The sequence below is a fragment of the Rattus norvegicus genome, chromosome 12, assembly GCF_036323735.1.
Source record: "Rattus norvegicus strain BN/NHsdMcwi chromosome 12, GRCr8, whole genome shotgun sequence".
Taxonomy (NCBI): Eukaryota; Metazoa; Chordata; class Mammalia; order Rodentia; family Muridae; genus Rattus; species Rattus norvegicus.
Window position 1 is genome coordinate 396,870 of NC_086030.1, and position 139,650 is coordinate 536,519.

The following is a 139,650-nucleotide window of genomic DNA, read 5'->3' on the forward strand; positions in this document are numbered from 1 at the left end:
GTCACATGGCGACTCAGATGGGCCAGCACTCAGGGTCCTTGGATATATGCCTAGAGAAAGGCCATGTGGAGAGTCCTTGGTGCACATGGTTCTGAGTTGGTTCCTTTTCCATAATTGCTTTGCTTTTACACACTGAAGAGGTTTGAACAGGGCTTCAGACACCCTGACCACCCATCTGGTCTGGTGTGTAGCCTGACAGCTGGAACACAAAGCCCTGACCCTGCAAACATGGGTTTCAGTGTTGCTCCTCAGACCCTCAGCAGGGACCCAGAGGAGCTCTGTGTCACCATGTTCACAGATCGTTTGCAGATCGGTGGGCCTGGCTCCTGGCTCACTGTCATGCTCCCCAACCTGTTCAGGACCACTAAATGTTGAAATGTGGATGCACACTGAAATAAAGGCAATTTGCTGTGTTGCAAAGGGGAAGAAAAAGGACTGAGCAAATGAAGGAAACAATGGTGATTCTTTCTTAATCCATTCAAGCCTCATTAAGTTTCAAATTTTTCAAACTAGACATATGTACAGCAAAATTTAAAAAGATAATGATGAGAAAAACCAAATGGCAGTCACCTGGGCAGGGAATTTGCTCACAGTGGTAGAATATAAATGAGCTGAGTTGATTGTATAAGAATAAGGCAAATCCTCAACTGATTGATTTGAAGTATCTTTTCCCACATATGAGCTTACTTTAATGCGATGAATGGTGGACATATCAAGCTTTAATGAAGTATAATTTTTTAAGCCTTCTCTATTCCTATTTTTAGTCATGGTGACTTCATGCAGGATTTTTTGATAGTATATGTCAGTATGATATCATCTTACTAAAATCAATAGGAAATACAGTTCAAAATTATGAATCCCAATTTATTAAAGATGAATATTTACACAAAATTGTTTGTATCAAATGCGATAAACTTGTTTTCATGAATAAGAAAGGCACACAGAATTAAACCCTTAACAAAAATTAAAAGCAGGACCTATAGAAAAGGCTCGTGGGTTTTCCTTGGTCTCTAGTAGAGAACCTAAGTTCAGTGTCCAGTATCTATACTTGGTGGGTCATTACTACTTGTCAATCGAGCTCGGGAAATTGGGTACCCTCTCCTACATTTTGCAAGCAACTGTACTCATTTGTGCACACATGTGCAGATGCTTCATGCTTTTAAATATGAAAAACTAAAAAAAAGTCAAAAAGAAAATGAAGGACAAAGAACAATGATTTGAATGCAAGTCGTGTTAATACTGTACATATCTATAAAAAAAGTCACTTAACATAACCTTGAAACAGCATAATTCAAATAGTTAAAATGCAATCCCATACCACTACCCAGTATTTAATATCAAATTATTATCTAAAGTGATTCAAATCAATAATTTCTTTTTCTTTTTCTTTTTTTTTTGTTTTTCTTTTTTTTTTTTTTTTTTTTATTAACTTGAGTATTTCTTATATACATTTCGAGTGTTATTCCCCTTCCCGGTTTCCGGGCAAACATCCCCCTCCCCCCTCCCCTTCCCTATGGGTGTTCCCCTCCCAACCCTCCCACCACTGCCGCCCTCCCCCCATAGACTAGTTCACTGGGGGTTCAGTCTTAGCAGGACCCAGGGCCTCCCCTTCCACTGGTGCTCTTACTAGTATATTCATTGCTACCTATGGGGGCAGAGTCCAGGGTCAGTCCATGTATAGTCTTTAGGTAGTGGCTTAGTCCCTGGAAGCTCTGGTTGCTTGGCATTGTTGTACTTTTGGGGTCTCGAGCCCCTTCAAGCTCTTCCAGTTCTTTCTCTGATTCCTTCAATAGGGGACCTATTCTCAGTTCAGTGGTTTGCTGCTGGCATTCGCCTCTGTATTTGCTGTATTCTGGCTGTGTCTCTCAGGAGCGATCTACATCCGGCTCCTGTCGGTCTGCACGTCTTTGCTTCATCCATCTAGTCCAATTGGGTGGCTGTATATGTATGGGCCAAATGTGGGACAGGCTCTGAATGGGTGTTCCTTCAGTCTCTGTTTTAATCTTTGCCTCTCCCTTCCCTGCCAAGGGTATTCTTTTTCCTCATTTGATTCAAATCAATAATTTCTACAGGTGCATTTAATAGTCTTTGTTCATTAAAAAAGAATTTTATGGATCATGTGATATCAACTGAATAAATATGAAAATTATGTATGCAAACTTTACAAAAGTTAGTATCAACACAAAAATATAAATTTACAATTTAATAAACAAGGAACTAATTGATTAACCAAATGTTAGCAACTAGAATTCATCTATATATGCAATAGAAAATAATATTTAAGATATAAAATTAAGACTTATTTTAATAAAATAATGCATAAGTTATTTTACTTAAAAAGTAAATCTTATGATCATATTAATACAGCTAGAAAACATTACGAAAAAAATTAATACTCTTAAAAATGGGATACACATGCACACAAATTTAGAAAAGTTTGATACATATACATTATATTATAATGTAATTTCAAAAGTTAGAACTATCATTGTGTTTGTTGTGAATGAAAGGAAGATGTTTCAGACAATAAACAGAAATAAAATTTTCTGGAATTTTACATAAATAAAAGGCATTTAGAAACTAAAATTTTTAATAACATCTCCATAATAATCAGATGAGTATGTTCCTTCCTTCTTGCAATGGACATTGTATTGATCTCTACTGTATAAAAAAAATTGTGATAGCTATTAGGTACAGAGAATGAAAAGCTGTCCTCTGGGCAGCTCATGGTTATCACACTCATGAACCCACAGCACCTGTGTTAACACAATACTTTCACATGATCAAGCCAGCTAGATTCAGGGCTTAGATGGGGGGACCAACCCTTGCCAATGCCATATAGAGGGGCTTTTGGCATTTGATGGCTACTGGTGAATGAAGAATCATTCATTTGAGCGGGGGGGTGGGGTTTGCCTTGGTAATTTGCTCGTGCTTCAATAGATTCCCTTCATGAGTGACACCAGAATCTGATTTTTTGATGAGATCTAAAAAGTATAAAGATGAAGACATGGTGTCAGGAGATATATTACAGAAAATCTGGTGAGATTTGGTAAAGAGAATGTAGAGTGCATACAAGTATATTTCTTTATATAAAAAATAAAGAAAAATACGAAAGAACAAATGTTTACTTAATTAACAGAATATAGAATATCTCTATAAACAAATTCTAAATAGCTTATAAACATATATGTAGAAATAATAGATGAGTTTAAAAGATGTACAAGTTTTCTTCACTGTTTAAGAGATCACCTTAAGAGATCATGGGAGAGAATGTAATGCATTTTAATATACTTTTGAATGTAAAAGATTAAAACTTTAGGTTAGTAATAAATACAAGGTTTTCCACCAAATGAGATTATGTATAATCAGTTTGAGCTAATTCCTCCCTGTTAAATTATAAGCATTTCTAAATTCCTCAGAAAAACAACCTTAGAATAACTACTTTTAGTCCCCCAAAGTCCAGGGAATTAGGGCAAAAACGCTTCAATGGTTTCTTCAAGCTGTACATAATTATGTTTATATTTATTACTAAACTAAAATTATGATCTTTTACATTGGCACAGAATTTATTTGATACAAATTTAGATTTTTAAGATTTTCTTTAATATACATTTCTTATTGATTTAAAATTAATATTTTTACTCTGATGTACAGGTATTGTGCCTCTACAACACATTTCAGCATAGATGGCTTATACCTAGTCCTTCTCTGGTATTAAAAACTGAAGCTGAGATGATTAAGCACGTGAGTCTAAGGCCAAATAGCAAATTCATTGCTCTAAGTTTACTGTTAGAGTGCTTTCAAGATAATTTATTAGGATAATTAATAGACAACAGTCCAGATTACTTATATAGTTAGATGGTTTCTAAAAAACACCACAAGTCCACAAAATATGACATTTAATGTTCTTTAACTTTTATTGAGTCATGTCTGTTCCCATCAGCTCTCCTTTGGTATATTCAAAGAAGAAACTGAAAATCTCCATCTCCAGGTGAGGTGATTTAATGTGATAGACAGGCACTATGCAAAAATTGCTTCAATTCTTCTACAGACTAATTACTGTCCAGAAAAGGAAACATTGCAGAATAAATTGGCTGAAAATTTCTGCTAGGGCAGAATGATTAGCCCTTCAACATTCAGTGTTTCTAAAGTCTGTCTGATGATCCTAGACCAGAAGCCTGAAGACTTGCTCTCACATGTTGCTCACAGGGGACTGTGCAAATAGAAAATTGTCTCTATAACCTGTCTCAGTTCTAGAAGCCATGCTAGGCTTCCTATATTTACAGATATATGGGTCATTCTCAGATTACTGGTGGGGTTGAAAACTTAGTATAATCTTATAACCCACTCAGACTATGTAACTTTGAGAATACATATTTAATTATCTAGTTATCAGATAATATATAAGCTAGCCAGGATATAACAGATTTTAAGCCTTTTAAAAGCTAAAATAGATAACTACATGTTCTGTTTAACTGATAAATGTTGGACTGGGTGTTAGGTACATCTTATACTTTTAAATTACAAAATGATAATAGTTGTGCTCAACTTATATTTGACAAACAAGTTTTTGTATTTGTTTTTAATTAAAAGGGTAAAGTGTAGGTTGATGTCATTATTAAGATGAAGGCAGGTACAGAATAGAACTAGGCCTGTCATTGGATAAGAAGGAAGGATCGGTGGGTGAAAAGTTTTAGAGAGGCAGAGGAAGCCAGAATGAGAATGTGAGAGCACAGAGAACATGGCAGTAGATGTTTAGATGCCTCTCTGTACATATTACAGGTTGTTATATTACAGGTGTGTTATTCTCAAGGGATGGGTGTGTACAGGATTTTGTGCCATCTAGATTGGCAAATTATATCTTATCAATTGGATCAGAAAATATTGTTTGATGTGTTCTTTCATGTGGCAACTTAATGGAGTTTAAAAGAGTGTATGGTGGCCAGATGCATGGGCCTACCACAGAATTGGGATGTGTATGCCTGGTGTGGTAGAAACCCAACCAAGAGGGCTGTGGATGAGGGAGGAGCAGCCTGACAGGGTGCTGTGTTGGAAAGAATAGTGTGTCAGAAAGTAGATGAGGGCAGCATGGAGCCAATGAGATAAATTATTGCTATTTCCAATGGCACCAGAACTATCAAGAAAGTGAGACAGCTAGGGTATACATGGGAACAAGTTCTTTTGGGATTTTTGTTTTGTTTTCTTTTGTTGTTTTTATTTTTACTGAAGCACATATATTGTGTGTCGAGTGTCCTGAAGGGAAAACATGTTAAGTCCTTGAGTATGAAGTGATTTATTGCATCATGGCCACATATAACCATGACTGGATACTAAAGACAAAGATAGGAGAGTGAGGATTTTTAATTTCTAAGAAATTATAGGATTTTGGTGTTTCTCAATCATATGATTTTTTGGGTAGGATATCCATCATGTGATCTAGACTAATAGATGAATCACAGAAAGAAAAAAAGTGGAGGAAGAGTTACCATTAAAGGTTTTTGGTGTCTGGGAATCAGATGCAAGGGACAGAGAGACTACAAGGCCACAGAATATGTTGCTTATCAATTATATTGAGGTTACAAAGGGGATGGCAGGTTTGAGGAAAGCAGCCAGTTAGACAGGACTGTGCTCTAACACTTCCCTGCTTATGAAAAAAAATTCAAAAGTCACATCAGCTGGAAAGTCTTATGAATACTATGAAGTACCTATAAATGTGGGGAGCCAGGACTGCCCAAGGCTGTCTGAAAGACCTGGACAAAAGAATAACTGGAACACTAGTTCTATGCCCTTACCCAGGATCACACTTGTCAAGGCCTGTCTGATGCTGAAGCCAATGTCTTAAAGGAGTCAAGGTTGAGGGAAGAGACTCTTCCCGAAGGTTGTGGTTATCAGTTCTTAGGCAGCTGTAACTGTGCTATCCCATGTTCTTTTCGTCAGCATTGTCTGACGTAATCATTGGCTAACTTAGTTGTTCCCCATGTACAACCACCAGTACCCCCAGGACTGCAAATTATAAATATGATTCTACAATTTCTAATAAAGTGCAAATAAATTTCAGGCAATCTTCACAAAAATGTTTACTAACAGCAATCACATTTTCAATCAGACAAACTAAAAATAACACCATGTGCTCCAGCTGTATATCCTCTGGACATAACCCCAAGACACCAAAGTACTACAGAGGTACTTGTACAGTTGTCCCCATTGTTGCTTAGTTCCCAGCAGGGAGGAAATGCAATTCATATGAATCCTAATGGGGTGACTTCTCTGCTTTTCCTATCAGTTATTTTACTATACTGCCACTATGCCATCCTCATCGTGCAATCCTAGATAGCACAGTGATCTATGACTCCAAGATATAATGTTTGACTATGTAATTGCAAATATTGGAAGAGAAATGAAGTCTTAAACACTGCTATATATTTCTTTAAATGTCCCTGTTTGTTTTATTCCAGAGACTGTGCTGCAAAGGTATATACACACTTCTCCCTCATTTCCTCTGCTGAAGGCTATTAATTCTCATGTGATAAAGTATCACATTCTCTATACTATTTCAAGAGATGTATCTCTCTTACTACTTTTCCATTTATAGAGTCCAAACTGTCCTTATATCAAACTATGTTGTATATAACAGGCAAACCCAGAAATGTTAACTGTGCTTCACAAGGTAAGTACGCAAAATACAGTTTTACAGATTTCTTGTAATGAATCTACCCCTATTTTTATTTTCTGGTCTATTCAGGTGTGTTTTATAATATCCACCTGCTTGTTACCTATGGAAAATTACAAACAAAAGCAAAAACAGAAAACAATTAAGGTCTGTTATCAAATCTTAAGCAAACATTCATCACTCTACGACTGGGAAATTGCTCAGTGGGTAGAAGCATAAGGACCTGGGTGTGAATCTTCAGCATGTATACATAATGCCAGGCATAGGGGATGGCTACACATAACTATTACCTCTGAATCCTGAGGGCTCACTGACCAGTTCTCCAATCCCACACTGAATGTCTAGTTCAACAAGAGACTTTATGTCAAGAACAGTGAACAGCACCAAAGAAGACCCTTGAAATCCTTCTCAGGACTCCAAAAACACATGCACAGTTGGGTAAACCACACTCACATCCACCTACATTCATACAACACACAACCCTACAGATGCATAGAAAACAGTTAAGGGACTGCAGGGTAATTCTTAATTTGCTGTCGTCACCCAGCATGCATCTTAGATACTGATAATAACCAAGAAAAGATTAAGCTGGAAGAGAGTTTATCCATCATTTTAACTTTTCCTTTATTTTAATTTAATTAAAATGCTTTTGTAATTTTACACAAAATACTATATCCAGATTTATGGAATTCTAGAATCACCCAGGACAACAACTTTTGAGCATGTCTGAGAGAGACATCAGACTGGAAGAGTTCTAGTGCAAAGGCCCTCCAGCCAGAAGCTGGAACCCAGATGCCCTTCAACAGAGGAATGGATACAGAAAATGTGGCATATTTGCACAATGAAGTACTACTCCACTTTTAAAAACAATGACTTCATGAAATTCCTAGGCAAATGGATGGAACTAGGAAATATCATCCTGAGTGAACTAACCCAGTTCGTAGATACTAGTCCAAAGCTTGGAATACCAAAGATACAATTCATAGACCATATGATACTCAAGAAGGAGGAAGAACAAAATGTGTACACTTCAGTCCTTCCTAGAAGGGGGGACAAAATACTCAAGAGGGAGGGGAATATAGGGACACAGTGGAGCAGAGACTTAAGGAAAGGCCATCTAGATGCTGCCCCATCTGGGGATCTATCACATATGCAGCCACCAAACCTAGTTAGTATTGCTGATGCCAAGAAGTCCTTACTGATGGGAACTTGATGTGGATGTCGCCTGAGAGACTCTGCCAGAACCTCAGTGATATAGACAATCATGCTTGAAGCTGACCATCAGACTGAGCATGGGGACTCCAACGAAGGAGTGAAGGAAGAGCTGAACGGGTTTGCAAACCCATAGGCAGAACAACAATATCAACCAACTGGACTTACCAGTGCTCCTAGGGATTAAACTACTAACCAAATAGTACCCATGTAAGAGCGTATTGCTTCAGTTGCATATGTTGCAGAGGACGGCATTGTCTGGCATCAATAGGAGGAGAAGCTCTTGGTCCTGTGAATGCTCCTTTCTCCAGTGTAGGGGAATGGCATGGTGTTGAGGTGCGAGTGGGTAGATGGGAGGAAAAGCATCCTCATGGAAGCAGGGGGTGGAGTGTGGGAGAGTGGGTAACTGGGCAAGGGAATAACATTTGCAATGTAAATATATAAAATATCAAGTTAAAAAATGTTACCACTGCTCTTAATAACCCTATATAAGTTTGTAAAATCCATTTGCCAAAATTCTTACTAAGTCTGTTTTGTGTTCACACATGGACTATGATGGATTAACACCATATCTGGGAATATCTTCTCAATATTAGACAAAACATCTGAATATGGGATTATTTATATCCATTTTTTGTTCAAGAAGAATCCGATGCCAAACAAAATTTCCTCTTTTTGATGAGCATGGAAATTCTACTAAAAATAAGCTAATAAAATAAAGGATACCTGAGTGTATACACATTCATATACATATCCATAAATATGAATATCTGTGTATATATGTATACCTGATGTAGGCCTCCTTCACAGGGCATCTAGGCCTTAACAGTTCCCTCAGGCCTTTACATTGTATCTAGGCCTTCATGTTTTACCTAGACCTTTAACAGCCAGCAGCTTTGCCCTCTGAGCCACCAGTCCACAGAGGAATTAATAGAGAAACCCTGTCTGAAAAACTAGGGGAGGGAGACAAACAGATTAACAAATTGATCTCTCTCTCTCTCTCTCTCTCTCTCTCTCTCTCTCTCTCTCTCTCTCTCTCTGTGTGCATGTATTTGTGTGTTCAACTGAGGAGGCAATGGCAGATAAATGTTTGCCCCTCCTCTGTAAGCCAGGCCACCCGATTACTCCCTTTCCTTTTTCTTAGTTTGTTTGGTTTATTCCAAATTAATTGTATCTGTTTCTTTATTTTCCTCTTCATTTCTTTAGTTGAGTCAGGGGTTTGCACATAAACCCTGGAAATCAGTACCTGGATCAGGTCTGCAGCCTGCTCACAGAGTTCTACCCACCTTCACCTCTCAAGTGATGCAATCAAAGACATGCAGCACCACACCTGGCTTCTTTTCACATGTACATTTACTTTAGTTCCAATGCTCATTCAGGTCTGAGAGACGGGGGAGGGAAGGAGGGAAGAGAGACAGAGAGTGACAGAGAAACAGTGACAGAGAGGGAGAATTGTAGGTTATTGTTCCATCTCTTCAATCACGGTCTACTGGCCGCCATCGTGGCAACCATGCCCCGCAACCCTACCTTCGGTAAGATCAAGCATAATGGCGGCAACCATATAATTCCTGCTTAGTCGCACTGAACACTCCGGTCATCACTACCTGTGGAGAATTGTAAGGGGACTCCTCTGATCTAGAGAGTAGTACCCTTGAATGAATGAGAATCACAACAAGCATAATTTGTTTTGAAATATAAGACGTGGAAATATAGACAGACAGACAGACAGACAGGACAGGACAGGACAGGACAGGACAGGACAGGAGAAAAAAACAAGAACACAAACAAAAACTCAAAATGGAAGTCCGGTTCCAAATAGTCTCTGTCTGCCCTGTCGCTCTAGTGTTGGTGGTCCAGGTTATAAAAGCTTATACATGGGTGGGTGCGGGAAGTGCTGCTGGGTGTTCAGTTCAGGTCCAAGATTATTGCGGGTAACTAGACAACAAAGAAAGCAGTTAGACTGACTCCTACAGTGTTCGGTTTCTGAGTGTGTTATCACACAGAAGAGCCTAACAGAATATGTAATGAATTCTGGCAGCAACAGCAGAAACAACCAATGAGAAAGTGTCCTTATAATACTAGCAACTGCAACAAAATGGCAGACTAGCCAGCTAACAGTTCCCTAGCCATTAACTCATCTGACATAGGCCTTCTTCACGTTGCATCTAGATAGGTCTTCCTGTCTTCCTCTCCAGTGTGTGTGTGTGTGTGTGTGTGTGTGTGTGTGTGTGTGTGTGTGGAGAGAGAGAGAGAGAGAGAGAGAGAGAGAGAGAGAGAGAGAGGGACAGGGAGAAGAAGAGGGGGAGAAAGAAAGAGAGAGAGAGCTTTAGAGAGAGAGAGAGCTTTAAAATCAGCACTCAAGCCTTTTCTCTTCCTATCCCAATCCCCCCAAACCAGCAGCAAAGCCACCAGCACTCGAGAGACAGAGGAAGATGAAATCTCTAGTCTGAGAAACTAGAGGAGGGAGATAAACAGATCTCTCTCTCTCTCTCTCTCTCTCTCTCTCTCTCTCTCTCTCTCTCTCTTCCTCATAATTTGTTAAAGTGTTCCCTTTGTGCTGTGTGGATTCTACTTTATTAAGCAAGTTTCACATCATACTAGCTCCAAAGAGGAGTCAGCAGTCTGTTGGCGTGCAGGCAGTTGTTACCTGCTTTAAATATTTTTTGGTGTGTTTGTTTGTTTGTTTATTTGTTTGTTTGTTTGTTTGTTTCAAAACCCAGGGCCTGCCTGCGTTCAACAGATCCAAACCCAGTTCTCAGAGGGGAAAATGGAGTCAAGTCCGAAGTCACTGGCATTTAGGTCATCTGTCATTGACAGTCATAGGAGATGGGAATATCGTCCTTTCTTCAATGGAGACTCACCTGGGTATGCATCAACCACATCTAAGGGCAGGCCTGGGTTAGTACGGGGTGGTGGATGGGGAGGAAGGATCTGGAAAGAGCTTTGCGATGGGAAACTATGATCAGAATTTTGCACAGAAAACAAAATTTGTACTTAAAAAAAAAAAAAGGCTCCCGATATCTATCCAAAAATGAAAGAAAAAAAAAAAAAGACAGCAGAACTTTACTAACTGCAAATACTCCATCTCCCTGTATCCAACCACTCCACTCCCAGATAGGTGGATGATAGTTTGCACTTCTGTCCCAGTTGGGCTGTCAAGGTTAAGGAAAGGGGAACCACCTCTGTGGTTATGTGATCCACACACGAAATAAAATAAAAGGAGCGGATAAACGTGCCTGGCATTTTAAGATGCTCAATTTCTTTGCAAGCTTCATTTTGTTTCATTCTTTTAAAGGTGTATTTATTTATTTTCATTTATATGAGTACACTAAAGCCCTTTTCATATACACAGGGCAGTAGAGTGCATGGGATAACCCTTTGCAGAGGGTTGTGAGCCACTACATGGTTTCTGTGGAATGGAACTCAGGACCTCTGGAAGAGCAGAGCGGTGAGTGCTCTTAACCTCTGAGCCATCTCTCCAGCCCTTCACAAGCTTTATTTAACTAAACATTAAACATGAATCAGAAATGCCAAATCCTGTAAATATGGTCCAGATTCAGCCTTACTTAGAAATCCAGAGTTGGCAGGGCAAGGCTGGGTGTTGAGAGTGAGCACACCTGAGGGTGTGCTATCAACTCCATTACCATTTCCAAACAGCTGGGTGTGAGTCTAACTAAGGTTTCCTTCAGTCAGTCATTTGCCAGGAGCCAGAGACCTGAAAGGACAGTGAGCATTCAGACATTCACACTGAAATCATCACTCACTGATTTCAGGCAGAAAACTTGACGCCCCTAAAGAGGCACCACTGGGCTCAGCACTGAAGCATGCTAGGGCAGCAGCAGTATTTCCCTGACAGACCTTCAGGTACCTTCATATTCTCCAGCCCCGCCCCACCCCACCCCCTCTCAGCTAGCTCCTGTCCACCCATCCCCCTTCCCCCACATACAGGGAGGAGGCCTTGTGGGGGTGGTTGGGGGTGGGGAGATGGAACTCTCTCTTGAGAGAGAGTTCGTGTCTCCCAAACAAATACATAACTAGATGAAAGACCACCGGGGTGGAGAAGACCCCCACCCAAATCTCGAGATGACGCAACCACCAAGAACTCACAAGAAACCGATCTTTATGTAATAAACAAGAGGAGTATTTGAGGAACCAAAGCTCCGGGAACAACACGTATCTCACACAGGAGACAGAGGAGTTGACCCCGAGCCCAATTAGGGGAAGGGATTTATAGGGAAAATTACATAGGTAGTTGGCAACAGTCACACAAAGCAATTTCATTGGTTTGTAACTTGGGCTCAGTTCAACTCTAGGCCACCCTCCTTGGGCAAGCTGACCCTAATTCTCATTTTTCTCAGGACTGTTGAGTCAGGCCTTATCGAGGCCAGATGGTTTGTGGTGGCTATAGTCAGGCTACATCCGCAAAATATGTTATGTCATTTGCTGTGAGGTGCACTTGTCCTCTCAGCAGGGTCAGTGGGGGATAGTTTAAAATCTTTATTCTTTCACTAGAAACTTCATTTATTTACTTTATTTCATCGAGCATACCGTGGAAGAGGGAAAAGGAACAGGGAAACTAGGCCAACTGGTCGAGCTCCTTGCATTTCATTTCAAAAAGGAAAAGCCAAAGAAACAACGCCCTCTCTTTTTGGTGAGAGGAATAGAATGGTAAAAGTTGAAACATCGGCTCGCCAATTAATACTTTGGCTTTTAATAAAAGGGACAACAGATCAACCTCCTGTTTGGTAAAAAGGGAATAAAAAAAAACCACAAAAACGTTCTGTCAGCCAGCTTCCCTTTAAACCTCTGTTAAACAGGAAGACTGGTTTTTTTTTAAACATCAATATATATTTATAAATATGTATTTGTGTGTGTGTGTCTGTCTGTCTGTCTGTCCATCCGTCCATCAGTCAGTCAGTGTCTTCTGTATGGAGAGGATGTGCTGACTCTGAAGCTATGATCCAGACACTTTCTAGATCACAGTTCAAAAGTTTTTAATAACTGTGTGAAGGAGACAGGTAGGTGTGTGTGTGTGTGTGTGTGTGTGTGTGTGTATGCATGCATCCATGGGGGGGAGGGGAGGCTTTGATATCAGCACTCAAGCTTTTTTGCTTCCTATCCCAATCTCCCCAAAAAGCAACTCCAGCACTAGGGAGGCAGAGAAAGGTGAATCTGAGAGTTTCAGTCCTGCCCAGCCTACAGACGAATACAGAGAACCCCATTCTGAAAAACTAGGGGAGAGAGAGAGAGAGAGAGAGAGAGATCGATCAAATTCTTTTGTGTCTGTCTGTCTCTGTATCTTTCTCTATTCTCTCCTCTCTCTCTCTCTCTCTCTCTCTCTCTCTCTCTCTCTCTCTCTCTCATTGTGTGTGTGTGTGTGTGTGTGTGTGTGTGTGTGTGTGTGGGTGTGTGTGTGTGCGTGTGTGTGTGTGTGTGTGTGTGTGTGTGTGTGTGTGTGTGTTTCTTTCAAAACCCAGAGCCTGTCTGTAACAGATCTAAACACAGTTCTTGGGGGGGAAAATGGAAATAATTTCATAGTCTCTGGCAATGAAGTCATCTGCCATTGAAAACCACAGGAGATGGGAATATTGTCCTTTCTTCAATGATGACTCAACTAGGCATATATCAACCAGTATTTCACAGGCAGACCTTCAGGGAGGTGCAGATTCACCAGCCCTACCTTCCCTCCCATCCCCCCAGCATCCCTGCTCATCTCCTGTCCACCATTTGTTGTTGTTGTTCCTGGTGTGAAGAACACTGTGAGGTAGCCTTCCTCTAATAAACCCTCTGGTCTTTAGGGATCCTTCACCCACTCACTCTCTGCCAGTCTGAGTTCACAGCAGAGACAGCGTCTTTGAGAGAAACATGTTCCTGGTCCTGTGTGCCCATGTTGAGGGAGGCATGAGAAAGGGATAACAAGGAAGGGAGACCCGGCAGTGGTAGGGGGCTGGGATGGGGTCGGCGGTGGGTGTCCTAACTTGCTAATCCAACTGACCCACTTGCTGTGTAAATAAATATTTTGCATTCTGTGTCCCTTGTTTGATTTCTCACTAAATTCCAGATTGTCAATCTTCCTGTGTCCATTACAGAAGAACCCAAATCGGGATGCTGGGTGGTGAGCTGATTCCTCCCCAGAACACCTGTGCACTCTCTCATAGTCTCTAAGCTCCTTGCTGGACTCTTTTGGGCTTGGACCTGGCTGGCTGTCTGTAAGCCAGGAAGGAAGGAAGGAAGGAAGGAAGGAAGGAAGGAAGGAAGGAAGGAAGGGAGGGAGGGAGGGAGGGAGGGAGGGAGGGAGGGAACAGGCCTCAGTTGAGAATCCCAATTTTTGGTTGGGGATTTGGCTCAGTGGTAGAGCGCTTGCCTAGCAAGCGCAAGGCCCTGGGTTCGGTCCCCAGCTCCAGAAAAAAAGGGGGAAAAAAAAAAGAAAAAAAAAAAAAGACAATCCCAATTTTCTAGTTCACTGCATCTGATGGCTGGCTGACCCTTCGAAGAAAGAAAAACACTGGCTGGACAGCAGATGGCAGCATGAGCCTGTGCAGGCAAAGCAGGCAGAGCAGGCAGAGTGGGTCTGGTGTCTTCCAGGTGAATTGTATTTTTTTTTCCTTTTCACTCCTTTAGTTGAGTCAGGGGTGTCTGCACATAGACCTGGAAATCAGTACCTAGATCGGGCCTGCCTGCCTGCCTGCCTGCCTGCCTGCCTGCCTTCCTCTATCTCACAGAGACACAGTTCTAAACACCTCTGCCTCTTGAATGATGGAAATAAAGGCATTCACGAACACCTGGCTTCCTTTCATTGTACATTTAGCCTAATTTCAGTTTTATTCATGTCTGGGAGGGAGACTTGCTTGTGTGCTGTAGTTCAATTTCTTTCACTGTGTGCTTTACCCGCCACCTTGGCCACCATGCCACGTGTAAGAGAAGAAGAGATGAACCATATTGTTGGCACCCATATAACAAACACCTGGTTGCTTCCTCTGAGCCCTCTGAGTATCCTTACATCTCTGTATTTTAAAGTGGTTTTGTTTTGTTGTTTGCTGTCAAATTCTCTCTCTCTCTCTCTCTCTCTCTATATATATATATATATATATATATATATATATATATATATATACTTATATATATGTATATATATATATTCCCCTCCCCCCCCGGAGCTGAGGACCGAACCCAGGTCCTTGCGCTTGCTAGGCAAGCAATCTACCACTGAGCTAAATCCCCAACCCCCATAACCTCATATTTTTTTAATTAACTTGAGTATTTCTTATTTACATTTCGAGTGTTATTCCCTTTCCCGGTTTCCGGGCCAACATCCCCCTAACCCCTCCCCCTCCCCTTCTTTATGGGTGTTCCCCTCCCCATCCTCCCCCCATTGCCGCCCTCCCCCCAACAATCACGTTCACTGGGGGTTCAGTCTTAGCAGGACCAAGGGCTTCCCCTTCCACTGGTGATCTTACTAGGATATTCATTGCTACCTATGAGGTCAGAGTCCAGGGTCAGTCCATGTTTAGTCTTTAGGTAGTGGCTTAGTCCCTGGAAGCTATGCCCAACCTCATATTTTAAATATTGAAATTTGTGTGTGTGTCTGTGTGTGTGTGTGAGTGTGTATGTGTGTGTGTGTGTGTATGATGTGTGTGTGTGTCTGTGTGTGTGTGTTAGTTTAAAAATCTGCTATATGACCTCCCTTTTAATATCTGTTTAACAAATATTGTTACCATATTTAAGTTTTATTTATTTTATTTTACTTAAAAATAATAATGAATGAAGAGTAAATGCGAATAAACAATAAAACAAAAATCAAGGTGATCAACAGATACCGACGACTGACATGGAAAACAATTAATAGATCACCATAAAAATAGAGTTAGTGCGGGGCTGGGGATTTAGCTCAGTGGTAGAGCGCTTACCTAGGAAGCGCAAGGCCCTGGGTTCGGTCCCCAGCTCCGAAAAAAAAGAACAAAAAAAAAAAAAAAAAAAAAAAAAAAAAGAATAGAGTTAGTGCGATCTAAATAATAAAACAGATGGGATGGAGAGATTTCTCAGCGGGTAAGAGCACTGACCGCTCTTCTAGAGCGGTCCGGAGTTCAAATCCCAGCAACCACATGGTGGCTCACAACCATCTGTAATGTGATCTGAGGCCCTCTTCTGGTGTGTCTGAAGACAGCTACAGTGTACTCACATGCATTAAATAAATAAATTAAAAAAAATAAAGCAGAAATTAAGATGAGGGACACAGAAAAACAAGGGAGATAAAACAATTAAATGATAACAGACATAAAGTGGGAACGAGATGAAGGGCAAATATAGATGACTGAAATGAAATGATGGAATAAATTTGTAAAATAATAATAAATGCGAGTAAATACGAAGAAATGACAAACTGGACTTTAATAAATGTTTAAATAAAGGTGAATGACAAATACAATTTAGACAAAAAGGTTTTGAAAAATGAAAAGAAATAGAAAGCATATATGAATCAATAACAAGACTGAAGTCACAATGGCCTTTGAAGTGACACGGATGACAAACGTGAAAAACATAAATGAAATAATTTCGACAGCCACGGACATTCACGTGGTGTCTTGGGAAACACCGAAGTCTTTATTTGGCGAGTAAAAATGCCACGGGGAACTCTGTACATAGGAGGCTGGGAGTATGAATCACTCTATCTATCTATCTATCTATCTATCTATCTATCTATCTATTTTTTTTCATCACCATCTTGGTAAGCTTGAGGCTCGTCCATGTAGCTCAGCAAAGAAGCAGTGAGTTTGTATCAGGCACCTGGATTGTTTAAAGGTTTCTCAGAGTCACCTCTCTTAACTCACACAAATACACATGGGCTGTTACTGCTCTTTCCCCATTTTATGGAGAGAAATAGGAGTCAGGATGATGAGTGTCCTGACAAAGAAGTGAGATCTCTCTTATACTCCGGAGTAGCTTAAACTTCACCTTACTCTACCAAAGACATCTCCAATCTCTGAACTGCACGGAGAAGACTCAGCTGCCTCCTCCACTCCTCCTGTATTTAAAGGAGTGTGAGTCTTGAACCTCCAGGATGATGGTGGGATGTAACTAAGGCAGAAGGATTCTGGAAGAAAAAGATTAAAACCAGAGCTTCCTTTTACTCCAGCTGCTCCAAACTAAAGAACTGGTGGGGCTTGAGCTCGGTCCCATCTGGTGGACACCTGACCTCAAGCTCCTCTGGAAGCAACAAGGGAACATCTGAGATTAAATGAAGGAGACACAGAGAGAACTGCTTGTACTAATTTCACACTGGTCAGGGAGGAGGCTAACGAGAGAACTTTCCCCAAACTGCCTGCCAGAGTCCTATTTCATTTAGATGATGCAATGGCTTATCTAGGAAGTCCAACAAAGTATCTCCAATCAGCCTGTGACAAAATGTACCTCAGCAAGGCCATTGACTGCACAGGGTTGGCTACATGAATCAGGCAGGAGGGCTCTCTGCAAAGGGCAAGTGCTGAGATGACTAAGAATCCCAGGACACTGAGAGCAGATGATCAGCAAGAATTAAACTGAATGCTGAGAATAGGAACCTATGGGTGGGTCATAACATCCTGGAAGCTCCCTCTGTAAGCACATATGGGAACAGCAGGGGACCCTGAGAAATATGACTGCAGGTGAAGGCACTATAATATATGACAGAATCTTCAGACAAATTGAAAAGAAAGTCCACGGCTGACAGGGGCACAGGAGAAGTAAAGCAGACTACGCAACATATGGAGAGTATACAGGGAACAAAGGGTTAAAACATGCTCTTTAGTTACACAAACTAATTGTATATAGAAATAGACAAATGCCCTTCTGCTGAAACAAAGAAACAAGAGCATGAATTCTATGACAGCATATTCTCCCATTACATTTACATTTAAATAAAAAGAATAGTGTTCAACAGAGACAAGGTCACAAAAATGAAAGCCAATGTTCCACACTAGTCCTCTCAGAAGGAAACTGGAGTAAAAACGAACACATATTAACTCTGTACCCAAAATGCCTAGCACGGAAGTAATGAGCCAAAACACAGTAAGAAAATAAAAACACAATCGTATAACATAAACCAACACAAAAGTAGTATGCTTTCTGACAAATCAGGACAAACTGGCAGACTATTAACCACTAAAAAAACAGCAAAAAGGTACTATGATCAGGGAAAGGTTAAATTGATTTTTATTACATTTTAAGAAATACTGTTCAGTGTTAGGTATTCAGCTTAGTGGTAAAGGGTTTGCCCTGGGTTTCATCCCTAGCCTGCAAACAAAGGAACCAACAAAAAGCCATTATTCTGAGCTGCAAGTGTCTGACTAATTGATTTAATAGTCATGCTTTCCTGACTTTGCACAGGCATGTAATAAAAACACATAGTCAGAAACAGAAAACAGTTCGGTGAGCTAGGTGATATTTTCCCAGTGCATTAGTTATGAGTTCTTTCAAAGCTTTTAAAAAATAAGTCATTCCTATACTACTTAAATTGCTCTAAGATAAAGTTTTAAGGTACAGCATGCTTTCTACAAAACAGTATGAATTTTTTGAGCCCCAACTTCATCATAAAAGTACAAAACCTCAGTAACATTTTACAAGTAAAGAAAAAGAGGAGGGAACTCATCCAACAGAGAAACAGTCAAGATTCTCCCTGTAGTAGACTGTTTGTATCCGTGTACTTGATTATAAAAAATTAGCAACACAGGTATGGCTCCTTCTAAACCAACTGCCACTAAGTACCATTTGGACATTCCATCACAATGTTCTCCAGAAGAAAGATTACAAACCATCACAAAAAAGAATGAAATTTAATATCTTTTTTATCAGGCTGGAGAGCCAGCCTGCTTGGTGGTTAAGAGTGCTAATTCTCCAATGCTCCCAAGTTCAATTCCCAGCAACCACATGGTGACTGACAACTATCTTTAGTGGGATCCAATGCCCTCTTCTGTCTGATGCTCTCTTCTGACATGCAGGCACACTTGCAAACAGAGTGCTCATGTACATAAATAAATAAATAAATAAATCTTTAAAAACTAAAACCTTCTAATCAAGTTAATTTATCTACATCTAGAAGCTAGAAAAGGGTCACAGCAATATTAAAAATTAAAATAATTCAGAAATGGCAAAGGGATGTAAGAGAGTCATAAAATTCACTGGGCAAGATGGTGTATGCCTGGAATCCCAACACTCACAAGGCTGAGGGTGGTGGATTGCCTTGTGTTCAAGGCTAGCCTAGACTACAGTCTGAGACCTTATATTAGAAAACAAAACAATTGGGGAGGAGATGGAGAGAGAGACAGAGAGACATAGAGACATAGAGACATAGAGACATAGAGACATAGAGGGAGTGGGAGACAAAGACAGAGACAGAGAGAGACAGGGACAGAGAGAGACAGAGACACAGAGAGAGACCTCGATGTGATTTCTTGCACTGTTGACAAGCTACTGAAGAATGTGAATGTCTCTTACAAAACACTGAGATAAGGCTAATGACAGAATGGGTTTCTTATTAAGATACCATGAAATCTAAATGGAAAAGTACAGGAATGTATAATGAATAAGAGAGAAATCAGACATTGGAAAGCCTAAATTTAGAAGACTATGTATGTTTAAGTCATAGGGGAAGGGATGAGATGATGTGGGGGAGAGAATAATCGAAATAAATTGTATATGTGTATGAAAATGTTAACTAAGAGCAACCAATGTACAGAGAAAAGCAGGTTTAATTTACAATGAAATTGAGTTCCCATATGACACTATTTAACATTTTGTAAATTGATTATATTAATTATCTGCAATAAAACTCAATTGTTATTAAAAATGTGGTTGTGTTCATACGAATTTCAAATATTTTAGATTCTTTTTATTTATTTGCTTATTTATTGATTGATTTTTTTTAAGATAGGGTTTCGCTATGTAGACCATGTTGACCTCAAAAAAGAGATCCACCTGCCTATGCCACCCAAGAGCTAGGATCAAAAGTGTATACTCACCCATGAAATTTACATTCTGAAAGTGATAATAAAATTACACCTATCAACTTGGTACAGTTACTGAACAGTGATCAACTGAATAGAAATATCAGAAAGACATTTAAGGCATTAGGTTACAGTTGTCAAAAGAATCTTGAGCAGCATATATAATTCAAATCATCCAGGAGACATATTTTGAAGAAAAACAAAAAAGTGGGTAAAGATAATTGAAATATTTTTCATCTATTAAACATTTTAAAATACATCTGATATGAAGGCTGTAAGTGATATACTTCACATTTTTGCTTATATACCATCTTCAATTTTATGTGCATTCTGCAATTATTGTCCATATTTATTCAGGCTCTTAATATTTCCCCATGACTGATGACATTCACAGAAATCAGATTGAGCAAACTGTATATGTTGATGTATAATAGAATTGGATTCTAACAGTATAGCATAAAAATATGTATATATAACTTCCCATATATGTGTATATACATATGTAAATGGCTAAAGAAAATGAGTATCACTATATCATTGTGGTAATGTTTTCGACAAAATTCTGAGAACGTTGAACTGGCATCAAATAGTGACCAGATTGGCAAAAAAAAAAAAAAAAAAAAAAAAAAAAAAAAAAAAAAAAAGAATCCACAAAGTAAAACTCTTATAAAAAATCTAACAATACTAGCAAAAGATACAAAAATATTAAAGTCTCAATGAAATACAAAGCCCAGATGAAATACTGTATAATATTTTTTCAACTCTAGAATACTGTATTTTTCTACAACTATCAATAAAAGGCCTGAATTTTGAAGAATTCAAAAGTAGTGCAGTATAATTATGCAGTGGTCATTACTGTTGCATACTATTTTACATAACTGCATACACCCCCTTTCTTTTGTTCCATGGTGTGGCAATGAACTTGGGTAGATTTATGGGGAACCATTGCATTGTAGACTTAAATTGGATTAATTTGGAGGATAGTAAGTCATATTTTGGTAAAGTTGCTTTAAAAATAAACCTTTGGATATTGGTACAGCAAGTAATTCTCCATGAAGGAAAAGCCAGACAGCAGGAACCTAGACCACTGCTGTCCATGAGTAATTTCTAGATGGTAGAAATATTCAATATCTGCTGTGCTTCTGGCTTCTGGCTTCTCGCTTCTGGCTGGCTGTTTGCCTCCTGGTTTGCCTGCTGTGACTAAAGAAGAAGATTTTAGTTCTAAGTTTAGTTCATCTCAAATAGCCATGTGTGAGCAGTTGGTGCCATTTGGACAGTGTAGCCACAGAAAACTGAAGCAGTGTAACCAAAGACTCACCTAGGAGTCAATTGACCTCCTAGAAGTGACATGGGAAAACGTTGGCAATGATAGCCTCTTGGGGAGCTTACCTTTACCAAAAGCAAACTGTGAATCCTTTACTCTTCTGCAATAGTCAGAATGTAACTGGTCTCACACCCACCCCAATCCTCACCAAAGACACTTGATAGGGAGCTTAATCCACTGTGTCCTTTAGATTTCAGTTTAGCAAGCACTTCCTTCAAAATGGAGCAGACTGAGATTACCAAGTCCTTTTCGTGGCTCCAGGGACTTGGGCCTGACTGGGAGTGAGGAGGAAATGAAGAATGACGTTGGACACACATACATGGGGAAGGCTGGGTCCATGGGCTTGAGAAAATGCAGCACTCCATAAGCTCAGCATGTTTATTATATAGTTGGCCAGGAAGCAGGGTTGTTGCACACAGCAACTAGGAGGTGGGCATTAGGTGCAGATAAACAAGGAGGGGAGGAGTATGTATATGTAAATGACAAGGGGCAGATTTAGGTAATCTCAGTAGGAGCAGTCTCTGCAGGGAGCAGTCTTCAGGCCGTAAATATCCAGATGGGGCCAGGGAGAAATGTAGAGTAGCCTTTTTCTGCACACACTATCAACACCATCCTGAGAAGGATTTGGCATATGTCTGAGCCTCAAGGGGCATGGGGGCCTTTGCCTTTTCCCAATGGATAAATGGCTTTGTGTCCTTGGCATGGACATGCTAATGCTTATGCACACAAACACTCAGGGCTTCACTTCTTTGGGGCTTCCTCTGCTCCCACAGTGAGATCTCAAAAGAAAAACAGAAACCAAAAACTCAAAAAATGTTCAGTGAAGTGGTTAATTCTCTAAGGTGTACAGACCCAGTGTCCTAAATCTAGGACTTCCTCACAGACTACAGAAAATCCTGTGGACCTAAAATAAGCAAAAAAAAATTAAATACATAAAAAAATACAACAGCAACAACAACAACAAAACACCACCACCAACAACAACAAAAACAAAATACAAACAACAAAACAATCAAAAAAAAAAAAAAAAGACCCATGTTCTGTAGAACTAGAGTTTTAAAAAGGTTACTCATTGGCAGAGTCTGGATGTGCAGGGCCGGACGTGCCTGAGGGAGAGCCAGAGATAGGACTTGCCAAACCAGCTATCAGTCCCAAAGGCATTGACTATCTGTAGCCACCCCCTCCCCTTCCTTCACCCCCCTGAGTGAGATGAGCCACCCTACCTGCCTGCCAAGCTGCTAGAGAGCACGTACTCCTTGCTGATGTAATTTCGCGCCGAAAGTAACTGTGCACCATTTGAAATGACCAATCATGCGTAACCTCTCGAATGCCCCTAACCTCCCCAAACCCCCGAGTTTGGAAGCTCGGGGTCGATTCCTCTGTCTCCTGTGTGAGATACGTGTCGACCCAGGATCCCGCTAAGACCCGGGATCTCGTTAATAAAGCTACCTCGTGCTTTTACATCAAGAATGGCTACTCGTGGTTCCTGGGGGCACCCATCCCTCAATTGGAGCGAGAGACACGTCCCCATTTAGGGGTACGCTCTTTCATTTGGGGGCTCGTCCGGGATCGGAGCATGACCCCCCGGAACCCCGAATGCCCCTTGGAGGTACGTTGTTGTGAGTGTTGAAAGCGGCCGCTGTGTATGTGTATGTATGTGTGTGTGTGTGTGTGTGTGTGTGTACGTTGTGCTTCCCGTACTGTGTATTGTGCCATGGTCTAAGGTTTAAGTTGGGTGCACTCGGGTGGAAGAGCTTCCCACCCCGAATTTGAGTGCACCCCGTTTTTGAGTACATCTGGGCAGATGGGTTTCCTGCCCCGTATTTGAGTGCACTCGGGCGGAAGGTTTTCCCGCCCCAGACAGACAGTACACTTGGGCAGATGGGTTTCCTGCCCCGTATTTGAGTGTACTTGAGTGGAAGGGTTTCCCGCTCCGGACAGGCGCCTGTGAGTAGAAGGGTTTCCTACTCCGAATAGTCTTTTTCTTTCTTTTTTTCCTTTTTAGAAAGCGCACCAGGGGACGGCCCAATCGGGCAGGCTCTGGGACGGGTGAGAGACATTCCGCGAGCCAGCCTTTGTCGGGAGGACCCGGCAACTAGCAGTCATAAAGATCTGACTGTGATAACCCCTTTGTCTTTGATGGTGGACCATTGGATGGATGTTAGGGCAAGGGGATACTCTGGAATTCTGTTGGGAGGTAAAATCAGATGGTTCGTCTCACCCCAGAAGCAGCTAAGGTTAAGCTGCAGTTTGGGCAAGGATGCTTTGTTTTAATCTTGCTTGTATGGTTTGTTTTCTGTGGTATTGTCGAGTGTCTTTTTTTTTTTTTTTTTTTTTGGCTTTTGTTTCGTGTTTGACCTTGGACTGATGACTGTGTTTGAAATCATGTTTTGCTTTGTTCGTCGAAGAGTTTTACTTGGTCCCCTTAATGCTTATTGAGTAAGAACTTAATCTTATGGACCCCGCTCTAGTGGCGGTGTGTTGGTTGATAGCCAAAGTTAATTTTTAAAACAGTGTTTTATCTGTGCTTGTGCGCCCAGCCATCTGAGATAAGCTAGAGAAAGATTTAAATTTTGCTTGGGAGTAAGGAATCTTAAAGGCGGAGTTTCAGCCGGTTTGACACTTAGTGCGTAGCTGCCTAAAAGATCAGAAATGCTGTCAACAGGCTATAAAAAAAAAAAGGGACAGGCTGTGTTAGAAATGCTATCTAAAGGAGGAACTATCTAAAAAGGCTGAGAGCGAGGTGGGAGAGGACTATAAGGAAAACAAGAACAAGAAAGGAATTTCTGACATTTGCTCACAGTAGGAGAGCGCTCATTTGGAGAAGTTCTTTAAGGAAGCCTGCCTTATCTGGTGTCCTTATCCCAAGGGAGGAGTTAGTCTCCAGCACTAAATTACTTTTCTCGTTGGTCATCATTAACATGGAGAGTGCCTTTGGTCCTATCCCCACAGCAGCCAGTTCCTGCCCCTATGGTTAAAATGCCCCAGGTTGGGGGACAAAAAGAGCCCCTAAAATAGTTTCAAAGAATCTACAACAAGCTGTAAAGAACTTTGTTTTGTTTTGCCAGTCAAGATTTAGAATTCAGGCTTTGGTGGTGGGCAAGGTCAGGATTAATGTTTTCTTTTCCATGGGCCTTTTAAACCCAGCGAGACAGTTTGGTAAAGGGCTACTACTGAGGTCCTGATAGCCCCAGGTGAACTGGTTATGATTCTTTTGTCAGCCACCTGGGATCTAACACCCAGGTTCTAACTGAAAGACCCCAGCTTAGCAGCAGTAACGCCATTTTGCAAGGCTGTACTTAAGATGACTGGTTCAGGGAAAGGTTAGAACACTGAGTACACAGCGGCTGCTAAGCAAGATGTGTTTGGTTGAAGGCCTGGCAACAGGACGACTTCGGTTGAGCACCTGACAATGAAAAAAAGCCCCGGGAGAGGTCCCACACCCTGGTGGGGGGCCGAGTCAGTCGTTATGTTCCAAGAAGGTAGCTAAGAAACTTGCCCCCAGGCTGAACCCTTGGGGGGCCGAGTCAGCCGCTATGTTTCAGGAAGGTAGCTAGGAAACTTGCCCCCGGGCTAAACCCTTGCTATATTAGAATCCACCAATTATATCCCTGTAACCATGCATCTGCTTCTGTATGCTTGCTTCTGCTCCCCAAAATCCTATAAAAAGCCCATCCTTGGTTCCGTGGGGCGCGCCAGTCCCCCGAGTGACTGAAGCGCCCGCAGGTGCCTGTGCCTGTGTATCCCGACAATAAACCAAATCCTCTTGCTGATTGCATCCTGTGGTGTCTCGGTCTGGTCTTTAGAGTTGGAGGGTCTCCATCCCGAGGGAAAGTTCTACCTGAGAGCTTTTCATAACCATCTCTCCATCCTTTTGTTATTAGTTCTTACTAGAAGCCTAGTGTCATTTGGAGGCTGGTTCTCTTGAGAGGCAAAGCCATGGAGCTGACACTGAAGAGAGATACTCCTTGAGGGAAAATCTAAGCTTGTGCTTATTTGTACAATGGCCTTTTTGTTCCAAGAAGGCCTCCTGGTTTAGCTGTGTGACTAAATGATGTTTGCCCTCTTCACAAGAGTCTCCTGTTTTCTCACCATCCCATTTGAGATGTTTGTTAGTAAGTGTTAGAGGTCTTCTTTACCACTGAGGAAAGATGGAATCCTACTGGAGGCCAGAAAGAATGTTCCAGACACGGATGGAAGGCCTTCACTTTTGCCTGTTGACTTCAATACGCCTAAAGGTAGGGAGTGCCAGGTCTGCCGCCATGCTCCAAGGGTGGGTCTCTGAGGGGCGGGAAAATGCCCCACCAATCTGGCTAAGATAAGGAAAGGATATGAAGAGAAAGTTACAGAAACTTGAAGGGTTAAGCTAAGTCACTGAGAGAGTTATTGTAAGTTGCAGAGAAAATAAGTTTGATGTGTGGTTCAGGGTCTGTGCAGAAAAGTGGACAGCACCTAATAGCTGTAGAAGAAGATGCAGAGAGACTGAAAAAAAAGAAAGAAAGAGGTAAAAAGAGCAGGAAGCTAGGGAAGAAAAGAGACAAAAAGAAGAGGAAGTTAGAGAGCTAAAGAGAGATAAAAGATGAGAGAGGAACATATACTGGCCACCGTAGTTAGGGAACCTAGGAAGATAGTACCTGGCAACAGAAGAGATCAGTGTGCCTAATGCAAAGAAAAAGGACATTGGGTCAGGGACTGCCCAAGAAAGAACAAGAGGGGCCACTGGAGAGCTTCTTGGTCCTAGAGTGCTGGACAGGGACCCAATGCTCTGTGCTCCTATGCCCCCCAGTGGGCCAATATCCAAAGACCTTGAGTGCAAGGGGCTACTGGCAACGAACAATACTTATGGACTGCCCGAAGAACCGTGGACCTTGTGTGGGCCAGGTAACCCACGAGTTCATAGTCATCCCTGACTGCCCCTATCCCTTGCTCATGAAAAAAATTGCTCTCCAAAATGGCTTGCGTGGGCTGAAATGGCTGGGTGAGGCCATGTGTATGCATATCTGCAGACTGTGAACCTGTCTCAGTGCACCAGTACCTGATGCTAGGAGATGTGTGACTTAATGCTTTTCTGCTTGGAACATATCACTCCTGCCAGCCGGGCACTAACAATTATCACCCAATCCAGGACTTAAACTGTGAGAGAGTGGCTGATGTTTTGCCTTTGAATAGAGTGTCCCAAAAGATGGGACCACTGGTCAGCTGCCATGGACTAGATTCTCCACCGGTTGGGGACAATCTGGTCACCTTGCTGCCCAATCCGGACCTGGAGCCACCACAGCACGAGTGTCAAGCACTGACAGAAGCCCATGGGTGGAGGAAAGACCTCGGTGCCTGGCTGATTGACCCCTGCTGAAAGCCGAGGACTTTGTCCACAGACGGGAACAGTTCTCTTCATGAATGAAGGTCAGAGATAAGTGCATGCTGCCATGAAGGACAACACAAATGTCATCTGGGATGGACAAGCCTCTACCACCCAGCACATCAGCGCCAGAGATGCCTTTACCATCTCTTGGATGCCCTGGTGAAGCCAACAACTGTGAGTACTATTCATTGCTCAGGATATCAGGAGGGAAGAGATTCAGTGGCATGGGGCAATAACGAAGCAGATCAAGTGGCTCGAAAAATGGCTATGCAGGAGCCTATCCTGGTTGTAGGCCTGCAAGAGACAGCCACTGAGAACTAGGATCGGACTAAGGGATGGCCTCACTTAGAAAAGGACCAAATTGCTTAAAAGATAAAGGACAATGGCACACTTGAGGGGAAAGCTATACTCCCCAGAGAACAAAGAAAAGACTCACTTTGCCAAATACAGAAATGGACTCATTTAGGAGATAAGAAGTTTGTCCAAGTAGTTAAGGTGTATGTAATAGATTTTAAGATTTTAGCCAGAGAGGCAGAAAAAATTTAAGATATGTCAATAAATAAATGCTTACCAAACAAACAGGGCAAAGAGTCCTAGAGAATTTAGTGAAAAGTTGAAGTGAACTTTACTGAGATAAAACCCGAAAAATATGATCACAAGTATCTCCTAGTGCTTGTAGATACCTTTCCAGGAATAGATAGAAGCTTTCCTCACCAAGCAAGAGATGGCCTCGGTAGTCATCAAGAAGATATTGGAAGAAATCTTCCCCAGGTCTGGAGAGCCCAAGGTAATCTGGTCAGACAACGGCCCTACTTTCGTTGCAAAGGTAAGCCAGGGTGTGGCCAAGTATTTAGAGGTCGATTGGAAATTACATTGTATTTACAGACCTCAAAGTTCAGGACAGGTAGAGTAAATAAATAAAACTCTAAAAGAGACCCTAACCAAATTGACCATCGAGACTGGCACAGACTGGGTGGCACTCCTTCCCTCTTGCTCTCTTCAGAGCAAGAAATACCCCTTCCAGATTCAGCCTTACCCCCTTTGAGATCTTATATGGGGCCTCAGCTCCTCTGACTGTATTAGATGATGTTACTGAAACAACATGTCATAGTAATAATGATTTATATGCCAGGCTAAAAGACCTACAGGTGATACAGAAAGAAATCTGCTCAGAGCTGGCAACAGCCTATGCCCTGGGGACCCCCGAGACATCTCATCAGTTCCATCGGAGACTCGGCTACATACGATGACACCAAACCCAGGTACTTGAGCCTCACTGGAAAGGACCGTACCTGGTGCTGCTGATCACCCTGACAGCCGTCAGTTCTCAGCCCTCACCAGCCGTTTACTAGCTGTTAGGGCTGAGAGCTGGGACCTAGAGGGAAATTCAGTCATGTTTGTCCTGGGTTCTATCAAGATAGGTGTGGGATAGGCTTGATTTCCATTACAAATGATGTAACATTTCATATGTTAGTACTCTTAATACTTCTTGGGACTGTGCCTCAGGGATCACAGTCTGTATAAGTCTAGAAGTTCTAAAAGCTAGTCATGACCTTAGTGTATAAGCTTAGATACTGTCCAGATTAGAATCCTCATGTTAAGACAACAATACCAAACTGTTATGCTAGATGAAGCTGAGTTCTCCATGAAGTTCTAAGATTAGAACTATTAACAAAAAAAGAGAAGGGAATGTAGAACTAGAGTTTTTAAAAGGTTACTCATTGTCAGAGTCTGGATGTGCAGGGCCGGACGTGCCTGAGGGAGAGCCAGAGATAGGACTTGCCAAACCAGCTATCAGCCCCAAGGACATTGACCATCTGTAGCCACCCCCTCCCCTTCCTTCACCCCCCTGAGTGAGATGAGCCACCCTACCTGCCTGCCAAGCTGCTAGAGAGCACGTACTCCTTGCTGATGTAATTTCGCGCCGAAAGTAACTGTGCACCATTTGAAATGACCAATCATGCGTAACCTCTCGAATGCCCCTAACCTCCCCTATATAAACCACGGAGTTTGGAAGCTCGGGGTCGATTCCTCTGTCTCCTGTGTGAGATACGTGTCGACCCGGGATCCCGCTAAGACCCGGGATCTCGTTAATAAAGCTACCTCGTGCTTTTACATCAAGAATGGCTATTCGTGGTTCCTGGGGGCACCCCATCCCACAATTGGAGCGAGAGACACGTCCCCCGTTTAGGGGTACGCTCTTTCAGTTCCCCCCCAAAAAATGAAAGGGAGAAAAAAATTCTTAAAGTTTTTCATAGAAAATTGTTTAAGCAAAACACCCAGGAATTGTACATAAAAGCGTTAGTGTGCTGGGATGTGAGGCCCACTCACAGCATGCAGCATTTGGAAGTCTCAGACAACTTAACAGAAGACTCCTAATTATTCTTTGTGACCACTCTCCACATACTACTTACAGCTTAATACTAACCTTCATAATTGAGTTGGGGACAGTATTCACCATAGCAGCTAATTGCAGCATTAGTGCAGAAAGACACACACACACACACACACACACACACATAAACACACACTCACACACATGCACACACATTCAAACACACACACACTCACATACACACTCACACACACACTCACACAGACACACACACACACACAAAACACACACCCGCACACTCAGTAGCACACAGGAGAAATGTATATTCTATGAAGTTTCTTGGCATATTTTGATTTGTAAGCCTCAATGCTGGAGTATTCTTGGTTTTCCATAAAGGGGGGGGGCGGGGTCAGGCTTCATTTTCCCCTTTTTGAAATGACAGATATCTGTGTGTTTAACTTACTCTGATGGCTGTTCAGGCTGCCTTGGCCTATTGGACAGCATCCAGGTCACCATGGTAAGGACAGTGGTTGTTCTTCTTATTGGCAACTGGTTTGCATCAGAAGGTTTTTTCGCATATTTACCAATATTAGAAGTTTGGTGACACAAGCAGCTTGACAAACAGTAAAATTATTGTGGTTTTGCCTTTCTGGAGGACATTAAATTTACATGTTTTGGATATCGCTTTCTTTTCTTAGGATTTAGTCCTACTTTAGTGCTGTTCAAATGTGACCATTCAGCCAGCATCCCTTTGCTCCAGGCACTCAGCATCCCATTCCAGTCACTGATCTGGTGCATACTTGGTCCCAGAGATGGACAGAGAGGGACTTGACACACAGCATCCACACTGCTCCATTGCTTTGCTTTTTGTAAATTCTTTTCAATGGCTATTTCTTGATTTATAATTACTATGACCATGACTTGTCTTGATATTTCGAGATAGGATCTTATTACGTGGCCCAGGCTTACGTTGATTTCCCAATTCTCTAGCCTTAGTCTTCCACCATTCCCTGATTCTCAGTTTATTATTAGAGGTATTTGTATGGCCCTATTTGCTAATCAAATGTTCTTCTGGCTTTATTACTTTGCCCTTTCAGCAGACTTTTATTAATTATGCAAAGTAGATGGTATTTAATATTTAAATACTGGTACATTAACTCATCAGTCCCCAAGACAAGTCTGAATTAAACACTCGTATTCATCCTCACTGTGCAGATAAGGGAACTGAGTCACACACAGGTAAAATAACTTCTCCACAGTTGAACATCTAACCGGTGTGAGAGCCAAGGTTTGAGTCCAGCTACAAAGTAGATTGGCATATAATGGGTTGGTCTGGTCCTGCTGTATATTCAAATGCTAAATTCTTTACCCTAAGGTCTGGTTGCTCCAGGTCAAGGAGATACTCATGTATACCAGATTTTTGTTTGTTTGTTTCTTTCTTTGTTTGTTTGTTTTGTCTCCCGAGCTATCCCTTACTGGTTAATAAAAATCCCTACAACATGGGCTGGGCAGAAGAGAGGGGACAGAGCAAAGTTTTCCAGGGTTGGGGGCTCGGGCAGGGTCCATGAGGAGAAGGAAAGGACATGGGAGGAGAAGGAAGGAGACACCACCCCATAGGGTAGGTGGATCTTGACTATATTTCCATGAGGGCCAGCCTGTTAGTTAGAACAGGTGTGGCCCAGGCAGGGCATGGCAAGCCATACCTCAGGGTTATTGACAGGGAAGCAGGAAAAATAGCACAGAGGGTTGATGTCTGCCCACTTCTAGTACTTTCAGGCTTCTTATAATTCTAAAAGATTTGTGTCTTTTATTTGGGAACTAAATGATCTATGGTGGGGTAGAAACCCCCTAATAATATTTACTGTGGCAATGGCCACTCAATTATTGTGGTTTTAAATATTACACACATTGAGATTCACAGTTCAGATGCGAGGCTTTTTATATTTCCAATGTGACTGTACACCTGAGGTCATGTCTAGATATAGAGAAGTAACATGGCAGAAATAGCTAGAACATGTTAAGGTCACCACACCGACCAAATGAAAGCTACAAGCTATACAGACTCTGATGGATGAGGAGAAGGCTTAGTACTCTCTAGGAGTCCCCTTCCCTAGACTTGGGATAATACTACCAGTAAGCCAATACTATATTCCTCTTTCATTTCTCATGGAGCCAGTGGTAGACCCACATATATGTTTCTTTGCCTGCAGTGTTTTTGTTTTTGTTTTTTTTTTTTCCAAGCGCTGCCCTGTTTGAGGACTTGGAAATGGTAAGCACCATCAGAGGAAGGTCAGCATATGAATTTTGTGTAACTCTGCTCTGACAGCATATAGCACAATCCTATCAAGTACTGGAAGCCTTTCGAGAAAGATTAATAAACCTCTAGGATCAAAAGGAAGCAACCCGAGGGCGACATGGCTATAAATCAAGTCTGAAACCATAGCCCAGTATGGAAGTTCAGCCTTGGATCTTATGTCAAACAGCATTAGGATCCAAAAGAAAAACAAAACTGAAATGGCAAGGTGGCGGGTAATGACCTCATGGCAAGGATATCTAAGTCATGTAGAAAATCCCAGTGCAAAAACATCTAGGAAAGACACATATCCACAAAGCTTTCACCAAGAATCCCTATTCTGTGTTCTACAACATTATATATACATACACAGAGGGAATCCTCATTTATGGTCAGTTATGGGGATTGATTCTCTGGGAACTTAACTTTGAGATAGAAATAGATGTATTTGACAAGTGCTCTTGGGGTCCATGGCTGTGACAAAGAGGAGAGAAGAGGATTGGGCAGAGAGCACTCTGCCTCTATTGCAGTCACAAGAGTATGCAGGCAGCCCTGTGTGGGGCTCAGGAGAGTGGCCTGACCCTGAAGTCTTAGCCTGAACTGGAACAAGCAGGAGGCCCAGCCTTAAATTCCCCATTGGCTAAGGACTAGGATCCTGGTCAGAGGACATAAGCTCAGGAGAGTTGAAGGCCCTTGGATCGCATTCCCAACAGCTGAGAAAACATTTGCCTCAGTCCTGATAACAGAGTGAGTTATACATGATAGTTTGTATTCCACTTCAGTTTTCACAGGCTATGTATGTAGAAGAAACACATGCTGCTCTTAATATAAACCTACAGAGAAAGGTCACTAGGTTATGGAGTTCTTCCCTATAATAAAAAGCATGGTGGAGTTATAAAACCAAGCATGGCCTTGCATGCAACTCAGGAAAAGCCACTTATGACCACATAGAAAAAGCCATGTCCTTAGAAGCTAGGAGCTCGGGCTTGATCAAGAATGTTTTCCACATTAGAATGAAGAATTTTGATCTGGCATCAACATAGGTACAACCTGCCCCAACATACACATCCACATTCAAACAGACACATAACCCATCCTACATGCATACACACACAAATAAATAAGTCTAAAAACAAGGAGGAGTGTGATTGAGGACACCTGACTGACCTCTGACCTTTACACACATATGTACATCCACATATGAAGAAGAATGCACGCATACATCATACCACACAAATTCATTAAAATAATCTTACAGCTTTTGTTCCCTTGCAGCGGGTTACAGGGTGAGTTCACCAAAAAGATTAAGCTCATTCTCTTCATTGCAATGTGCAAACCTGGGTATGTTGGTTGGCAAAACAAGGTTCTCTTGTAAACTTTCAGAGGGAAAGCAGGACTCATAGATGATCTATACTCACCAGTCTAATGTTGGAACCATAGTTGATCTCACTACTAATCAGCAAACTGAAGAATTTAAATATCCTGATCAAAGCAGGCAAGATGGCTCAGTGTCTAGGGGCTTTCAGCCAAGTCTGGTATCCTGACATCAATCCCTGGACCCACACACAGGAAAGAGTGAACCAACCAACTCTTCTAACCTGCACATTCAGATGACATGTAACACATGTGTACATATGATGTGCACATATATATGTATATATGGGCATACATACATATACAGATAACATGTTACACACACACACATATACATACTCACATTCAGAGCATATATAACACATATGTACACGTTCAGCTCTATAAAATTTTTGAGGACCAAAACAATTGGATTTAATTCAAGAAAATGAAAAAGAATAAAATAAAATTTAGAGAATTCTAAATCACACAGGAATGTACAAAATACAAAACAAAGTTCACCCTTTGTGGCCAATGGAATATTTTCATTGACCCTTTTGGTCATGACAAAAAATTGAAACCCCCAGAAAAGTGATAATATGAATAACTACCTAGTGTGTTTTCATGCATATTCTGACCTGGAGTGAGGCAAGCCAACCTCGTTTCCTGCCAGCAGAGGATGTTGTCGACCTGTTCTAAGGTTACTGTAACCCTAGGTCCCCACTGTTATTTTCACCCAGGTAAAAGTGAGATTGACAACGGTTCGCTGAATCAGAACAGTTCATCGAATCTAGGTGCTTAACTGAGAAAGTACTGGCAACGAGATTGTTCATGTTCCCTTCAAAAGAGGGTGCTTACGAGTTGAAGGCAAAGTAATAATTCACCTCCTTATTAAAAAACAACTAGCCCATCACCCCTTGTCAGTAAAGCATTTATAAAGAACAAAACATAGCCTCTCGTTCCACTCTTCTGACTCAGGTGCTGCAGAGATCACCTCTAAACACCGTTGCCTTGAAAAACACAAAAAGCAGGGTGTTGTGGCATAGCTCCACTCCTGTTTTGTTGGGTTATAAACCACACTTATCTGCATTTTCAATAGTTTCATTTTGGGAGATGTCTCTGCAAACATAAAAGATATGCTATAAATAGACTCACCCTGTGGGTTCCTCTGAATTAAACAGTCTCTCTACAGCTACACATAGAGAAAAAGTTTCAGTACCTTACAGTTTTCTACCAGGAAAATACTTGGTGTTATTGGAGTAAAATAGACCTGTAATCACCTCTATTGAAGAGTCTGCCACTGTAGCTTTATGAGTAAATGTTCATAACACTGTTTCACTTTTGAATATGAAAAGAGAAACAATGTATAAATGCCCATGATTAGAACACCAGTGCCTGACATTAGTAGAAGTCTGTGTCTGTCACTCCAGCTCAAGGCTACCTACCTCCTTCTGGGAAACATTTCTAAACAGTTTTCTACTATGACTCTCCCTGTTTGAAGTTCAATGACAACTTCCTGTTGCTCCCTGCATCTAGGCTCTCAATTATACCTGTCTTCTCTGTGAAGTTGGAACCAATCAGAGCTGAGAATCTTAGCATGCTCTTCATCAATAAAATGAACATCAATCAAACTTCCCTCAAAAGATTACTGAAAGGCTTGGTGGGCTAACTGATCCAAAGTATTTATCACAGGGCTGGCCTCTTAGGCTGTCTAAACTGGAGAGTTATCACTAAAGTATTAAAACTGTGTTATAAAACCTAAGTTGTGGTGTCTGTGTGTGTGTGTGTGTGTGTGTGTGTGTGTGTGTTGTGACATAGATCATACATATATGCATACATGAACATGTTAAGGATGAGGTGACACAGTGCCTATAACTGGTTCTTGCTTCCTTGTACTGGGTTTAGACCAGGCATCCAGACAAGTGCTCTACCACGATTACACTCCCAGCATCTGACTTCTAAATGGTTCATAGAAAAATATATATTAAAAAAAATCACAAAATTAGTAACTGGTAAATGAGATGAAACTGAAATAGTATTTGATTCTAATTTCTCACTTATTTGAATGTTTAAAAACAAAACCGTAGGGAAGAGGTAAACAAGCTTATATTGTTTCCTGCTTAAGTGCTAAACAGAACTTCTTTGTGCACACCCAGATTTTCATCTTTCTTCTGAGGATTCAAACACAGACACACCCAACCTGAGTGAGAAAAGGACAGCTTGTCACCAAGGTAGCACTCTCACAGGTAGCTTGCAAGGTTTCCCATTTTACTCAGGACTTCCTGCTCTTCAAACTTAAACTCCACCCCCACCCTCTTCAAACCTGCCTCTCCCCTGAACCCCTGCCTCTGGCTCTGGCTTGCCTGGATGCTCTTTTGTGATTATGCTGATGAGAAATATTTGAATGCAGCACTGGAATGCATAGTTTTCGTAAAATACAAGTTGCAGTCTGCCCTGAAGCACATGAAGAAAACACAAGTCAAATTTCTCTTCACCTCAGGATCTACTTTCTCAAGACAGCCCCATTTGATCATTTGATGTCTTTTAAAAATGGTTTTCCATCCACATTCAAGAAGCTTTATTTCTTTTTTGTGCATTTTAAAAGCACATTTTTTTAATCTTTTAAAGATTTATTTTAAGGGCATGTGCTTGCTTGGTGCATGTGTAAGTGTGTATGCACTCACATGTCCACACGTGCACTCATTGGTCCCTAAGAAGGTAAATCAAGGGTGGTAGATTCCGTGGAACTGGAGTTACAGCCAGTTGTGAGCCACCAAGGTGGGTGCTGGGAATTGAAATCAGGTCCCCTTCCATAACAATACGTGCTCTTCATGACTGAGCCATCTCTCCTTCCAACCCCATATTCTCTGTTTTTGCTACATTGGATGGGACTTCTACAACAATGAAAAAAATTGATTGAGAAAAATCCTTAAATTACTCCTGGTTCCCCGTTAAACTTTGTTACCATTTATTTACTGATTGGTTGATTGATTGATTGATTGATTGTGCAGATACACATCACAGGTGATGGGAAGTCAGAGGGTCAATCTTGGCAGCATATGCTGCCAACAACCACCCCATTTTCTTTTCCCCTTAGAAATCACATTCTCAGAATTAAGTCCTGTGTCTTTGGACAGTCCTTGCCAAGATGAGCTCTCATCCGTTGCATTTTATCCTCAGTTAGATTTTTTTAATTCCTTAAAGTAAGGACTTTCCCTTCTGCTATATTTTTTGATGACTTAGTCACTGCATTTTTACTGTTTGTGCTTATTGGATGAAAGGGTTAATTAAAAATTACCTTTTCCAGGAAATGGATTCAATTTTTCTGCAGATCAGTCTGGGTGTGCTAGAAGTCCTTGTGATTGTTCTGGCATCATTGCTGTTGGAGGCCAATGCCACAAATAGAATGTTCTTACTCACACAGCTTTGCGAATGGTAGGCTTGCTGTGGCTGATGATTCGACGAGTGCTTTACTATAGATTTCCCAATCGAAGATGCACCTGAGAAGCAGGCACCATCCCTGTAGGCTTAAATGACTTCTCACCACCTAGGAACAGGTCCCATCTTAAATTCCTACCTGAGCCAAGTGCATATTCATTTATACAGTTGAAGGCCAGAGTTCACATAAGCCATGTCTTTAGGAAAGACCTACTGAGGCCATGCTAGGCCATAATGAATTTTCCTCAGGGACCCATAAAGTATTGATTGCCGAATATGTTCATGCAACATTTAATGGTTACTCTGTACCAATTCCTATGGTATTGGTGACAATAAAATCATGAAGGCTACAACCCTTCCTGGCAAAGACTTTATATTCATGGCTTACGTTTGTGAATTATTTTAAAATTTAATTTCAATAACCTCTATTTTTATTGCATATCATTTTACAATGTGCTTACATTGTCAATGTCCTTATATCCTGACAAATCCAACCAGGCCTGAAGATGTAAGTTAAAGGCACATCTAATCCAGATACTGATCAGCGTAGCCTGTCTTTCCTTCTTCAGGGGTTCTTCTTTTTCTTATCCATTAATCCCTGTTTCAACCCCTAACACTAGAAAGGAGAGAAACACGGAGAGAGGAGAGAGAGAAATTAGGAAAATCTCTGCATCTAAATTGTTTCTTTTTGTTTCTTCTTGACCATGCTACTAACAAACTTCAACCAATCTCATTAAATGACCAACAGCCACCCTCCCCGCCTAAAGGAGCTCTAGCATTTCTATACCCTCTGAAAACTTCCTAGAATTCCAAACATTACACAATTGTAGAAACTATCTACAGCAGGCAAAACCTTGCCTCTGCTAGAGCATGAGGCAAATCATAGTCAGCTGCTGTGGACAGTCCAAAGAGGTTCCACATCCCCACAACTGGAATTAAAATACAAACATAGTCTTATAATATTCCTGTTTTTAAAAAAGAAAACAAAACTGTCACTACAGATCACCATAGCTTATACAACAGTCTACTGTAGAATATCAGTTGCTTATCCTGGTGGTGCCACAGGTGACTGTGAGCTGCCCCTGCCAACTGCCCAGCACTGGGAGAGAAGAGAGAAGAGCTCTGGGAGAGAAGAGTTCATGTTATGAATCAGAGAAAGTATCATCAGGAATCAAAGTTCAAAGCACAAGATGTATGGAGATCATTTCATTTCTGCTTTGTCTTGCTGAAATGATATACCGTGAACTATCTGAGGTTGTTGTTAAGTGTTCACAACTGAAAGGCATGAAGCAACAGTAAATTTTACCTTTGCTAAAATGCATTGAACCAGTCATAATGGAAGTGACTCTTTCTAAAGAGCTTCCACAGTATGTCTGTTCTGTTTCCTTTATTCCTACAAAAAATGAATGCTGTGACTTTAGTAAATAGAGTGTGCTCAGGGTAAGATAAGTAACCCGTAACCCTTGGCTCACTGTGATTCACACAATCCAATGAATTAGGCAACGCCAGCCATGAAAACTGAATGCATAGCCCCCAGGTTACTGTGAATGGAACCAAGTAATATAACCTGAGTAAACTGATGGTTGCAAATTTCATAAGGACCTGAAGGCCCACTCCCAATTCTTTATAACAGTCTTGTGAAATGCTCTCTCGCTGAAGATTGAACATGACATGGTAATATCTAAACATCAAAAGGTCGGGATCCACTGGGCTGAAGAAAATGCAACCTGGTTTGTTTATCCAATGCTTCAGGAACAAAACTCTACAAGATTCCCAAGGTGGGTTTGGTGTCCATTAACTGGCTGCTCTTAGCCACCTTGTTCTCCAAAGCCCATGTGGTTTAGGATGCGGTAGGGTAAAACATGAGCTGCATGTTACTTAAACATTATCTCAGAGGTTGTGGAGTTGACAACTGGGAATCTGTAGGGCAACCCATCAGGCTGATTTCTTCTCCAGGAAGGCGTGGTTTGGCTCTTAGTGTTAGCTGAGGACCAGCCAGATTTTCAAGATTATTTTTCTACTCTTAAAGTGACATGATGTTTACATCTAGGAAAGACCCTCACAGCAAGACTTAGATGAATATCTGGGTATTATAGCCTACCCAAGTCAACAGATAAAATATACTGGATACAGCTACTTCAGGAACTGTGAGCTAAAACAAACCCTTCCTCCTCTAAGCTGCTTTCGCCAGTCTATTTTATAATAGAACAGGTATAAAACTAAAGCAATGAGTTTTAACCAGCTTACATTGTCGCGCGCCCAATGTCCCGCCAGCAAGAACGACGCGTGGCAACAGGATTCTTCTGCGAGCAAGCCTTTACTGTGTTACAGCTCTTCTTAGTGTTACAGCTCTCTTAGTGTTACAGCTCTCTTGAACAGGGACTCCGAGCAGCAAAATCGCTCGGCTTATATAGACAACAGTATGCTAATTATCTCTCAGGGATTGGTGGGGCTTGGATCACCCCACTACTTGTCCTCCAGGGATTGGCGGAGAATGAATCACCTCATTAGCATATCAACTAACACCTGGTGCATAAACCGCACATGTGCAGTACCGCTGTTCACCACTAGAGAGAGCCCTAGCAAGGGGACAAGCCTGCACATGCGCAGTAAGTCGTTTATATCCAGACAAGGCTGGATGTCGGCGCCATCTTTGTTTCGCCGCGCCGCTCTCTACATTACATCTTATTTAATTTAATCAGGTTAAAATCTTACATATGATGTCAAAGGACATCATAAAGAAAGTAAAAAGATAATTGAAGGATAATATGCCTAAATTAAACATCTGGTAAGAAAATTGCATTCAGAATGTGTAAAGAATACATACCCCTTGATTTGACAAGATAATCCCGTTTTAAAATAGAAACTACCGGGTTGGGGATTTAGCTCAGTGGTAGAGCGTTTGCCTAGCAAGCGCAAGGCCCTGGGTTCGGTCCCCAGCTCCGAAAAAAAAAAATAGAAACTACCATATGAAAATATGATCAACATTATTATTCATCAAGGAGAGGTAAATCAAAATCACAGTGAGATACGATCTCATCCCTGCCAAGGTGGCTGAGATAGAAACACAGACAATAACCGGTATTGGCAAGCATGTGGAGAAATAAAGTTCCATGAATTACTCAGAGATCCGTAAAGCGGAACAGTGTCTTTGGAAAATGGTTCTTCGAATTTCCAAAACATTGAAATACAAGTTCACCCTGCAAATCACTTCCCCAAATAAACCCCCCCACACACACACACAACTTATAAAAGTTTTTACTTACCATACTTCATAATAGCTAACCAGTGGAAACAGCCCAAAGGTTCGAAAGGTGAATGATAAAATGTGGTATACATGCAGTGTGGTAATAAGGAATGAAGTATAAACTATAGCATGGATGGACATTAACATGTCTGTGCTAAGATGCCGTCAGAGCAGTCACATGATATATGATTGCATTTACATGAGAAATCCATGATGAAAACATCTTTAAAGACCAGAAGTGGGTTGGTATATCAGGGTCTGTAGGGATGTGGACTGATACTGCTAAGAGGTATGGGCTTTCTTTGGGAAAGATGAAAGGCTTTGAAATCAGTATTGAGCACATGGCTATGAAAGAACTAATACCCACTGAATGGCTTATAGGAACAAATTTTGTAGACATGAATTATGACTCAAACTTGTTTGGGAAAAAATGAAGTCTGCATCCTGCTGCAGTTTTATTTTTGTGATGGTTTTCAAAAATGTCAGAAATTCACCAAATTTGAGATTTAAGGTTATTTATCTTTTCTTGAGACACATCTGCTCCTAACAGTTCCCCTTTGGTTGATTGAACGAAGACTTTGAACATCTCTACCTCCAAGCAAGGCAATACTTTGTGGCTAGGCAGACACTGGACAAAACTGCCTGTTTCATCTCCAGACTGATACTGTCCAGAAAAGGACAAATTATGCAGAGGAGTTGACTGATAAGCCCTGCTGACAAGATGGGGTGATCAGCCCTTTCAAATCTGCGTTTCATCAGTCGGTCAGTTGATTTGGGGCCAGATGGCTGAAGACTTGAGCTCACATGTTGCGAACAGGGGCCTGTGCTAGTGGAGATTTGTCTCTACAACCTCTCAGTTGTGGAAGCCGTGTGAGGCTTCCTATGTGTATAGCTATTTGGTCGTTCTGAGATTTCTGACAGGGTTGAAGACTGACTATAGACTCATAGCCTGTCAGGCTGTTTAACTCTGAATATGCATACTTTATTGGATGGTTATCAGATAGTATACAAGCTATCCAAGATATAATATAGATTGTAAGCCTTTCTGAAGCTGGAATGGAAAACCAAAAGTTCTGTTAAACTGATAGAGTGTATATGTATATGTGTGTGTGTGTGTGTGTGTGTGTGTGTGTGTGTGTGTGTGTGTATTGCAAACAAAAGTAGATAAGATTTATGAGGCTAAGGAGTGCATGAGGACAGGAGCCTGCTATAGCGATCTACTGGGAGGCACACACAAATCATGTAAATTACAGAGGCGAATGCTAGCAATAAATCTTTGAGCTGAGAACTGGACCCAATATGGAGGAATTAGAGAAAGGGTTAAAAGAGCTGAAGGGACTTGCAACCCCATAAGAACAACAATGCCAACCAACCAGAGCTCCCAGGGACTAAACCACTACCCAAGGACTATACATGTACCGACCCATGATCCAAATGCTTATGTAGTAAAGCATGGTCTTATTGGGCACAAATAGAAGGAGAAATGATTGGTCTTGTTTAGGTTGGACCTTCAGTGTAGGGGAATGTCAGAGGTAGGGAAAGGGGGTCAATGGGAAGGGAACACGTTATAGAAGAAGGGGAGTGCCTGGTATAAGGGGACTTATTTCTGGGAAAAAAGGAAAGTGAATGAAATTGAATAACATTTGAAATGGAAATGAAAAAATATCCAAGAACAAAACAAAACAAAACAACAAAATAAAACAAAAAACAAAAAACAAAATCGCATTTACAGCTTAAAAAAAAAAGCCACAATCAGGAAACACAGAATACTATGCCTTTGGATTTCTTGAAATAATTTCGGGATCCAGTTCAGATCTGGGTCCAGGCTGGACCAAATAGGTTCCTGCCTATGTATCTGGGGGCACTGTCCAGTTTCCTCTTGGGCCAGGGATGTGGGCAGAGGTGGGCAGAAGTGGCGTTCTGTCCTGTGGTAAGGATCGTCCAAATTTCTGGGTGTTCTGCTCTCTCCAAAACAAAATTTGGGTGCTGGCTTCCTGATTGCTTTTAATCTCCCTTATCCCATGTTTTTATTACAGAAATATTACAGAAAACCTGATGTATATCCCATTAATTTATTCAACACTGTCATCCACAAAAGAGCATAATTAAGTGGTACCTAAATATTTGACAACAAGGATACACCATGGGTAATTTTTGCATGATGAACATGGTATTCACAGAGTTGGAAACACAGTCTACAGAGAAAGAATAATCGGCTTTGTATTTCAGTCTGACTGAGAAGTAATTGTGATGCCCAGTTCCCATGAGAATGCAGAGATCCATCCCTCCCTGACAGCTGTGGGACTTCAGATGGTGACACCACACCTCAATAAAGGAGGTTCTTAAGAGTGAAGAGTTTGAGGTCACTGTTTTATTTAAGAGAATACATCCAATTTACTCAATTGTAACCAGATGCACATAGGTAATGCATACAGTCTATATCCTTATCAAAATAGTGAATCAACTGAAAGAATAAAACAAAAGCAAATAAATAACAAACTTTCAAATGAATACAAGAAAAACCAAAGAACCAAAATAATCAAAACTCAAACTAAAATCTAAACAGAGGAATTGTGCTAAACATTCTTTTGCTGCTCATTTTGCAGAACAGACTTATAGCCTGTGGTTGACATTGGAACATACTAGACAAGCAGTTAATGATGGTAATAATCTTTTAAAGCAGAATGTAAGGAGGTCTCTTCTGTTGGAGTGGGGCATGAAAGACAAGGCCATCCAATACCGAGTATAAAATACATTACAGTCTTGGTCTCAACGTCTTTCCAAGGTTGTGGACTGATCTCCTTGAAACTCTTCTGGATGAGCTATCAGGACAAGTAAAAAATTGGATGGGTAGACTCTTCCTAGATGCCCACCATCTCTTAATTGATGTGCATCAGCTCTTCTCAGAGTCCCTCCAAATGTGCACTATTTCTGGGGAGAGGTGAGATGAAAGGACAGTCTATTCAATCCAAAGAAATCAAACTAAAGGAGGAAAATGCAGGCCACTATTGCGATGGATAGTAGGGATGAGATGCAATAGTGGTGTATTTGCTGTGCACACTTAGTACTACTCCTACTCCTGTAGCACTTCTCTCCAAGGGAGAACTTGTCCTGGTCTGTACCATGTTTGACTTTCGGCTGGAGAATTTCAGACCTAGCAGAGCAAGGGAAAAAGGGGTTACTGAGAGATTGTCTATTCAGCTCTCCCTAAAACAGCAGCTCTATTCACTTGGACAATCCAGCTTGACCTGTAAGCTGAGGTCATTCCCTGCATCCCCAAGTGTCATAGAGTACCTGGGCTTGGATTTATATCTCAGCTTTTAAAAACTGCTAGAAACTGGACTGTGAACTACACACTGTACTAGTATTAAAAGAAAAATTAGCATATTTTACAAAGGTCCAGATATATTATGTTGAATAATAACATTGTAACTATGTCTGAACCTGAGTTCAAGAGAGATATGACCAACCTAGAATACAGTTTGGATGCATTAGAGAGAACCTGACCAGAATTGAAGTGAAGGTTACGATTATTTTGGCAGTGAAGGAACCTGCGTAGGTTCCATTTGTAACCGCTCTATCTGCAAATACACAGAAAAACCATCTCACATCAAATCCATGGGCACTGCATAGATCCTGTTATCACTGAGAATGTTCTCCATGCATATCTTCCAAGCATACACATGGAACATTAAAGGTGATTGTGATGTAGAAACATAACAGCACACCTGTAAGACTATCGTTATTGTAATGCAATTTGTGAGAGGACAGAAGAGAAAATATCCCCAGATCTTATCAGAGAGTTCACAGGAAGAAAGAAGTACAAAATACGAAGAAATCCTGAGGATCATACATATCGTTCCATGAACAAAATTCACATAAACTGTTCCAGAATAATACTCTGAGTAGTTCTTTAGCTGCCTGAGGCTGAAAACCATGTCAGTGGTCAGCCACCCAAAAAGGATAGTTGTATAGGGACAGGAAATCCAATTGGCTTCTTTCTGCCAGCCTGTGTTCCTACCTGATCTCAAAGATATCTGAATGCTTCTGCATTGTTTCTCCCAAGTCGCTTTCCTGGGTGATCAGTTCTTTCTGCTTCAGAGTGTCCTGCATTCTTTCCTCTAATCCTTCCTTATTCTGGTCATTAGATGAGTGTACTGTCAATGGAACCATGCATGCATGTGTGCACACACAAACACATGCACAGACACACTAATACCAACTCTCAAACACACAAGACAGTTGTGTTCACACAATATAAGCATAGTACAATGCAGTCAAGTGTTTACTTTCCCAGTTAATCTTTAATGTAATGATTCCCCAGGATACTCTGAAAGCATAAAAACAAATGTTGAGTGGGATATGTACATAGTGGCCATAGCCTATACACAGCTCAGTCAGTGATGTATTGTCATCTCATAAAATGACATAGAATTCAGGTTCTTGCCTATTGCCCAGTCTGGCTTATCAAGTTCCCAAGGCTGTGTAGAGCAGGTTGTTTCCCAGCAAAGAATCATATATTGGTGGTGGACTAGACTTATGTTCTTGTTCAATGTTTCAGACTTTCCCCAAAGTGTGCAGCTTCTTCTAATAGGAGCTCTCATTACCACAGCCTGGCTGACTTCATGCCCAAAGCTATGCCCCCAGAATCATAGGAAATCTCCATATCCAGAATCCAAATGAACAATTTTTCTCCCTATAATGTGATTGTGTCACAGATATTTGGGTTAAGTAAGTAAATGCTTACATGGATTTTCTTATACTGAATCATAATCCATTGAAGGGCTCCAACCTATGTTGCATTTTCCCTCCTTGGCTGATGGACATCTGGAGAGTTTCTCCTTCAGGGCTACACTGGGGATCACTACAACCCTGATGTGCCCTAGTTGCAATGGCAACACCTCCTCCTTGTCGTGGAATCTCTGTGTCAACTAAAACTTCTGTTCCACTTTATGAACATGGCTTCTCATAGGCCTACCTGTTCTTACACTCCCAGACCCATCTGAAGGTCCTCATTTCTCCTAACCCCATTGAGGCTGAACTTTCCTCAGAAAAAATGATTTTGATTAACAGCACTTGCAGAATGCTACACAGATAACATAGGGGAGTGCTTTAGATTATTTGTGCACCTAAAGGGGCTCCTGAAACTGCCCTGTTCTTGTACCACAGCATAGCTATGGAACTTTTGCTGGATGATGATACAACTCCAAGCAACTCAAATTCTCAATGAATAAAGTCCAAGCCAAACTCCCAGCTGAAGTTGTAACTGTGCCAGGATAGCTGGAAAGAAATGGTAACAGGCAATGTGGAAACCAACCTTGGAGAAGACACAGTGAGTGACATAAACTTCCAGTCACCTTTCACAATTAGTGAAGAAAAGAGAAGGAACATAAACTCATGGACTTTATAGAGAAGCCTTGCCCTTACCTCCCTGTATTCCATTCCTTTGATGTGCTCCGAAGGATTTCAATACTGATCAGTAGTTTTGCCCCTAATCACTTGAAAATCTAAATTTACAGGTGTTTTTGTGCCATTTCGGGGGGGGGGGGGTTTGCTTTCTAAAGGACTTTATTGTCCTACTTCTATACCATAATAAAAAGGGACCTGCAAGTTCCAGGACTGTACCATTTGTTAACACTGTGAAACACAACTCACTTGAACATATATTCCACCCTCCCCCAGACTTCACAAGATAAACATGTTACAATTTTTTGAAAACTGAATAAATTACTAACTTAAGGGTCCTTTTGCTGTACAGAGCTAGATGGAGATGTCAAATGATTAGGTAGCTGCATTTCATGTTTCATGGATGTAAAGTGAACACTTAGAGTACTTTTCTCATTAAACGTGGAAATAGAGGGAAACACAGGTTCACTACTGCACAAACACACAACCATGAACAGACAAACACACACACATTCACACACTTACACACACGCACACAAACACACAAACACAAACACACACACATCCACACACACTGACAAATGAAAACTTTGCTTTTATGCAGCATATTTCTGTTGAGTGAGGAATTAGTGGTGAAAGACCCCCAAAGAGGACCTTTCCCTCAGGAGGAGTCCCAAGCGCCCAATGACCGAGCCGAGTCCACTCGGATGCAATCAGCAAGAGGGTTTATTGGAAAACACAGGTACCTGTGGGCACACAGTCTCTTTGGAGGACTTGCGCGCCCAGCAGCTCCAGCATGGGGCTTTTATAGGGATTGGGGAAACAGAAGCGGGCGTACAGAAGCAGATGCATAGTTACAGGGATTGGTGGATTCAAACGAGGCACATAGACATGTTCAATATGATTGGCTATTTCACATGATGAGGTAATAAGGTATAGCTACACACATTGGCAGGTTTGGGGCGTCCTGGATGTCGGGGGCTGGGGGCTTATCTCTTCCTGCCAGGTGGCCTGTGAGTCAGATCCAGTACTCCTGGTCTGTTCTGCATTCCTTTCCTTATCTTTATGGCTTGCCAGTCCTGCCTAGACAGTGTTTCCTGTGCTCCTTTATCTTTATGGCCTGCTAGTCCTGGCTGTAGGGCTTAGCCCTGGGTCTGTGACCTTTTGGGGTTTATTCTTTTAATTTTGTATCTGTGGCCTTTTGGGGTTTATTCTTTTAATTTTGTATCTCCAAACCTAGAATTCGTATAATTCTCCTTTCAGTGGGAGCTACGCTGTGTACAAGTCTTTTAGACTCAAGCAGGTTGTGCTGCCCTGGCCTGTACTCATTTCCACTTCAGGAAACCTTTCTATGCAGATACTTGGCTGGTCCTACAAGTAAGTTACATGTTCTGCGCAGATAGCCTAAACAACACAACATCAACTTCCCAAGAGAGAGATTTCTAGGAAAAGACTCCATCAAGCTCTATGTTGACTCTTTGTAGGCCCCTCACTAACACTACCCTGTTTCCTTCATAGAAGACTTTGAAAACATCCGAAGAAGACAGTGACTTATAGTCACTTTCCAGGAACTTTTCATCACATTAGAGTTCAGGTGATATTAAAACAACCTCAATGGCAGTCAGAAAATGGCTACAGAAATAACCTACACTGACTTTTCTGAAATGCAGCACTGTGTAAAATATTGTGAGGGAATCTATCCTGAAAGAATGCCATGCCCATGACATAGTCAGCAAAGCAATGTCAGCCGAGGGATGCACTACAGGATTCCATGCATGATTGTGAGCACCAGCACCGACACAGTACCGAGATTCGGGCGAAAGCCTACGGGATGAAAGAAACACACATACACACACACAGGTTATCGTGTCAAGCCAGGAGAGGAAGAGAGAGGAAGAGAGATCAAGATAGAGAGAGACAGAGACAGAGACAGAGACAGAGACAGAGGAAGAGTGGAAGAGCGAGAGTGAGGAAGAAGAGTGAGAATCTCCTGTAGCTTTATTCACCACTTATATACCCAAGTCTCCAGGTAGAAAATAACTGGGAAGCACAGTGGGAAACCCTGGCTCGTGACTACCTGGCTCATGACTTCGGTAACAAAAGACCGACTAGGAGACCTGAATTAATTAGGGAGAAATCCAAGAAGATCAGCCTAAATCTCAAGGATAAAGGCTGAGGAAGCAAAAGGCAGAAGTAAATTGACCACCACCCAGGTGTGGTCCAGGTGTGTCGGTTCCACATGCATCAGCCGGGCTCAGCAGAGGTCATGCAGTGGAGACACCGGGTTTACTACTTGGTCTTTTCTTCCTGTGTCGTAAATACATGGGAGAGGCCTCTGTCCAACAATCCCATGACTTTTACTGTGGCCATGCAGTTACAAAGCAGCCAGGCCCAAATCCAATATGGCTCACTACACATGATCATGGTGAAGCCAATGAGACACACCAGAATCTTCCAGGGGGATACCTCTATTCAGGTAAAGTGAAGGAATCTAATCCATATTTTTAAAATAGCTGGATGGTTTAAGGGTGTGTTGAGACAAATAAGAGAAGGGGCTCCTCCTGGAACAGGACAAGTGATGCAAAGATTGCTTTCCGGCACAAAACAGAAAGCTTCATGTTTGTGGAGAGATCTAGCTCAAATGACTAAGGTAGAGAATGACTGGACAAAATCACATGTCATTAACTGGCCTCCCCAAATGCCCCTGAAGATGCAGGTCCTCACAGCAATGCACCTTTCTTAGTGAGAATTGGGGGTATATATGAATAACTTTCTTCTTGAAGTCACAACTTTAATGCCAACCCTCAGCCTTTGAGAAACCTTTTCCACATCCCTGCTCTTCTAACCAGCTTCAGGTTGTAAGGCCCAGATATGAACTCTCCAGGAACCCTCAAATGAGATAGAAATGACAGGCTGCTACTCAGACTCTGTCAGTTATCCAAGATCTATGAAGCATGAAGGCACCATCTTCATATACAGGGAAAAAGGGGGAGGAAGAACAAAAGCCACCAAAAATCACAATAAACACCATCTCTTTGGCATTTCCACCATTCTCTCCTCCTTACAAACTACTTAATTCCTGGATTTTCACACGATCTCTGTTAAGAAAATGAGCTCTGGGCTTTTTCTTCATCCCTCAAAGCCAAGTGCAAGTCTAAAGAGAAGCTCCCACATAGCACCCTCCACACATAATGACATGTAGTGTTGTGATGTGTGATCAACCTATCTTCCTATTAAACTGCAGATTCTCGAAGAGCAGGAGCACTTGCTTTACAAACATGCAGTTTCTTGAAAAAGGGCTATCTCCACAGAAAGCCTTGTAAATTTTCATATAAATGAACACTTGGATGCGACCTAGGTCAGTCAATAGACAGTTACAATGGTTTGTCAATGTTTATGGTGAACATGAGGAAAACCTGACCCTGAGGCCGAACCCTACCTGCTGCTGCTTGGCACTGGGGACACAGATGTTCATTCTGGACTCTTCACAGAACCCCTTTGCCTCCAAATAGGATGCTGGCAGTTCAGACTGCTCCACCAGCAGTTCTCTGTTCTCATTCAGCAAAATCTGTATATGGTTCTTCAATTGAGTTTGTTCACACAGGAGCTGGGAGTGCCTGATGCTGAACCACAAACAAAAAATGGTAAATCCCAGCCAGCTTCTATTTGCCTATCACTCTTGCCAGTACAATCATTACTTCAAGGGTCCTCATCCCCAGATATCCCCAGAATAACAGTATACAAGTTAGCACCAATTACAAAATCCACATTCCACATGAATCAAAGTACTTCTGAAAATCCTGACACTAAGAGAGTTTATATGAATCAAGGAAGAAGAAATGGTCCATATGGGTGCTTATATGTCCATGGTATGCTAAAACCATCTTCACATAGTGGGGAAATCACCTCTGAGGGGTAATTGAAGACCCAATAGCTATACAATCTTTCCATGTGTTTCTCATGGATCACAGATCTTTAAATCTCCTGTCAGAGACCTAGAGGTTCACAGTTGATTGATATTCCCATCATGGGGCGAACCTCTTCTATGTAGAGGATCATTGATGTGGAAAACAACAATTGGAGGGTCTTAAACACTCTTCACAGGTAGGACAACTGAGTCCAAGAGCTACAAATCTAAGACCCTTGCCAGGAGGCAGGCTTCTGGTTAAGAGTCAGACACTACAGAACCAGAGCCCTGACTTTTGTTCAAAGTCATACAGGACAGAAGCATTCCCTGCCTAGTGCTGGGTTCTCATCTCTGTCAGTGACTCACCGGTAGGAACTGTTCACTTGTATGAGCTCCTTGTACCTCTCCATGGCATCACTTATTGAGTTGGTCATCATTTGCATAGCCGTCATTCTCATCGCATGTTCAGATTGAAGTATTGGCAATTCAACATCCAGCCTGTGTTAGGGCATGGCCCAAGGAACAAATAACCATTTGAACCCATGATTTCAGAATTAGGTGAAATCTAAAAAAAAATCCAATAAAAAATTCAAATTTAAGAAATGAGAGGGGAGGGAAGAATGCGGCAAACACAAAGACTGGAGTAAAACCACAACAGTGAGACTCCAACAACAATTCTTTCAAGGAAATATTTCTGCGCAAATCAGCAAACATTTATTTTGAAATAAGGACTCCTAAAAAGGCTATGGAGATGTGGTTCTGCAAAGACCCTCTGTACTGGAATGGGTGGAACCTGTGAAATGCCTGTTTGGGAACAACAAATGTTCAGAATTTGTTACCACAATCACCATTTCTAGGTCCGTTGATAGCTTAAAAAAAAAAAAAAAAAGAACAATAGAGTCAAAAAAATAATGAAGTTCAAATCAGTCAAAAAAGATTACGTGAAATCAGACTATTGACTGGATTACTTAAACCCAGTTTATACCACATACTTGCTCCTTTGAACCGGGTCCTATTTGTGCTGATTAAACTTACTATCCTGAGCACAGGACAACAGAGCCAGGTTACCAGGTCCATGGAGCTGACTGTCAAGAGTTGGCCAGGTAAGCCTGAAGGCATTGACTAATTCTGTAAGAAGTTTCCTCCAGTCTGTCCCACAGCCTTGAGTCCAACAGATAGTTATGATGACATTTCTTTTGTTTTGAAAACAGGGATTCTCAAACCTTGTTTCCTATTCTTACCTGAATTCCCAGAGGGCATAACTACTTTGACAGGGAAGAGGATTTGTAACCCCTCCTTCCCTCAGGAGAGTCCTATCTACCAGCAATGTAAATAGAAGGTGCAAAGAGTTCTGTTGGTCCATGTGGTCTTCCACGCTATCATGACCTGCAAACTGTCCATCAGACAGATCCTTAGATCCCATCAAACTCCCCACACTCCCTGACCGTAAGCATAAAACCCACAAATACTTTCACATACATATACATCATCCCATATACAAACACAATTAGGATGCCAATTACATCAATGGAGGTGCCATAGAATCTGTGTATAATGAACAAAATCAGAGTAAAAGAGTGATGGCATGCAAGAATCTCATTCCCTCACTTAGATGCATCAAGTGTGACCAGGTCCTTCGGTCTGTTGACAGAATCTACCTTAATACAAGCAGCTCAGGGACAAGTGCAAAGGAGATTGACCCAAAACACAGCACCTAGGTTATCTCACAAGCCAATGCCTGCCAAAGCTCCTTAAGATCCAGGATGAGAGGTGAAACTCTCTCGTGATATGAAGTAATGTTGGGTTAGCAGAGAGAGAGAGAGGGAGAGAGAGAGAGAGCACAAGACAGCGAACAGGTTACTGGGCATAATGACTACCTGTAGTCCCAATCATCATAGATATAAAGGTCCAGGATTTGATAAAGTTCATGCCTCTCGAATTTACATTTCTGGATTTCAAATTTGAGTTCCTCCAGTTCTGATGACATTTTGGGATGATGCCTTCCTACCAAAACCTGTAGATAGATAAACCCAAGTGAATTTGCATACTTGATGGCCCATAGGAGGAAACAACAAATGTAAATCCCAAAAGCCAGTTGAGGAAGAGGAAATGGTAGAGACTGGGTGAATCCCTCCAGCTAGGCAAGTCCCAGGCAGTGGGTGCTCAATGTGTGGAAGTCAGCTCCACAAAGGCATAAAGCAAAGAAAGAAATGAGCATGGTTTCCTATAACCCAATTCCACTTTGGGGTTGTTGTCTGGAACACAGTGTGACTGTTGATCTTACTTGGAACTGGAAGAGATTGCAATATGACACTAACCTCAAAAGAGACATTTGTGCTTTGGGTCCCTTAATTCACAAACTCAGTTCCACAGAAGGCTAAGGATTTTGCCAGGGGCTGATCATATTTAGCAGGAGAAAAAAAGGCTACTCCTCAATTTCTTAGGTACCAAACATACACATGCACGCACACAGGCACACAGGCACACATGCACGCATGCACGCACAAACCCAAATCCCATGGTTGCTATTCGTTTCATCAGATAATCTATCCCCAAGTAGCCTGATGTTCCCAAGAACATTCCATGCTGCAACATCTCAACAGGTGTTTTCTTTAATCTTTTACCTTCTACTCCAAAGTTCTGCTCAGTTTGAGAAAGTTCTGTGGATCGCTGCTCAGAAACTTTCTTCTTCAATGTTTGAATCACCATTAAAACAGCAAGAAGCAGCTGGTGGAATTAAATTCAGTAATGTCATTTACTTAAACCAATTTATCCTAAACATTAGTTCAACATGGAGCCATAAAACTATTTCGGTATTCATTTCTTCTGTTGTGCTAAATACTTTGAATATAAGACATATTTTATTCTTCCAGCATAGCTCACTCTGAACTAGCCACATTGTAAATACTGGGTAGCCACAGGGCTGGTGGCCATGGAGTTGCTAGTGAAGCCCCAGCGTTTATGGTTCAGTAATGTGGTTCATTATACTACTACAAGTGTGAGATCTCCTTGAATAGTTTGTTTTAATTTTTAAAGATTTCGTGTATAATTTTTGTAAAATAATTTTGCTTCAATTCCTACTGTATTATTTCCTTCTCTAGAAAATTAGATATTACTGTATTACTTATTTGGAAAAGGAATGATGTTAGCCCCATGGCTCTGATTATTGCTAGTATATTATCTTGAACTCAAGAAGAACTGAGCCAGGGCCTGGAAATTTCTGTTTAAACTTGAGGAGAGAAGATGAGTTAGAAACCTGTAAGTTATGTGTCTTAGTGATCTTCATTTCCAGAGATGAGTCTCTCTCCAATTTTCCTTTGAAAACTCTGAGTTCTAAAACTCCTGTTAGGATGAGTTTTCCTTTGGGGGGGTGTTGCGCTGAATTTTATTATTGTTAATTTTTATATGTGTGTGGGGGTGTAGTGAGCACACACACACACATGCACACATTTGTGTGTACATGCATGTGCCAGAGCACACAATGTAGATGTTAGAAGAATGTTGAAGAAGTCATTCTCACCTTCTGCCATACAGAATCTGGGAATGGAACTCAGGCTGTCAGGCCTGATGACAAGTGCCTTTACTTCCTGAGCCATCTCACTAGCCCCACCAGTGTGATATGCTAAGAAAACATAGCCTTTTGTGTTGTTGCCTGTCAAGTAATCTGCCAAGTATTTGGAGCCACTGTTTCCAGGGCAGAGAATAGATCTTCTCTGTCCCACACCCTGCCCCCATGGCTGGCCATCTAAACTCCCTGTGCTAGTTTTGCCAACTTGATACAAACTAGAGTCATCTGGAAGCAGGAACATCAGTTGAGGAAATGTTTCCATCTTACTGGCCTGTAGGAATGTCTCGGTAGATTGTCTTGATTGCTGACTGGTGTGGGAGGCCCCCTGTCCGCTCTGGGCAGTGAAGTGCCTGGGCATGTGGTTCTGGGAGGTATAAGGAAGGCAGCTGAATGTGATCCTGGAGAGAAGCCAGCAAGCAGCACTCCTCCACACTCCCCAACTCTGCTCCTGCCTGAGTGCCTGCTTGGCTTCCCTCAATGATCAGACCTGTAAGTCAAGTAAATCCCTCCTCCCAGAGTTTACATGGTGTTTAACATAGCACTACAAAGCAAACTAGGCCCGCCATCATGACTGAACAGCAACTAGCAGAAGATGTTCGCTGGTTGAGCTGCTCAGTGGACGCTAAGACACCCACGGCATGTGTACTAATAAAGGGTTGCCTGAGTTTTAGAGATCCAAAGTCAAGAACTTGTTGGCCATGGCTGTCTGTGAAAATGATTCTGAGAGATTCCCTCTTTGCCATTCATGTTGGAATCTCACTGTTTACCTCAAAGCAGGAATAAAGTCTAGAGCTCACCGCCTGTGAGTGAGTGGTAGGGTCCTTCAGAGTCCAGAGTAATTATCTGAACACGAGAAGGGGAGGGGAGAGGAAATGTCTCGCTTTTATCCAGTGCTCAGTGAAGTCAGCCCTGGACAAATGTATATATAAAAAGCACTAAGTGAGATCAGCAGGTTGGGTGTGTGTGTGTCTGGGTGTGTGCTCACGTGCATGTGTGTGTGCCCGTGAGTGTGTGTACATATATACTTGTACAGGAGGTTATGAGTTTGAGAGGAGTGTTAATGGAGACATGGGAGGGGTTGGAGGAAGAGAGGGAGTAGAAGAAATGATGCAAATACAATATGAAATTTTCAAAAATTAAAAATGTATTTGAAATTAAAATTTTAAATGGCAGAGAAATACATATTTAAAAATATTTAAATTAGACAAGAATATTATGTGGCTAGCAAAATTCCTGAATTTTCCAGCTACCCCAGCATTTATAGAAAGAATCATTTCTCAATCAAAATAGTGTGGTCTAGAGAGAAGAGACATAAAATATCAACAACTTCAAATTTGTAGCCATATATACCCTTGTGAAAAATTTTACACTTTTTATGTAATGAAAATAATATAAACTCATTAAATACACTGAGAAAAGCAGAGATAGTTTTAGAGACATGTTTAGCAAGGAAACTGGTTAAAGTGAATGAATATGTATCAAGAATAGTTATTCTACTGGGATGACACCATAATATCTAGGCAATATGAAAACTTTTACACTTTACATAAATGTATATAGTGATGTTATTTTTAATTTTGGGAAGTTATTTTTGAGGTTTTATTTTTTTCTTATTTCATTTTAATGTAGCTATTTTGTGTGGGCGAGGGGAGCACATAGGCACAAGGAGGACAGAAGATAACTTGTTAGAATCAGCTCTGGTCTCCTACCATGTGGACCTTAGGGAATTAAACTCAAGTTGTCATATGCCTGTGGCCAACCCTGGCCTTCACCTACTAAATCATTTTAGCAGTCTTGTTTTTGAGATAAGTTTTAAGTGAGAGGATTTCGAAGGTTCTTAAATATAATGAAAACCAAACAAACACTTAAAATAATTGATGCAATTACTTAATTTGAATTCACTTGCACCTCTTTTCATACTTAAAGCCATAAATTATGGAGTCTCTCTGAGTTTATCTCCAACCTGGAAGCAGGGCCCCAACGCCCGTAACACAGTGAAGGACAGAGGTTGCCCGTTCTGCCTCTGTGAGAAGCAAGAGAGGGCTGTACTCCCTTACTGTCTTCTTTGGCATCTCCTAGAAGTGACTTATGAGGCTTTCTAAATTGAAATGCACCATGTGCCACCATGATGCCTGAAGTACCTAACCCTACAGGGTAACCCTGTGATGGATGAAGAAACAGGCTCAGCTGAAGCAAAGTTTCTGGAAACCGTCGGTTCTAAAGCAGGAGAACTTTTATTGTTAACCAGCATTATGTTTCCCTTTGCTGTCCTGCTCTGACCATCAGATTTCTACAAGCACTTAGGGTCACTCAAGTATTTTATCAGTCGCTCTCTTGTTCTGAGTCGGTGCCTTTGTTGATGGGGCTGGAGAAGATGCTTCAGTGCCCAGATTCCAAGTGGAAAGACCCGAGCCGGTGTAGCATAGGGAACTCTGGAAACAACTTTGAGCTCTGTGGTTGGGTGAGCCATTGGCTAAGCCTTGCTGTTTGGTTGAAGGTGAATAGAATTCTGGGAAGAGCAGTATTGGAATATTTCTGATGTTGGACTGATAGACCAGGTTTTCAAAAAAAAAAAAAAAAACCTTTACAAATGGAGCAGGGTTTGCGGGGCACTGCCTCAGGAGTTGAGAGTTCTTGCAGATTTTACAGAGGACATGAGTTCAGTTCCTAGCATACAAATCAGGTGGCTCAAAACCATTCCATTTCCAGAAGACCCAGTACCATCTTCTGTCCTGTATGGGCACCTGCATATATGTCATATATGCTCAAGCAGGAGCACTTGAACCAGTGCATATGTATGTACTGGTGCACATTTTGAGAATACACATGCACACACACACACACACACACACACACACACACAAACACATGTAAACACACATGCCCAAACATATACACACACATACACAAACACATGTACACAAACATGCCCAAACATATACATATACATACACAAACACATGTACACACACATGCCCAAACATATACACACACATACACAAACACATGTACACACACATGCCCAAACATATACACACACATACACAAACACATGTACACACACATGCCCAAACATATACACACATATACAAACATGTACACACACACACACACACACACAGTGTTTAAAAAGAATATAGCATGTGTTTGTGTATTTTATATAATTATTTTAAGTACCAAATTAAAGTGTTTAAAAATATATCAGCACTTCTCACAATAGACACTCTTTTAAGTAGATGTTATGGTGTTTCCTGCCCACTTCACTCACTCCTGGGGAGAGCCACTCTCAAATTTCCTTCCCGGGAGTGGTTTCGTTATAAAAGTCCCTAGCAACAGAGCCTATGTTTTTCTCACACAGGATTTTAGGAGTTAGCAAAGGTCTTCTGGTTTTATGGAACAAAATAACCTCAGATTGCTTAAAATTTTATTTGTTTTTTGTTTGCTTTTTTACTTAATGAGTGCTCTGCTGCATGTACACCGGCATGCCAGAAGAGGGCCCCAGATCCCCTCATAGACAGATGGTCCTGAGCCACCAAGTGCTTGCTGAGAGTTGAACTCAGGACCTCGGGAAGAGCAGCCAGTGCTCTTAACCATCTCTCCGGCTCTCCGAGAATATTATTATCCTAAAAAAAATGAACTTGGTAGAAATTGAAGCTTTGCCCATTTAATTACCTATTTAATAATATTTGAAATTTTAAACTTTTTATGACCGCCCGGGAGGGCCTGAGCATTTTTGTTCAATCCTTTGTAGGAAGCAAGGAGGAAATTATAGTTGTTTTCTTGGCTATTTTCAGTTCAAGGAGTTTATGCCTCCAGCAGAGCACAGGGAAATCACTTTGCTTGGACCAAACCAGCTACCAGGTTCCTCTCTTCTTCCTGCAGAGGAGAAAGTTCAACCTCAGAATGTACTATTTTGCTGCTGAATTTATGTGGTTTGAAGGCTTGGGTCCCAGACAGCTGATTAAAAGTAGGGTATTAGCTCTTAGAAGTTTATCTCCATGTAAAACACCTGCAATCTTTTGTTTCTGTTACACCCACTGCTCGGTCTGTGAGGTCATTTTCAGAGGATTTGCTGACATAGGAGGGTCCACCTGAGTGTGAGCAGCACCATCCCATAGGCTGGTGTCTCATCAAAGTAAGGGGGAGCAAGGACAGCATGCCTAAATCCCTTTTTATTCTGTTCCTGTGTGCTGACATGGGCTGAGCTGTTGAATAAATGCCTGCAGCTAGATCCTTCCCAGTTGAGAGCCACCTGACATTAGTGCTAATAATCAAAGATGGGTCACCTGGAAGAGTCACAAATGCTCTGAACTGCTGAGCCATCTCCCCATCACCCAAGACTCCAGCTTTTATACTAAGGCAAATGACATTACAAGGAACACTCTCTGACTGACATCTTACAGGAGCTAATTTGACTGTTGTAATCGACTACTATGGAGCAACGCAAGGAGCAGGGAGATACTCAGGAAGCCATCACAGCTGAGGTCAGCTAATGAGGACCTGGTGGGGCTGAGCAAGAGCAGAGAGGGTGAAAAGTGGACGGAGGCTCAGCACACTTGGATCACAAACACTGTGGACCATGGTGCATTGCCTGGGACATGAGAGAAAGAAGGAGGGGGAGTCAGGTAAGACACTGACCTAGTAAACAGGAGGCTGGACTTGTCATAGACTCAGAAGTAGAAGACAGAGTCGATCAAGTTTCAGGAATGTCCCTGGCTAGTTTGGGACAAGCTAAGTTTTGAGAGATCTACCAGGCACTGGAATTCCCAGGGGAAATGAGCAACTGGCTATGAGTCAGGGGACACTGCCTTTGGATTACACAGGGCAGCATGCCAGCATGTAGCTAAAGCCATGAAAATGCATGGGAATGGGAGAAGAGAAGAGATGAAGAACAAGAGTCTGTGTGGCTCTTCAATCCAGGGGAGAACAGTGGGGAAACTGAGGATTCCTCAGCAAAGCAGGGTTCCTGAAGACCAAATGAAGAGCAGATACAAGACAATGGAGCGGCCAGTATCAAAACAGAAAACAGGACTAAGAGCCACTGGATTTCCGGATGTAGCAGTCACTGCTAATTTGAACAATAGCAGTTTGTTACACAGTGAGTCAACTGAGAATTGCAAAAGGGGATAGGACACAGAAAGGGATCTTCCAGGGAGTTCTGCTCTAGAAGATAGGAGAAAAAAGGTTATTAACTGTGGCAGTGGGGTTGACAGAGGTGTTTGTTTGTATAAGAAGGTAGGTAGCAAATAGTGTTTAAAATGGGAATTGTGACGACTGCTCTTGCTTATGGAATTGATGGTATTAAGCACCTAGCAGATTAGTAAAGCATGCCTCTGAGTGGCTGGGATGCGGTCTTAGAAAGGAACAGCTCACCATGGATGTGGGTGGCTCTCCAGAGGCTGTGGGTTCCAATTCAGATAAAGGATGTTGGGAGATAGGTCAAGATTACACTCTGGTTCCTGGCCCCCATGTCAATTGACTGTTCCTCGATTGGAGCTTTCCTCCCACCCTAGTTTCCTCCCAGGATATTCTGCCTCTCCACAGGAACCAGCTGACCTGGACTGAAACCACAAGCAAGGAAACAAAAGCAAAAGATTTCCCTCCTTTACATGATTTCTAACAGACAGTTTGTCCCACCAGTAAGTCTGACAAACACAAGACTAACCCTGGCACTCATGGGCTGGGAGTTTAACAGAAGAGTAAGAAATGGCTTCAGATAAAGGCAGCACCATTCACAGATGGGGACACGGGGTCCATGGGACACTTGCCCGAAGGAGTTTGGAAAGCTTCTTTTCTGACCATTTCTGTTTTCTCTGAGAAATAGGCCAATGGCTGAAGGCACAGATAGGGAAGGAGAGTGAGGAAGATGGAGAGCAGCCACTGTCATGTAGGAAAGTGTAGGATAGAGTCAGAATGTCTAGACTAGGGAACAACATATATACACTCGAAAGACAACTTAAAGGTCGTATGTATTGGTAAGTTTCCTCTGGCCATTTCTCCAGTAGCATGTGTGCAGGTTTAGAGAACACTCAGGGAGTCAGCTCTTGAAAAAGTATATCTTATGCATGTGTTAGTTCAGGGAGTAACCAGGTCAAGGACATGGCCCTGAGGCTTGGATACAGTAGTCATCTACATTGTTGGAAGAACATATCTTTCAGAGCTGTGGTAACAGAGCACTGTTTACATTTCCTCTCGTGATCCCCATTCCGCATGCTCTTCAAGTTATTGTGGAAATGAAATGCAAGATAGAAACAAGGACGGAGTCTGCTCTTCATTAATGTGGAATTATGAAGTGCTGGGCTACCCTACTGGTAGAGGAGAGCCTGATGGGGTGGGCTGGATTCCTTGTTGCTATGAACTACAGTGATGACTTAGTATGTTCACAGTTTTAGCAAGAGCTGAGTGAAATGAAGGCTATGAATATCATCTGTGCCCCCTTCACAGAACCGTAATGAGAGGCTGGCATGTGGGTGGAAGTGTTTGTGCTGCAAAATTAGAGTCCCAATCCCCCTCTCACACTTCCATTTTTAATACGCTCAATAATTTAATGAATGACATAGAATTCAGTTTTGTTTTGTGACTTGAATCCACCTAGTCTTTTGTGTGTGTACAGCATTGATATGTACAAGAAGCAGTGCTGGCAAGAGATGCTCTTAAATGACCTTTCCTCTATTTTAAGAATATCTGGGATCTTGGTGTGGGAAGTGAAGTGATATGGCACCTGCGGCCTGTCCCTGGGACCACATAAACTTTTAGCGTCTTGGGTCTGCTGTTGCCAAGTAGTGCTCTTGGAACCTCACTTTCTGCATCTGGGAAATGGGGTGATGACAGCCTTAGGGGTTGTGCCCATGAGACTGATGATGACCATGCTTGCAGAGGAGCATGGGTATTATTTATTGTCATTGCTGTGGTTGGCAGTGAAGAGAGGAAAAGAGATGGGGATCTGCCCTTCCTTGCTTCAGAATACTTACCATCTTGGTTTAATTAAAAGCTTTATGTCTGCTGATAATTTTATCCTCAACCAGTTATTTCTAATGCAAAACCTTCACATATTCGAGATAGGAGGTGATTTTAACCGGTATCCTTGCACTTAAATAAGAAGGAGATTGTCGGCCAGTTTGGTAACAAAACAGCTTATATACAGTACTTAAGGATGGAGCTGCTCTCTCCCATATATAAGCCATTAGTCATGCGGCCATTGAAATGCAAACCCGTCACAGTGAAATAATATAAAAAAATTCTCCTTCTCACTTGCACGAGCTACATTGGTGTATTCGAGTATTTGGTCACCACACATTGCCTGGTGGCTGCAGCACTCAACAATGAGGACAAAGAACACATCTGTCACTTTTCTGTTGCCCTCAGGCTAATGCCCTAAATAAAGTTCCTTAAACATAGAGGAGAAAACCGTTGACATCAGGGCACCTTGTCAAAAAAGACAAATTTTCCCACAAGATTGAATAAAATTGGCCATAAGTTTTTTATGGAAGGTGTGGGGAAAAATAAATATTTTTAAACTATTTTAGAAGTTTTAACAGTATACTTCATTTTTCATAGCAGAAATTCATGCAGTCAATAAATATTCATCAGGTTTAAACCATGTACTATCCTCTAAGTAAGGGAATGGGTGTGGATAGATGAGAGAGGAGTGTTCAGGGACATGTGGGGGAAAGTAGACTGGATAACACTGGGAATAAAGAGAAGGAAGTAGACTTAGGAGAGCAGAATTAAGCAGGTCCCCTTAGATAGGAGTTTCGAGAAAACTATGATGAGTGGTCACGGTGGGGCTCTCTGAAGAAGAGTGTCTTCAGAGGGTATTATGTCCCTGAAACTGGAGTTAAGGTGTTTGGAAGTCACCATGTGAGTGCTGGGTACGAAACCTGTGTTATTATAAAAAATAAAAATGGTTTCTTTTATTCCCCACTAGTATCAACACACGTGGCATCTGTGGGTTATTTTCATCTCAGTCAGCAAATATGTCACCTGCTAAGCTCCCTCCCATCTCACACTGCTGATGGCTACTCTCTGAAACTGGCAGCAATCTATCTACCCATTAAGTCCCCAAGGCAGGTTGTTTCCACACCAAGCATACACACCACAATTTCGTGGCAGGCTTGGTGCTTCCTGCCATCAAACCTTCTCTTGAACTCAATTAAGTCACCACATGAAAGAACACATCACATAATAACCTCTGATCCAATTGATAAGATAATTTGCCCATCTAGACAACACAAAGTCCTGTACATACCCATACCTTGGAAATATTCACTATTACCTGTATCTATACACAGAAAAGAATCTTAACATCTGCTGCCATGTTCTCCCAGGTCCTTTCCCTCCCTCTGATTCCTTCTCTCCTGCGTCTCCTTCACTTCTCAAAAGAGTTCCCACTTCCCTTCCTTTTTGTCCAATGACAGGCCTTGTTTTTTCTGGCCTACCTTCACCTGCATAATACCATCAACCTACAGACCTGCATGCTCTGTAATTGTACCAAGCATTCTTAACCATTTAGCCAACTCTCCAGTCCTGACTTGTGCAGTTTCGTGCTCAGTCTTAAGGAAGAGTGGTCTGTCATAGAGAAATAGCATTGGAGGCCAACTTTTAGAGTTGAGAGCTAAATTACCTAAATTGTTGTTCATAAATTACATAATCTATGGCTTTTTAGTACAAGGAAGAGATTAAGATTAAAAGAGTAGAGTGCTCTTGTCACCTGAGTACAGGAAAGTCGCCTCTTAAAATGAGGGTCATATTATCTGGTATGGGGAAGGAAAATGGGAAATCTAGGAAATTTTTCCTAGATGTTATAGTTTGTGAAAGGAAGAAGGGAAGGTGAGAATTACTTTTCTTACGCTGCTGTTTTTACTAATGCTAAGGGGTCCTGTGTTGGATAGTGTGTTCTGAACCAACCCAAGAAGGCTGATGTGAAACAAAAACAGACATTTAAAGTTCAAAAACTTGCAAGAGCTTTTCAAGGTAAAACTATCAAGACTGGGAGTGATTGCATCCACCTACAATCCCAGCACATGAGAGGCTTAGATAGAGAGTGCAAGGTCAGCCTGGGCTATGGAAGGAAGGAAGGAAAAGCAGAGCAAGTCTTTCTTGGATATATATATATATATATATATATATATATATATATCCATATATGTATGGATATATATATATGGATATGGATATATATTAGTATCGGCTTTATTATATGGGGTGCACCTTCGCCTGGAGTTGTATAGATGGTTGGATACAAATGTATAGAGATCACTTCAAAAATAAGACATTTAAAATAGAATAGCATAAAAACTAGCAGACTAGCCAGGCCTGGTGGCACATGCATGCCCTGTAATACTAAAAGCACATTACAATACTAGCAAGCATGTAGAAGTTGGGCAGAAGCAGAAGTAGAAAGATCAGGGTTCAAATCCAGCCATGGATTCCCCATGTCTTCTCTTAGAAAAATTAAAAGAAAACCAAATAATATGAAAGACTAGTAAGTAGTATTTATATAAACCCTACAGACAGATAAATCACCCACTAAATTCTAAACACTGCTTTCAAACATAGGAATAATTCAGATCAGGCTGCAAATTATCACCACCATCGTAGCATCAGATGTTCTAAGGAGAGACATCCTTGTGCCTTTTGCCCCTGGGACTAGAGGTTCCAAGGAATTGTATTTTTCCAAGGAGTCTCCTTGGGGAAAAAAGAAGAAGAAGAAAAGAAAGGAACTTGTTCCCTAGAAAGAGATTTCACAAGGAGAGAGTGCCACTGAGACAGTGCCAGGATCAACAATGGGTGGGATGGACCACATCCTGACCACTTTGTATTCAAGCCTAATCCTGTGCAGGAGCCTGAAGATGGACTTGGCTGGATGAGTCAGTGGGTCTCATTATTTGGTTTGCTCCTAATGTGGCTAGTTGTATATGTACACACACACACACACACACACACACACACACACACACACACACACACACAGGCACAGGCACACACGCATTTGGTGGTCATTTATCCAAACTTGTTAGAGCGCCCAGGGCCCAGACATTGACTGTAGGACTTGGGTTAAGGGACGACTCTGTACTCAAGGTGTTTGCTATTTACTTGAGCAAAAGCTGAAGTAATGTGGAACTACATGTCATGCTCCTAGAAATCCTGGATCTTGTTCTTAAGAGCTGAGTAAAGCAATGTGTTGGAACTCAGAAAACACAAATACTTCAAAGTGAAGCCTGGTGTTTTTGTTTGTTTGTCTGTTTTTTGTTTGTTTTTTAAATTAACAAACCAGCTTCAGGAGTTCTGGCTTGCAGTCAGTCCTCCTTTGCACCTGAAATAAAAGCTAGGTATCATTTCTGAAGCTCCTTTATCTGTGTAAAGCTCCTAAGGATGAACTTCCTGAAGGATAACAAGCAGGAGACAAGAAGAGAACTCACGCCCATAGATCCCAGGCAGACTGTGTTCCCAGATGCTGTCACTTCTATGTGCCTGGCCCATGTCCCCTATAAATCACTGACTCCTCCTCTGAAATTGGTGTGGCCTCACTTCTGTCCTCCTCATAAAGAATCCTTAAGCCACAATCGTCAGGGCTCATCTCTGAGTTTCATGCTCAGCGTGACAGCTTTCTACTTGCACATTAGTAATTCTGTTCCTTTATTTCTGCCAATTGTTGACTTGTTTCTGCAAACTCAATTACCAAAGCCCCAAAGAGTGGATGGAAGGAAGGTCAGTTTCTGGAGATGCACACCTGCAAGGACCTTAATCGGCATCTGCTTCTGCTCTGTCTCAGCACAACAGGAGCCACTGTAGAGCATAAGCCACATCTGAGTTAAAGATCACAGTCTGATTAGAACGTGGAAATTGTTAAGCAATGAAATGTTCTAGATCTTGTCCTATATTTACTTCCTTCATAGTTACTTATTATCAATGCCTATATGTTCCCTGATATCACTGTTGAGAAAGGTAGGCTGATTCCACAACAGGCTTCAACTTGGCAGTTAAGGAGACTAGGCCTAAATATCTGTTTCCATGAACTGGGCAATTCCAGGCAAGTCCAGGCCTCAGAAGTTAGTCTGAGGCAAGGACTAAGGGTCACCAGCAGTTTTCAGACCTGCCGGACAAGTTTCCAGCCCTGACACTCACATAAAGTTGAGATGGACCTGACATTAACATAGAGGTCACTCTCTTAGTCAGATTCCTATTCCTGCACAAACATCAAGAACAAGAAGCAAGTTGGGGAGGAAAGGGTTTATTCGGCTTAAACTTCCACATTGCTGTTCATCACCAAAGGAAGCCAGGACTGAAACTCAAGCAGGTCAGGAAACAGGAGCGGGTGCAGAGGTCATGGAGGGATGTTACTTACTGCCTTCCCTCCCCTGGCTTGCTCAGCTTGCTCTCTTATAGAACCCAAGAACTCCTGCTGAGGGACAGCACCACCCACAATGGGCTGGATCCTCCCCTCTTGATCACTAGTTGAGATCACTGCCCTGCATATTGGTCTCATGGAGACATTTCCTCAACTGATTCTCCTTTCTCTGTGATTACTTCAGCTTGTGTCAAGTTGACACACAAACCAGCCAGTACAGTCATCTACTCCAGAATTCCCTAATGTACTTTAAATCATGCCTGCAAACTTATTGGTAGTTTCTCTGACTTGCTAATGGGGGACTCCAGCATGCTGGATTTCTGCAGAATAAAACACTCAATGAGTGCGGGTATCATTCTTTGGCAAGCCGTGGGCCCTCATTCTTGTGACTATTATGTAAAATGTTTGAGATGTTGTAACTTAGATCAGAACAACCCTAAAGGTGCAAATGTCATCTCACAGCATCTGAAACCTGTACCAGAGATTTCCCTTCTGGGGTATTAGCCGACTTATCCTATATTTCCCTATTAATTCACTTAGTAAATTGATTCTAGACTGTCTTTTTTTATTATTATAAAAGATCATGTTACTATCCCCCTGGTGTCAGGTCCATAGGAAACTTAAGTTCCCTAATCGCAAGGGGAAGTCCAATGAGCTCAGCCTGTGGCAGTTAGATAAGAGTCAGCATTCCTCTGGAACTTGTGAAACTAGCTTCTGTTCCTCTTACCCAGGAGAAGGGACACATGGGTACCTGTGGTTCTCATTACCCTGTGAGAGATCCAGGCTTCTTCAATGTTATAGGTACCCAGGTACTAGTGCACATTTCAGAGTCCATGCCAGCATCCCAGCCTCCTGCGTTCACAGGCTCCCTGCCCCCAGCCAGTCAAATTCCTTACAACCCTGCTATTCTCCCTCTTTTCTCTGTTCTCTATGCTCCTGCAGAGAGTCTGGCCCTGTCCAGTCTGTTGGCAATGTTCAGTTTACAGCTTTCTTTTTCTGCTCTGGACTCTTCTAGATTCCTCTGTCTGCTTGCTCTCTCTCTCTCTCTCTCTCTCTCTCTCTCTCTCTCTCTCTCTCATCTTATATCCAGCAAGTTGAATCCACATTTCTGGTCACATTTATTTGACTCTTAGCCCCTTGGATGCAAGAGCTTTGTTTTGTGCCAACATGTGTAAAATGCATATTAGAATACAGAGCTTAATATGAAATACATCAGTGTTAATGACGTCATTGGTAATGTCTATACTGGTCATATGTTAAATGATAATGCATTGACTAGAACCATGACATATTCCTCAAATTTCGCTCTTTTCTTTTGACCTATTATTTTTAAAATATAGGACTATTAGAAAATTTGAAATCACAAATGTGATTTGTATTTTATTTCCATTATGCGTTGCTGGTCTAATTTTTCTTTTGCTTAACCTTAAAAAAAAATGCCTTTTCATAGAAGAAAGTTATGTTTCTCCCCAGTGTCTTTCTGTTGTGGAGGAAAGCGATCCATGAAGCACTGGTGACATGGTTCCTTCCTCCAGTAGGCTTCTCTGCTTTAACATGTGGCTCCCAAGCTTGTCCTGTTGCAGAGCCCTACTCATAAGGTTTTTGACTGGAGACTTACCCTAAGGCCACAAGCTAGCTAGCACACTGAATTAATGTCTCCATCTCCTGGCTCAGATGCATGCCATTTCTGCTGACTCTGGAGAGCAGAGCCTCCTGCTGGGCTCCCTGAAGGGACAATGAACATAGACACAGTGGCTTCCCAACCCTCCCTCACCTCCAACTGAAGAATGAAAAGAAAGAAATGTTCTAAGGCGCCCCTGGGAAGTTTGGGGGACACCTGCTACTCTGTAAAAGGCAATTTAAGGAAAATACTTCACATAAAACCGATTATTACCTCTTGAGACCTTTCGCTTAACCTATATTGCATTGTTCTGTTCTTTCTTTCTTTATTCTTAGAGAGGAAAAAAGCAGTGTCTGATAAATTGTAAATTCTTCTTGTGGTGCCCTTGGAAGCAGCCCAGTGAGTTCATGCACTCTCAGAGAGAATGATTACCACTGAAATCCTTCCGGGGCAGAGTGGTATGCGTTCCGGAAAATGGAAAGGAATGTGAAGGAAGGGCAGCTGAACTGACACACAAGAATCCTGTCAGCTTACAAAGCTCCTGAAAGAGCTTCCTAGGTCCTTTCTGATTCCTCCTTGCTTCAGGCTTCTTTCTGTTTCCCAGGGGAATCAAGGCCCAGCTTTCCTGTGGACAGTCCAGGTCTGCTAATTCCTGTTTTTTGCCATTTTGTGCTGTCTGCCTCTTCCCATATTCCTTATCTTTGAGTTGAAAGTTGAATTGGGTATCCAGTCTCCGACAGGTTTGTAGAATCTGGGGGTGACCAAACTTTTGACTCCATCTGGTCACATTGGTGCTTAAGGTGTTGCCCCATGCTTGATCCTGTTGGCACATAGCGAGGACTAGATTGCCTCAGTCACTCATCTGAAATCAAAGTCAAATTCCCCCAGTCATCATAGCTGGACTGGATGCAGATCTAAGTTACAGAAACCAAAGTATCCAATACAGAAATAATTGAAATGTCCAAGAAAGAATTTACAGCCTTACTATTCAAAAGAATTGATGATCATAAGGAGTCAAATACATTCATGAATTAAGGAAATATATCTAAAACCTTGTCCAGATAGCCTCAAAAGTAAACGTAATAGTTAAGAGAACAGTAGTAGAATTTCAAAATATGGAGGAAAATCTTTGGAAGGAGATTGAAACTTTGAAAACAAAACTAATAAAAATATTTGAAGAGAATGGTCAAACTGGTAGAAACCACAACAAAGACTGTCATTAAGAGATAAGATTACTGGGTTCAGTCCCCACCTCCAAAAATAAAGAAAAGAAAAGAAAAAAAAGAGATAAGATCATGCAAAAGAACAAATCTCAGGCATAGAGGACAAGAGGGAAAATAAGAAGCATAAACAATATTCCAAAGAGCCTGGGACACAATAAAGATTCCAAACCTAAGAATTCATGGGGTATAGCAGGGAAGAGCCAAAGTAACATCGAATGGATGAGACAGACTTATATTTCAGTGAAATTCTAGCAGAAATCATCACAAATTTATAGAAATAATTAAGCTTGCAAGTATAACAGCCACATCGAAATCCAAACAGACAGAATCAGAGAAGAAATTCTCTGTGACATACAATCAGGATGTCAAAAATACAAAGTAAAGAAATAATTCTAGCCAGTCAGTGATGGTGCATGCCTTGTGTTTAATCCTACCATTTGTGGGACAGAGGCAGGCAGATCCCTATGAGTTCAAGGCCATACTGGTCAAAAGATTGAGTTCCAGGAAAACTAGAGCTCCACAGTAAAACCCTGTCTTAAAAAAGGAAGGAAGGAAGGAAGGAAGGAAGGAAGGAAGGAAGGAAGGAAGGAAGAAAAGAGAAGGAAAGAAAACTAAAAGAAATAATCCTAAAAGCAGCATGCAAGAAAACAACAGCTAACAAAGAACTGAACCTTGAAGCTGTGTTATGCTCTGGGAGCTAGAGATCTGAGATTAATGTCCTAACTTCCATCTCATCTCCAGCCAGGAGTGGGTGGGAGCAAAGTCCTTCACTTCAAAGCTCAAGCTTGCTCCTCTGGTTAGATGGCTGCCTTGTTCTTGAGATTCATGCTAGAGGCTTCTGTATTTAATATTCCTGTAACTCTCCCTCCTTGGTATTTCTGCAACTGGGTTTGAATACGCAAAGGCCGTCGAACCTTGTATTCCTCTTGAAGTATTCCTGGATTAGAAGTTAACTCAGAGCAAACCAAGCAATTAGTAGTAATCAGCTGAGCTATTTGCAGGTATACATGTAGAGTCTTTCCTGAATTATGAAGTGCATGTGAGCTCTCAAATATTGAATAGAGAAGTGGCCATCTGTATATCCACCCTGTCTTCCCCATTGGTTATCAGGATCATATGCAATCTGAGTGTCCTGGCTTCTTAGATGTTTTCCTGACTCTAGAGTCTCCATTGTCTGGTGTTATCCCCATATGCTGGGAAGAACTCAACTGTGTTCTGAAGGATACACAGGGTTTGTGGAAGGAGATGAACATGAATGAGCCTTCTAGACAAAGAACAAGGGGGCACCTGGAAAGAAGCAGATCTGGCTGAAGAAAAGTGTTCTTCAGGCATCCATCATATCAGTGACATAAGGTGGTGGAAATTAAGAAGGTAGCCTGAGCAAGGTTTCCCTGTAGAGACAGTGGGTTATCTAGAAGACAGCTAGAATTTTTAACCCAGAGGCCAGGGAGTTGTTCTAAGTATATCCTCTCCAAACTCACTCTGTGGTGCCTGCATTAGGTTTAAAATGGACCAAACTCATCCACTAGACAGCAACAATAATGCATATAAAAGGCCTAGTCTACTTGAGTTCTCAAACTCAAAACAAGCCAACACAATTCCAGATCCAACCCAGGTCACCTAAAAAGCAATTTTAAAAAGGAATGAATGCTGCCATTTATCAAGAGCTTAAAAGCAGGACAATTCCACTTATTACCCCTAGAAATTCATTTTTTGGGTTCGATGGCGACTCTCTATGTAACTGACGAGACCAGCGGCAACTACACTGCCTGAACACAGAGACCCGATCGGACAAGGCACAAGCAGCTGAGGGTCAAAGAAGGATACGTGCTCCAAGAATCCCAGCCTTTGAAAACAAGTATGTGAAGTTTTTCAAGAATAAACCAGAACTTCCCCCAGGGCAGTGCCCTGACGCCACCACAGAGGTCACCCCATCCAGACCTGACAGTGGTGAAGCAGGCCTCTCCAAGACAGACAAATGCAACCTGAAGTGGAAGGAGAAGAGAAGCCAGCCTCAGGAGAAAGTTGCAGAGTCTTTGAGCAGGACCCTTGATAAGCTGTCTGTGGGACACTCAGCCCAGACACCCAGTGCTCACCATGGCCCCCAAGCCACAACTCTAGCTGCCTTCCATGCACCCGATTCTGCTGCTCCCACAGAGAAAGCCAAGAAGATCAAGCACCTAAGGAAGAATCTGATAGGTGGAGGAGCTGCAGTAGCACTTCCAGGCCGGGAAGTTCAGCAGAGAACAGCTAGTGAAGCTGACATGGCACAGGGTTCTGGAGGAGGAGCTGGAGGTCTTGGAGTTGGGTCTGTGAGGCTTCAGGAATAGGGGAGTGGACTGAAGAACAAACCATGGGGTGCTCTGGGGTCCAGGGGGCATGGGCCACAACAGTCAGGAGGGGCACTCCCATACTGGCTCACTTTCCCCTCCTGTGGCCTGACTCTGTCCTCTAGAGCCTAGGATCTCTCTTCTTCATCCCTTCTCCTTCTCAGCTCCCATTTTTGAACTTTTCCCTTCTATCCCATTGTTCACAATCTGAGTGATGACCCCAGGTACCTCTGCTGCTGATCTGGGTGTCTTGTTGAAAAGGAACCCTGAGAGGGTGGGAGTCTGTTAGGGATCGGCTGAGGATACAAGGAGTACCGAAGATTTGGAGTCTTAGTTCCTGTTCAGTGTTTATGAATAACTTCTGTGGCCTCCAAGACCACCACCACCACCTCCACCAACTCCTCATCCTCCTCCTCTTCTTTCTCCTCCTCCTCCTTTTCATCTTTTATTTAAGAATGTAAAAATAAATTCAAGTAGATGACAAAAAAAGTTCACTTACTGTTTGTAGCAAACCTATGTCCTGTTGAGATATAATGGTTTCCATAGATTTATTTATTTGCTTGTATTTGTTTGTTTCTTTGTTTTTATGTCCACAGGTGTTTTGCTTGCATGTATATCTGTGCACTAGCGTGTGTGCCTGGTGTGTAGAAAGATCAGAAGAAGGCATTAGATCCCTGGGACTAGAGTTATGGAGTGTTGAGAGCAGCCATGTGGGTATTAGGGATCCAACCCAGGTCCTCTGAAAGAGCAGCCACTGTGCTTAACTGCTGATTCATTTCTGCAGCTCATTTCCATATTTCAAATACAGAAAAGTGGAGCTCTTGTGATTAACCATCCAGGTAGACAAGGCCAAACAACGACCACACCCAGCTTCCTTTTTCCAGTCTGTAGGCTCTGAACTTTTGGTTGTTTTGTTTTGTTTTGTTTTGTTCTGTCTCCCATGATCTGTGAAGAGACAGCCTGTATCTCTTAAGCTGAGAAGGACCTGAATACATAGCCCTATTTTTATTGAAGCAGGGAAAGTTGGGCGCTCCTACCCTAGAAATCTATCAATCTGAGCTTCTTCAAGATCTGATCAACATGTGAGGAATTAACCCAGCACCATTGGTCACAAATTCATTTTTTCAGTATTTTTTTCATTTATTGAATATTTTTACTTACATTTCAAGTGTTATTACCTGTCCTGGTTCCTGGACATAAGCCCTCATCCCATCCCCCTCCCCTTCTTCTTCTTTTTTTTTTAATTAACTTGAGTATTTCTTATATACATTTAGAGTGTTATTCCCTTTCCCGGTTTCCGGGCAAACATCCCCCTAATCCCTCCCCCTCCCCTTCTTTATGGGTGTTCCCCTCCCGATCCTACCCCATTGCCGCCCTCCCCCCAACAATCTAGTTAACTGGGGGTTCAGTCTTAGCAGGACCCAGGGCTTCCCCTTCCACTGGTGCTCTTACTAGGATATTCATTGCTACGTATGAGGTCAGAGTCCAGGTTCAGACCATGTATAGACTTTAAGTAGTGGCTTAGTCCCTGGAAGCTCTGGTTGCTTGGCATTGTTGTACATATGGGGTCTCCAGCCCCTTCAAGCTCTTCCAGTTCTTTCTCTGACTTCTTCAACGGGGGTCCTATTCTCAGTTCAGTGGTTTGCTGCTGGCATTCGCCTCTGTGTTTGCTGTATTCTGGCTGTGTCTCTCAGGAGCAATCTACATCCGGCTCCTGTCGGCCTGCACTTCTTTGCTTCATCCATCTTGTCTAATTGGGTGGCTGTATATGTATGGGCCACATGTGGGGCAGGCTCTGAATGGGTGTTCCTTTTGTGTCTGTTTTAATCTTTGCCTCTCTATTCCCTGCCAAGGGTATTCTTGTTCCCCTTTTAAAGAAGGAGTGAAGCATTCACATTTTGATCATCCGTCTTGAGTTTCATTTGTTCTAGGCATCTAGGGTAATTCAAGCATTTGGGTTAATAGCCACTTATCAATGAGTGCATACCATGTGTGTTTTTCTGTGATTGGGTTACCTCACTCACGATGATATTTTCCAGTTCCAACCATTTGCCTATGAATTTCATAACGTCATTGTTTTTGATAGCTGACTAATATTCCATTGTATAGATGTACCACATTTTCTGTATCCATTCCTTTGTTGAAGGGCATCTGGGTTCTTTCAAGCTTCTGGCTATTCTAAATAAGGCTGCTATGAACATGGTGGAGCATGTGTCTTTTTTATATGTTGGGGCATCTTTTGGGTATATGCCCAAGAGAGGTATAGCTGGATCATCAGGCAGTTCAATGTCCAATTTTCTGAGGAACCTCCAGACTGATTTCCAGAATGGTTGTACCAGTCTGTAATCCCACCAACAATGGAGGAGTGTTCCTCTTTCTCCACATCCTCTCCAGCATCTGCTGTCACCTGAGTTTTTGATCTTAGCCATTCTCACTGGTGTGAGGTGAAATCTCAGGGTTGTTTTGATTTGCATTTCCCTTATGACTAAAGATGTTGAACATTTCTTTAGGTGTTTCTCAGCCATTCGGCATTCCTCAGCTGTGAATTCTTTGTTTAGCTCTGAACCCCATTTTTTAATAGGGTTATTTGTCTCCCTGCAGTCTAACTTCTTGACTTCTTTGTATATTTTGGATATAAGGCCTCTATCTCTTGTAGGATTGGTAAAGATCTTTTCCCAATCTCTTGGTTGTCGTTTTGTCCTAACCACAGTGTCCTTTGCCTAACAGAAGCTTTGCAGTTTTATGAGATCCCATTTGTCGATTCTTGATCTTAGAGCATAGGCCATTGGTGTTTTGTTCAGGAAATTTTTTCCAGTGCCCATGTGTTCCAGATGCTACCCTAGTTTTTGTTCTATTAGTTTGAGTGTATCTGGTTTGATGTGGAGGTCCTTGATCCACTTGGACTTAACCTTTGTACAGGGTGATAAGCATGGATCGATCTGCATTCTTCTACATGTTGACCTCCACTTGAAAAAGCACCATTTGCTGGAAATGCTATCTTTTTCCATTTGATGGTTTTGGCTCCTTTGTCAAAAATCAAGTGCCCATAGGTGTGTGGGTTCATTACTGGGTCTTCAATTCTGTTCCATTGGTCTATCTGTCTGGGTCTGTACCAATACCAGGCAGTTTTTATCACTATTGCTCTGTAAGACTGTTATCCATTATATAAACAAACTGAAAGAACAAAACCACATGCTCATTTCATTAGATGCTGAGAAAGCATTTGACAAAATTCAACACCCCTTCATGATAAAAGTCCTGGAAAGAATAGGAATTCAAGGCCCATACCTGAACATAGTAAAAGCCATATACAGCAAACCAGTTGCTAACATTAAACTAAATGGAGAGAAACTTGAAGCAATCTCACTAAAATCAGGGACTAGACAAGGCTGCCCACTCTCTCCCTACTTATTCAATATAGTTCTTGAAGTTCTAGCCAGAGCAATCAGACAACAAAAGGAGGTCAAGGGGATACAGATCGGAAAAGAAGAAGTCAAAATATCACTATTTGCAGATGATATGATAGTATATTTAAGTGATCCCAAAAGTTCCACCAGAGAACTACTAAAGCTGATAAACAACTTCAGCAAAGTGGCTGGGTATAAAATTAACTCAAATAAATCAGTTGCCTTCCTCTATACAAAAGAGAAACAAGCCGAGAAAGAAATTAGGGAAACGACACCCTTCATAATAGACCCAAATAATACAAAGTACCTAGGTGTGACTTTAACCAAGCAAGTAAAAGATCCCCTTCTTCTATAATGGTGTTCTCCATCTAATTTGTCCCCCAATCCCATATACACCTACACAGGGGGATCCAGCCTTTGCAGGACCAAGGGCCTCTCCTTCCATTGGTGCCCAACAAGGCCATCCTTTGGTACATATGCAGCTGGAGCCATGGATCAGTCCATGTATAGTCCTTGGGTAATGGTTTAGTCCCTGGGAGCTCTAGTTGGTTGGCATTGTTATTCTTATGGGTTTGCAAACCCGTTCAGCTCTTCCAATACTTTCACTATTTCCTCCAATGGGAAGGCCAGTCTCAGTTCAATGTTTGCTGCTAGCATTCACCTCTCAAGAGGCAGGACCACCGAAATGCGATGCTTCATTCTTTGTTAAAAGGTAGAACAAATATATTCATAGGTGGGGATATGGAAGCAAAAGGTTGGAACAGACACTGAACAAATGATCATTCAGAGACTGCCCCACATGGGTATATAGGATGTATATATATATATATATATATATATATATATATATATATATATATATATATATGTGTGTGTGTGTGTGTCTGTGTGTGTCTGTGTGTGTGTGTGTGTGTACACATATACATATATACATATATACACATATATATATTGCAACCAAAAGTAGATAAGATTGATGAAGCTATAGCTATTTACTGGGAGGCACAGATGAACCATGTCAATTATAGAGGTGAGTGCTAGACACACACACACACACACACACAAACTCACACACTCACATAGAAACACACACAAACGAACACACACTCATACAAACACATAAACACACACACATATATATATACACATAAACACACACACATATTCACACACATACCCACACACACTCTCAGACACCGACACAAACACACATGCACCCTCACACAGACAGAGACACACATATACACTGACACACACACACAAATACACACACATACACAAACACTCACACACTCATACACTTATTCACACACAGATACACACACACATACACATGCACAGACACTCTCACACACATACAAACACACACACTCACACATACTCACACACAGAGACATAGACACACAAACACACACTCGCATACATCCACAGAAAAACACACACACACAAACTCACACACTCACTCACACACACACATAGACACACAAACAAACGAACACGCACACATACACACACATAAACACACACACATACACACATACATATACACATATAAACACACACACATACTCACACACATACACACTCTCACACACCCAAACACACATGTACCCTTACACACATGGATACACACACACACATATACTGACACAAACGCACACAAATACAAACACACACACACACACACACACTCACACCCACACACACCCAAAGGAAAACTAAGTTTTTATCCAGCAGGTTTCCTGTTCAGTGAGGAATTAGTGGTAGCTATGATGTGTACAAGTCTCTTAGACTCCAGCAGGCTGTGCTGTCCTGGCCTGTACTTATTTCCACTTCAGAAAATCTTTCTATGCAGATACTTGCTGGTCCTACTTGAGTTACAAACTTTGCACAGATAACCTAAACAACACAACACCAAATTCCCCAGAGAGAGGATTTGAAGAAAAGCCTTCAGTAAGCTTCATGTTGACTCATCATAGGCCCCTCACTAAAACTACCCTGCTTCCTTCATAGAAGAGCTTGGAAGCATCAGAGGAAGAGAGTGACTCATGGTCAGTTTTCAGGAACTTTTCATAACATTATAGTTCATGTGATATTAAAACAACCTCAATATCAGTTAGAAGGAGAATAATGAAATAAACGACAGTGACTTTTCTGAACTACAACTTTCTGTACAAGACTGAGAGGGAATCTAGCCTGAAAGAATGCCAGGCCAATGATATAGTCAGGAAAACAATGTCAACAGAGGGATGCACTATAAGATTCCATGGAAGATCATGGTGAAGCCAATAAGACAAACCAGAATCTTCAAGGGGGATACCTCTACTCAGGTAAGGTGAAGAAATCTAATCCTTATTTTTAAAATAACTGAATGGCTAAAGAATGTGTTGAGACAAATAAGAGAGGGGGCTCTACCTGGAACTGGACAAATGATGCAAAGACTGCTGGCCAGCACAAAACAGGAAGCTGAAGGTTTGCTGAGAGACCTAGGCTAAAAGGTCTAAGTTAGGTCTAAGTTAGAGAATGACTGGACAAAATCAGATGTCATTATGTGGCGTCCCCGAATACCCACAAATTATAGGTCACCACAGCAATGTACACACACACAAACACACTCACACTCACACACACACACACACACACACACACACACACACACACACACTCACGAAAAATCAGACGTCAGCAGAAAACAATGAAGTTTCCATCATACTGGAGGAACAACATAAAACAATGAAGTTTCCATCCTGTTGGAGGAACAACATAATAGAGACTATTCAAAGCAGTTATTTTAAGAATTTCTACTCAGCTATTTTTCTCTAGAGGAATAAAAGGGCCTAGATAGCACTCTTCTTGATGAGAATGGGGGTATATATGGATAACTTTGTTCTTGAAGTCTCAAATCTCTCATGCCAATTCTCTGCGTTTGAGAACCCCTTTCCATATCCCTGCTCTTCCAACCAGCTTCAGAGTATAAGGACAAGATATGAACTCTCTAGCAACCCTCAAACAAAACAGGACTGACATGCTGCTACTCAGGCTCTGTCTGCTACCCAAGATTTAGGAAGCATGAAGAGATGGTCTTGATATACAGGGAAATGGGGGAGATAGAACAAATCCACCAAAAGAGGACAATGAGAACCATTTCTTTAGCATTTCCACCAGGCTCTCCTCCCCGCAAACTACTACCTTCCTGGAATCTCACAGGATCCCTGTAAAGAAAATGAGCTCCAGGCTTTTGCTTCATCCCTCAAAGCCCTGTGCAAGTCTAAAGAGGGGCTCCCACATAGCACCCTCCACACATAATGGCATGTAGTGCTGTGATGTGTGATCAACCTATCTCCCTTAATAAACTGGAGATTCTCAAAGAGCAGGACCATTTGCTTTCCAAACATGCAGTTTCTTGAAAAAGGGCTATCTCAACAGAAAGCCTTGTAAATGATCACATAAATGAACACTTGGATGGGACACAGGTCAGTACATGTAACAGTAATGGACAGTTACCTTGGTTTGTCTATGTTTATGATAAGACTTGAGGAGAACCTGTCCCTGAGGCCTAAACCTACCTGCTGTTGCTTGGCTCTAAGGACACAGATGTAATTGCTGGCCTCCTCACAGAACCTCTTTGCTTTCTCATAGGATGCTGGCAGTTTAGTCTGCTCCACCAGCAGTTGTCTGTTCTCATTCAGCAAAATCCTTACATTGTTCTTCAATTGAATCCATTCACGCAGGAGCTGGCAGTGCGTGTTGCTGAACCACAAACAATAAATGTCAAATCCCAGGAAGCTTCTATTTGCCTGTCACTCCTGCAAGTACAATCATCCTTTCAAGGGCCCTCATCTCCAGACATCAACAGGCTAGAGCCACAGTATACAAGTTAGCACCAATTAGAGGAGGCCAAATCCAGAGGCCACATTCCCTGTGAATCAAAGTACTTCTGAAAATCCTGACACTAAGATGTTTTATATACATCAAGGTAGAAGAATTGGACCATATGGGTGCTCATATGTCCATAGTATGCTAAAACCATCTGCAAGTAGAGGGCAAATACACTCTGAGGGATGATAGAAGACCTAATAGCTATACAATCTTTGCATGTGTATCTCATGGATCACAGAGAACCTGTCAGTGTCCTAGAAGTTGAGAGTTGATTGATATTCCCATCATGGTGCAAATCTTTTCTATGTAGAGGAGCGATCGTTAATGGGGAAAATAACAATTGGAGGGTCTTCTAAACTCTTCACATGTAGGACCACTGAGTCCTAAAGTTACAAATCCAAGACCCTGTGCCAGGAGGCAGGCTTTCCTGTTAAGAGTCAGACACTGTAGAAGCAGAGCCCTGAGTTTTGTTCAAAGTCATACAGGACAGAAGCACTCCCTGCCTAGTGCTGGGTTCTCATCTCTGTCAGTGACTCACAGGTAGGAACTATTCACTTGTATGAGCTCCTTGTACCTCTCCATGGCATAACTTATTGAGTTGGTCACCATTTGCATAGCCATCATTTTCATCTCATGTTCGGATTGAAGTATTAGCAATTTGAGATCCAGCCTGTCTTAGGGCAAGGCCCAAGGAACAAATAACTGTCTGAATTCATGATTTCAGAATTAGGTGAAATGTAAATAAGAAATATCCATTAAAAAATTCAAATTTAAGAGTGGGGAGGGAAGAATGTGGCAAACACAAAGACCAGAGCAAAACCACAACAGTGAGACAACAACAACAATTATTTCAAGGAAATATTTCTACGCAAATCAGCAAACATTTATTTTGAACTAAGGACTCTTTAAAAGGCTGTGGAGATATAGTTCTGCAAAGACCCCTCTGTACTAGAGTGGGTGGAGCCTGTGAAATGCCTGTTTAGGAATAACAAATGTCCAGAATTTATTATCACAATCACCATTTCTAGGTCACAATAAATGGTCCCTGATAGCTAAAAAAAAAAAAAAAAAAAAAAAAAAAAAAGTAAAGTCAAAAAATAAATGAAGTTCAAATCAGGCAAAAAAATATTACGTGAAATCAGACTATTGACTTGATTACTTAAAACCAATTTATGGCACATACTTGCTCCTTCGAACCAGGTCCTATTTGTGCTGATTAAACTTATTATCCTGAGCACAGGACAACAGAGCCAGGTTACCAGGTCCATGGAGCTGACTGTCAAGAGTTGGCCAGGTAAGCATGAAGGCATTGACTAATTCTGTAAGAAGTTTCCTCCAGTCTGTGCCACAGCCTTGGGTCCAACAGATAGTTATGATGACATTTCTTTTGTTTTGAAAGCAGGGATTCTCAAACCTTGTTTCCTATTGTTACATGAATTCCCAGAGGGCATAACTACTTTGACAGGGAAGAGGATTTGTAACCCCTCCTTCCCTCAGGAGAGTCCTATCTACCACCAAAGTAAATAGAAGGTGCAAAGAGTTCTGTTGGTCCATGTGGGCTTCCTCACTATCATGACCCGCAAACTGTCCAACAGACAGATCCTTAGATCCCATCAAAGGTCCCATTCTCCAGATCCTGAGCAAAACACCCAGAAATACGTTCATATAAATACATACCAACCCATATACAAACACAATTAGAATGCCAACTACTTCCATGGAGATGCCATAGAATCAGTGTATAGTGAACAAAATCAGAGTAAATGAGTGATGGCATGCAGGAAATTCATTCCCTCACTTAGATGCATCAAGTGTAACCAGGTCCTTCCAGCTATTGACAGAACTTATGCTAATCCAAGGAGCTCAGGGTCAAGTAAAAAGGAGGTTGACCCTAAACACACAGCACCTAGCTTATCTCACAAGCCAATGCCTGCCAAGGCTCCTCAAAATCCAGGATGAGAGGTGAAACTCTCTCGTGATATGAGGAAATCTTGGGTTAGCAGAGAGAGAGCACAAGACAGCGAACAGGTTACTGGGCATAATGACTACCTGTAGTCCCAATCATCATAGATATAAAGGTCCAGGATTTGATAAGTTCATGCCTCTCGAATTTACACTTCTGGATTTCAAATTTGAGTTCCTACAGTTCCTTTAGACGCTTCTCTTGCTTACTGATGACATTTGGGGATGATGCCCTCCTACCAAAACCTGTAGATAGATAAACCCAAGTGAATTTGCATATTTGATGGCCCATGGGAGGAAAAGAGCATTCTGAGTCCCAAAAGGAGGTTGAGGAAGAGGAAATGGTAGAGACTGGGTGAATGCCTGAAACAGCAGAAAAGCTTTCTTCGAGCTGGATTCTTTTTTTTTTTAAGATTTATTTATTTATTTTGTATATGAATACACTGATGCTGTCTTCAGACACACCAGAAGAAGGCATCGGATCCCTTTACAGATGGTTGTGAGCCACCATGTGGTTGCTGGGAATTGAATTCAGGACCTCTGGAAGAGCAGTTGGTGCTCTTAACCACTGAGCCATCTCTCCAGCCCTCGAGCTGGATTCTTAAGCTATGACCCTCTTTCCAACCTCTAATGCCATACATGTGACAAGCTCACTATTATAGAACCCCTCGCCCCGAAACGTATAACCTGACTCAGACATAAACATGTGGGACATTGTTATGTCATATCAGATGTGGTGCAGGTAAATCCTGGAGTTCATAATGTTTAGCACCATCAAGCTCTAATCATATGTGTTCCAGCCCAAAGTATCTAAGACCTAAACTCATGACTAGGGGTGCATCTTTCCTTGTTCTTGTCATCAGAGACTTATGTACCCTACAGTAATCTAGAAGACGAAGTGCTTTAACTCCCAACCGTGGATGGTCACATTGTTAATCTCACAGTGCCTTCCTCTGCCATTCATTGACACAAACAATTAAAAAGCTTCTAGAAAAGAAACTGAAGGCTTACCAATTTCTGACTTTCTCTCAAATTAATGATCAGGAACTCCTGACTCTTGGTTTGCCTTTGAGAAATCCTAAGGCTCATGCTTGTAAGGCCTAGTCTTAGAAGGCACATCTCAAACCTACCTCATCAAGGAAGTTCCCCAACTCTGCCCAGGACTCACCAAGCCTTCCCCAGAATGATTTCATCCTTCCTGTTTTACTAGACAGGAGGTCAGCTTCCTTCTGCCTTGGTGTGGTCTCTTCTTGATCTCCACTCTCCCTCCAAATAACCTGAGCAGCTGGCAAAACATGCCTGTTTGTGAGCCCAAAGGGAACTGAAGGAATTTCCCAAAGGCAGTTGGTGTCACCACAACACAATCACAGAAGATTCAAGGGATCTCTTAGATACAATAGATTGTCCAATGAAGGGCTTACTGATGATGTCACTGGGAAGTTCTATGGCCTACCTGCTAACTAGCTCTCCCCAAATTGATAATTTCTGTGGGGGCCCTTTCCTGCAGTCTCTAATGTGTCACCAGAAATACCGTTTGGCAACCTCTATTCCAAAGCTAGATATTTCTCTCTGCTTCACTAGAAGTCATCAATGCTTTTGCTGGGGAGAAAGGCTTACAACCCTGAATTGGATAAGAGATTTTTCTTAGCACCCAAATCTCTAGGGACCATGGATGAGGGAGATTTTTCTTAAAAATAAATCTACCACCTTAGACAATGGATGTGATATACATTTCTATTCCCAAGGTTTTCCCTTTTTCTGGAGGCCAATATCTTTCTTCTATACTTTGACTGTGTAAAACCTGGAAATATTTGCTTACTGTGCAGTCCTTCACACCTTGACATTGTTTCATTTACACATCCATGTATTCCACAAAATCAATGGTCTATAATACTATTTTTTTTGTAATAAAACTCCCTTTTCTTGGGAATATAGGGATCAACTACAGGGTATATATAAAATTATAAATTTCTGTGCCTTTTATATACTAAGTTGGACATCCTCACTTTTTGAAACACAACAAGACAATTAAATTGGACATCAGTGAGCAAACGTCAACCTGGACCTTGTGTTACTACATTGTAATGACATAGCCATCACTTCTCCAATACCATTCTTCCTGAATTTCCAAGTCCTATCATAAGGATATTGTGGGCTGCACTGTGATCTATTACTCATATCACACATAAAAATCAGGAGGATGGGCACGGACTGGAAAGGCCTAAGGTCAGGTTAAACCTCAATTTTAATGGGTCCATAAGTTCAGGAGGGAGGCCATTTGGCATTGTCATATATGGATTCTGTGTTCTTATCCTAGGTGTTGTAATGCCACCTGAATGTGTGCTTTAATGCCACCTAACCTCACTAATGTCAGAGTGAAGCTCATGTATGACTTTTGTGGGACGAGCAATGCCTTTTACTACCATCTCCATTTGTACAACATCACTATGCAAAGCTAAAAACAGAGGGGTGGAGATTGTGGATTCCTTGGAAGTTGAGGGTCTTTTCTTTTGATTAAGGCACATATTTTTCCTATGTAATTTTTTCCCTTGCTTTTTCATTAATGATGGGTGACATCTTTCCTGGCCTGACATATACTGGGAACCAATTTTTGGATTACCAGAGCTTCTATTTTAGATATGACAGGCCCACCAAGGGTCCTACTGCATACAGAAGGTATGAAAAAGTCCCAGTTGCTGGAGTAAGTTCAAAAAGTCTGTGACAACAAAGACCTGATTGAGAAAATAAGAGACAAGCTGTTCATCAAGATCATAGTTGTATGATAGTAAGAAAATGTGAATAAGGCATCAGGTGAAAAGATCAATTAGGAGGTCATAGGCCTAGAAGGGGTAGCCTTTGCTCTCAGCGGAGCTGCCATTCTTTCACCCATTCCTTGACCTCTGCCACAAGACCAGAGATTTCCCCAAACAACTGTCTGGCCTTACTCAAAGACCTGGCAGGGCTTCTCCCTGTAGAATAGGAACTGCAGAGTCCTTGAGGATCCACTAAGAGATCCTCACTAAGAGGTCTCCTCCACACAGGTTCCTTGTTGTCAAAGGAAAATATTCCTGCAGAATCCTGCCATGGCAGTAGGAATTTCAACTAGGCTGCTCTTAGGTCCAGCTCACTGGATGCAGGCCTGAGGCCCAGCAGTATCTGGGGAAAGAAGCAGCACACACTACCTCACAGCTCTCTCTTTGTTGGATGCAACTGCTAGAACTGTAATAGGATTTTTGTTTCTTCGTTTGTTTATTAGAAATACCTACAAAGCTGGTTAAAGTTGCAACATGCCTTTAATACCAGCGTGCAGAATTTTTTTAAATCACTGTTTTATGTTTGGATATTGTTTTTACTCCCCTCAGCAAATATCTCTGTGCTTAGAATGTTAAGCACATGCTCTGGAGGGACCTATTATTCAAGTTAGGCAAAGCTTTTGTTCTTACCAATCAGTCCACAGATGATGCCATTACTTACTTTCAAATAAGAAAACAGTCATAGAGAGGTGAGTTAATCTGTAAGCTATCACAGAAGAAACACATCATGACTGTGGAATGGCACCCCAATCTTTTGCATTTCCTAAGTTCTTTTATTTCTTCTTTTTATTTTTGACATTTTTATTGGATTTTGGGGGTATATTTCATTTTTTTTCAATCCTCACAGGTATCCTTTATTCCTCTCCTCCCATTTACAAGTAGGAATTTCACCTGTAATTGTTAGTCCAGATAGTTTGGTCTATGGCTTAGATGTCCCCTTGGCCTGTTGCCTTAGCATAAGCTGTGTTAGAGGCAGGCGCAATGGTTCAGGACTTAACAAATAATAAATTCCACTACATCTGGATTCCTAGCCTCACAGTCAGAAAGGGACTATATTTCTATTCACTATGGAAAAAAAAGACCCAGTACATTAACAAGTAAAAAAAAATTCTCAAATTTATTAAAGGGTTTACCATGGTCATACAGTTTTTCAAATACCTGGCATTCATCGTTTTTCAAATCCAAAAATTTCTTTCTTGTTCACATTTTCTTTTTTTGATTATTTCTTAGTTTTTTTAATTTTTTTTTAGATTTAATTTTTAATAGATATATTTCCTTATTTACATTTCAAATGTTATTCCCTTTCCAGGTTTCCAGTCCATTTTCCCCCTCCAGCGCCCCACCCCCACCCCATCTGGGTCTTTCACTTGTTTCGTTAAAATACCCGAAAGATAATTTATATTATTTGGGCCTATTGTGAAGGGTATCATTTCCCTAATTTCTTTCTCAGCCTGTTTACCGTTTGAATAGAGGAAGGCTACTTAATTCTTTGAGTTAATTTTATACTCCAACAGTTTGCTGAATTTGTTGATCAGATTAAGTAATGCTCTGGTGGAAGTTTCGTGTCACGTAAGTATACTATCATATCATCTTCAAATATTAGTATTTTGACTTCTTCCCTTCTAATTTGTATCCCTTTGACCTACTTTCATTGTCTGATCGCTATAGCTAGGACTTCAAGTGCCATATTGAAAAAGTAGGGCGAGAGTGGGCTGCCTTGTCTAGTCCCTGATTTTAGAAAACCTGATTTTCCTTCAAGTTTTCTCAATTTAGTTTGAGGTTACTTACTGGATTGCTGTATTTTGCTTTTACTATGTCTAGATATAGGCCTTGAATTCCTCATCTATCCAGGACTTTATTCATGAAAGGGTATTGAATTTTGTCAAATGATTTCTCAGCATCTAATGAAATGATCATGGGGTTTTTTCCATTAAATTTGTTTACATGGATATTTCGTTGATGGATTTCCGTATATTAAAACATCGCTGCATTCCTGTGATGAGGCCTACTTGATCAAGATGGATGATCGTTTTGATGTGTCCTTGGATTCAGTTTGCAAGAATTTTATTGAGCATTTTTGCATCAATATTCATAAAGGAAATTGGTCTGAAGTTCTCTATCTTTGTTGTATCTTTGTGTGGTAGTTGTGGCTTCAAGAAGGGACTTGGTAGTGCTCTGTCTGTTTCTGTTTTGTGGAATAGTTTGCACAGTATTGGTATGAAGTCTTCCGTGAAGGTCTAATAGAATTCTGCACTAAACCCATCTGGTCCTGGGCTCTTTTTGGATGGGAGACTTTTAATAACTGCTTCTATTTCCTTAGGAGTTATGGGGTTTTTCCATGGTTTATTTGTTCCTGATTTAACTTTGGTATCTGGTATCGGTCTAGAAAATCGTTCATTTCTTCCACAATTTCCAATTGTGTTGAATATAGGTTTTTGTAGTACAATCTGATGAGTTTATTTAATTTCCTCAGATTCTGTTGTTATGACTCCCTCTTCAGACCTCACTTTGTTAATTGGCATACACTCTCTGTGGCCTCAGGTTAGTCTGCCAAAGTGTTTATCTATCTTATTGATTTTCTCAAAGAACCAGCTCCGGATTTTGTTGACTCTTTGTAGAGACCTTTTTGTTTCTTCTTGGTTGATTTCAGCCCTGAGTTTGATTATTTCCTGCCTTCTACTGCTCTTGGGTTTATTTAATGCTTGTTCTAGAGCTTTTAGGTGTGCTGTCCAGCTGCTGACATATGCTCTCTCCTGTTTCTTTTTGCAGGCACTCAGAGCTATGAGAGTTCCTCTCAGTGCTGCTTTCATTTTGTCCCATAAGTTTGGGTATGTTGTATCTTCATTTTCACTAAATTCTAAGAAGTCTTTAATTTCTTTCTTAATTCTTCCATGACTAAGTTGACATTGAGTTCATCTTCCTTGTATATGTGGACTTTCTGTCATTTTTGTTGTTATTGACGACCAGCCTTAGTCCATTGTTATTTGATAGGATGAATGAGATTACTTTTATCTTCCTGTATCTGTTGAGGCCTGTTTTGTGACCGATTATATGGTCAATTTTGGAGAAGGTACCATGAAGTGATGAGAAGAAGGTATATCCTTTGGTTTTAGGGTGGAATGTTCTATAAATATCTGTTCAATCCATTTGTTTCATAACTTCTGTTAGTTTCTCTATGTCTCTGGTTAATTTCTGTTTCCCCGAACTGTCCATTGATGAAAGTGGGGTGTAGAACTATTATTGTTTGAGGTGCAATGTGTGATTTGAGCTTTAGTAAGGTTTCTCATGGTTTAGGGACACAACTGCTATACAACTGACAACTATAGCAATCACCCAGAACATCTGCGCAAAGCCCATGATGGTTGAGTGGCTTTCAAAGTTCATCATGATTTTTGGTAAGATCTTCCTTGTAATTGATGGCTTGACTTCCCACAAACATGTTCCAGTTTTGTAGAATCTCCTCCTTGGTTAGCATCTCATCCTTGTTTTTGTCTGACTCATACACCAGACGCCGGGCCTCAGCCCCTGCATGGTCATAGTTGTGAGGGAGGATTCAGTGGCGAATCTCATCCTTGTCCAGCTTCCCATCCTTGTTCAGATCTGGGAAATCATTGAACTGCTCCCATTTGGACAAAACCCAGTCTGGCTCAGGGGCATTGTCCTCGTGGGAAAAACATGTCCACAATATACTCATCCTGGTCCACAAGTCCTTCCCTGTTCTTGTCGATATCCTCCAGGGTTTCCAGAACTACAATCTACTTCATACGTTTCAACTCCTCTGGGTTCAGAAAGGCAATGAATCCCTCTCAAGTGGCTGTCAGGTTGCTGTCAATGTCTGAAGCCTTAAACCTCCTCTCATCTCATGGAGGCATTTTTTTAAAGGTGTGAAGATCAGAGCTATCTTGGGATTCAGCAAGGTTTCCCAGGTAGTAGCCAAAAGTAGACTGCTTGTATTCTTCCCAGGAGATTTTTTCGTCTATGTCCCTATCATAATCCTTCCAGAGTTTAGCCACATTATGGTAGATGTATCTTTTTTGTACCTGTTTGATCCAAACTTTCAGCTGCTCAGTAGTAACAAGGCTGCCTCCATCACTGTCAATTGGATCAACAATTTTCCCCAGCCTCTCCTTGCTCTCATCCAGGCTTAGCTATCAAAGTTCTTGGTGTCCTCCTTGCCCAGGAAGACCTCATGATCGTACAGGAAGCTATGCTTGTCCTCTGGTGGCCACAGGCCCAGATCTGAATCGGGACAAACTATGTGCTCCTTGCTCATCATGCTCTTGGCCCTGAACGCCAGCACCAGTGCCAGCAGCAGCCCATGGAGAGTCCCAGGATGACACCTGGCACCAGAGTCACGAACAAAGGGAGGCAGCAGGGAAGTAGGGGGCTAGCAGCACCTTATCCGCTGTCCCCTACCCAGAGAGGGCTTTTGTTACATTTCACATGTTATCCCTTTTGCTGGTTTCCCATCCATAAAACCCCTTATAACACCCCTTTCCCCTTTCTACTCTGTGGGTGTTACCACACCCACCCAACCACCCAGGCCTACCTGCCTCCCTGTTCTGATTTTCCCCTACACTGGGGCATCAAGTCTTGATAAGACCAAGGGCTTCTCCTCCCATTGGTGCCCAACAAGGCCATCCTTTTCTACATATGCAGCTGTAGTCATGGGTCTGTCCATGTGTACTCTTTGGATGATGGTGTCACCCCTGGGAGCTCTGGGTGTTCCTTATTGTTGTTCTTATGGGGCTGTAAACCCCTTCAGCTCCCTCAATCCTTTCTCTTACTCCTCCATTGAGGACCCTGTTCTCAGCTAAGTGGTCGGCTGTAAGCATCTGCCTCTGTATTTGTCATGCTCTTTAGTCTACTTTTTTGAACAGATCACCACAGAAGAACAAAGATGTATTGTCTTGGAGTGATGTTGTATCGACAAATAGATGATTTCTTACTTCTGAATGATGATTGTAAAAGAATTCCTAAAATTAGATTAGTAATTCAAAGCCCGTTTATAATAGGACTGCTATTATGTTCTCTCTGATAATCAAAATTGCATTGAAAACTCTTCCATTCTTAAAGTGTCATGAGTAAATTGCTTCTGCAATACCAAGCGGGCATCTCCAAATTAGAGCCCATTCTAAGAGCGTATAAACCAATTAACCAAAGTTCATAAAAAGAGAATTAATGACTTACTATAGGTGCAAGGACCGAACATAAAAAATTGACTGGATTTGCCTATAGGTAATTTCATTTACTCTTTTCTCACAAAAATTACAGTTTTTACTCTCCACGAACCTGTAGAGCCAGTGACTGATGATGACAGTTTATCCTAATAATTACTCTTAATGGATATGCATGTAAATATTCTCTGTTGTAAACTTATTATTCAACTTATGATTTGAATTCGTGTGCAAACTTGTGGTGAACTTTTTACCATGTGATGATGTATTCCGAAAGATATACAAATGCTGAGGACAAAGAGAGAGAAAGCTTTTTACACAGAACTGAACCGAACAGGACAGAACTCAAGAATAACTTAGAAGTAAAGGTATAGCGTTGAGAATAAGGCCTTGAGAGTAAGGAAATTATTGTGACATAAGAGCAAGAGGAAAGGAGATAAGAAGAGTGCAAAGAGAACTTTTTAAGCGAACTTTTTGGAGGCAAACTTTTGTACAAACTTTTAGGAAAACTGAAGAACTTATATATAAATGTTAAAATCACTGCTCATCAGCCTTCAGCGAGGCTCACTGGCTAGCCTCTGCTCTTCAGTCAGGCTCAATGGCTAGCCTCTGCTCTTCAGTCAGGCTCACTGGCTAGCCTTTGCTCTTCAGCTAGGCTCACTGGCTAGCCTTGCTCTTCAGCTGGGCTCACTGCCTAGCCTCTCTTCTTCAGCTGGGCTCACTGGTCTATGGGGTCCTAGCACATTGCTTAACCATCTGCTCATGACTGCCTGACCACACTGACCACCTGACCGCACTTATTTCTTAAAGCCATTCTCTAGAAAGAGCACAAGAAACCAAAGAGAAACACCACCGGGACCTTTTCCCATGGGCTCCGCTTAACCTTAAGTACTTTTGTTACTGCTTTAAAAAAGTGAAATACAATTTCTGCTATTCATATGGCCAAGAGAGCTGTGCAGTAGTCGTTGCTTTATGGAATTTGGTGCTAAATCAAAAGATTCCTTTTTTCTATTACAATGTTATCTGTATGTTGTATGATGTATCTTTAGAAAACACAACACTAAATTCCTAAAATTTACATGTTTTAAGACATCAGCTCATGGAGAAACATAACTGCTTACCTATCTAGACTGACCTTTTTCACTATATTGCAGGTATAATCAAGTTTCTACACTACTTCCATGATTTTCAAGAAGGCTTAAGACAAAAATAACTTGAACATAATGGCCAGAAAGGGGATTCTGTCAAGTTGTCTTATGTGGGACAAGATACCAAGATATGACTGGTAAACCTAAAACCATCTGTTCCCAAAACTAACAGAACGTATAGAAAATACATACTTTCTTACCATTCCTCTGCCCTGATGGTTAAGTGATTTATTGAGCACCTACTATGATCTTAGCACTGTGCATCTAAGGGTGAAATGGTGAATAAAAAACTTAATAAAAAGCTTCATTAAGGAATAAAGAAAAATGAAACATAACTTTGAAACTCAGATTCCATATAAGCAACACTACGATTTCTTAACTGGTGATTTCTGAAAATTTCATCATTTTTTACATGGGCTTCAAAAGTAATGATACTCAGTCTCGATTTTGTTAGTCGCAAATATGCAAGTCACACTTCTTTCTTGGCTCCCACAACTGTCAACGGGAACAACACTTTCACTGTCCATTGTGCTTCCCTATCAATCCTGCTATGGATGGTATAAATTCGAGTCTTTTAAATGTGAATACAGGCCACCAAAAATCCTTGAGGGGAAATTACACAAACCGGTATATTCTCTAAAACATTCACATAGGATTTTACTGATATCACAATGCAAATTCACCAAAAATATTTAACCAATAAAAGCAGAAATATTGAATAGGTCTACAAATAGGATGGATAATCATATATACTTGAAAACAACTATCATGGGAACAAAGGATGTACTAGGAGATAAGATACATCACTAAAAGCTACACAAGCAGCAAAAAGGACGCTACATTTCTTGGTTTAAAAGTTAGGTGATGGGGGTTGGGGATTTAGCTCAGTGGTAGAGCACTTGCCTAGCAAGCGCAAGGCCCTGGGTTCGGTCCCCAGCTCCAAAAAAAAAAAGAAAAAAAAGAAAAAAAAAGTTAGGTGATACACTTGATCTTTAAAGACAGGCAATGAACTTGATCTTGAAGCTCTCCAACTGTGCCCTGTCCACATAGAAACTGAAGCAGTAGATGACAAGGCTAGATGCAGTTTTACAATGGCCTCTTTTTTTTTTTTTTTGTAAAATATACTTATTTATACGTTAGACAATGCAGCTGTCTTCAAACACACCAGAAGAGGGCATCAGATCTCATTACAGATGGTTGTGAGCCACCATGTGGTTGCTGGGATTTGCGCTCAGGACCTCTGGAAGAACACTTGGTGCTCCTAACCACTGAGCCATCTCTCCAGCCCTCACAACGGCCTCTTACACAGCATCAAAGTGCTCTACTTCACTAGATGGATCCAGGGTGATAACAGAGAAACGTTCACAGTTCCTGAGCACTTGTGAGTTCAAATACCTCCAGTGCCAACTCTGTGCTGTTGGCACATTCTGACCTGTATCCTAATTGTTGTCAGCCACAAAAAGGACGGGTTAGCACCACACAGTATTCACTGCCCTATTCTAAAAACCCTTTCGATTCTGAAAAAGCAACATTCCATGCTTGCTCCATATTTGAGGAAGCCAAATGGTTGGTCTGGCTCAAGGCTTTACTTTTCTTAGCTTATCAACTTTCTTTTTCCACTTCTTGTCACAGGAAATATTTTTTTATGCTGCAACTACACGGCAATATTTGAACGAAACCACCATAAACTCTGGGTGTCACCTCCTGAAATTTAAAATTCACCTAGCAATTCCTGGCCTTCTAAACAACACCATGGAAAATAAACGAAAACAAGCAAAACCATTCCAAAGGCACTTGCTGATCTGGAGGCCTGCTCATAGCAGGTAGGAAAGAATTAAATTATGCGGAGCTGTAATCTTTCAGAGCTTTGCAGGCTAAAAAAGAGGGAATCTCTGTTTCTGTTCCCTTTCTCCAAGTAATTGAAGGAGGGGTATTTTACATCCTCCCAATACAATCCCTTGCAAGGCGCAACCAATTACAAATAGATTAGAAGAAATCTATTAAATAATATATATATTCATTGCCTGAGGTTTTAAGAAAATATATTCCCATGATCCCCGATTCCCGTTCTTTAACATACAATAGAAACTTTACAGGGAGCGCGCCACCAGGCTAAGCTGCCTCTGAAAAGCCTGTCCTGCCCTGGGAGGTACAAGGCCATTTAATTCAAGTCAATCTAGAGAGAGGTGAGAGCCCCAAGTTGCTCTGGGGATGTCAGAGCACAGCTCTCATGCACACTCCAAATCACCTGTCCATTCTTTCTCAATGCCATGGGCTTTGCAATCCCTGCTTCAGCTCTCCAAACATCCCTGAATCCTCGCTTCCCCTACCCAATGGGATCACTTTGCAACACCTCCTTCTGGCACTGCTTCCCCAGGGCTGGGCGAGTGAGTTCAAGAATGCCCGCGGGTCTCCTACCTACATTGATGCTGCTGCTCTGGCAGCTTGCTGTCCCTGGGGACCAGACCTGCGGCAAGACTAGGGGTCTGTGCGAATGCCATGCCTCGAGGTACCCTGGCAGGACTGGCCCGGGCTACGTCCCTGGACACTCCGAGGCTGAGGTCACCATTGGAAACCCCGCCACAGTCAAAGCGCGCCGGACCGTGGCCCAGGTGACCCCCAGCGCCGCTACCGCCCCCTTACCTGGCTGTTTCTTCCACTTTTTCTTTTCTTTTTTTCTTTCTCTTTTTGATCGCGATGTGGCGCCTGGAAAGAGCTCGCCTCCAGCAAGGAGGACATCATGCAGGCAGAATCACCTCTTTGGCCTGCGGCGATCGGAGAGGGAGAGAGAGTTTAGTCACTCTCAGCGGCGACCCCACTGCTGGCACATGTGAAAGAAAAACACGCCCAAGCACACGCGCCACTGCAGTCGCCAAAAATATCGCGCGCGCCGCTTCCCGTCAGGCTCTGCGCTCACCTACGAATTCCCAGTGCCTTAAGGTCCCACGCTCATCGAAGAGCTCTGTGTGCCCTCAGTCCAGGCTCACGCTCGATGGAGCCGGGGTGGGGAGGATACATGCAGCCATTCCGCAACACGGGCAACGCGGGGAGGCGCGTAACGCGGAGGTCCGGGCTCCACCAAGACCCCTCAGTCCCCTCTCGTGGCTCTTCGGAGGCCCAGGCACACCATGATCTGCCCGCCCATCGCCTGCTGAGCTGCACGCTGCCCCCTACAGGCTGCGGGGACCTGTTCAGGCTCCACTACGAGCATTGGGATTGTGTTTGACAATCTCCTAAACCGGCTCAGCAGGGCACAAGCCACCCCCACCTGTCCTCACCTGAAGGCATCCTGAGGGGGCAGCTAGCTCACATCCCACAGGCAGGCCGCAGGGCACCGGGCCATGGTCTTCGTTCTGCACCTTGTTGCCAGCCCCCCACTCACAACCGGGTCCCTTGCCATCCTGCTCCCACTGAACTTCCTCAGTGGAGCAAACCCATTTCACATACAGAAATCAATTCCTTATATGTCCCTGGACTGCTAAACCCAGCAGGACAGAATGAAGGGGTCTTCCTGTAGGAGTTCTCTAAACGTGATGTTTTCACTAATCACCTAAAGGATCCTGCCACTCCTGTAGTGGACTCTAATCTTCTGCATTTTCATGTCAATTAAAAAAATTGATGTAGCAACAAAGATTCTTCAACCCTTTCACTGAGAGCTCTGAACTGAGTAGGGGCATCCTGAGAGTCATACACCCAGAATGGGTTGTTGTTTTAGTTGTTTGTTTGTTTGGTTGTTGTTTATGGACTTACTGTCTAATTCACAATTGCCCTCCAAAATGAACACTTGTCTAGTTCACTCTAAATTCCCAACAGATCGTATCAGGGAGATTTCGTTGAAATAAACTTGGGATTTAAATTAAAACCTTCCCCAAAGCATCTTGGCATATCTGTAACTAATGATGCCAGAGACCCAAGACCTGTACCAGGTTCTGATTGATCCCTGACCTAAGTACTTGTCTCCCACAAACTCCTGCTCACACGTGGTTTAGAAAGATACTGGCTCCACAAGCAGCCAACGGTTTGGTACCTTGATATGGTAACAGGAAGAGACATGTTCTTGGAACATGCAATTCTTGGCTCGCAACCGGATTTTTAAGCTCAGTTAAGAGGTTTTTTTCCTTACAAACAATAGAGTAAGCAAGTATTTCTCCTCCTTCATGCCTATGCCTCTTCAGTTACTACGGGATTTCCATCACGCCTGTTCTGTGAGGAATGGTGTTCAAGAGATTGTAAATAGTATGCCAAAATTTTTGCTGAAGTGTTTTCATGGCATTGTAAATTTCATAGAAGTTAGAGTTCTTTGCACATCCACTTATGAATCCATATTGACCTATAAAACATTTTAGTCTTCTACTACAGAGTCAACTAACTGGGACTCAGAGGGGCTCACAGAGATTGAACCAGCAAATAAAGAGCATGCAGGGAGCTAGACCTAGGCCTCCTACATATAGTAGCAGATGTGCTAATTGGTCTTCATGTGGGTCTCCTAACAATTGGAGTAGAGATTGTTGCCAACTATGTTGCCTGCTATTGGTTCTTCTTCCCCTAACTGGACGGCCTGTTTGTGCCTCGGTGGGAGAGGATGCACTTAGTCTTGTTATGAATGGAGGTTCCAGGGTGTGGCAGTACCCAAGTGGGACTTCCCCTTCTCTAAGAAGAAGGGAGGAGGAGGAGGTAGTGGGGGAAGGATTTGTAAGTGTTGAACTGGGAGGAGAAGAGGGATGAGGGGCTTATTGGGATGTAAGGTGAAAAAAAGAAAAGAAACAAGGAAAAAAAAAAAAACAAGAATCCCTAAAAAATAAAAACTGCTTTAGTCTTCTAAATCTAAGCTGCTGATTCCAAAGAGGGAGAACTAGAACCCTGAGAGAAACAGATGATCTCTTTGAAAAAGAGAGGTGCCTGCTTAGCAAACAGAGACTGTCTTAGAGAAGTGCACTCATCAATTCTGAAAGGCAGGTTGGTGTAACAAGGATCACAGGTTGGGAATATTCCCAGGATGAAAATGAAAGAACATATGAGAACTAGGGCCTACCTTGTGCAGCCAGCTCAGTCATCGAATGCAGGCAAGAACAGAACAGCAGAGAGGACTGAAAGGTGTATTAGTGGTCCTCCTGGCATGTGCGGCTGATTCCAAGCCTCAGGTAAGAGGCTTGAATTCTAAGAATTCAAGAATTCTAAGAACATCTAAGATTTCTGGGGTGAGTAGGGCATCAGAGAGTAGTTCACATCCAGCTTGTCCGCAAAGCATGCTTATGTCCCTCTGAGCTGACACCACGCCCTTGTGACAGAAGGAAAAACAGCATAGCAAGAGCAGGCACACATTTGTTCCCATTTCACAGACAAGATGCTAAAGCATAATTGAAATTATGCAGCTCTTCTTGAGCCAACCCCGTTTATGTCACCACTGATCAATTTCAAGGACGCCATCCACTAAAGTACAGGTCAATAGAATGGGTAGTTGTAGACAGGACCATCATTTCCAGAACAGTCCACGACAGTCACCTGGATAGTTAATACCTTAACCAGAGCACTGAGGTTTGGAGAATGCCCATCTTCTTGTTCTTTCCCCATTTTCCTCCCTGGAACAACAGGACAACAAGATACTTCCGAATATCCAGGAACCATCACCATCTTGGTAAGCTCGAGGCTCGTCCATGTAGCTCAGCAAAGAAGCAGTGAGTTTGTATCAGGCACCTGGTTTCGTTTAAAGGTTTCTCAGAGTCACCTCTCTTAACTCACACAAATACACATGGGCTGTTACTGCTCTTTTCCCATTTTATGGAGAGAAATAAGGAGTCAGGATGATGAGTGTCCTGACAAAGAAGTGAGATCTCTCTTACACTCCGGAGTAGCTTAAACCCCACCCTACTCTACCAAAGACATCTCCAATCTCTGAACTGCACAGAGAAGACTCAGCTGCCTCCTCCACTCCTCCTGTATTTAAAGGAGTGTGAGTCTTGAACCTCCAGGATGATGGTGGGATGTAACTAAGGCAGAAGGATTCTGGAAGAAAAAGATTAAAACCCGAGCTTCCTTTTACTCCAGCTGCTCCAAACTAAAGAACTGGTGGGGCTTGAGCTCGGTCCCATCTGGTGGACATCTGACCTCAAGCTCCTCTGGAAGCAACAAGGGAACATTTGAGATTAAATGAAGGAGACACAGAGAGAACTGCTTGTACTAATTTCACACTGGTCGGGGTGGAGGCTAACGAGAGAACTTTCCCCAAACTGCCTGCCAGAGTCCTATTTCATTTAGATGATGCAATGGCTTATCTAGGAAGTCCAACAAAGTATCTCCAATCAGCCTGTGACAAAATGTACCTCAGCAAGGCCATTGACTGCACAGGGTTGGCTACATGACTCAGGCAGGAGGGGTCTCTGCAAAGGGCAAGTGCTGAGATGACTAAGAATCCCAGGACACTGAGAGCAGATGATCAGCCAAGAATTAAACTGAATGCTGAGAATAGGAACCTATGGGTGGGTCATAACATCCTGGAAGCTCCCTCTGTAAGCACATATGGGAACAGCAGGGGACCCTGAGAAATATGACTGCAGGTGAAGGCACTATAATATATGACAGAATCTTCAGACAAATTGAAAAGAAAGTCCACGGCTGACAGGGGCACAGGAGAAGTAAAGCAGACTACACAACATATGGAGAGTATACCGAGAACAAAGGGTTAAAACATGCTCTTTAGTTACACAAACTAATTGTATATAGAAATAGACAAATGCCCTTCTGCTGAAAGAAGAAACAAGAGCATCAATTCTATGACAGCACATTCTCCCATTACATTTACGTTTAAATAAAAAGAATAGTGTTCGACAGAGACAAGGTCACAAAAATAAAAGCCAATGTTCCACACTAGTCCTCTCAGAAGGAAACTAGAGTAAAAACGAACACATATTAACTCTGTATGCAAAATGACTAGCACGGAATTAATGAGCCAAAACACAGTAAGAAAGTAAAAACACAATCATATAAAATAATCCAACACAAAAGTAGTATGCATTCTGACAAATCAGGACAAACTGGCAGACTATTAACCACTAAAAAAACAGCAAAAAGGTACTGTGATCAGCGGAACATTAAATTGATTTTTATTACATTTTAAGAAACACTGTTCAGTGTTAGTTATTTAGCTTAGTGGTAAAGGGTTTGGCCTGGGTTTCATCCCTAGCCTGCAACCAAAGGAACCAACAAAAAGCCATTATTCTGAGCTGCAAGTGAATGACTAATTGATTTAATAGTCATGCTTTCCTGATTTTGCACAGGCATGTAATAAAAACACAGAGTCAGAAACAGAAAACAGTTGGGTGAGCTAGGTGATATTTTCCCAGTACATTAGTTATGAGTTCTTCCAAAGCTTTTAAAAAATAAGTCATTCCTATACTACTTAAATTGCTCTAAGATAAAGTTTTAAGGTACAGCATGCTTTCTTCAAAACAGTATGAATTTTTTGAGCCCCAACTTCATCATAAAAGTACGAAACCTCAGTAACATTTTACAAGTAAAGAAAAAGAGGAGGGAACCCATCCAACAGAGAAACAGTCAAGATTCTCCCTGGAGTAGACTGTTTGTATCTGTGTACTTGATTATAAAAAATTAGCAACACAAGTATGGCTTCGTCTACACCAACTGCCACTAAGTACCATTTGGACATTCCATCACAATGTTCTCCAGAAGAAAGATTGCAAACAAACACAAAAAAGAATGAAATTTAATATCTTTTTTTTCAGGCTGGAGAGCCAGCCGGCTTGGTGGTTAAGAGTGCTAATTCTCCAATGCTCCCAAGTTCAATTCCCAGCAACCACATGGTGACTGACAACTATCTTTAGTGGGATCCAATGCCCTCTTCTGTCTGATGCTCTCTTCTGACATGCAGGCACACTTGCAAACAGAGTGCTCATGTACATAAATAAATAAATAAATCTTTAAAAACTAAAACCTTCTAATCAAGTAAATGTATCTACATCTAGAAGCTAGAAAAGGGTCACAGCAATATTAAAAATAATTCAGAAATGGTAAAGGGATATAAGGGAGTCATAAAATTCACTGGGCAAGATGGTGTATGCCTGGAATCCCAACACTCACAAGGCTGAGGGTGGTGGATTGCCTTGTGTTCAAGGCTAGCCTAGACTACAGTCTGAGACCTTATATTAGAAAGCAAAACAATTGGGGAGGAGATAGAGAGAGAGACAGAGAGACATAGAGACATAGGAGTGGGAGACAAAGACAGAGACAGAGAGAGACAGGGACAGAGAGAGACAGAGACACAGAGAGAGACCTCGATGTCATTTCTTGCACTGATGACAAGCTACTGAAGAATGTGAATGTCTCCTACCAAACACTGTGATAATGCTAATGACAGAATGGGTTTCTTATTATGATACCATAAAATGTAGGTGGAAAAGTAAAAGAATGTATAATAAATAAAAGAGAAATCACACATTGGAAAGCCTAAATTTAGAAGTCTATGTATGTTTCAGTCATAAAGGGATGAGATGATGTGGGGGAGAGAATAATTGGAATAAATTGTATATGTGTATGAATATGTTAACTAAGAGCAACCAATGAACAGAGAAAAGCAGGTTTAATTTACAATGAAATTGAGTTCCTATATGACACTATGTAACATTTTGTAAATATTAATTATACTAATTATCTGCAATAAAACTCAATTGTTATTAAAGATGTGGTTGTGTTCATACGAATTTCAAATATTTTAGAATCTTTTTATTTATTTGCTTATTTATTGATTGATTTTTTAAGATAGGGTTTTGCTATGTAGACCAGGTTGACCTCAAAAAAGAGATCCACCTGCCTATGCCACCCAAGAGCTAGAATCAAAAGTGTATACTCACCCATGAAATTTACTTTCTGAAAGTGATAATAAAATTACACCTATCAACTTGGTACAGTTACTGAACAGTGATCAACTTAATAGAAATATCAGAAACACATTTAAGGCATTAGGTTACAGTTGTCAAAAGAATCTTGAGCGGCATATATAATTCAAATCATCTAGGAGACACATTTTGAAGAAAAAAACCAAAAAGTAGGTAAAGATAATTGAAATATTTTTCATCTATTAAACATTTTAAAGTGCATTCTATATGAAGGCTGTAAGTGATATACTTCACATTTTTGCTTATATACCATCCTCAATTTTATGTGCATTCTGCAAATATTGTCCATGTTTATTCAGGCTCTTAACATTTCCCCATGACTGATGACATTCACAGAAATCAGATTGAGCAAACTGTATATGTTGAAGTATAATAGAATTGGATTCTAACAGTATAGCATAAAAATATGTATATATAACTTCCCATATATGTGTATATACATATGTAAATGGCTAAAGAAAATGAGTATCACTATATCATTGTGGTAATGTTTTCGACAAAATTCTGAGAACGTTGAACTGGCATCAAATAGTGACTAGATTGGCAAAAAAAAAATTCCACAAAGTAAAACTCTCATAAAGAATCTAACAATACTAGCAAAAGATACAAAAATATTAAAGTCTCAATGAAATACTGTATAATATTTTTTCAACTCTAGAATACTGTATTTTTGTACAACTAGCAATAAAAGGCATGAATTATGAAGAATTCAAAAGTAGTGCAGTATAATTATGCAGTGGTCATTACTGTTGCATACTATTTTATGTAACTGCATACACTCTCTTTTTTTTGTTTCGTGGTCTAGCGATGAACTTGGGTAGATTTATGGGGAACCATTGCATTGTAGACTTAAACTGGATTAATTTAGGGGATAGTAAGTCATATTTTGGTAAAGTTGTTTTAAAAATAAATCTTTGGATATTGGTACAGCAAGTGATTCTCCCTGAAGGAAAAACCAGACAGCAGGAACCTAGACCACTGCTGTCCATGAGTTATTTTTAGATGATAGAAATATTCAATATCTGCTGTGCTTCTGGCTATGGATTCTGGCTGGCTGTTTGCCTCCTGCTTTGCCTGCTGTGACTAAAGAGGAAGATTTTAGTTCTAAGTTTAGTTTGTCTCAAATAGCCATGTGTGACCAGTGGGTGCCATTTGGACAGTGTAGCCACAGAAAACTGAAGCAGTGTAACCAAAGACTTGCCTAGGAGTCAGTTGACCTCCTAGAAGTGACTTGGGAAAACGTTGGCAATGATAGCCTCTTGGGGAGCTTACCTTTACCAAAAGCAAACTGTGAATCCTTTACTCTTCTGCAATAGTCAGAATGTAACTGGTCTCACACCCAAGCCAACCCTCACCAAAGACACTTGATAGGGAGCTTAATCCACTGTGTCCTTTAGATTTCAGTTTAGTAAGCACTTCCTTCAAAGTGGAGCAGACTGAGATTGCCAAGTCCAATGAAGAATGAGATTGGACACACATACTTGGGGAAGGCTGGGTCCAAGGGCTGGAGAAAATGCAGTATCCCAGAAGCTGAGCATGTTTATTATATAGTTGGCCAGGAGCAGGGTTGTTGCACACAGCAGCAAGGAGGTGGGCATTACATGCTGATAAACAAGGAGGGGAGGACTATGTATATGTAAATGACAAGGGGCAGATTTAACTAATCTCAGTAGGAGCAGTCTCTGCAGGGAGCAGTCTTCAGGTTGTAAATATCCAGATGGGGCCAGGGAGAAAGGTAGAGTAGACTTTTTCTGCACACACTATCAACACCATCCTGAGAAGGATTTGGCATGTGTCTGAGCCTCAAGGGGCATGGGGGCCTTTGCCTTTTCCCCATGGATAATTGGCTTTGTGTCCTTGGCATTTACATGCTCATGCTTACTGCACACATCCACTCAGGGCTTCACTTCCTCCGGGCTTCCTCTGCTCACACAGTGAGATCTCAAAAGAAAAACAGAAACCAAAAAAACAAAAAATGTGCAGTGAAGTGGTTAATTCTCTAAGGTGTACAGATCCAGTGTCCTAAATCTAGGACTTCCTCACAGGCTACAGAAAATCCTGTGGACCTAAAATAAGAAAAAAAAAATTAAATAAATAAAAGAAAAATACAACGACAACAACCAAAACAAAACAAACAAACAAACCAAAAAAAAAAAAAACAAAACACCACTACCAACAACAACAAAAACAAAAAACAAACAACCAAAAATAAAAAAAAAAGACCCATTCTGCCCCCAAAAAATGAAAGGGAGTGAAAGGAGAATTATACGAATTCTAGGTTTGGAGATACAAAATTAAAAGAATAAACCCCAAAAGGCCACAGATACAAAATTAAAAGAATAAACCCCAAAAGGTCACAGACCCAGGGCTAAGCCCTACAGCCAGGACTAGCAGGCCATAAAGATAAAGGAGCACAGGAAACACTGTCTAGGCAGGACTGGCAAGCCATAAAGATAAGGAAAGGAATGCAGAACAGACCAGGAGTACCGGATCTGACTCACAGGCCACCTGGCAGGAAGAGATAAGCCCCCAGCCCCCGACATCCAGGACGCCCCAAACCTGCCAATGTGTGTAGCTATACCTTATTACCTCATCATGTGAAATAGCCAATCATATGTGAACATGTCTATGTGCCTCGTTTGAATCCACCAATCCCTGTAACTATGCATCTGCTTCTGTACGCCCGCTTCTGCTTCCCCAATCCCTATAAAAGCCCCATGCTGGAGCTGCTGGGCGCGCAAGTCCTCCAAAGAGACTGTGTGCCCACAGGTACCTGTGTTTTCCAATAAACCCTCTTGCTGATTGCATCCGAGTGGACTCGGCTCGGTCATTGGGCGCTTGGGACTCCTCCTGAGGGAAAGGTCCTCTTTGGGGGTCTTTCATTATGGGGGCTCGTCCGGGATTTGGAGACCCTCCGCCCAGAGATCACCGACCACCCACCGGGAGGTAAGCCGGCCGGTGTTTGTCTTGTCTGTTGTGTCTTGTCCTGTGAACGATCGATCAATAGGCTCAGATCTGGGGACTATCTGGGCGGGCCAGAGAAGGAGCTGACGAGCTCAGACTTCTCCCCCGCAGCCCTGGAAGACGTTCCAAGGGTGGTTGGAGGAGAGGGAGATCCGGATCCGTGGCACCTCCATCCGTTTTCGGAGGGATCCGCACCCTTGATGACTCCGTCTGAATTTTATTGGAGTAGAGGATCCAAGACCCTCACTGACTCCGTCTGAATTCTTGGTTTCAGTTTGGTACCAAAGCCGTGCGGCCCGTCTGTTTGTTACTTGTTTGACTGTTGGAATTGTTTGTCTTCTTTGTGACCTGACTGTGGTTTTCTGGACGTGTTGGTGTCTGTTAGTGTCTTTTTGACTTTTGTTTCGTGTTTGAATTTGGACTGACGACTGTGTTTAAAATCTTGGACTGATGACTGTGTTTGAAATCATGAAACTGTTTGCTTTGTTCGTCGAAGAGTTTTACTTGGTCCCCTTAACGCTTAGTGAGTAAGAAACTTAATTTTGTGGACCCCGCTCTAGTGGCAGTGTGTTGGTTGATAGCCAAAGTTAATTTTTAAAACATAGTGTTTTGGGGGTTGGGGATTTAGCTCAGTGGTAGAGCTCTTGCCTAGCAAGCGCAAAGCCCTGGGTTCGGTCCCCAGCTCTAAAAAAAGGAAAGAAAAACAAAACAAAAACATAGTGTTTTATCTGTGCTTGTGCTCGCAGCCAGCTGTGATGAACTGGGAAAGATTTAAATTTTCCTTGGGAGTAAGGAATCTTAAAGGCGGAGTTTCAGCCGGTATGGCACTTAGTAGCTGCCTAAAAGATCAGAAATGCTGTCAACAGGCTATAAAAAAAGGGACAGGCAGTGTTAGAAATGCTACGGGAAGAACTATCTAAAAAGGCTGAGAGCGAGGTGGGAGAGGACTATAATGAAAACAAGAAAGGAATTTCTGACATTTGCTCACAGAAGGAGAGCGCTCATTAAGAGAAGTTCTTTAAGGAAGCCTGCCTTATATGCTGTCCTTATTCCAAGGGAGGAGTCAGTCTCCAACATTAAATTACTTTTCTCGCTGATCATCATTAACATGGAGAGTGCCTTTGGTCCTATCCCCACAGCAGCCAGTTCCTGCCCCTATGGTTAAAATGCCCCAGTTTGGGGGACAAAAAGAGCCCCTAAAATAGTTTCAGAGAATCTACAACTGTGAAGAACTTTGTTTTGCCAGTCAGGATTAATGTTTTCTTTTCCATGGGCTTTTAAACCCAGTGAGACGGTTTGGTAAAGGGCTGCTACTGAGGTCCTGATAGCCCCAGGTGAACTGGTTACGATTCTTTTTTCAGCCACCTGGCATCTAGCAACCAGGTTCTAACCATCTCTCCATCCTTTTGTTATTAGTTGTTACTAAAAGCCTAGTGTCATTTGGAGGCTAGTTCTCTTGAGAGACAAAGCCACCAAGCTGACACTGAAGGGAGGTAGGTACTCCTTAAGGGAAAATCTAAGCCCAGAGAGACAGCCGGTAACAGCTAGGCTGACTCTCTGCTCGCCTTTCTGTTTCATAGACAAAGCTTGTGCTTATATTTACAGTGGCCTTTTTGTCCAAAAAAAGGCCTCCTGGTTTAGCTGTGTGACTAAATGCTATTTGTCCTCTTCAGTGGACCTCTCTCCTCTTGTTTTCTCACCATCCCACGTGAGATGCTTGTTAGTAACTGTTACAGATCTTCTTTACCACCAAGGAAAGACAGAATCCTGCTAGAGGCCAGAAAGAATGTTCCAGACATGGATGGAAGGCTCCTGACTGTTGACTTCAATACGCCTGAAGGTAGGGAGTGCTCCAGGTCTGCCCCCAGGCTCCAAGGGTGGGTCTCCTAGGGGCTGGAAAATGCCCCACCAATCTGGCTAAGATAAGGAAAGGGTATGAAGAGAAAGTTACAGAAATTTGAAGGGTTAAGCTAAGTTGCTGAGAGTTAGTATAAGTTACAGAGAAAGTAACGTTAAACAAAGAGAAAGAGAAAAGAAGGTAAAAAGAGCAGAAAGCTAGGGAAGAAAAGAGACAAAAAGAAGAGGAAGCTAGAGAGCTAAAGAGAGATAAAAGACAAGAGAGGAACATATACTGGCCACAGTAGTTAGGGAACCTAGGAAGACAGTACCTGGCAACAGAAGAGAATTCCTGGCTAAAGATCAGTGTGCCTAATGCAAAGAAAAAAAAAGACACTGGGTCAGGGACTGCCCCAGAAAGAACAAGAGGGGACACTGGAGAGCCTCTCGGTCCTGGAGTGCTGGCTATGTGCAGAGATAGGAGGGAAGCCTACCCAGTTGTTTTATGGATACAGGGACCCAATGCTCTGTGCTCCTATGCTCCAGTGGGCCAGTATCCAAAGACCTTGGGTACAGGGGCCTACTGGCAACAAACAATACTTATGGACTGCCCAAAGAACAGTGGACCTTGGCGTGGGCCGGGTAACCCACTAGTTCATAGTCATCCCTGACTGCCCCCATCCCTTGCTCATGAGAAAATTGCTCCCCAAAATGGCTTGCGTGGGCTGAAATGGCTGGGTGAGGCCATGTGTATGCATATCTACAGACTGTGTATGCGGAGCTTAAGACCTGTCTCAGTGCACCAGTACCTGATGCTGGGAGATGAATGGCTTAGCGCTGTTCTACTTGGAACATATCACTCCTGCCAGCTGGGCACTAACAATTATCACCCAATCCAGGACATAAACTGTGATAGAGTGGCTGATGTCTTGCCTTTGAATAGTGTCCCAAAAGATGGGACCACTGGTCAGCTGCCATGGACTAGATTCTCTACCGGTTGGGGACAATCTGGTCACCTTGCTGCCCAATCCGGATCTGGAGTCACTGCAACACGAGTGTCAAGCACTGGCAGAAGCCCATGGGTGGAGGAAAGACCTCTGCAACTGGCTGATTGACCCCTGCTGAAAGCCGAGGCTACCTTGTCCACAGACGGGAACAGTTCTCTTCATGAAGGTCAGAGATAAGTGGGTGCTGCCATGGTGGACAACACAATGTCATCTAGGATGGCTGAACCTCAACCCCCCAGTACATCAGTGCCGCAGATGCCTTTGCCATCTCTTGGATACCCTGGTGAAGCCAACAACTGTGAGTACTATTCATTGCTCAGGATATCAGGAGGGAAGAGATTCAGTGGCATTGGGCAGTAACAAAGCAGATAAAGTGGCTCGGGAAATGGCTATGCAGGAGCCTATCCTGGTTGAAGGCCTGCAAGAGACAGCCACTGAGAACTAGGATCGGACTAAGGGATGGCCTCACTTAGAATGTAAAACAGAAGAAAAGGCCCAAAAAGACAATGACGCACTTGAGGGGAAAGCTATACTCCCCAGAGAACAAAGAAAAGACTCACTTTGCCAAATACAGAAATGGACTCATTTAGGAGATAAAAAGTTTGTCCAAGTAGTTAAGTGTATGTAATAGACTTTAAGATTTTAGCCAGAGAGGCAGTAGAAAGTATAAGGTATGACAATAAGTGAATGCTTAGCAAGCAAACAGGGCAAAGAGACCTAGAGAGTTTAGTGAAAAGTCGAAGTGAACTTCATTGAGATAAAACCAGAAAAATATAATCACAAGTATCTCCTAGTGCTTGTAGATACTTTTTCAGGAATAGATAGAAGCTTTCCTCACCAAACGAGAGACAGCCTCTGCAATCATCAAGAAGATACTGGAAGAAATCTTCCCCAGGTCTGGAATGCCCAAGGTAATCTGGTCAGACAACGGCCCTACTTTCATTGCCAAGGTAAGCCAGGGTGTGGCCAAGTATTTAGAGGTCGATTGGAAATTACATTGTATTTACAGACCTCAAAGTTCAGGACAGGTAGAGTAAATAAATAGAACTCTAAAAGAGACCCTGACCAAATTGACCATGGAGACTGGCACAGACTGGGTGGCACTCCTTCCTTCTTGCTCTCTTCAGAGCAAGAAATACCCCTTCCAGATTCAGCCTTACCCCCTTTGAGATCTTTTATGGGGCCTCAGCCCCCCTGACTGTATTAGATGATGTTACTGAACCAACATGTCATAGTGCCATAGTAATAATGATTTGTGTGCCAGGCTAAAAGACCTACAGGTGATACAGAAAGAAATCTGCTCACAGCTGACAGCAGCCTATGCCCCGGAGACCCCTGAGACATCTCATCAGTTCCAGGTTGGAAGCAGCTACACTGAGCCCAGACACTCGAGCATCGCTGGAAAGGACTGTACCTGGTGCTACTGACCACCCTGACAGCCGTCAATTCTCAGCCCTCACCAGCCACATACTAGCTGTTGGGGCTGAGAGCTGAGACCTAGAGGGACACTCAGATCTTCAAAACCTCCCTAGACTTACACATCAGATAAGTGGATACATCAGAAACTGACTGGGAGGTTGCTATAATGATCACTTGAGGAGTGTGCTTTAGAAACAAGAATTTCATGTTTGCCCTCGATCCATCGGGATAGGTGTGGAAATAGGCTTGATTTCTATTGCAAATGATGTAACATTGCATATGTTAGTACTCCTAACACTTCTTGGGACTGTGCCTCAGGGATCACAACCTGTATGAGTTTAGAAGTTCTGAAAGACAGTCATGACCTTGGTGTATAGATTCAGATAGTGTCCAGATTGGAATCCTGATGCTAAAGACTTAGTAAGACACAAAAAAAAAAGGAGTTGAGAATTACTTAGGGCTAAGGCTATCTAGGTGCTGCAAGGGCAGCACAAGGATATCTGCTGTTGCAATGCAAGGCTTATAGAGAATTCAGAACTGCCATTCAGGAGTGATTAAAGACTCCATGAATAAATTTAGAGAAAGGTTAGATAAAAGACAGAAAGACAGAGAAGCACATCAGGAATGGTTCGAGAGCTGGGTTAGTAGATCTCCTTGGATAACTACTCTGATATCTTCCCTTATGGGACCCTTTTTAGTTTTGCCTCTGCTCCTGATTATAGGTCCATGTATGTTAAAGAAACTAGTTAATAGGCTTGACTCCTACAAAAAGATAGACGCTTAACAAGGTTGGTTTGAGTCTTGGTTCACTCAGTCTCCCTGGATGACTACCCTACTCTCTGCTACAGCTGGGCCATTATTAATAATTTTCTTGGTTTTAGTTTTTGGACCCTGTGTGACTGAGACAACAGTACCAGTCAGTTAGGACAACTGGGGAGGCCAAATACAAGACTTGATATCAAAATTCTAAGATTAGAATTATTTAGTAGAAGGAGAAGGGAATGAAAGGAGAATTATACGAATTCTAGGTTTGGAGATACAAAATTAAAAGAATAAACCCCAAAAGGCCACAGATACAAAATTAAAAGAATAAACCCCAAAAGGTCACAGACCGAGGGCTAAGCCCTACAGCCAGGACTAGCAGGCCATAAAGATAAAGGAGCACAGGAAACACTGTCTAGGCAGGACTGGCAAGCCATAAAGATAAGGAAAGGAATGCAGAACAGACCAGGAGTACCGGATCTGACTCACAGGCCACCTGGCAGGAAGAGATAAGCCCCCAGCCCCCGACATCCAGGACGCCCCAAACCTGCCAATGTGTGTAGCTATACCTTATTACCTCATCATGTGAAATAGCCAATCATATGTGAACATGTCTATGTGCCTCGTTTGAATCCACCAATCCCTGTAACTATGCATCTGCTTCTGTACGCCCGCTTCTGCTTCCCCAATCCCTATAAAAGCCCCATGCTGGAGCTGCTGGGCGCGCAAGTCCTCCGAAGAGACTGTGTGCCCGCAGGTACCTGTGTTTTCCAATAAACCCTCTTGCTGATTGCATCCGAGTGGACTCGGCTCGGTCATTGGGCGCTTGGGACTCCTCCTGAGGGAAAGGTCCTCTTTGGGGGTCTTTCAGGAGAAAAAAATTCTTAAAGTTTTTCATAGAAAATTGTTTAAGCAAAACACACGGGAATTGTACATAAAGGCATTAGTGTGCTGAGATGTGAGGCCTACTCACAGCATGCAGCAATTGGAAGTCTCAGACAACTTAACAGAAGAAGACTACTAATTATTCTTTGTGACCACTCTCCACATACTACTTACAACTTAATATTAACCTTCATAATTGAGTTGGGGACAGTATTCACCATAGCAGCTAATTGAAGCATTAGTGCACAAAGACACACAAACACACACACACACACACACAAACACACACTCATACACATGCACACACATTCAAACACACACACTCACATCCACACTCACAAACACACACACACAAACACACACTCACACACATGCACACACATTCAAACACACACACTCACATACACACTCACAAACACACACTCACACACACACACACACACACGCACACTCAGAGGCACACAGGAGAAATGTATATTCTATGAAGTTTCTTGGCATATTGATTTGTAAGCCTCAATGCTGGAGTATTTTTGGTTTTCCTTAAAGGGGGGGCGGGGTCAGGCCTCATTTTCCCCTTTTTGAAATGACAGATATCTGTGTGTTTAACTTACTCTGATGGCTGTTCAGGCTGCCTCGGCCTATTTTACAGCATCCAGGTCACCTTGGTAAGGACAGTGGTTGTTCTTCTTATTGGCAACTGGTTTGCATCAGAAGAGTTTTTCGCATCCTTACCAATATTAGAAGTTTGGTGACACAAGCACCTTGACAAACTAAAATTATTGTGGTTTTGCCTTTCTGGAGGACATTAAAATTTACATGTTTTGGATATCACTTTTTTTTCTTAGGATTTAGTCCTGTATTAGTGCTGTTCAAATGTGGCCATTCAGCCAGCATCCCTTTGCTCCAGGCACTCAGCACTCAATTCCAGTCACTGATCTGGTGCATACTTGGTCCCAGAGATGGACAGCAGAGGGACTTGACACACAGCATCCACACTGCTCCATTGCCTTGATTTTGTAAATTCTTTTCAATGGCTATTTCTTGATTTATAATTACTACGATAATGACTTGTCTTGATATTTCGAGATAGGATCTTATTACGTGACCCAGGCTTGCCTTGATTTCCCAATTCTCTGGTCTTAGTCTTCCACCATTCCCTGATTCTCAGTTTATTATTAGAGGTAGTTGTATGGCTCTATTTTCTAATCAAATGTTATTCTGGCTTTATTACTTTGCCCTTTCCACAGACTTTTATTAATTATGCAAAGTAGATGGTATTTAATATTTAAATACTGGTACATTAACTCATCAGTCCCCAAGACAAGTCTGAATTAAACACTCATTTTCATCCTCACTGTGCAATAAGGGAATTGAGTCACACACAGGTAAAATAACTTCTCCACAGTTGAACATCTAACCGGTGTGAGAGCCAAGGTTTGAGTCCAGCTACAAAGTAGATTGGCATATCATGGGTTGGTCTAGTCCTGCTGTATATTCAAATGCTAAATTCTGTACCCTAAGGTCTGGTTGCTCCAGGACAAGGAGATCCTCATGTATACCAGATGTTTGTTTGTTTGTTTGTTTCTTTGTTTGTTTGTTTTGTCTCCCGAGCTATCCCTTACTGGTTAATAAAAATCCCTACAACATGGGCTGGGCAGAAGAGAGGGGACAGAGCAAAGTTTTCCGAGGCTTGGGGGCTCAGGCAGGGTCCAAGAGGAGAAGGAAAGGACATGGGAGGAGAAGGAAGGAGACACCACCCCATAGGGTAGGTGGATCTTGACTATATTTCCATGAGGGCCAGAATGTTAGAACAGGTGTGTCCCAGGCAGGGCATGGCAAGCCATACCTTAGGGTTATTGACAGGGAAGCAGGAAAAATAGCACAGAGGGTTGATATCTGCCCAGTTCTAGTACTTACAGGCTTATTATAAATCTAAAAGTTTTGTGTCTTTTATTTGGGAACTAAATGATCTATGGTGGGGTAGAAACCCCCTAATAATTTACTGTGGCAATGGCCACTCAATTATTGTGGTTTTAAATATAACACACATTGAATTTCACAGTTCAGATGAGAGGCTTTTTATATTTCCAATGTGACTGTACACCTGAGGTCTTGTCTAGATAGAAAGAAGTAACATGGCAGAAATAGCTAGAACATGTTAAGGTCACCACACCGACCAAATGAAATCTACAAGCTATACAGACTCTGACGATGAGGAGAAGGCTTAGTACTCTCTAGGAGTCCCCTTCCCTAGACTTGGGATAATACTACCAGTAAGCCAAAACTATATTCCTCTTTCATTTCTCATGGAGCCAGTGGTAGACCCACATATATGATTTCTTTGCCTGCAGTGTTTTTTTTTTTTTTTTCCAAGCGCTGCCCTGTTTGAGGACTTGGAAATGGTAAGCACCATCAGAGGAAGGTCAGCATATGAATTCTGTGTAACTCTGCTCTGACAGCATATAGCACAATCCTATCAAGTAGTGGAAGCCTTTCGAGAAAGATTAATAAACCTCTAGGATCAAAAGGAAGCAACCCGAGGGCCACATGGCTATAAATCAAGTCTGAAACCATAGCCCAGTATGGAAGTTCAGCCTTGGATCTTATGTCAAACAGCATTAGCATCCAAAAGAAAAACAAAACTGAAATGGCATGGTGGCGGGGATATATAAGTCATGTAGAAAAATCCCAGGGCAAAGATATCTAGGAAAGACACATATCCACAAAGCTTTCACCAAGAATCCCTATTCTGTGTTCTACAACATTATATATTGTTGTGATTTGCCTTGGAGTTCTCTCTGACTTTGTAAAATAAAGGCAAGAACTCGAGATTTGGGCAGAGGGAGGAGTCGGGAGTGAGAGGGGAGGAGTCAGGAGAGGGGAGAAGTCAGGAGGGGAGGAGTCAGGAGGGGGAGGAGTCAGAGGAGGAGAAAGGAAAGAAGCGAGGAGAGAGTTGTCATGGGAGAAAGAGAAGCTGGAGACCTGGCAAATAAAAGGTGCAAGGGATGAGGGATTTGGGAGCTAGGAATAGGACAGTGTAGGGTGGATCTGCCCAATCTAGACGCTAGATTGTTTTATATTAATTGAGTTGCGTTTTCATTGTACTGGCCGATTCGCGTTGGAGAGGAAACTGCCACAAACTGCAACAAAATGGCGCCCAACGTATCCATTAGAACTCAACTAACCTGAGATAAAAGTTTACTTCCCTCTCACCCCCAGAATAGGGATCTGATAGAGATCTAGGCAGGAGTACTGGTGGATTGGGAGGTGACTGGGTCTGAGGGGTCTACGGAGAACTGCAGAGAGGCTCCCTTCCCTAACCCCAGACAGAGAGCTAAAGCCGAGGGCATCATCTAGAATCGAGGAAAGGGATAGGAGAACCTAGAGCACAACTGCCTGTGAGGGAGTTTTCTGGCCGGCACATTGAACAGGATTCCTGAGATCACCACACGACCAAGCAAAGCTGGAGACAACCCAAAGAGGCCCCTCTCTGGGAACAAAGAATCGAGAGGACTGCACATGTTCTGAGGTGGAGGGAGAAAAAGGTATAAAGGGCTTCGGATCAGGTACTACTTTGATGTAAGAGAGATATATAACCTTTTGATACTTAAAGATGAGAAACACAATGAATATTTTTGGGCCTTATGGGATGATAATTTGAATGGTCTGATGGTTGTGAATTTTGAGGAAATAGACACTTTATCATTTACCAGTATTGCAATATTCATTCTTCTGTTTTACTATGTCTTCTCAAAAGACAGGGACCTAAATAGCAAATTTCTAGCCTTAGAAAAGAAATTACAAGTAATGCTAGAACAGAAATTTCTGAAATTTATACATGACTCTGAACAACAGAAAGATAAGCTTAAGTCTTGGCAACAGGAGCTAGAAGAGGCACTAGAAAAAAGATTTTGACAACTCGTAGATCAAATTGAACATCAGGGAGATAGAGATAGAATCTGGAAGCAAAGTCTAGAGGATAACTTACTAAAACTAGCAAATCAAAATAAGGCAGAGGCTGCAATATCAGAATTACAGCATAAAGAGAAGCTAAGATTATGGAAGCAGGGCTTAGAACAGAAGATACAAGTAATTATGGAACAACATGAACAACAGAAAGAGAAAATTAAGTCTTGGCAATGTAGCCTAGAAGGAACAATTGAATTGAAGACACAGGAAATTATAGATCAGAATAAGAGACAGAAAGATGAAAATGAAGGTGGTAGACAGGAACTAGAAAGCATGTTAGAACAGAACATACAACAGCTCACAGGTCATACTGAACAGCAGAGAGAAAGTAATGAGGTTTGGAAGCAAGACTTGGAGAATAACTTTTTAAAATTAATCAATCAAAAGATAATGGATAGCAGATTATTAGAAGTACAATATAAAGAAAAATTCAAAGTGTGGAAGCAAAGCCTTGAACAGAGAATTCAGGAACTCAAGGAACACGGGGAAAGACAGAAGGAGAGATATGAAGCATGGGTACAGACTTTAAGAGAGGAATTTAAAATTACAACTAAAGAAAAAACTCAGGTAGAGAAAGAAGATAAAATTAGGGAAAGCCATCCTAAGGTTATTAGGAAACAAACTTTAGTCTATCCAGTTAGTGTACAACAAAGGCCTCCAGACGATGATCATCCACAGGGTTATGAAGAATTTGAATGGCAACCCATGGATGTGTTAGAATTGAGGAAATTTAAGGAAAGCGTAACTAATTTTGGAATGCATTCACCATTTGTAAAACAAAGATATGGTAAGAACAATTCTAGAACCTGCTGAAAATTTACAATGGATTTCGTGGTGGAGAGAAGAAGTGAGGGAGATAGCACGACAAAATAGATAGAGCTAGGGGCAGAGAGATTTCCACAGATCAACTGCTTGGTGAAGGCTGCTTTGCTGAAGTAGAGGTGCAGGCTGTATATGATGAAGAAACTCTGGCATGGTGTCGATTGTCAGCCTTAAAGGCCTGGGACAAAGTCCCAGAATCAGGGAAAAGACTTGAAACATTCACTCAAGTCATACAAGGTCCTAAAGAAACCTTCCCTGACTTTTTACAAAGGCTTACCTCAGCTGTGGAAAGGAGTGTATCAGATTCAACGGCAAGAAAGGCGATAATTGAGTCTTTAGCCTTTGAAAATGCAAATACCAAATGCAGGGAAGTAATCAGACCACTGAAGGCGAGGTTTGCACCAATAGATGAGTGGATGAGATATACAGCTATTGTTGGATCTTGTTCTCCTGATACGACTGTGATAGGAGAAGCTGCCACTGGGCAGCTAGAGATGACCCAAGATTTCAAATGTTTTAATTGTGGTGAGCAGGGTCATCTCAGATATTACTGCAAGAAAAACCAAAGGAATACCAAAAGGGGGACTATGCCTCCTGGAATGTGTCAAAGATGTGGCAGAGGTAGACATTTGACTAAGGAATGTAAAGCAATAGCAGACAGATGGGGCCACATACTCCCAAAAAACTCCCAGGGGGGGCTCCCGCAGGGCCCAATGCCCGGCAGGGAGAGTTCTCTTCCTCAGAACAATTAAACGGCACGACTTCAAAAATAGATGTTCTGGGACCAGAGGAGGCTGAGGGAAGTCCTATGGACAATTCCAAAAGCCTCAAAGGGAGCAAAAACGAATATTTTGGCAAACATCTATAGAGGACCAAAGGCCAAAATAAAAATACTGGTAAACAATATTGAAATTGAAGGAATGGTTGACACTGGAGCAGATGTTACCATCATCTCTCCAAAATCTTGGCCCACTAGTTGGCCACTTCAAGGAATGGATATGCAGTTTCAAGGTGTTGGCACTTTATCCCACATGAAACAAAGCACCAGGTGTCTTAAATGTATAGGACCAGAAGGTCAGGTAGGAAAATTAAGGCCATACGTGGCTGATATAGCCATTAACTTATGGGGAAGAGATCTACTACAGCAGTGGAAAACTCAAATTAATATCCCCTCAGTTTCAGGGTCTGACCCCGAAATTCATCAGGCTCCTAATAAAAACTTTAAATCAGTCAGGGAATGTTATCAAGGACAGTCAGAGACTGTCCAAGCTGTCCATAAGCAAGATACAGCAGAGGCTGACAATTTAGTGGTACCCCAAGGAGCCACTGCTGTTAAGACAACAACAGCCTTGCCACTAAGGTGGCTGACTGACCAACCCATCTGGATTGATCAGTGGTCTATGACAAAAGAAAAACTACAGGCATTAGAAGAGCTAGTCCAGGAGCAGCTGGAGGCTCAGCATATAGAGGAGTCCACCAGCCCTTGGAATTCTCCAGTATTTATCATTAAAAAAAGGTCTGGCAAATGGAGGGTGTTGACAGATCTCAGAGCAATTAATAAGATTATTCAGCCGATGGGTTCCCAGCAGCCTGGGATCCCACTGCCTTCTTTGTTGCCTAAGGAGTGGCCTGTTATAGTGATTGACTTAAAAGATTGTTTTTTCACTATTCCTCTACATGAAGGCGATAAGGAAAGGTTTGCCTTTTCAGTGCCTACCCTCAATAGAGGTCGCTCCATAAAAAGATATCAATGGAAAGTCCTGCCACAAGGAATGTTGAATAGCCCTACCTTGTGTCAATATTTTGTACAGCAGCCATTGGAGATGATTCGCAAACAATTTCCCCAATCTATTATTTATCATTACATGGATGACATTTTATTGTCTGATTCAGATATAAATATCCTGGAAAGAATGTTTGATGAAGTGAAAAAAACCTTACCTTGCTGGGGATTATGAGTCGCCCCGGAGAAAATACAAAGAGGGGATTCTATTAATTATCTAGGGTATAAAATAAGTCTACAAAAGATTAGGCCACAAAGGGTGCAAATCAAAAGAAATCAATTAAGGACACTTAATGATTTTCAGAAACTACTGGGAGATATTAACTGGTTGAGGCCTGTGATTGGCTTGACCACTCAAGAGTTGAACAATTTATTTCAAAAGTTACAAGGCGATAAAGATTTAAATAGCCCAAGGAAACTATCAGCTAATGCTGAGAAAGAGCTAGCTTTGGTAGAAAGGAAATTGCAGGACACACATCTAGATCGTATTGATCCAAAGATGGCCTGCATATTAGTCATCTTACCCTCTACTCATCCCCCTACAGGAATTCTCATGCAGAGGGAAGATTATATCTTAGAATGGATATTTTAGCACATAAACAGAGTAAGAAACTGAAAACCTACATTGAGAAGGTCTCTAAATTGATACTTAAAGGAAAATTGAGACTTCGACAATTAGTTGGAATGGATCCGACTGAAATTGTGGTACCTTTTACTAATGCAGAAATTGCCTCTTTGTAGGTACAAAATGAACATTGGCAAAGAGCATGCAGTAACTTCTTAGGAGAGATTAACAACAGATGCCCTAAAAGCAAGCGACTTCAGTTCATAAAACGAACTAACTGGATCCTCCCTCATATAATAAAGGGAACTCCAATATCAGGAGCCCCTACATTTTACACTGATGCCAGTAAGTCAGGAGAGGCAGGATATAAATCAGAAAATGTTCATTTATTTACTTTATTTCATCGAGCATACGGTGGAAGCCGGAAAATGAACAGGGAAACTAGGCCAACTGAGAGCTCCTTTCATTTTGTTTCAAAAAGGAAGAGCCAAAGAAGCAACACTCCCTGGTTTTCATGAAAGGAACAGAATGGGAAAAGTTGAAACATCGGCTGGCCACTTAATACTTTGGCTTTTAATAAAAGGTCCAACAAATCTACCTCCTATTTGGTAAAAAAGAGAATAAAAAACCACAAAAACGTTCTGTCAGCCAACTTCCCTTTAAACCTCTGTTAAACAGAAAGATGGTTTTTTTTAAAACATCATTTTAAATATTTAAATATGTATTTGTGTGTGTGTGTGTGTCTGTCTGTCTGTCTGTCTGTCAGTGTCTTCTGTATGGAGAGGATGTGCTATAACACTCGAGATGGGGTGTTCCGGGGCCCACGGGTGATGCCGCACCGCCGCCCCAGTCAACCTCCCCGCAGGGCCTTCCCAGCGGTCCCGTAGCTGGTTTCTGCGCACCGCCACGGTGGAAGTGCGCCCGGCGGAGGCAAGTAGCTGACCCGGGGGCGGGGGTGGATGGTGGGGGTGGGGATGGAGGGTTGGGGCGGTCACCCACCAACCCCAATCCCGGCCCAACCCACGCGCCCCCACCACATCCCGCGCCCTCTGCCTGAACGCGCGCCGACCCCCTTGTTAGGAGGAGCGGGGACGGAGACAGCGGGACGCGTGGAGGGGGGAGAAAAAACACGCAGGTGGAGCGGTCGGTAGGAACGGGGAGCTGGAAAGATCCGCTGGGATCACCGGCACAGCCTAACACGTGCCACCGGGTTGAATCCTCCCAGTGGACTGCGCTGACCCCACCCGTTTACCTCTTAATGGTTTCACACCCTCTTTAACTCTCTCTTCAAAGTTCTTTTCAACTTTTCCTTACTGTACTTGTTGGCTATCGGTCTCGTGCCGGTATTTAGCCTTAGATGGAGTTTACCACCGGCTTTGGGCTGCATTCCCAAGCAACCTGACTCCGGGAAGACTTGGGCCCGGCGCTCCGGGGGGCTGCTACCGGCCTCACACCGTCCACGGGCTGGGCCTGGATCAGAAGGACATGGGCCCCCCACGAGCGGCGCCGGGGAGTGGGTCTTCTGTACGCCACATTTCCGGAGCCACGGCATGCAGAGGGCATTCGGCGCGGGGCTCTTTCACTAGCCGTTACTGAGGGAATCCTGGTTAGTTTCTTTTCCTCCGCTGACTAATATGCTTAAATTCAGCGGGTCGCCACGTCTGATCTGAGGTCTCCATAGAGAGGGGAAGGAGGAAAAGAAGGCGTGGGTGGCCGCGGGCGGACGGGTGGAGAGGAGAGCAAGAGGGCGCCAAGGTCCCAGGCCGGGGCCTGCCACCTCTCTACCCCGGCCAGCTCCCACATCCCGGGGACAAGTCGCATAAGCGCACGGACGCTGCGGCATCCCGCCGGCTGGCAACCGAGCGGTCTGCCCCCGGCAGAGGGAGGGGGGAGGAGAGGTACCTGAGACCGGCCCCGGCGGGTGCGGTATGCCCCTCCACCCCCATCTGACCCTCCCAGGTCGCTCTCTCTGTGAGCACTGGTGGGTGCATGGCGGCGATGGATGCACTGAGCCAGTGGGCGGGGCCCGCCTCCCACCAGACCAGAGGCTCGGTGACCGATCACGGCGACAGGGCCCGTCTCGCGCCCAGGCACCCGACCAGCCCACGCCAACACGTCCCCACTGTGGGGGAGAGCGGGCGAGAATGGGAGCGGGAGCGGCTGAGCGAGCAGGAAGGAGCCACGAAGAGGGTGGCCGGCGAGCGGCACTGGTGGACGGGGAGGACAAGGCCCTCGCAGACCCACCGGGCGTGGAGGACCGCCAGACGCAACCCAGATCTGAACTTCGGGAGACGGATGGCCGAGGGGAGAGGCCCTGCGAGCAGAGTCCCAGCGGCGCAACGCGCCCCCCCCCCAGGCAGCAAAACCGCAGGGGGGGGGGGCGGCAATTGATCCTCAAGCAACTCCCAGAAAGGTGTAGCCCCAGGAGGAACTCAGGGCCGCAAGTGCGTTCAAAGTGTCCATGATCAATGTGTCCTGCAATTCACATAAATTCTCGCAGCTAGCTGCGTTCTTCATCAACACACGAGCCAAGTGATCTACCACTAAGAGTCGTATCGGTATCTGGGGTGTGAGCGAACTCATATGGGTGCTAACAACGGCACCAGCTCACCCGTCCGCCCCTGCTGCATGGGAAGAGAGGGGACAAGGCGAGGCAGCTCCACCTCAGGCCAGCCAGCGGGAAACTAAAGGATACATGTGAAATGAAAAAAAAAAGACAGGGTCGGCAACGGAAAGGCAGGACACATGGGACATGGGACGCCGCCAACCCAGCACCCGGCAGCGGCCGGCCAATGGGCGGGCAAGTCGGGCGCTTGGGCTGGGACCCCACGGGCGCCCAGAGGGGGCTCCAGACACGGACCCCCGACCGCCACCTCTGGAAGCGCAGGCAGCCGGAGGGGGCCCGCTGAGTCTGAGGGAGCACCAGGTGGGGGGAAGAACCGGGAAGCCCTCCCACGGACGACCTACGGACTGTAGGGCGACCCCCCCCCCCCGGGTTTTAAACCTCCGCGCTGGAACAGGTCAGGTAGGTACCGGACAAGAGCGGGGCGGCCACGCGAGGCCCAGAAGGCGGGGTGGGTGCGTGAGCCCACCCGCGGCACAGGCACCCTCCGCACGCGACAGAGCCACCCCAGCACCGTCAGAGCGGGAGAGCTGTGGCGGAGGGGCAGCAGGTGCCATGAGGAGAGCGAGCGCGTCCCGGCCACCGCCCGGGAAGAGATCATGTACCGCCCCCGGTGCACACGAGATGAGATTACGGAGCCGGTCCAGAGAGAGGCAGAATGACCTCAGTACTCCGAGGGCCGTGGCTGGCTGGCGGGCAAGGGAGGTGCAGGCGGTGGCGGTGGAGGCAGCAGTGGCAGAGGCGGAGGCGGAGGCAGGCGCACGGAGGCGAGGACGGAAGCAGAGGAGGGAGGGAGAGAGAGAGAACAGAGGAGGTCCCTGGACAGACCAGACCCGACACCCCCACCGCACTGCTCTGTAACGTCCCCTGCCTTTCCCGAAACGCTCACTTGGCCGACCGGCCGCAGCGCGCGCCAAGAAGGCGACTGGGACCCGGGGACGCGCCTCCTGGTGAGAGGAGGGACTCACATGGGCCTGAGAAAGGACCGGACACCCCCTCGGCCTTCTCCGTTAATGATCCTTCCGCCGGTTCACGGAAACCTCGTTACGACTTTTACTTCCTCTAGATAGTCAAGTTCGACCTTCTTCTCAGCGCTCCGCCATGGCCGTGGGCCTACCCTGGCGGGGCCGATCCTAGGGCCTCACTAAACCATCCAATCGGCAGTAGGGAAGGGCGGTGTGTACAAAGGGCAGGGACTTAACCAACGCAAGCTTATGACCCGCACTTACTGGGAATTCCTCGTTCATTGGGAATAATTGCAATCCCTGATCTCCATCACAAATGAGGTACAATGGGTTACCCACGCCTGCCGGCATAGGGTAGGCACACGCTGAGCCAGTCAGTGTGGCACGCGTGCAGCCCCAGACATCTAAGGGCATCACAGACCTGTTATTGCTCCATCTTGGGTGGCTGAATGCCACTTGTCCCTCTAAGGAGTTGGGGGACACAGAGTGCTCGGGGGTAGTGTAACTAGTTAGCATGCCAGCGTCTCGTTCGTTATCGGAATTAACCAAATATATCGCTCCACCAACTAAGAACGGCCATGCACCACCACCCAGGGAATCGAGAAAGAGCTATCAGTCAATCCTGTCTGTGTCTGGGCTGGGTGAGGTTTCCCGTCTTGAGTCAAATTAAGCTGCGGGCTCCACTCCTGGTGGTGCCCTTCCATCAATTCCGTTAAGTTTCAGCTTTGCAACCATACTCCCCTGGAACCCTAAGACTTTGGTTTCCCGGAAGCTGCTTGACTATCATGGGAATAACGCCTCCACATCGCCAGCCTGCTTCTGTTTAGTTATGTACACCCATTTGTTTTTCTTTTTCTTTCTCTATTTCTCTTTCTTTTTCTCTCATTGGGGGAGGGGATTTTTTAAATTCACATTTTAAATATTATCCCCTTTCCTGATTTGCCCTCTAGAAACCAGCTATTATTTCCCCTCATGCCTCCTGTTCTATGAGGGCAGTTCCTCACTCACCCACTCACTCCTTCCAACCTGCCCATTCTGACAGTTCCCTACACTGGGGCATCAAGCCTTGACAGGACCAAGGGCATTTGCTCCCATTGGTGCCTGAAAAGGATATCCTCTGCTTCATATGCAGATGGAGCCATAGGCTCATCCTTGTGTATTCTTGGGATGGTTGTTTAGTCCATGGAAGATCGAGGGCAGGGGTTTGGTTGGTTGATATTGTTCTTCTTATGGGGTGACAAACCCCTTCAACTACTTCAGTTCTTTCTCTAACTTCTCTTTTTGGAACATTGTTCTCAGTTCAATGCTTGACTGCAAGCATTCTCTCTCCCTTCTTCCCTCCCTCTCTTCTTCCCTCCCTCCCCACACTGCTCTATGTTTCTATGTTTGTGTGTTTGTGTGTCTCTGTGTATTTGTGTGTCTGTCTGTCTGTCTGTGTGCCTGTCTGTATGTCTTTCTAAGTGAATGTCACTTTTCTTTTCTTAGATAAAGTGCTGAGATAAGAGTCTTACCCAAGCTATGCAAATACGTCCTTTAGGTTGAGGCCAGAGTATTCTTTCCCTCTGTTCTACTATTTATAGACCTAATACTAGGAGCTTCTAGCCTACATGTAATCCAACCTTCCAAGCTGCCTGATTCAATATGGTTTCTCTTGGCATCTTCATGAGTTGTTCTACTTGGACTCACATTAATTTGGACAATGTGTAACAATCTTCTGGATCCTTCTAATTCTCCAGCTTTTTCTGTTTTCCCCCAGTGAATAGTTTGTTCTCTCAGAACCTGAATCTGTAAAATTATGTCCAGAAAGCTTCTGTAAACACATGCCACACACGACAACTTCTCTTTCTTGCTCTACTTCTCTCTGTCTTTCTATTATCTATTTTTGTCTCTCTTTCTCTACTCTTGTGTGTTCTCTTATTCCGAAGCTGTTCTCATGTGACTTGGGCATATTTTATCTGTGATACATTCTGTCACTTTTTTCTTTGAATTACTACCTTACGTGGCCCTCAATTATATGACACTTTCAAACATGGCTACTTCCTTATATGAACTAACCTTACAATGTACAATCATTTTGCTAATATTTATCTACCTAGTTCTTACCTGGACCTATTGGTTGTAAAGAATTAACCTTACAGGATGCCTATATTTATGGCAGAAACTTTCTGACCTTTCATATATAATGTCCTGTGTCTCAAAGATGGGGGTATTAGAATAAAATTATTCTACACATTTTCTAGAACGTTGAAAGATTCAACTTAAGTCTTATTTTATGATCCCATTAGGAGCCATCAGTCCAAAACACAAAATCACTAAAACAAATCATAGTTGCATCAGGTAGAGTGGGAAGATATCCCAGTGATTAAGCAGGCGGGAAATGTTAGAGAGACATGGGAAGAAGATTGTTTATTGGTCTATATTTATGGCTTGCTCAGCCTCTGTTTTTACAAAAGCTAGAACAATAAACCCAGCAGTGGGACAACCTACAGGGAGCTGGGCCCTCCAACGAAATTATTGAATAAGAAAGTGCCCACAGGCTTTTTCATAGGACAATCTTATGAAGAATTTTTTTCTTAGTTAAGATTTCTTCTTCCGGGCTTGGGGATTTAGCTCAGTGGTAGAGCGCTTGCCTAGCAAGCGCAAGTCCCTGGGTTCCGGAAAAAAAAGAAAAAAGAAAAAGAAAAAAAAAGATTTCTTCTTCCTCTTCCAAGTTATCTCTAGTTTTATATCACATTGATAAAAAACCTTCCTATATAGTTTGTAGGTGAGAGTTTGTGGGTGTATATCTCTAAGCTTATGTATTGAAGTGATATTAAAAATTTTACAAAAGAATGCCTAATAATAACCTGTGTGTGTGTGTGTTTCTTTAATTCCGCAGGCTTTCGCCCGATTCTCGGTACTGTCTCGGTGCAGGCATGGGGCACCGACAGTGTGTGTCAGTGAAATTATGTATGTATATGTGTTTCTGCATGCCCACAGATATTATATGTATCATAATAGGGTATTAAAGAGGACAATGACTTAATCTAAAGAAATGCTTTAGATTATAGCACACACCAGCAAGAAAACATTCCTTTTTTGGCATGGGGTAGCAAGTGGGCTTGCAACGATAAATTATGAAATATACTAGGAAGAGTGAAATAGCTCAGTAGGTAAAGATATTGGTTGCCAAGGCTGTTAACCTTGGTTTGGTCCTTGGGACATACAGAATGGAAGGAGGAAATGGATGCCATAAATTGTACTCCGTCATCCACATGTGTGCAATCACATGCAGAAACAAGCAAATACTCAACTAAAAGAATCAGAAAATTAGAATTCTATAAATATAGGACTTAAAATATATGCATAAATTAAAGTAAGGAAATAGATTGACATGAGATATGGTACGAATTCTGTAAAGGTGATACATACCCAGACTTAGAGAAAGTATCTCTATACATATGTGTGTTCCGTTTCTCCCATTTCTGGAGCAAGAAAAAAATTACATACATGGAATTTCTGCCTAGTATTACAGAGCAACAGAACATAATATTGAGAATTTAAAAAAGAATACATATATAGTTCATATGAAAGCAACTTGGTCTTGCAGAGATAAGCTAAACAACTCCTGGATACTATAAGCTCAGACTCATGAACATGTATTACTCATATTGGTGAATCAAAAAACTTAAATATGGGGCATGTAGATTCCAGAGACTTTTCCACAGTGGAATTGTGTAACCAGGGTGACCAGACAATAGCACTTGCATTTGTATCACTTAGATTTATAGGGACCTTTCCTTGCATGGTGGAGGAATAGGCATCTACACTGAGATGTACTATATGTAACTAGAGAAATAAAACAAAATGTTCTCCTTTATACCCAAATCAGGAATACTACTAGGAGATTCCAGGTTTCTTAGTCACATCGTGAAATAGAATCAAGTGACCTTGTTCCAATATAATATTCTTCATTCTGTCTGAGATATGAGGTAGAGGATGAAAGAAAATACCCCAACAACCTGAGTTTAGGGTAATATATTAGTTTAAAATGTCAAGTGTATGGAGTCCAAGGGGATCTGACATCCATCAGGAGTCATGGAGCACTTCCACTGGACTCTCCACAGTGGTTGCCTGTGCAGGATTTAGTTGCTGAATCAGCACTCATTTTTCAAATTTATAAGACATCAAAATGTAGACAAGAGGGATCATCCTCATATTCATTTACAAAGCACCCCCACAAGTTTTCTATTGTCTTACTTGGAAAGGATAAATTTAAAAGAGTAAAACAATATTATTATACTCAAGGAAAAAGCTCATGTCAAAGAAACAAAACAACAATTAAAGGCAAAAGTCTATGTTTTTCAATACAGTGACTATAAGGAAAAGAAGTACACTTTAAGCAGAAATTGTTGTTATCTTCTTCAAATTTATGGAGCATGGATGGTATAAAGTGAATGATAAGATAGAATAACAATGTAGGCTGAGAAGCTAATTGAGAGAGGAGCGGAAATTAAAATCAAAACAGCTCAGAGCATCAAAGAAGCCTGTGGTAAAACCAAATCTACAGCAACACAATTGTAAGCAATACCCATTATGGAAAAGTAAAAGACAATTCGAAAGGAACATTAATGTATATGATGGACATTTGTGTCAACTTGGATTTAGATTCCTCTAAATCTGGAGGGGTTTGTCTCCTATTGAGAAGGCAAAATGTTGTTCCCCTTCAGAAATTTGAAGAAGATTGAATAATTTTACCGTCTTTGTCCTAGTAAAAAAAAAATAAGGCCAGAAAATAATTTAAATTGTAAACGTGTGTGTGTGTGGGGTGTGTGTGTCTTTATTAAATTATGTGTGAGTATTTGCATGCATAGGGTTGCCTGTGGAGGCTAGAAAAGGAAGGGTATTGGGTCCCTGAAACTGAAATTACCAGTGATTATGAGTCATCTAGTTCTTTGAATCTAACATGGGTCTTCTTCAAAAGTAGTACATGTTCTTAACTTCTCCGTCATCTCTCCAGTCTTCTGTAAAAATAAGTAAAAAAAAAAAATGATTTCTGTTGCCTAAAGACAAGGAGGCTGAATGAATATAATGATTCTGAGGTTATTTTTAAAGATGAAGTCCATTAAGATAGACAATGGGCATACTATATCTAAAACTAAGAAGAGATAAAGTGCAAACAATAAGGAACAATGTGCTGTATGAGAGATGTTGCAGGGTAAAAATTGACATGAAAATTTCTAAAGAGGCTTGAGTCTGCTTATAAGGTCGGAGAAATTTGTGTGTACATGTTTGTGTGGGAGTACATGTGTCTGCAGGTGCATGTCCACAAGTGGGAATAAGGAGGTCAAAGGTCAATACTGGGTATTATTCTCAGTCACTCTCTACTGTATTGATTTTGTGACATGGTCTCAAGGTGACCATGGAATTACCAATTTAGCTAGACTGGGGCTCTGTCAAGCCACAGGGTTTCTTTCTTCTCCATTTCACAGGCACCAGGATGATTAGCTTGGAGCACAGTCCCATGACTTTTTACATATTCTCTGGAGACTGCACTCAGATCCTCATGCATGTATCAGAAATAATTTAGCAGAGGTGCTACCTCTTTCTGGCAGTGGCCATGTAGCTGCTGCAAGGAATAGCATATGAGTGATTCAGTGACAGGATTCTAATGTGGCAAGTCCATTTAAACCACTTCTCAGTTGACAAGGGAAATTTGGTGGCCTTTATATTTAGTACCAAGTTTGCATGCCCTACAAGCTCTCCTTTCCTTCATTTTACTGCATATAGTCATTATCAAAATTGTATCACTTCATCAGTCATGGACAAGGCCATCTGGAGTCACACAGGCTAAGTCACTGTGGATGATTCTACATCTTTCTCAAAACTCTTTCAAGGGATAAAATGTTCTTCACCTCTTTTTGTATCTATCAATCCTCCAGATGCTACCAAAAATCCTGGTAATTTGAGACTAATAATCATATCTTTAGAGAAGTACCCAGTCACACTGAGCAAGTCTGTGTTAATTGTGGAGAGAGGTAGGTCCTGCTTACATAACTATATTTAAGAAGCTATATCTGATCAATGGAGACATGGGAAATGTAGAGATTATGTTGGATTGATAGAGACTTGAAAATGGCTCTTAGAATGATTACATCTTACAAAGATCTATATATTAGAAAGATGTCTAGAAGATCTGCTTTGTAAAATGAACTTGTCTGTCTGCAATTAAAAGGGAATTATGATAGGAGATAATAACTAGAGATAGTTTACCAACAAATGTTTAATTCGGCCTCTCACCATGCATAACTATGTAACCATGTTTGCTACCAGACGGGTTATGTCTTCCTGTTTACAGGACATGCCTGGCCAGACATCTCTTTTGTCTTGCTGAAATTGTGCTTTTTAATGCAAAATAAGTTTAGGTGGTGATTGATCCAAAAAATGGGAGAAGGAGGAGGGGGAACTATCGGGGGCTTTGTGTAAAGATAGAGCTTTTGAAATGTGGATATTATGTCTTTTTTAATAATGTAAGCAATGATATCACTGCTTGGGTAAACACATTTGTCATTGTATAAATATAGAAGGCTCAAGTTATTTGTGGCCACTTGCCTGAAAATCAAAAGGTGGTCAGTGTCTTCACTTTTATTAACTCCCTTTCTCCATTTCAGGACCTAAACATTATAGCTAGAACTGGCATTGGCATCTTCTTGGTTCCTAAATTTTAATTTTTTAAAAATTTTTATTAGATATATTTCTTTACTTCCATTTCAAACATTATTCCCCTTCCCAATTTCCTGTATATTTCCTCCCCTCCCCCTCTCCCACAAAGGTATTCCCCCTAAATATCCACTTTATCCCCCCCTCATATTCCCCTGCACTGGTGGTCCAACCTTGGCAAGACCAGGGGCATCCCCTTCCCCTGGTGCCCCAACAAGTCTGTTCTCTGCTATATATGCAGTTGGAGCCCTGGATTATTCCATGTATAGTCTTTCGGAACTGGTTTAGGCCCTGGAAGTTCTGTTTGGTTGGCATTGTTGTTTTGATGGGGTTGCATGCTCCTTCAACTCTTTCAATATTTCGTCTAATTCCCTCCAAGGCTCTTGTTCTCAGATCAGTGGTTTGCTGCTAGCATTGACTTCTGTATTGGACATGCTCTGGATTTGTCTCTCAGGAGAGATCTATATCCGGTTCCTTTCATGATGCATTTTATAACTTCATCAATCTTATCTAGTATACATATATATACATATACATATACATACACATACACATACATACATATACATACACACACACACATATATATATGTATATATATATATATATATATATATATATATATATATCCCCTTTTAAGAAGGAGTGGGAGCATCTGAACTTTGGTCATCCTTCTTCTTGAGCTTCCTGTGGTCTGTGGATTGGATCTTGGGTAATTCGAGCTTTTTGGCTAATATCCACTTATCAATGAGTGCATACCAAGTGTGCTTTCCTGTGATTGAGTAACCTCACTCAGGATGATATTTTCTAGTTCATTCCATTTGCCTATGAATTTCATGACATCATTGTTTTTGATAGCTGAGTAGTACTCCACTGTGTAGATGTACCACTTTTTGGTCTCCATTCCCCTGTTGAAGGGCATATGGGTTCATTCCAGCTTCTGGCTATTATAAATAAGGCTGATATGAACAGACTGGAGCATGTGTCTTTGTTGTATGTTGGAGCATCTTTTGGGTATATGCCCAAGAGAGGTATACTGGGTTCTCAGGTAGTGCAATCTCCAATTTTCTGAGGAAACTCCAGACTGATTTCCAAAGTGGTTGCACCAGTTTGTAATCCCACCAACAATGGAAGAGTGTTCCTCTTTCTCCACATCTTCCTCAGCATCTGCTGTCAACTGAGTTTTTTATTTTAGCTTTTCTGAATGGTGTGAGGTAGAATTTCAGGGTTGCTTTGATTTGCATTTCCCTGATGATTAAGGATGTTGAACATTTCTTTAGCTGTTTTTTGGCCATTCGATAATCTTCTGCTGAGAATGATTTGTTTAGCTCTGCACCCCATTTTTAATAGGGTTATTTCACTCTCTGGATTCTAACTTCTTGAGTTCTTTGTATGTTTTAGATATTAACCCTGTATCAGATGTAGGAATTATAAAGATCTTTTCCCAATCTGTTGGTTGCCATTTCATCCTATTGACAGTGTCTTTTGCTTTACAAAAGCTTTACAGCTTTATGAGGTCCCATTTGTCAATTCTTGATATTAGAGCATGAGCCATTGGCGTTTTGTTCAGGAAATTTTGTCCAGTGCCCATGTGTTCAAGACACTTCCCCATTTTTTCTTCTCTTAGTGTGAGTGTATCTGGTTTGATGTGGAGGGCCTTGATCCACTTGGACTTAAGCTTTGTACATGGTAATAAGAATGGATCAATTTGCATTCTTCTACATGCTGACCTCCAATTGTACCAGCACCATTTGTTGAAAATGTTATCTTTCTGCCATTGGATGTTTTTAGCTCCTTTGTCAAAGATCAAGTGACTATAGGTGTGTGGGTTTATTTCTGGGTCTTCAATTCTATTCCACTGATCTATCTGTCTGTCTCTGTACCAATCCCATACAGTTTTTATGACGATTCCTCGGTAATACTGTTTGAAGTCAGGGATGGTGATTCGCACAGAAGTTCTTTTAATATTGAGTATAGTTTTCGGTATCCTGGGTTTTGCAAATTGCTCTTTTTATCTCTATAAACAATTGAGTAGGGATATTGATGGAGATTGTATTGAATCTATAGATTGCTTTTGGCAAAATGGCCATCTTTACTATATTAATCCTGCCAATCCATGAGCATGGAAGATCTTTCCATCTTCTCAGTTCTTCCTCAAATTTTTCTTAAGAGACTTGAAGTTCTTGTCATACAGATCTTTCGTTTGCTTGGTTAAAGTCACACCAAGATATTTTACATTACTTGGGAATATTGTGAAGGGTGTCATTTCCTTAATTTTTTTCTCAGCCTGTTTATCCTTTGAGTAGAAGGCTACTGAATTGTTTGAGTTAATTTTATACCCCGGCACTTTGCTGAAGTTGTTTATCAGGTTAAGTAGTTCTCTGCTGGAACTTTTGGGGGTCACTTAACTATACTATCATATCATCTGCAAATAGTGATAATTTGATTTCTTCCTTTCAAATTTATATCCCTTTGACCTCTTTTCACTCTCTAATTGCTCTGGCTATGACTTCGACTATTAGATTGAATAAGTAGGGAAAGAGTGGGCAGTCTTGTTTACTTCCTGATTTTAGTTGGGTTGCTTCAATTTTCTCTCCATTTAGTTTGATGTTAGCTACTGGTTTGCTGTATATTGCTTTTACTATGTACAGATATAGGCCTTGAATTCCTGATTTTTCCAGGACTTTTATCATGAAGGGGTGTTGAACTTTGTCAAATGCTTTTTCAGCATCTAATCAAATGACCATGTCATTCTTATCTTTGGGTTAGTTTATATAGTGGATTTCATTGATGGGTTTTCATATATTAAACAATCCCTGCATCCCTGGAATGAAGCCTACTTGATTATGATGGATGATCATTTCAATGTGTTCTTGGATTCCGTTTTAAGACATTTGTGAGTATTTTTGCATCAATAATAATAAGGGAAATTGGTCTGAACTTCTTTTTCTTTGTTGGGTCTTTGTGTGGTTTCAGTATAAGATTAATTGTATAATCTTATTATACAATTATTAATTCATAGACGGAATTTAGATGTGTTCCATCTGTTTCAATTCTGTAGAATAGTTTGAACAGCATTAGTATGAGGTCTTCTGTGAAGGTCTGGTAGAATTCAGACCTGAATCCATCTGGACCTGGGCTCTTTTTGGTTGGGAGACTCTTAATAACAATAAATGCTTCAATTTCTTTAGGAGTTATGGGGGTATTTAGATGGTTTATTTGTTCCTGATGTAGCTTTGGTACCTGGTATCTGTCTAGAATATTGTCCATTTCTTCCCGATTTTCCAGTTTTGTTGAATATACACTTTTGTAGTAGGATCTAATTTTTTTTTTAAATTTCTTCAGATGCTGCTGGTATGCCTCCCTATTCGTTTCTGATTTTGTTAATTTGGATACACTCTCTGTGACCTCTGGTTAGTTTAGGGTTTATCTATCATGTTGATTTTCTTAAAGAACCAGCTCCTGGTTTTGCTGATTCTTTGTATACTCATTTTTGTTTGTACTTGGTTGATTTCAGCTCTGATTTTGATTATTTCCTGCTTTCTACTCCTCTTGGGTTTATTTATTTCTTTTTGTTCTAGAGCTTTTAGGTGTGCTGTCAACAGTGGCCCTTAGAATTGGGGGTGTTTTGGAGGTGGGGTTCTGGGTTTCCTTGGGTATTCCATTGTCTTTATAGGTGATAGCTTCTGTCCTAATGTGGTCTTTATCTGGTTGGCTGTTTTAACAACTACCTCTAAGGAGAGATCTCCTTAGTTGGATGGGGGGAGGTGGAGTAAGGGGAGAGGCAAGTGGAAGCTCCTTTGTTTTTTTAATGGAGTCCTGCTCTGGGGGGAGACGGAGGAGCAGACAGTCTGCTTAGTGTCTCCTTTGAAGCCTTGGGGGTTTTTTGCATCAGCTCTGCCACAGGGCACATCCCCTAGGTGATACAGGACTTAGAAGTTTGACCACACTTACCCCACACTGCCACAGGGTGGGTGTTGGGCTGTGGAAAGCTGCAACAACACTGCCGGCAGGGGAGGGGGGAGGGCGGGTGCAGGAACTGAGGAATTTTTTTTTTTTTAATGTTGTGTTTTCGTGTGTGTCAGTGAACTGTCACAGAAAAGAGGAGAAACGGTTTGTCCAATGGGAACATTCCCTTGGCATATCGGCTTTGGGGGATTCCACAGAAGTCCAAAACGTTAAGCCTTTCTGCAGATTAAAGAACTAGGTGCCCTGTAGCTTTAAGTGTCTGCTGCATTAGCAGGTTAGATAGGGAGTTTGCCAAAACCGATTGCAGGCTGTTTTGCAGGCTGTCTGGATTTAGACAGGGGCTAGAGGGACCTTCAGCCAACCCCAGAGAGTAGCTCTGGCCAGGAGCCTTCAGGTGCCCCTTCAGCTTGACCTAAGCTTGAGATGGTGCTGACTGAAAACTCAGCAGGAAAAGATAGGTTGTTAGTCTCCAGAGTTGGGGGAGGTGACTCACCTTCCTGCACTGCAGTTTTGTTGATCATTGTTGGAGCACTACATTTTAGGGCTCTGGTGCCCTAGTGCTCTCCACAGTGATCTCTGACCAGGCTGGCTAGTTGTGTGGGTACAGGTAAAGGGAGAAAGATCTCAGGCAGGGAGGGGGACCATTTATTTGCCACCCCAACTGCTGGTCCTTCTCCTTACCCCGACTGCCTGCCACTTTGGTTACCTGGGCTGGGCTGAACCAGCAGGTGACTGACTAGCCAGTGAGGAGTGCAAGGGAGATTCTGGAAGTGATGATTTCCGGAGAGAAGATCTCATGTCCAAGTGGCAGAGTAACAGCTTTTATAACAAGCTCGTAGACGATAATTCCTGCACGCCTTTCATTGTTCTTAAATAGTTTTGTGAATGGGTCAGTGTCTGACAGAAGGTACTTCCTATTGGTTTGTCCTGAGAGCTTGGGAAGACCTCCTCATATACTTATTTGTAGGTGTGATCCTGCTTCTACCTCTGATCTGTCTTGAGCCTACATGACCTGTGGTCAAGGGGTTTGCAGCATTGCCCTACATGACTGGTCTGTCTCAAACCTCTGTAAAGGGGTCTTTGGGGGGGAACTGATATCCTGGGAAATTGGGAAGGCACCGGCAGTCGCCTTTAAGTGTCGTGGGGTTTCAACCTAGCTCCAGCAGGAATCAGGGTACCTTTCACTGCCTGCCCCTCTAGTGAATTACATTGATGGATTTCCATATATTGAACCATCTCTGCATCCTTGGGATGAAGTCTACTTCATCATGAAGGGCTATCATTTTGATGGTTGCTTGGATTTGGTTTGTAAGAATTTTATTGAGTGTATTTGCTTTGATATTCATAAGGGAAATTGCTCTGAAGTTCTCTTTCTTTCTTGTTTTTTTGTGTGGTTTAGGTATAAGCATTGTTGGTATCAAGTGTTGCCTTTAGCAGTAACACCATACATTCCCAGAAGACGTTTTGGCTCAAGTCTCACCTCCACCTGGGCATCTTTACCTCACAGTACAAATAAAAGCAGACTCCCTCCACCCTCACTCTCTTTTCTGTTCTTTCTCTGGCCCCTTCCCCTTGTATTTAATAAGGGAATTATTAAATCTCACCACATGGAACCGTGTTGGTATTGGTTTGGTGTGCTCTTTCTGGACGGGTGCAGCCAATATTGAATAGCAACAAGCATAATTATGGTTTCATAGAAGCAATTGGCTAGTGTTCCTTCTTTTTCTATTTTGTGGAATAGTTAGCACCATATTGGTATGACATCTTCTATGAAGGTCTGATAGAATTCTGCACTAAACACATTTAGTCCTGGGCTTTATTTGTTTGGGAGACTTTTAATAACTACTTCTATTTCTTTAGTAGTTATGGGACTGTTTAGATGCTTTGTGTGATCCTAACTTAACTTTGGTACCTGGTATCTGTCTTGAAAATTATCCATTCAATACATATTTTCCTGTATTGTTGAATATAAGCTTTTGTAGTAGGATCTGATTATTTTCTGAATTTCCTCAGATTCTCTTGTTATGTCTTACTTTTCATTTCTGATTTGTTAATTTGTATACCTTGTGCCCTCTGGTTAGCCAGGCTAAGGGTTTATTATCTATCTTGTTCATTTTCTCAAAAAACCTGCTCCCACTTTTGTTGATTCTTTGTATACTCCTTTTTTGTTTCTACTTGGTTGATTTCAGCCCTGAGTTTAATAGAATTTCCTGCATTCTACTCTTCTTGGGTGCATTTGCTTCTTTTAGTTCTAGAGGTTTTAGGTGTTCTGTCAAGGTGCTAATGTATGTTCTCTCCAATTTCTTTTTGAGCTGTGAGTTTTCCTCTTAGCACTGCTTTCATTGTGTTCCATAGGTTTGGGTACGTTGTACCTTTAATTTCATTAAATCCTAAAAAGTCTTTAATTTATTTCTTCCATGACCAAGTTATCATTGAGTAGAGTGTTATTCAGCCTCCATGTATACGTGAGCTTTCTCTCACTATTGTTGTTATTGAAAACAAGCCTTAGTCCATGGTAATCTGATAGGATGCATGCAATTATTTCAATATTATATCTGTTGAGGTCTGTTTTGTGATCAATTATATGGTCAGTGCTGGAGAAGGTACCGTGAGGTTTTAAGAAGAAGGTATATTCTTTTGTTTTAGGATGAAATGTTCTAATAATATCTGTTAAGTCCATTTGGTTCATAACTGAGGTTAGTTTCTCTATGTCTCTGTTTAATTTCTGTTTCTATGAGCTGTCCATTGATGAGAGTGGAGTGTTGAAATCTCCCAGTGTTATTGTGTGACATGCAATATATGCTTTGAGCTTTAGTAAGGTTTCTTTTATGAATATAAGTGCCCTTGCATTTGGAGCATAGATATTCAGGACTCAGAGTTTATCTTGTTGGACTTTTCCTTCGATGAATATGAAGTGTCCTTCCTTATCTTTTCTAAAAACTTTTAGTTGAAAGTTGATTTTATTCGATATGAGAATGGCTAGTCCAGATTTTTTCTTTGGACCATTTGCTTGGGAAATTATTTTCCAACAATTTACTCTGTGGTAATGTCTGTCATTGTCACTTATGTGGGTTTCCTGTTTGCAGCAAATACTGAGTCCTCTTTAAGTATCCACTCTGTTTGTCCATGTCTTTTTATTAGAGAAGTGAGTCCATTGATATTAAGAGATATTAAAGAATAGGATTGTTGTTTCCTGTTATTTTTTTGTTGTTAGAGATGGAATTATATTTGTGTATTTCTCTTCCTTTGGCTTTGTTGCAAGAAGACTACTTTTGTGCTTTTTCTAGGGTTAGATTTCCACCTTGTGTTTGAGTTTTCGATCTATTATTCTTTGTAGGACATAAATACCTATCTTAAAGGAATACAGCACAACACAGGTAAGGAATAGTAGCCTTTGAAAAGGAAACACAGAAATCTCCTGAAGAACTACAGGAAAGCACAAACTAACAGGTAAAGGAATTGAACAAAGTCATCCAGGAATTAAAAATAGAAACAGAGACAATAAAGAAAGCACAAATGGTGACAACCCTGGAGATGGAAAAAGAAGGAAGGAGATCAGGAGTCGGAAACACAAGTATTTTCAATCAGAAATCAAGAGATAGAGGAGAGAATCTCATCAGCAGAAGATAACAGAAAACACTGACACAACCATCAAAGATAATGTAAAACGCAAAAAGCTCCGAACCCAAAACATTGAGGAAATCCAAGACACAATGTAAAGATCAACCCTAAGGATAGTAGGTATAGAAGAGAGCTAAGATTTCCAAAATAAATGTCCAGTAAATATCTTCAACAAAATTATAGAAGGAAACTTCCTTAAGAAAATAAAGTCATGCCCATAAACATACAAGAAGTTTACAGAACTCCAAATAGATTGACCAGAAAGGAAATCTGTGCCATCACATAATAGTCGAAACACCAAATGCACAAAACAAAGAAAGAATATTAAAAGCAGTAAGGGAAAATATCAAGTAACACATAAAGGCAGACCTATCAGAATTACACCAGACTTCTCACCAGAGACTATTAAAGCCAGAAGATCCTTGGCAGATGTCATACAGACCCTAAGAGAACACAAATCCAGGTTACTCTATCCAGCAAAACTGTCAATTAACAAAGATGGAGAAACCAATATACTCCATGACAAAACCAAATATACAAAGAACCTATGACACACAGTGTATCTAACTGTGTGTCAGACAGATATCTATATACACATGTAAATAAATTACATATTTACTAAATTACTCAAAAACATTTTACAACGGCTGGAGAGATGGCTCAGCGGTTAAGAGCACCCGACTGCTCTTCCAAAGGTCATAGGTTCAATTCCCAGCAACCACGTGGTGGCTCACAAAAATCTGTAAAGATATCCGATGCCATCTTCTGGTGTATCTGAGGACAGATACAGTGTACTTATATATAATAAATAAATAAATCTTTAAAAAAACATTTTACAATATTCAAGTAGACATATGTACACACATGCCTACATATATACACATATACAGGTGTGGCTGTTATATACCCATGGGTTAGGTGTCTTTTTTGCCCATCTGTCTTTATTAATGTATGTGGTCTGTATGTGTGTGTATGTGTGTGTGTGTGTGTGTGTGTGTGTGTGGCATGTGTGTGATGTGTATATATTTATGGTTAAATGCACACCCTTTTGTGTGGAAACACATGTGAAAGTCGGAGGAAACGGTCATGTGTAGGTTCTAACCCTTTACCTTGTCCTGGGCAGGCTCTATTGCTACTACCACTGAGTAGTCAAGGCTACCTTGATCAGAAGCATACAAGACTTATCTTCTTTTCTCTTTCCACGTTACCATATGATCTGTGGTATCCAATCAACCATGCCCATGCTTATTTCATATGGATTAGTTTTTGATATGGTGGGTGTTTGCGGCAAGGTCTTTTCCTTACTGAATAAAGGTTTCAGGGCACCAATCACTGGACATATACTTCCAGGTTAGACTTCCAGGTTGGAGGGAGAAAGAGAGGATGAGAATAGGGGCTTGTGGATTGTTGGATTGTGGGAGAACTTGGGGTAGGTGATAGAATGAACTAGAGCCTCCCACTTAGATTTCCGATCAGTCAGGATCAGCCACTGAGGGATTTCATTTACTATGGCTTACTAGTAAGGATGTTAGTAGTTGTACCCAGTGATTGAATTACCTGTTGATTCTAAACTGAGTTTGTGTGGTGTTTGCCTTCACACAGCTTCTCAACTGATTTCCAGAGATAGGTACAGTCCCACTACCACCCCCACCCCCAGCCAGCCGATAAATTTGCTCGAATCTGAGGTTTCTCATGGTAGTAACTTTCTAAAGTGACTTAGCAAATTGGTTGAAGAGGTTTCTAGTGCTACAGGCCAGAAAGTCTGTCAAGATGAGAACAGCCCACCAGGGCCAAATGACCCATTGGTGCCATGTGACCTGCTAGTATATGGGGTAATATGGGATGGTGCCCCCTTCGGTATTTCATGCTGCAGGAGTTCAAATTCAGTTTGAACCAAAATGAGTACTTTGGTATTAAAGCCTAGGTTTTTAACCAATAACAATATTCCAGCACTGACATTATATTTCTCAGCATAAAGCATCCTATGGGATCTGTACGGTTCAGAATGAGTTCTCTGTATTTGATCTTTTCACAAGATTCAACCCAACTCCCAGCTCCTTTGGAGGTCACCAACAATACTATAGGCTGTTCTCCTAAGGCACCAAACCTGGGTATAAAATGTAAAATGTTATCAGGTTGATTGAACTCCCATGAATCCATTTCCTTTCACTTTCCTCTTTGTTCAGCCACTGATGGCTTTTGGTTGTCTTTTTAAGTAGCCATACACATACCACCTTTTACATTGTCTTTTACAGAGAGGCTCTATGGCTCACGTCTGGACAAAATACACCAGGCCAACAGGGCTCCACATGGAGAGGTTTATTGGAATGATAGAGACAAAGGCCAAGGGGTGAAGAGAGGTAGGAGAGAAAGAGAGGAGAAAAAGGGAAGAGAGGAGAGACAAGTGGAAGAGGTCAGAAAGGATCTGCCTCTTATGTGAAATGTGGTGTAACTGTAACATGAAATGTATGCTGGATATGGATGACCGTTGCCTTGACAACAGATGCTCAGGTGACAAGATGACATCATTGCTGGAGGCAAAAGCAGTTCCTGATACCAACATTTGGAAATTTAGGTCACCAACTGGGACCCTCCTTTGTACCTGTAGCATACCTGTCAAAAAAAAACTAGATGTAACCATGCAGGGATGGCACCTTGTATTTGTACCTTAGCAGCTGCTGAACTCCTTATTCAAGAATAAGAAAACCTAACATTTGGGTTGCCTATAATGGTCTTCTCCTCTTATAACACGTCACAGCTCCTACCTTTCAAAGGTTTACAGAATCTACCTCCCTCCAAGGTTCTGTCTCTTCAGGTAGCACTAATAGAAGACTCCACACTAACCTTTCAATCACACCTGCCTTTCCAATCTTCTTTCTCCACCAAATACTAACCACTCCTTATCTCACGCCTGCATTAAAACCTTAGAAGAATTATTACCTCACCCTTCACACATACAGGAGGGCAATTTGCCTAAGACCACCTATACCTGGTATAGAGATGGAAGCTCCTTTCTACATGAAGGAGCCATAAGAGCCAGCTGCCCCATAGTGTCAGACACTGAGGCACAGGCCCTTCCTGCTCATACCACCAATCAACAGGCTGAAGTAGTAGTCTTTACTCATGCATTTAACCTGGCACAGGGACAATCCCTCAACATCTACACAGATTCTAAACATGCTTTCCGTATCATCCTGACCCTGCCACTAACTGGAAGGAGCATGGGGTACTTATGACTAAAGGAGGATCAGTAACTAATGCAAACCAAATTATGGCCATGCTAGAGCTTCCCATCTCCACACAGCTATTGGGTTTGTTTACTGCAGTTCCCACCTGACGAATGACTCTATTGTCTCCAAGGGAAAGACGGAGCTGAAGAGGCAGCCAGAGCTGAGGCCCTTTAGGGGCCTACACATGTCTCACCCTCCCCAGGACATTCTTTTTTTTTTTTTTAAATGTTTTTTTTATTTATTTATTCATTTATTATATATAAGTACACTGTAGCTGTCTTCAGATACACCAGAAGAGGGCATCAGATCTCTTTACAGATGGTTGTGAGCCACCATGTGGTTGCTGGGATTTGAACTCATGACCTCTGGAAGAGCAGTCGGGTGCTCTTAACCGCTGAGCCATCTCTCCAGCCCTCCCCAGGACATTCTTACACTGCAACCCACATCCCCACTCTCACTCCCTAACACTCATCAAACTCTGTCCTATCTTCGACACAGCTTTCATCCTAACAGCACAGCATTGTCTTATTTTGTTAAAACCCACTTGAAGCCTACTCCTAAGGACTTAAGTTTCTTAAAATCCATCACTGCCTCTTCCAAAGTCTGTCAAGTGTCAGACTTCAACCTCTGGTATTGTAGCACCCCTTTTTCTACCCATCAGGCCAGAGGTTCCCTTCCTGGAGCTCACTGGCAACTTCTCTTTACCCACATACCAAATGTGCCATGTACCTCCTAGTTTTGATTGACACATTCTCGGGGTGGGTGGAGGCATATCCCACAACTAACAAAAGGGTTCAGACAGTTTCTGAGCCCCTCTTCAAAGAGATCATCCCCAATTTAGTGTCTCAGCCTCCCTCCAGTGAGACAATGGTCCCTAATTTACTTCCCAAATTTCTCAAATTCTGTCCAAGGCCCTAGATGTCACCTGGCATTTTCATATTCCATACCACCCTCAATCTTCAGGTAAGGTAGAAAGAATTAACTGCTCCCTAAAAACCACTCTTGTCAAACTGTCACAGGAACTTTGATTGGGCAAAACTCCTACCACTGGTTCATTTTAGGCTACAAGCTCTCCCCAAGTGACCTCTTTGTCTCACCTTTCAAACTCATGTACGGATGTCAGTACTAACTCCTGGTCTTTCAACTAAACGTGCTCCCCTCCTAGACCATTCACTTACCCCATTACTTTGTCACCCCCTTTCTCTCCTATGGAACTTTACTGACCACCACTGACTAAGGCCACACGCTGTCCCCTGTCCACTACCTATCAACATTGAGACCAAGTTCTTCTGTCCCCTCCAGATCAGCAGCTCTTAGCTGTCTCTTGTAAATAGTAGGGCCCTTCATGGACCCTGCTCTCTTAAGCTCCACAAGATGTTGAGACCACCCACCTTGTCCCCAATCCCAGAAGAATGAGACTCCACTCCAGCATCTGCCCTCCACTCCACTGGATTAGACCTGGGCTTCTCATCTGATCGTTTCCATCCATGGTATCACTTACATTAGAGATTCGTGGTTCAAGGAATCCCCACTCATAACAAACAGACTTTCCCAATAGGATCAGGAAACCGCTCCATGCTGGGAGCCAATCCAAATTGCTGTCATCCCTATATCTGTCATTCCTTCTACATACTATGTTCTCTTTGTCTGCTTCCTCTTTGACCAGACAAAAGATGATTGCAAAAAATGGCCAGACAAATATGGGGGCTGCCCATATTGGTCGTTCCAGATACATATGTTAGGATCAAGGACCAAACACTTCTGTCAGCAATGCCAGACCCTGTTCTTCTATATACAAGACCCATGGAATGCCAGGTAGAAAACAGTTGTTGGTAAGCTCTAATGTAAAAACAAAGCAGGGTCTCCAGTGAGTACTATCCACATCCAGAGAAATTTGTCCAATTTCCCAAACTCTAGATATCGAAAAAATAGGAGAAATAATCAAACACTCCTCCAAGGTCCTTACGTCCTTGACATCCTCCCTCACAAATGGTAATAACTTGTTATTTAGCCTTTTGATTCAGACCCTGACCTTGGTGTACCAACTCCTTATGGCACCCAACCTGGTCACCCCATCTCTGCCTCAGTGCCCTGCAGTCCAAAACACGCCAATTCTCTGTGGCACTGGTATATATCGTCACCTACCTGCCAGCTGGGCAAGAGGAGTTTGCACACTGGTGTTCCTTCCCTGAACTAGGAGTAATACATGGCAAAGGATCTCTACCAATTCCAGTTTTTGACATATACCTGTCCAGCATAAGAGGGCACTGTAGGTTGTGCTATTCCTGGTTGCTGCAGAAGTAGCTACAGGTGCTGGCAGTGGAACAGCAGGGCCGACGATTTCCGTAACCCTATACATGAAGTTCTTATCCCAGCTTGACAATGGTTTCCAAGGAATGTATGAAACCACGCTCATAATCCAGAAAAAGATCGATTCTTTGGCACCATTTGTGCTTCAGAACTGACAGGGACTAGATATTCTGACAGCTAAAGAAGGTGGTCTTTGTCTGTTTCTCCAGGAAGAATGCTGTTTCTATGTCAATGAATCTGGGGCAGTAAGAAATAAATTCCATCAGCTGCAACCAGACATCTAGAAATTTAGGGAACAGCATGAGGCCTCCAATTCCTGGGTTTTTCAAAACCCTACATGGAAATAGGATAGTGCCCTTCTTAATGCCTCTTCTCCCCATTTTCCTGGAGCTACTATTTCCTCCCTGCCTCATTAATCTTGTTTCCACATTCCTTCAAAGAAAAAGTCATAATTTTCTAACTGAAAACTCAAACAGTTCCTTTTACACAACTATCAAGTGGACCCGAATGGTGAAAGTCAGCTACACCCCAAAACTGATAATGCTCCTAGACAGCAGGGAGCAGTTTAAGATGTCTAAAGCCCCTATTTTCCTTTTAGCATCGGCTTCCCCTATTTCCCTTTTTTCTTCTCTCTATGATAAGAAAAAGGGAGGTATGTTATCATCAGAAGTGGTTTACAGCTAGCCTCTGAATCCAGCAATGACATCATCTTTAGGTAACAAAGACCTGCCCTGCTTGCTTCTGTTGCCATGGCAACCGCCACACTCTCAAGGCACATGCCTCACTCACGTTAAAAGTACACACACACACACACACACACACACACACACACACACACACACACAAATGAGTATTTACAAACTGATAAGTAAGATAGAGTACACTATTCTTTGTATTATTTTATACTATCATGTGTGTTTATAACTATGCTCACATAAAGAAAACTATTATAAGTAACTAAACATCATTTAAAAGATGGTAAGAAGAAGCAATAAGTATCTATATAAGCAATGGAAATGGAGAAAAGTACACAATTACAGTGAGAAATTATCTCTTTTTAAATTGTTTTTAATGAGTTTTTAAATAACCATACCACTAACTTTCAATTTAAGTCCCCAGGAATTAAATTTCTAAAGCATATTGTACTATAACTGACATGGATAAATCCTACCTCATAGTAACTAGTACTTTTTTAAATAGGCAAAGACATATTTGTATCCATGAAAATACATTGTTTCAGGTAGCATAATTTAAAATTTCAATCTCCTCCTTCCTCTCCAGCCTGTCAACAGCCTTATTTTCAAATGTTTTCCTATTTCCCATCCTTTTCTTTTCACTTCCTCAGTCAGGTTCTTCCAATGAAATTTAGGTCTTATACACAGTATTCCTGCTTGGCATAAGCTTCTGTGAATATGTAAGAGATATACTCCTTTCCAAGGTCCTTCCTCTTATGTTCATTAATGGACCTGGTGAAATTCAATAAAAACACACTAAGAAGTGAAATAAATGGTCTAGTGACTTGTTTTCCTATAAATCAAGGATGTAATTACAAAATATTAATTTTAAATTATAGGCTAAATAACACTTTTGTGCTACAACAAATAAAAGCAGTTTTCCAAAAAACAAAACAAAACAAACAAACAGAAAGTAAAAACAGGGTATGTTGCAAAACAAAGCAGGTGAGCCCTAAACTATGACATTTAGGAAGCAGATTTTGTTCTGAAAATATTTCCGCCTATAGTAATGGAACCAAGATCATACATGGTTCAGAACCAAGAAGTATACCTTTTGAGTATGCACAGTATTGTAATCTGTATTGACAATAAGTCAATATTACTTCCTGAATCCTATTTGAGCCGATATAAAGGTAGGGGAAGAAAAGTATGAAAATGGCAGCCACCACATTCTCAAAGCTAAAAAGGTAAGATAGTCCAAAACCAGTTAGAAAACATTTACTGGGAGTCTAATCCTATGCTGAAACCAAACAACGAAAAAAGAAAGTCATACACCAACATCTCTGATAACTGTATGTGCACAAGACATTAATAAAATACGTGTAAACCAAATGCAGTAACACAAACAGATTTCCCATTAGGCTTAAGGCCACTTCATCCCAGAGATGGAGGAAAGCGTCAATACATGAGAATTAACATAATCTACCACATAAGTACAAGTACCACCCTATGGCAGACATAAAAGACCTTTGATAAAATACAGCCTCCATTTGTGATGAAAGTCTTGCAGAGAATAGGGATACGAGTGATTTATCTCAACTTGATAAAGGCAGTATACAGCAAAAGTCATCCAAAAGAGAGAAGAATTCAAAGTATTTGTGTTGGAATCAGGACCAAGACAAGGATGTTCACTCTTCTCACTTCTCAACATACTTCTTACAGTGTTAGGTCAAGCAATTAAACAAGTCAAGTTAATAAAGCAAATACAAATGAGAAGGGAAGAAACCAATATATGTTTATTTTCAGGTTTTAAGATTCTATACATAAAAACTAAATCATAAAAAAAAACTCCTAGAGCTGATAAATATTGATAAAAGTTGAAAAACACAAAGCTAAAGCACAGGAATAAGTATCCTTTTTATATACAAAAGACAAACACGAAAGCAAGGGGACAATACTATTCTCAATAAACTAAAACAAAGGGGCTGGGGATTTAGCTCAGTGGTAGAGCGCTTACCTAGGAAGCGCAAGGCCCTGGGTTCGGTCCCCAGCTCCGAAAAAAAAGAACCAAAAAAAAAAAATAAACTAAAACAAAACAAAACAACAACAAAATACTTGAAATTAATATGACAAAGGAATGTGTGCCATGAAAACTGTAAAACACTAAAGAAATTCACTGAACATATTCCTGCTTAAGAAACAGCTACCGGTGTTTCTTGCCCTCTTGCTAAGAGCAGAAGAATAAATAATACTCTGTTAGTACTCAGTGGCTTCTGGGATTTTCCTAACATTCACATCACCACAGAGAACTTCAAACAACTAAGAAACCTCTTAAGTTATTTAGAAGCAAATCCCAAGCTTCATGCATTTATCATGTAAATAAAAAAACCATTTAAGTATCAAGTTTAAAATGGAGATAGGATCTAGTATGTACCCCCCCCCCCCATTACCACAGTCGTTTGGGTGCGACTCAGTGTGACAGCTCCAAGGACTATGTGTCCTGAGAGCTATGTGTCCTGAGGACTTGAGGCTGTTATGATGTTATGGAGTTCTGTTCTGTTCACTGCCAGCATGTTCCTCATTATCTAAGAATTATGGGAAAACTCTAAGGGGCCTCAAATCACTCACTGGCCAACATCTCTGGCACTAACAATTGATTTCTTATACACATTTTTGCCCTCAGCTTCCTGATGAGATTTATTAAGAATTGCTCTTGAGTAGATACTCATTCTGAGGATTGAAAGTAGATATGACTGATTTTTATGTAAGTGGTTAGATCTGTGAGTCTTTTAAGAATACTTTTTAAGGATAAATAATGAAATAATTACTCCTGTCTTTGTCTAGAAGAAAACTAAAACAAGTACATTGCAATTTAATGCTGCTTGAGAGATTTGGCTGGGATATATAAGTGATGGAACAAAGAATAAAGCACAAGGGTTAGGGCATCCATCAACTATGTGTATCTGTTTAGGCTTGTGTCTGATGGGCTGGAACACTGTTCCTTCTACCATCAACTCTGTGTGTGTGTGTGTGTGTGTGTGTGTGTGTGTGTGTGTGTGAATTTTCTCTCTTCCCTGGTGTTTCTCACTGACCCCAAGGGGTTAAGGGTTCATAGGTTTTTCGCTGATCATAGAGAGTGCCAACCCCCCAGTAACTTAAGCTTTGCTCCCTCAGAAAACTGTCTGTTGAGTAACATCTCTAGTCGCTGGCTCCCTGGGGCAGCATCCTGATAGGTGTCTGGATCTACCCCCATCAATAGCTTTAAGCACTGACCCCCAACGGCTGCCTGCCTCATTTTACCCACCACACAGATGCCAACATTGGTCATCAGCAATGGTAGAAAATAGTTTACTTTTAATTTAGAAGGAAATCGAGTTGCAGCTTAATTTTCTGTGTGTTTTTTTGAATATACGTGACTGTGTCCATGAAGGACGCACTGCCCAGAACTGCAGTTATGAACAGTTGTGAGGCGAGTTTTTCTTATTTGTAAAGACTGACAAATAAGGCCCCGCCAATGCCATTCAAATAAAAAAAGAAAAAGAAAAAGAAAAATGTAACTTTTAATTTTTTACCATTTTATACCTGAAGGAAGATAAACATGACAATGCCTATTATTATTATTATTATTATTATTA

At 42.0% G+C, this 139,650-nt stretch overlaps 1 protein-coding gene, 1 non-coding gene and 3 pseudogenes across 21 annotated transcripts; 2 read left to right on the plus strand and 3 right to left on the minus strand.

The window, feature by feature from the left end:
• Positions 1-415, plus strand: part of Ube2v1-ps1 (ubiquitin conjugating enzyme E2 V1, pseudogene 1) — a 1,755-nt pseudogene extending 1,340 nt beyond the window's left edge.
• On the minus strand, positions 31,094-115,847 carry Spetex2l3 (Spetex-2 protein like 3). 20 transcript variants are annotated; one of them, XR_010056640.1, is made up of 10 exons: positions 115,516-115,847; positions 97,185-97,978; positions 89,647-89,768; positions 77,953-78,111; positions 75,591-75,774; positions 51,150-51,252; positions 50,403-50,539; positions 48,892-49,023; positions 48,058-48,241; positions 31,094-36,581 (listed from the first exon to the last, which is right to left on the minus strand). XR_010056640.1 is itself a non-coding variant. In XM_063271827.1 (9 exons), exons 6-9 carry the CDS (start codon positions 50,510-50,512, stop codon positions 46,362-46,364), a joined length of 507 nt encoding a protein of 168 aa, XP_063127897.1. In that variant the 5' UTR covers positions 50,513-50,539; positions 51,150-51,252; positions 55,766-55,969; positions 89,647-89,768; positions 97,185-97,978; positions 115,516-115,844; the 3' UTR covers positions 45,327-46,361. The 20 variants fall into 20 exon arrangements, 12 of the variants coding, with proteins under 12 accessions (XP_063127897.1, XP_063127899.1, XP_038956632.1 ...); XM_063271827.1 differs by lacking the exons at positions 31,094-36,581; positions 75,591-75,774; positions 77,953-78,111 and adding exons at positions 45,327-46,442; positions 55,766-55,969 and having other exon boundaries at positions 115,516-115,844; XM_063271829.1 differs by lacking the exons at positions 31,094-36,581; positions 77,953-78,111 and adding an exon at positions 45,327-46,442 and having other exon boundaries at positions 115,516-115,844.
• Pym1-ps19 (PYM homolog 1, exon junction complex associated factor, pseudogene 19) lies at positions 67,847-68,603 on the plus strand (annotated as a pseudogene).
• On the minus strand, positions 84,051-84,550 carry LOC134481232 (reticulocalbin-1-like; annotated as a pseudogene).
• On the minus strand, positions 114,324-114,476 carry LOC134481425 (5.8S ribosomal RNA). Its single transcript, XR_010056862.1, has one exon. It is a non-coding gene; the product is annotated as a 5.8S ribosomal RNA (ribosomal RNA).
• Positions 115,848-139,650: the final 23,803 nt, after the last annotated feature.

Coding starts and splice junctions, on each gene's coding strand:
- Spetex2l3 (XM_039100709.2), bottom strand. CDS start 50,512: ATGTCATCAGAACTGGAGGAACTCAAATTTGAAATCCAGAAATGTAAA. Junction 49,024..50,402: donor TATGATGATTGGGACTACAG/GTAGTCATTATG, acceptor GCCCTAACACAG/GCTGGATGTTGAATTGCCAA. Junction 46,443..48,057: donor CCAGTGCCAAGCAGCAGCAG/GTAGGGTTCGGC, acceptor TTCATCCCGTAG/GCTTTCGCCCGAATCTCGGT.